Here is a 125,187-nt window from a genome sequence, read left to right as displayed (position 1 = left end):
GCAGCAACTATGCTTGATTTCTGAGCGGACGTTTACAGCACTGTTCTCATATTAGATATATATATAAAAGGGTTCATGCATTGGACAGCAGTGCACAGGGTACTTGCACTGTTGAACATGCCATTAATACAGGCATTTCCTTTAATAAAGCTCACACTTAAAACCTATTGATATAAAGTACTATGTGCTTTATTAATGTCTTCAGAGAGTCCAAGAACATCTAATATATGGTTTACTTTTCCGTAACATTCAAACATAACATTTCTTTTTTTTTAAATGCGGTAATTTTTTTAAGGGGTCAAAAAAATTTAACAAGATTATTGAGTGTGTATGGCTGGATTTGTCTACTGGGAACACTTTGTGACCAGACACTTTTGCTGGACTTCATCACGCTAAATAGTTGCTGTTCACCTCTGCAGCTACCCCCCCAGTTAGTTTCTCTCCTGCTATTGAGTAATGACTCTCACTGATGCTTTCACAACTCGCAGCTTTCACAACCACACTGCCTGGCTCATACAGTAATCAGATTTCAAATAACTGCCAACTTGGCATCCTGGCAGAGCTTCAGCTTGTTTGCCCTCTGTTATCTCTCCGCAGTCGTTCCAAATTTTCTTTTTAAAATGCTGATATTACCATCATGAAACACTCACCTACTGAACTTTTAAGAAGACCATGAAACCTTTTGAAAAACAGTTTTGCAAGGCTGTCGGGAGTCACAAGAGATAAGTGGACAGTTTTTCCATTATGGCCGATTCATAAAGACAAAAGCCTGACAATAATTTAACTTTGCCTCTCTGAATGCATATGATTGAACTGGGTAGTGAACAGTCTCAATCCTTGGTCCTCGAATGTCTCCATTCAGTCAGTCTTACAAGTTTCTAAAGACTTCCAACACTTGAAAGTTATTGATGAATTATGCAAGTAACATTTTTAGGATTACTCTGGGCCCGAGATCAAGAGGCTCAGAAAGGATCAAAAAGATCAAAATCAAATATCGAGTTTAGATTACAGTCACACATGATTTTAATCACCTACATGTGTCAATCACAAATAAATTCCATTTCTTCAGAAAGTGGTGACATACAAAGCCAAAGGTGAACTGGGGAACACCTGCTGTAGAATATGAATCCAGCCTGGCGCTGCTAAGATCGCCTGCCAAATACTAGAAACCCAAAATCAAATTAATACATTTCCTGTGTCAAATGAATAGGCGTGAGAACTTGTCAGATTTCTGTCACCATCCCCAGTCTTGAGCCCGATGGAAACTGATTATACCAGTGAGACACACAGTTCACACCCTCAGCCTCACCACAACCCTAGGAGAAGGCAGTCCTGCTACAAGAAAAATGGGATTGGGCTGCAAATATTTTTTTGTGCTACAGCTGCAGGCTGCAGCTGTCCTTCCTTCCCTCAGAAACCCAGACTTGTTTCTCAGTTGGCACTCCTAATATTTTGGCTGATGAATGTATAAGCAGGTGGCATGGTAGCGCAGGAGATATCATTGCTCCCTCACAGTGCTGGGGCTCTCGGTTCGGGGTGCTATATCGGTGTGCAGTTTGTACCGTATGTTCTCCCTGTGTCTGCGTGGGGTTCCTCTGGGTGCTCTGGTTTCCTGGTGTGAGTGTGCATGTTCGTGTGTTTGTGTCTGGCTTGCTGGGATAGGCTCTGGTACCCCATGACCCTGAATTGGAAGAAGTGATGAGAAAATGGATGGGTGAATGAAACATTCTGCAAGTTATTGTTAAGCACTGAATGAAATGATGTTGATATGCACATATAGGAACACTAACTATATAACTATGTAACTGCTGACTCAAATAGCTTTTGGGTGGCCTCCTGTGACAGGGGACCACAGTATAGTGCAGCAATGTGTAAGTACTGGCTGGCTTCCTAGACAACAAACAAACCCCTGCTCTGATTATAAGCCCAAAATATCAGACTTGGCTTTGATGCCACTGACCTGTCTCTCCCCAGTTATAGTCGGACCTTTCCCCCAGTTTCTCAAGCTTTTCTACGGCAATGAGATTTTGTTTATGTTACAGGGAAGGTTAGCTACTGTCAGGCACGTAGTCTTGCCTCACTCTGTTCAGTGCTGATGGAACAGCTGGGAACACATGTACTAGATCTGCCATGGTGAACCAGACACCCACAGCTCACAAACTAGAGGAAAAGTCACACTACCTTAGGAAGAACAGTCAGGAACAACTCAACCAGGCTGAAGATGATTCCTAGTGTGGGTTAAAAAAAGATGGAGTTTATAACAGTAGTTTGATTATCTATCATGTACCACCCCCCTTGCTTAAGTATATAATCTCACACCCAGGACTTCACTTTGTGTATTTCTCTCTCACCCTCAATCATCACAATGGTGAGAGAGGGAGTTTGGTCTCTCTGCTAGGCAAGACACACCAAATCCACTCTGCATACAGTATTTCTGTCCCCCCGCTACATTAAGATATAGCTGGACTACCAAAATAAGGTAGAAAATGGACAGAAGGAAAATGAAAGGCTCTCCATTCATTTTCCATTTTTGAGCAGTGTCATTGTTGCTCTCATCATTGACGGCAAAACTGCTTTCATTTGTAGATATGGTTGTTTCAATTCTTGGAAACATTTAAAAAAAGTGATATTTTAGATATTTACTTAAGTGCTATTTCACTTTTGCTTTTCTTTTTCTTAGGCTTTGCTGCAGCACACAGTCTCACCATATACTGGACCTCTTAAAAATATGCAGTATAGCCTGTAAGCGCTTTCACATTTTTGACTTTCAAATCCCACATTTTAGCCCATGTCACTCATCCCTTCCTCTCATGTGTTGACAGATGGCAAAACCTGTTTTTTGTTTAGTTTGCATACTTAAATGTTAAGGTACTTTAAAATAGTCACCTTTGGTGCCCTCCTGCACTTTTGAGCCCTGGACAATCATGCCCCCCACTTTCTCACATCCATCACAGGATTTCATGAAAAATTATGAATCTTAAGTCAAGACATCCTCAGCAGCAAAATATAATCATAACTAAACTAATTAGAACCCCACAACTCAACTCCTTGGTGACCTCCAGAATTATTAGGACATACTAGATGCAGGATGCTGAGGTAATAGCACTTTGGAATTTAAAGCCAAGGTTTTACAAATAATTTCAATAGATGTATGGTTCTGATAGCAATGACACAAAACACAGAAGTCACCAGCCACTCAACTAAGCATGTAGTGAACCCAGTGAACCAGCACTGGCCACATTGCAAACTGTCCTTTACTCTAATTCACACAGGCCACATGAGTCACACCACTGCTTGTTATCTAGCTTCTGGGGTACAGGAAAGCCTTGCACTGAGAATGTATTGTCTCACCACTGTCACCTCAAGGATAATCACTATTAATGCTTTATTTAACCACTGAGATCACTGTATCTGTTGTGAGAGAATTTGAAACGCATAAGCATGAAACACAAGTGGGATAAATCATTTGAAAAAAAACAATGAGAACATAAATTTCTATTTGGGCCAACACAAAGTGACACATCTTATCCAGATCTCTCGAAACACACATTTTAGACAATTCAATTCCATCTTTCAAGGTCTGAAAGACACGTTTGTGTGCCAGTTCCTCTATCCAGCCATTGCAAACCAGAAAGTGTTTTTTCATTTTTAGTTTGATCACATGAAGCAAAACAGATTTTATGACCTAAAAATTATAGTTAACGTAAAAACAGACTGCGTAACATGACAAACAATGGCTGCTAAAGCTACACAGAAGCACTTACTTGGCTTGAAGGGGTACATTTATGTGTTTTGTAAAGTGAAGTACTGGAAACTAATATGCTTAGGGCTGGATAAACCGTGACCAAAGAAAATAAAAGCTACAGTACTAGGAGGGATTACAATTACAGGGAAGTGATTTTCAGTTTTTATTTTATTTAAAACAAAACAAAAAAAAAATGCAAGTTGGCAAATCTGGCCAGTAACATAGAGGACCCTGGTATTTTTTATTTACATCAAGTTTAACACTGATAAAGAGAACTTCACAGTAATACAATATTCAAATGTGAGATTTAAATTAGAAACACAAAAAATATATATTTTACAATAAAAAAACAAAAAATACTGATAGTGTTAATTTTGTTAACATCTGCCATTCATTTAAATCCCTGTTAAAATTCACATATTTACAATTAAGAAGTGTTTAGTTTTCATTGCACTAGTAGAACTGAAGAAAAAAAGTGGCCTTTGGTATAAAATGCTTATGTAGTGTTTCTTCAGCACTGTTTAAAACAACATACAAGACAGGAAGAGTTGCACATGATGCAATTTCATTTTACATACAGAAAAAAATAAATAAATCCATAAAACGTGTAGATCTTAGGAAACCTGTTTGCATGGATAATATGCTCATGGTTGGTACATGCCTATAGCACTTCTATTTTCAAAATGGCACTATCTGTTTAAATTACCAGGGAGATTGATACTGAGGGAAAACTAAGCCATGCAAAATTCTGAAATATTGATAAAAATGATGGAATTCCGAAAACACAGAGACAATGAAACCTCCATTTTCAACTACACCCTAAGGAAACCTCAATTTGTGATCCAATTGATTTTGCTTGGAACAAGCATTCTGATCAAGGGGCTGAATAAGTTAAACCGACCAAACAAGGGAAAGTCTTCTGTTTTCTGTTTGTTTTCTGGCCTCCCTCAAAGGCAGATTTGATTTAGCTGATTGATTATTGAAAGAAAACCGGTAATTAATCAAACAAAAATTTACTTGTAAGATAATGACATGCTCATTGAAAACTGATCTCTGTGTGTGTTTCCCTTTTGAAATCGGAATGGAAGCCACATTTTTCTTTTTCTCAAAACAAAAAAGGAGTCGAAGGCCATGTGTGAAAGCTCTAACATTCTTTGCTAATCTCACTTTTAGACAACCATTCCTAAGAGCAATTTTCTACATCAGGGGTGCAGAAATGTTAAAAATATATACAGAAAGAAATATTTCATTGAGTGCAAAGTTGTTTTAAAAGTGTGTTGTCTGTACAAACAAACTGTTAAAAGTATAATAAAGTATTCTGTTTGCACATCAGTTATCCCACCAGACCAATGATCTGAATGATTTGATTTCAAGTCACTTGACTCTAATGGTTTTCAACAGCAAGGTTGGGCTACATATATACTCAGGTAGACGTCTGCAACACTTAAGACAAACAATCAAAGAACAAAATATCTGACAGGTGACTGAATATGTGCAGAACACAGTCACTGGACAATCTGTTTCATTATGAAACTAGGAACTGCTGGAAAACAAGAAGATCAAACTGGTTTGTACAAAACCTGGCTACAGTTTTATCCAACACAGTAGTGCACAATGCAATAAATGTCTTTTACAAAAGGCACCACAAATCACTGGGCAAAGGCAGTTTAGAGTCACTCAATGGCCTTTGTTTCTTGAGGTCTTACAGTGAAACCCATAATGGCTTGGAGGAACAACAGAGGTTTGCAGCTGAGGTTGATTTTGGTCACCGAAAAACTGTAATCGCCATGGGTGCCCCCCAAATATGGGACGGAAGCCCAACCCTTTGTCCTTTCCCCCTACTCCATCAATTATTGATGGAACCCCGAAAAGACCACAGTGCAAGTCACAATGAAGTCGAACAGTGTGATCGTATGGTGCTTTTGGAAATACATTTTCAACGTATTAATGGGAAGAATTCATATAAAAATAAAAAAATGGAGGGCTTAAGTAGAATGGATGATTTTGTTCCAGTACTTGCAGGGCTCATGTTTTTTTTTTCCTTTAACAGGCAGCTGTCTTCAAGTACAATAATGTGCGCGAGAATAAAATACTTCAGGATTGATTTGAGATTAAATTGAGGAAAGGAAATTTCCACTCTGTATCAGCTATCGGCAAAGGCATTTCAAGATACAAATGTAAAGCAAAACAACTCCCACAGAAAGATCATACCAAAGCATTAATCTCTGAGAAAAAAAAAAAGATTTTCACCTCTACTTTCCATCTTAATTTGACTTCAGGCAGTAAAGTCAAACACTTTGCTTTTGTTAAAGAAAGTAATCAAATTGGATTTGAGAAATGGGCTTTTACTGTCAACAAGCAAATTAAAATAAAAATTAAAATATTTTTCAATAAACTACAGATAAGATGATGTCTGTTTTGACTGTATTATGACAGGTCACACCAGTTACTGGCAATTAAAAATGGAAAGACAATACATTTGACTGAAAAGCATCTGTTGTCTTCAAAGCAAATAGAAAACAACAGAGATGGGAAAAGTCAGTCTTGCGATCACCCTGGATCAATGGTGACCGATTTCTAGACAAATTATGAGTTTCCCATACTGGGTTAAAATCAACCGAATCTGGTCTTTTATAGCCTAATAAATGCTTTGAACTATGAACTGGACAAAATCTTATTAACAGATATTAAATAAAAAAGTGTCCCTGAAAGACTGGGACAAATGTGCCACATATAAGTAATTCTAACACGGAAATAGGAAAAAGCAAGAAAATTTATCTAACCAGTTATTGAGATTTGATCTGAAACAATGAAAAAGGCCAGTTTCTGAAGCACACTTTTTCTGAAAGTCTGCAGTTGTGTTGGTCTGCCAACACTCTTATTCACTTGTATTTAATTGGATAAACTCGGTCTGGATTTTGTTCACTAAATAAGAAGTCCGCGTTAAATCATTAAACTGACTACATATTAGGAGTGAATCTGTAATATGTTTGAGATTAAGTCACTATCGACTTTTCTATACATCAAAACTAAAGTAGAACATTCTATCGACAGATATGTTTTTGTTAAGAAACAAAAGAATACAGTAATTAAATGTGAAAAGGAAAAAAAGGTCACCAGATGAAGTATGATCTTTTCTCCCCCTTATCAGTTCCTTTTCCAGTTCAAAACAAAAGATTCATTTCTTAAAGTAGGTGCAGACACCCCTGTCCCCCTTTGGTCAGGATCCACAGCAGCAGCACTGTTGTCTACTTAATACCACTGAAGCATTTGCCATTGAAATAAGTCCTTTCCTTATAACACTAGGGTGCAGTAGTCAGCATATGATGTTGCTCTGTATTAGACTTATAGAAGTCTAATGCAGTCCAACCACTCATACAAAGAGCTGTTAAAAACTAAGCTGAGCTGAACGACAGTCAAATTGGGAAGCTATGCCAAGCTCACAGAGGAGAGACAAAAGATGACATTTTTTGCCTGCTTCTTACTCACTTTGCTTTCTCTTTTTCAGCTCTTACAAATATGTCAGATCACATGGGGTTAGAGTAAGTTTACTGGGGAACATTCCTATGCAAAGCCCTGTTGTATTAAATTCAGCACCCCAAACTAACTATAAAGGGAATGGATTTTGCCTGAAAGTTTTTTACCAGCACTTTTCCTCCACGCTTGCCTGAAGTATTCCCCATAGTTCACCAGAACTAGGTGTGTTTGTGCACCCTCCATTTTGTGCTTGGTGTCATCATTAGTTCTACTTCAGGCTGCTCATGTTTCACACAGCAGGCCACTGCAATAGTTTAAAAATAAAACAAAAATAAAGGACTAGAATTACAGGGAAGAGCCTACAAACACTTGTTCATTGATGTTTCAGCATAACAAACCACTTCCAGTTCGCACCAGGTCGAATCATTGCGCTCAGACCTGCTCTATGACGTATCGTTTGCTGATTAAAGATAAGGGAGATCAGTCACCTTAGCAAAACTCCACGATGCAAATCAGATGGACCGAAACAGTTTTGTATGTGCTGAACATTTAACATTTCTGCGATAACAAGAATACCGTTATACCGCACAGAGACTGAACACTGCTGTGTTCTGCAGTTTAAGAAACAGCACCCTGTTTTTCCACCATGTGTTGCACTGGTGCTGAAAAAAAACCTGGAAATAAAATGTTCAATTTCATCTGTAAAAACAACTGTGCTTCTTTAAATGGGAAACTTGGCAAGATTAAAAGGATGGCAACAAAGGTAACGCTGCTTTTTTACAATATTGTTTAAATCCAAATGAAAATTGGGCTGTACTGCAGGGACATTTTGCTATACAAAGAGCTCTGACCTCATTCAGGAGGTTCTGAAATGATGTCTTCCAGCTGCATGTACCTAGTGTAGTAATGGTGAGACCACATGGTGCTGTGCCTTAAAACCTTACAACGTTCCGCTGTTGCACGGATGACTCTTCCGGACAGCCTCGTGCAATGTGTGCCTGGGAGAACCTAAGCCTGGATGCAAACGCGTGAAGAACTGCACCAATAGTGCCACACAAGAATCATGACATGAATCTAGAGCCTTCAGTCTTCACAAGTGCAAACACTAACAAATGATTACAATATTTTGTGGGAGTTGCAGGAAGTATAATTGGATTTTTTTAAATGAAGATTTCCTGTCCAGGAAATGAAGATGTCATTTCTGTCTTTTAAAAAAAAAGTTAAAAAAAAGAGAAGTCCCAACAATGACAAGTGCGTTCACAAATCTGACTTAGGTGGCTTGGCTATCCTATGCCAGAAACTCTGATTAATTTCTAAGGTCACGGGGAAGCACTTTTGTCCTGTAGCTCTTAACTATAAGACAGGGTGTGTCACATAAGATGATCCACTTTGCCAGCACCTCGGTCTCCTTTCTCTGATTACATGTTTGCGTTCATTTTTATCCACTTTGCCTGTAGTCTCTCACTCTGGCCCCAGTTAGACCCAATCGTGATGGGCTGAAACAAATCAGTGCTCTAGCAGAGCACTCCTGGCCAACAAGGAAAACGACAAGTCAATTTGCAGGGCAAAGAACTTTTCCAGTCCTACACATGGGATGATCAGCAACAGTGTTCCCACTGACTTTCAAAGACTGTAAACAATGTGATCAATGTAGTGAGGTACTCTGAGATATCTTTGTCCCCAAAGTACAAGGGGACAGCGGAGGGTTGTGGTGGCTACCTCTGCACCACATCGCTGATCTCCTTTATGCAGGTCTGTAGGTTGCCCAGGGCCGGGCTAGCTCCGGCACTGCTGCCCGAGGATGCCCGTAGCTCCTGCAGACTAAGTTCCAGTTTTCCCACTGCCTCCCTGAAGGCAAACTTGTTGCGCATTTGCGGTATACAGTCCACGTAGCCCGAGCAGTAGTCCAAGAGCTGGTGACCCGCATCGAGCACCTGGCTGCTGGAGGAGGGCTCTGGGCTCCCGTGCAAGGCGGTACTCAGAGACTCCGCGCACTCCAGCAGGGCCTCCTTGCTGATCTTCTCCAGAGGCACCTTCTCTGCCTGCTGCCGTGTTCTGCGGAGGGCCAATTTGGCGCCACCCCCAGCGCCTGTGGGGATGCTGGTAGCCCCGTTCACCAACTTTGTGGGAGTGGCACTGGAGGAGGAGGAGGAAGAACCCGACAGCGATGAGGATGGAGGCACTTGCGGTGGGGGCACAGACGGTCTCCCTCCTGTGATTTTCCCAGATTTCTTCAGCCCGTCGCCGTTCACCTCGGTCCCGCCGCCACTCACCACCGGCTCCTCAGCTCCATCCCCACTGTAGAGCGCAGTGGAGGGGTGCTGCAGGAGGCGCAGAGTGGGCGGGGGCGGAGGGGCGCACTTGGGTTTCACCAGCCTGGGCCGGTCCCTGTCTCCCTGGTGCTCCGAGAGGAGCTTAAACCTGTTCCCCTGAGAGTCGATGCCAATAAGGTGCACATCGGCCGGAGCGTGTTTCAGTGTGGGCGAGATCAGTACTGGAACCTTGTGATTGTGAGCTGCAGCTGGAGCTGTTCCTGCACCTTTGGAAGGGGAAGACCAGCCCTGCCTGTCCTGACTCGCCTCAAGGGGTCCCTCTTTGGACCTGCAGTGTGAATCGGAATCCGATTCGCCCCCAACGCCTGGCACCCTCTGGGCCCCGCTGCCAGCCCCACGGGGTAGTAGCTTGGCTTTGGGTCTATCGCGGATCTGGGCAGTGCCCTCGTCCATTTTGCGGAGCAGAGCTTCAGATGATCGCCCTGTGCCTTCCTCAGGCTGTGAGGTGGTGGACGATGTCCTTTCTAGTGGAGCTTTGGAACGATGCGCATTTCTGGGTAGCGTGAGGGCCATTCGCTCCAAGTCAGGCAGCCCTGAGGACATGGAAGAAGTAGAGTTGGACCGGGGAAAAGGCTTGGCTGTAGGACCAGCTACTTCGTCTGATCCTGTAGGCTTCCCAGCCCTCAGTCCCAAGGTCTTTTTGATCAGCCGGGGGGTGAAGAACCCAGCTATGCCCGCCCAACTGCTGCCCCCTGGGGGGGCGGCGGCGGCACCCCCCGCCCCAGCACTGGGGTTGGCAGAGGGCTTTTGGCCGAAGCTGGCCCCACAGCACCGGGACTGCACATGGTTGCTCTCCCCACCATGGGAGGGTGAGAAGTTGAGTCCGTCCACCTGCGGCAGAGGAGCGTTGAAGCTGCCAAAGCTGGAGGTGGGCTCGTACTTTTTGTGCGGCTGATTCTCCATCTCGCGGAATGAGCTGCTCCTCTTGGGCGGCGTGGGCAGGCTCTGCTGCGGAGAGGGCTTCTTCTTCATGAAGGAGCTGAAGAAGCCCGCCTTGCGGTCCCGAGTGAAGGTGGTCTCTCTGGAGTCTTCCAGGAGGCTGCTGGGAGACTTGTCCCTCTGCTTACGTGGCAGGGCGGGGGAACCTCCTGCACTGTCTCCTGTGAACAGGCTGGTAGACAGGCCTGTGGAGGAAAGGAAAAGCGAACATGAGAACACAAGGACCTTCTGAAGACTGCAGCATACACAGCCGACTGACTTTCTCAAAAAGCAATGATCCTACGAGCACTGGGGCCCAGTGAATGTACCGCACCAGCAGCTGATCATTTTCTGTTAGAGTAGGGATCTAAATTGACAGTGAACCTTACCCATTGTCCACTACAGATTAATATATTTTTTTTCAGAACAGTTTTGGGTAAAATGGTATGTTAATAGAAGAGGTATGGTAGAGATAAAAGAGCACTCCACTTTGTTAAATAACTGTAAAAGAGTATGACATTTAAATAATGCCACCTGTGTGAAAAATGTCTGTCTACTCACTCTCCTGCATAGTGTAATGCTATTTTATTTATTCACCAGGAATGTGTAAACTAAATGATTAGGGCATGCAGGCATAATTCAAATGACATTTGATCAAGGCATGCAGCTATACTTCTGGGTTACCCAATGTACATAAGACTTTATAAAACCATGCCTGAACTAAAAGGTCATTAGGTCGGAGATCATCCCAGTTTCTGTAAAGGGTTGCAGGCCCATCCGAGGATTAAGCCAAGGAGCACTGGTATCCCTTTATAAAGCTTAGTGGATGCAAGTCCGGCTGCAGACAACAGATCCACAGCCTTACAGTAAAGAAGCTGGAGTCCTTGCCACTGCTCTACCTGTTTACCACATACACCATAAACTATACAAGGTTACTTTAAGTAAACTGTCAGTGAAAAAAGAAAAGATCATTTTAAAATAGTGACACAAACCTAAACCATTTCAGATTGCATGACACAGCCGCTCTTGTGTAATCCATCCATTCGCTTTCTAAACACTTTATTTGCTAGAGTCACGGGGGAGCCAGAGCCTATCCTAGCAAGCAACGGGCGCAAGGCCAGATACACCTTCGGCAGGATGGCAGTCCATTGCCAGTCCAGTCCACAAAGACATACAGTCTCAGAAGCCAATTAATCCACCAGCACATTTTTGGACTGCAGCAGGAAAACTGGAACAGCCAGAGGAAACCCACATGATCATGGGAAGAAACTCCACACAGATAGCACAACAGAAATTGAACCCTTGGCCCAGCGCTGTGAAGCAGCAACGCTCACCACTGTGCCACCATGCTGCCCATGTGTAGCAGATATAATACATTCCAGTAATTCTACTTTTTTTTTGCTGGTCAAGGATTTGACAGTACAGTAAACGAATGCAAAGGGAACTAACCAGATAACTTCAAGATAATGCAGGTTAAAAATACTGCTATGGCTTCCAGCAGTGTTGTTCCTGTTTGTAGTTTCACCAACTGAAACCAACTCCAAAGACAAACATAAATGGTGGAGATAGCTGCCAAGGAGTTCTAACATATTCTACTTAAAACTGAAGCAAAAGTTAACTCAAGTTAGACTCTCTTATACTATAATTACGAGTACTTTAAAATATAGGTCTACATAAGAAATGGAAACACTAAATGCATATTAAAAGCCTAACACTAATGAATATGTAGCAACCAGCTTCTTGCGGGCCAATGCAGTCATCTAAATCCCATTAAATTATTACATTGTTTATATCAAATGCAGAAATACAAATATTACCACTGAAGAAAATCAATTTTTATAGATTGCTGTAATTTAAAAAAGATCCAGGGATCTCTGTCAATGTAACTGCTTCCCAAAATACAGTATTTTTAATTACCTTTAATAAGAGAAGACCACTTATTGGCCATATATAATTTCCTGTATTAGGAATTTGTCTTTTTGCATACCCCAACTTGCTCTCCATGAGACACACAGGGGGAGAAACTTGGAGTCAGAGCGCAGGGTCAGCCATTTATACGGCGCCCCTGGAGCAGTTGGGGTTAAGGGCCTTACTCAGGGGCCCAATGGAGTAGGGTTCCTCTGCCGGCTGGGGGATATGAACCGGCAACCTTCCAGCCACAGGCGCTAAGGATCAGAGCCACTGCACCAGTATCTTAGTACTTGCTTCTTTTAACCAGGCTTGTAGTAATTGTTTTTTATTTTATGCAACATCTTAAAGAATTTGAGGCAGCAAAATCATGAACCTCTTCTGTTATTAAAAGTACATTTTTTTAAACATAAATATTCTGGAAAAGCAAAGAGGGACACAGTCTGCTATTTTCTTGTAGCAGAAATTCTACCCAGTACAACCTAGTTCTCTCAGACATTGGTCATTCCAAGCTGTGCTATATGAATACCTGCTAGTCTAAGCACACTGATGACAAACATTGGAGGGAACTAATTATATTCCTGATTTCCCAAATCTTTTAGAAACTTGAAGACTGAAAACAACTTCCAGTGAGGTCATGGCGTCTAATGAAATGTAAAATGTTTTACAGTGGTATTCACCAATTCCAACATGGATAGGTTTTGAGTTATGAGATGAGTAATGATAAAACATGCTACATTACTGGGGGCCTCAACTCATCTGAACTCTCCGAAACATTTCCATTATCAGAAATGTCCCTTATTTTTGGAAAAGAATACAAAAATAAGAAGTACAGGACACAGGAGGGGACTACACCCTCAGATGATGCCAGTACATTGCACGACACACACATACAAGTGCAATTTAGAAACACCAGCTGACTTGACAAGAATATTTCCCCTCAAGAAAACCCATATGAACACCATGCAAACACCACACTGAATTGAACCCAGAACCCAAGAGGTTGCAGTGCTGACCAACAAACCGCCAAGTCTACAAGGTGCAAGATCAGATTAAATTATACATCACTGTATGAACACCTACTATGTACTATGGAGATGCAGATAAAGGTACTGGAAAACTACAGCTCCCAAAATGAAGACAAGAGTGAAGTGGAGCAAATTATCAACAGGGAAAAAGATATAGAAATCATCAGAAAGAAATATTTCCCATATTCATAAAAAGTACAAGTATAAAAAATAAAACATTCAAGGACCTGAAATTGATTTAAAGTTACTTTAGTAATTTTGCAGGGGTCTTCTGAATTTAGGGAACAAATCAGTAATACATCAGTAATACAATATATTCTATTTAGACACTAACACAGAATTACTATAGATTGGATTAAAACTGATGATTCTTTTGAAAAGACTAAGTTTTGAGAATCTACAATTATTTTCATTTTTCCAGCTATTGTGAGCAGGTATTTAATACCTTAAGACATTTCCAAATGACATCAAAAAGTTGTTTCTTGTTGCAAAGTTACAAAGAGGTTCAAAACACAAGCGAACAACAATATTTAAAATAAAATGTACCATTATAATACCAACATTCATTTAGTTGACAAGAAAACGAAATGGCCGAAACATTGTGTTTTCTTTCTTCTCTTTTCAGCATGGAATGAACCTATTACTTGTTCCTTTGCAGCCAATGCATGCTGATGCAGCTACACCCCTGAACTTATTTTTTTAAGGCTGTGTATGTTGCAAAGTCTCATAAGATTTACTGCAGCACTTAAAAGCATTTAAAAGAGAAGATGACATTTTAAAAACACACTTAAGGTAGATCTATCTACTGAATTTTTAAAGTTAGGTCTGGAATCTCAGCCCACATTTTTACAGCGAATCCATTTTCTTTAGCATGATTTTCCATGCTCCATTAGCAAATCCACAATCAAATGAGGCCAAAATTGGACCAGTTCTGAACTGAATACTTTACTTGTACGAAAATAATGTGTTCAATAATGAAATATGGGAAAATAATACCTTATACATTGATTTGCTGTATAATCTAGTAGCTGTTCCCTGAAATCTCTGTCCAATAAAGTTTCTCCACACAGAGAATATTGTAGACTATGGCTCAATCTGGGCCCAATAACTTTAATATAAAACTTTATTTATAAACAAGCAGACTTTTCATACAGATAAATACATAAATAATACATAAATATATACTTTTAAGGTTTAAACAAAAGTGAAGTGAGAGTTGCAGATTACTGTGCTATAAGCATTATTACAAAAAGCAAGCAAATGTGACAAAGGATTATATTACAAGAGTAAAAAAAGGTTTAAAGTGATTGATATGGATATAGCATGAGCAATACTTTTGGCCTCATCTTTAAAAAGACATCATGAAGAGAATACTGACCTCTGGGGCTACAGCAAACTAAAGCAGAGCAGACACCACATGCGTTTTATTGAGTACTTTGATAAGCCCACTCATCTGTCCCTGGTTGTTTATGTGGCTGGCTGACACACAGGATAAGTACCAACCTTAGAGCAGCTTTTCTACAACACTGGCCTCACAAAAACTTTTTTCCCCGTAATTAGCGTTTGGGAAATGTGACATCTTTCTACACCATTTCATACGCTGTGCATCATAACCCCGTAGACTTCAAAAAAGGGATCCCCCCAGGAAAAGAAATGGCACTGTCTGATGGCTAAAAGCAAGCACTAAGGTCAAGATGGCCGATGAGTGCCCTGGAGGAGACGATGGTTAGCTAGCGGACTCTTGCCCTGCTCCTGCTGTGGTGCCAGCTACACTCTGACCTCCGAGCTTCAGCAGCAGTAACTGATAAAGGGATGGCAGCGACTGCACTCTAGTGGCGGTAACCCAGGCGTTTTCTCAGCACGCGGGGTGGCGTTGCTGCAGTACCTGAGGGGGCGCCCTGCCCAGGGGGCTCCTGTCGCGATTCCACTCCCGCCTCTATGTTCTCCTTGTTCTCCGTGTGCTTCTTCAGCGTCCGAGACTTGGACGGCAGGAGGGGCAGCTGGGGGTTGAAGGCGAGTGCTGTGGTCGATGCTGTTTTACACAGCTCTTCCGCCACCTCTATCGACGGCAAAAAAAAAAGAGAAACGATAGTTATTTCGCTTCCTACCGCCAGGCATTAAGGCTGGTTACAAACAGAAGCAGCTTTTCTGCTCGCACATCACGCTTCCTCACCGTGACGTGAGAACCGACTTCTGTGACTCGACCACAGAGGTGAGTAGACCACCTCAGAAGGTTTTATTTTAACCTTCTTGTTCTATGAAGAAGCTGTTTCAAAAAGGAGTTTCAGGAGATGAGGCAAATGAAAGACAAGGGTAATGCTTGTACTAAACCAGCATGGAGCAGTGGTCTGGGCTCTGGACTCTGGACCAGAGGCTCACAGGCTCCATTCCTGCTTGGAAAGCTGCTGCAGTACCCTTGAGCAAGGTGCCTCACACGCCATTGCTACACTAAACGCCCTGCAAGTCTCCAGTTTGTCACTGAATTTGTTGAATTTGACGTGGAAAAACAAGGAATTAAAAAAATCAACTTCCACACATTGCTGGAAATATCATAAAGTTAACGGAGTGCCTATAATATGTGATCCTGAAATACTAAACAAAAACAAACTAGAGAACGCAAGATGAAACTGCGAGGTGTACTGCATTTAACAGCGAAAATAGAAGGCACATCTTTTTCAAAATTGGTGGTGGGGGTGTGGGACAAGCTACCCCCCCTCGTAGTGTGTTTGAAGCTTGATTAAAAAAACAGTTAATCGATTCAATCCTCGGATCAATTAGCTACTAACTAGCAAAGGCTAGATGTTCTAATCTTGCTGATTTTTTTCTCTTAATTAAGTCTCTTTTGCTTATGGTTGGGGATGGTACCTTCTGAGATGCTGGAATCGTGGAACATGGTCTCAAAAGCCTGATGTATTTCAGCAAACGAAGGCCTGTCCAAAGGGCTCCACTGCCAGCCTAAAGGTTGAAACAGGAAATAAGAAATAGGCCATAAAACAGTTAGAATTCTAGGAGGTGAAAAAGACAATCAAGAAAATAAACTGCCAAACAGGATAGGGTATATTCATCATTTCATTTTTATCAAACCCTTGTGGAGGATTTTATCCTTCACAAAAGGTGCAGGAAGACCAGATTGACCCCCTCCCCCAATTTCTTTTTATAAATTTAGAAGCACACGTATTATTTGGCTACCAAACCAAACTGGACTTCATTTCTGCTGCTGGTTTACCATCTAGAAGCTAAGGGCCTCTATAGCTTCTAACACAAGTACAATGGGCACACTGGGAGCACCTTTGGTCACAGCTAGCGAAGGACATAGCCCCAATTAGAAGCAACCTCATCAAATAGAGAAACTAAGCCACTTGAAGACCCCGAACTCTTTATTCCTATTAGGGGATTTAGAACAGATTCCTTTCCAATTCAGCCTAACAATTCAGCCAGCAGCCATATCACTCTGCAACTCACAACTGGCAACCAACGGAAGCTCAGCAGGTGTAAGTCCATGTGGGTCCTAATGCCCCAGTATAGTGATGGGGACACTATACTGTAAACAGGCGCCGTCCTTCGGATGAGACATAAAACCGAGGTCCAGACTCTCTGTGGTCATTAAAAATCCCAGGGTGTTTCTCGAAAAGAGTAGGGGTGTAACCCCGGCGTCCTGGCCAAATTTCCCATTGGCCCTTACAGATCATGGCCTCCTAATAATCCCCATCTATGAATTGGCTTCATTACTCTGCTCTCCTCCCCACTGAGAGCTGATGTGTGGTGAAAGTTCTGGCGCACTATGGCTGCCGTCGCATCATCCAGGTGGATGCTGCACATTGGTGGTGGTGAAGGAGAGTCCCCATTACCTGTAAAGCGCTTTGAGTGGAGTGTCCATAAATTAAAATATTTTAATAAATGTGTGCTTAGTGCAAGTTAAAAATGAGTTAATAAGTTAATACAAAGGTCTAGTCTTCTGTAGACATAGGTGCTGTGGATTTCAAGGCATACTCACAGGCTCTCATCAGCTCGTACACTTTCGGCGGACAACCCTCGGGCTGCTCCATGCGGTACCCCTTCTCCAGCAGGTCGTACACCTGGGACAGGTCAATGCCTGGGTAAGGAGACATCCCATAGGTGGCGATCTCCCAGAGCAGCACGCCAAAGGCTGAAAGTCACACAGAAAAAGATAATTTACTCTCTACAGACCTAGACCAAACCTTCACCTATTACAGCATGACAGTCGTAATCTCAGGACTGTATGACATACAGGGAATACAAAAAAGCGTTTTCAATTAAAGTTACTTGAACTTGACTAATGTATTTCACAGGCACGCATTAACAAAGTCCAGTGCCAACAGAAACAAGAAGAAGAGATTATACCAGGGAACCCCCCAGTAAACCAAAACAACCACAGCAGACAAGAGGAAACCTTTGTGGACATTTGCATACATACTGCGGAGACAATACTCTAATGACATAATGTATCAGAGACGCAACTTGAAAAGAAACCCGGACATTTCACTTCCTGTGTGGATGTTCACTGATGGAGGATAAAAAGCCACTCGTGTAAGTTGCTGGTGCTCAGTCTGTTTACTGACCCCACACATCAGATTTGATGGAGAAGGTGTTGTAAGCTAGGCTCTCGGGCGCAGTCCACTTGATGGGGAACTTGGCCCCAGCGTGAGCAGTGTAGGTATCCCCGGTCATCAGCCGACTCAGCCCGAAATCCGCCACCTTCACCACATGGTTCTCCCCCACCAGGCAGTTCCGCGCAGCCAGGTCTCTGAGGGAGAGAGAGACAGAAACATCAGTCCACCCTGAAGACTACATGTCCCACAGAGTCTTGTCACACCCCCTCGCAACTCACTCACTCCCATCTCCTGCTCGGGGTTTTTCATTGGCTATATATTCTAATAGTTTAATAGTTAGTGGGCAACTGTTAATTCTATTATAAAAATGTTTAATTTATACCAGATAAGATTAAAATACAGAATATACCAGGAAATGAAGCAATAAACTGCAGTCATGCCAAGTCCCCAAAACAAGCAATCAAAAAATACTTGATCAGAAATGTCCTTAACTTATAGCTGCATCATGCCCTTAGACAATGAGCTGACACATTTAAAAATATCTTTCAGGTCATCAAAAAAAGGAGACCCAAGGTTTTGATTTTGACTTTACACATAAAAAAGGCAGAGATTGGAATTAGCTGTGCCTAGTTATCTAAGCAACTCAGCTGGCTACTCAAATTGCAAACACAATGGATTCGAATCCTACTCGTCTACTACCACGGCACTGCACAACATTTGTACTGATTTTTGAACAAACCCCAGTTGTAGATCTGTAGTTGGTTTATACGCTCACTGCAAGAATAAAAACTTTAAGGCTGATGGAATGCACTCTGGACCTTTAAACAAAAGTCCTTTCATTCTGAAGATGCAGGTGCTGGGATCCAGGGGCTAGGTTACCTGTGGATGAAGTTCTTCTTCTCCAGGTACTCCATGGCAGAAGAGATCTGCGTGGCCATGTAGAGCAGCACCACAGCGTTCACCTCCTCGCGGTCACACTCCCGCAGGTAGTCCAGCAGGTTCCCATGAGGCATGTACTCCGTCACGATGTAGAACGGCGGCTCGAGAGTGCACACGCCTGCCAGGGACAAACACTTGCTTACCAAGCTGCAGGCAAGCAGTTATAGCTGCCTGACGAGATGCTGAAAGCTATGTTCAAAAACCTAGACCACTCACAGGACACAGGCAGGACTCTTGTACACGGAGATGATATAGAAGTCATAAGGTACCATGCAATAAGACTTTAAGAAGTAAAGATTTCAGTATTTCGTTTACAAAGGAAAATCTTGGGAACAAAAGACTCTCTTACAAAACTGTAAGACAGCAGATTTGTACAAGATTTTCCCAGGATTCCCTGGGGTCTGCTGTTGTTGTACAGTACCAAGGACACACAGGACCAGCTTTCTGGATCGCCCGGCAAGTAAGGGCCGTGCTCTCCAGACCCAAAGCGCAGCACCAAGTAACTCACCTAGCAGCTGCACGAGATTGGGGTGTTTGACTTCTTTCATGACTGAAGCCTCTTTCAAAAACTCCTCTACTTCCATTGTGTCTTCCTACATAATGCAGCAAAAGAACAAAAGAAGTCTTAGAGATGATCACATTCTATGATATCCAAAATATACACTTCTATGTCTAAGACAGGGTGTCCAATCCACTTTTTGGAGGGCTAGTAGGTCGACAGGTTTTCATTCCAACTCAGTTTTAACATAACTGGGCCAGTTTGTCAGTGTTTCAGAACTGCTCAGGTGCTGGCGCTTTAAAGAGAGCTAGAACACACCATCCCAGGCAGTGTAATGCACAGTCCAGTGACTAGATGGAAACGCATAAATACTTTATGAAAATACTAAAAAGCTTTCTGCAGATCAGCCAAGATATATTCTGTCTGAAACGGTTGTGGGAAATTTTCTGGACTACTCATCACTGATAAAACAAGACTCTTTTCCAACGGTGACTGTACATTCCATTGGATTACATCACTGGATTTCCCCCCCAGGACTGTTCGGGAACCTTCAGTCTGCCGAGGTTTTTAAAATTCCATTGGAAAACTAATTTACATACCCTGTCCTTCTGTGAATTTTGTATTTTTATTAGATGTTTTTAATTGCGCTGTTTAGGTATAAATAATAAGCAGTGTGAGGTAATGATATTTCATATAAAAGATAAAGGGTGACAAATACACGTTTCTGCTAGATTCCCCTACCCAAACCTCTGGAATGTCAAACCCAAGTTACACTACTGAACTGCCGGGCCACAATGAAAGCTCTTCATCTGCAGGTAGTCTACCTATCCTGACCTTGAGTGTCTTGACGGCCACAGTCAGGTTGTACTTCTTCCAGAGTCCGACGTACACCTCGCCGTACTGCCCGCCGCCCAGCTTGTGCTTCATGGTGATGTCGGTGCGCTCCATCTCCCACTTGTCGTGGATGGGCGACACCCCGTACACGGTGGGCTTGTTGCACTTGGGCGCGGGGTAGTGCAGCGTGGTGACCAGGCCGTCCGCCACCGTGGAGTGATGGTGCACCAGCTCTGCCAGCGTGCTGAAGCGGCTCTCCGCCGTCACGTACACCTGGGGAGGCGGGGGGCTGTTACAAAGCACCCTGACTGGATCATGAGACCAGAGCTTGATCCCGTCTCTCCAGGGCTGACCCCCGCAGGGGTTAGGGAAACCAGCTCATGTACATTCACCCCACCTGAACAGCTGGTGTCCATTTATACTGCTAGCAGTGAGAAACTGAACTGGCCTGCCAGGTGAGGAGTCATTACTACTCTCTGCGGCCCCTTAACCCAAGGGTACCTCAGCGACTCCTGCCTTTCCTTTTTTTTTTTGATTTTACAGGATTTAAGGCCACAAAGAAAATTCTATCAATTTCAGTTCACATCCCTGAGAACCTGATAATTGTCCTGCTTTCTGAAAGGTGCTTTTGGACAGCTAGCATATATTGTTAAAATTACAGGGCGGGGTAAAATTGATAACTTATGCCGTTCTCATTTGTTAAGTTCACATATGAGAAAACAAAAAAACGTTGGGTCTCTGAGAAAAACGTCAAGGGAAACAGAAGGAAGATGAAGAGACAGAGAGACGTGGAGAAGAACCCCCCCTAACTTTCTTAGCTCGTGCCGTGTGAGTGGACCTTGTTCTGATCAGTCTTGGACTACATTCAGGCCAAGAAATCTTAGCGTCGCAATTCAAAATTTGTTAGAGAGAGCTTGCTGTCCTAGTGCAATGTATAATGTTGTGTATCTGTGTAATTGTTTTGTTGATAAATATTGGTCTGTCTAGGTTTTACCTCTAATTTACTACCCTTTTGTCAGGGCTGTGCCTGAGAATATAAAGAACAGACATGCCTTTAAGTGTAACTAACTGTTCATGTATGTTTTTGACATTTTTATTTAACTGCACTATTTTCCTGACCCCCTTAAGTCTGTATTAACATGCAAAAATATCTGACTTGAGAAAAATATAATTTTGAGCAGTAACACTACTGACAAATACCGATCTGACCAGCAATGTGTAAGTGCCCCTTCCACTCCGGCTTAATAAGAAGTGGTTATGGAGACCAAGACAGCAATGATGCTCAGAAGACAAACTAATGTCTGAGAGGGAGACAATGATCAAAATATAGCTCAAGAGAGCAATAAATTATTTAAAACAGCACAATGCAACTCTCTGCAAAAGTAACGTGCTATGAAACATTTACTGATATTTCAGGACTTTTCAGTGACCATTACACCATATATCCACAAGGGGGCAGTGGGGTTAAATAAATTACTTAAGAGGCTACATACGCATCTTTGTAAAAAAAACGGCATGAAGTCTCTGCTTAAGTCATTCACCTCTACAAGCTTTTCTCCTGATTTTCAGCACCCTTTATATATTTCATCAGCTGTTAAAAATATGGGAAAGAAAGCAGGAATTGGCAATCTCATAGAAAGCCATTGTGTTGAGACGTATCGTGTAACACAGGGAGTTCCACCTCTGATTCAGAGGTAGATCGTAAACCAGCAGCTACTAGAAAACAGTGAACATAAAGAAAACCGCTGTGTTCATGCTTGTTAGTCTCCACGTGTGGACATCATATGCCAGCTGTGACTGCATATTGTAAGGAGTGTCCCTTCATCTGAGACACTAGCTAGCTAGAAGACCTTGCAGGATTGCTCGGAACACTACATAACCTCGCTTACAAGGGTGACCTTAGCTACAGGTACAGACGGACAAAGCATACAGGAAGACCATCCATTCTGAAATCTACCATTACTGCCTAGGGCTTTGGGAAAATCTTCCTATAATGGCATGCTCTTAGCTTACTCCTTGGGTTACGTGATGATCTCATACAAACCACAGAATGCCATTTTGCCGTCCTTGTAAAGTCATGGAAAAAAAGATCTATTCGGTTAAAAAGTAAGGTTATGAAGTGTCTGAAGCAACGGGGATTTTTTTTTTCTCAGCTGGCTTCAGGAATTCATACACTGCAGGGTTCGCAGGTCTCAGCACGGAAGCCGGGGGGGGGACTGGAATTCTTAATCCTAGGAATAATACTAAATGCAACCCTCCGGCCTCAGGATCAGGACCGACCTTGGCGTCCGAGGCGGTGTTGATGCGGTAGTGGTAGACGCGGCCCTCGTAGCGCAGCGAGATGGACAGCTGGCCGGGGCTGCTCTCGCTCTCCCGCACCAGGAAGCTGCCGTTGATGAGGCTGCTGAGCAGGTACTCGGCGGCGCTGCGGGACACGGGGCCGTGGTACCAAGAGTGCTTCTCCAGGCTGTTGACCGGCGTGATGTAGTTGCTGGGCACCCAGCCCTGCCCGTTCTTGGAGCGCACCTCGCTCCACTCGCCATTCTGGTTGTAGCCCAGCACCCGCAGCTTCTCCCCTGGGTGAGGCAGAGCACACACACACACTCCGTCACGGACCTGCAGCAGGGCTCACCAGAGCAGAAGAGACTATTTCTAAAGCCATCTACAATGGCTGGTTAGAATACACTTCAATATTTAAAACAACAAATTAATAAGTAATACAATTAAAAAAGTAATAAATATCAGAAAATCGACTTATTCCTATAAAGGGACTTGGGAAAACTCTGGGAGCCATATGGAATTATATACTTGGATGACCCAGGAACATTAAATATCCTAAGAAAATCATTTGACACAGGCAATGTCAATGAACTGAGGAAATAACAGGAAAAAACGCAGTTATACAGGCATGTTGGAACATTCTGTTGACACTTTACGTGTGTTACATGTGCTAGACCGTTGGATGAGAAAGCAGATTGTCCAGGTCTGTTTTGATTTATTTAATTGTCAAATAACATCTAGCTCACAAAACAACTGTGAAAGGACTTTGTTCAAACAGCTTCGAAACACACAATATCATGTTTCAGTTCTTGCAGCCTGTATTTTTCAAATCTAACGGGTAAGTTTGAAAAGGGCCTGCGTTTTCTCCACTCATCCTTTAAGTTATCATTTTTTACCCAATGTCATCTTCTCTTATTAAGAATTATGTATTAAATCCAGACAAACAAGGGTGTGGAGTAGGCCCTGCCTGAAATTCGGTGATTCAGTGTAGTTGAAAACTAATTCCACTGTGGGGAGGGCAGCCACACTCATCGTACAATAATCAGGTTTGTTTGAGTTTCGTTTGAGAAGATACTGAATCTGTGTGCGAATTCCGCAGAGGTCTGAGGCAACGCTGTACGCCCGACGCAAGAGAGGAATCTCTTTGATCAGTGCCCTCGGAAATGAGGATGCAGAAAGGAAAAGGTGAATAATGCATAACTGGAATTGTTTCTCGACGACACATTTCATGTTGCTGATGTGGCATACCTAACAGCCCTGTTAAACGATGGATTTGGAAGTGGATTCAAAGGACAAAAACCCACCATCTACCAAACTGGTATGAAACAAGCATCCCAGGAGTTCAGCATGTGAATCTGCACTATAAGCATCTATCACAGGCCATGCAAGGTTCGGGCTGTTCCTGTACGGCTGCAATTTGGGTTCCTGAGATCAGGAGTGTCTCTCACCTTTGGTGATGCTCAGGGTATTGTCCCCACTGGCCACAAAGTCATAAAGTGCAACAAAAAGGTTGGGGTCGCTCTCCGTGGCGCCCAGCAGGTTCTCCTTGGAGCTCCAGCGCACTGCCTCCGTCAGAGCCGAGGAGTCGGGTTCGAGGCCGTATGGGCGGTGCAGAGCCTCTGGAAGGTGACAAGACACAGGAAAGTCAACAAAGCAATTCGGGGATACAGGAGAGCCACGGGGACACTCGTCCAGGACGCTACTGTGAAACGCAACAGTGGGGGCTCAACAGGAGCCACGGCCAGCAGCGACCCTAGTTTAAGGGGACCCCACTTGCGCCCCCATTTTTTTTAAAGTTCACAAAAACATATTTTGTTCAAGATCTAAATCCAAGAGGATGTGAGCATTGTAAATGCAACAGTTGGTGCTACTTGGAAAAAATCAGTGCTATGGTTTTCAACCAGGGGTCACTACCAGAGACCCCCAGAGCTTTTCAAAGCACCCAAAATCAAAGGGAGGTTGTAGCCCAAGTATAGGTGTGTGCAAAACTCTCACAACTCACACAACGAGTCTACTCTGACTACGCTTATGTGGATCTGTACATCTGCTGTTCTGGCTTCCAGATTTTAGACTTAAAATTATGAACCTGTATATTTTAGAGTAGGAACAAGTAATAGGTTTATTCCATGCTGAAAAGAGAAGAAAGAAAACAACGTTTCAGCTGTGGAGCCTTCTTCAGGCATGAGAAAGACCCCTGAACTGTTTTAGAGTAGTAACAGCGTGATTTTATGCTTGAATCCATCATTAAAAGTGAGTTGTTCAAAAGTGATCATGCTGTTGGAACTTGTCCTAAATACCACTTAGTCAAAGCTAAGCTAATAGGGATTCAAATTTACTAAGGAAAAATTTGGACCATCTTTTTGCATTTATATTGCAGCCCACTACACAAACACCTAAATCTCTTGCACACAATTTCTAAGTAAGAGACAAAGAAGTGCTCATGAGAGGAGGCCATTCGATCCATCTAACTCATTTGGTTTCTAGCAGCTAATTATCAACCTGTGGTTTTTGAAAGATGCCAGCGCGTCGGTTTCAACAACATAGCTGGGTGTGCAGTCTGCAGATTTCAGTCACTACCATGGTAAAACAATGCCTCCTGCTCTCAGTTTTCACTGCTGTGACCCTTACTTGAGAGGAGACTGGAGTATCCCTTTCTCATTCTTTTACCTAAAACAATATAGTTCAAGCACACCTGGCCAGACCACCGAAGGAAAAGCACCGCAGTTGGCACCCTTCCATCCTGTATCAGAAAGCCATTATTCCTAGTGAGGCTCACTCCTCAAAAAGCAGGGGAAGAAAGCTGGGACCACACCCTGGGTGGGACACGAGCTCATCACCGGGCTTGTAAACGGAAACAATTTCGAGATGCCAGCTAACCTCGACACTGTGTGTTAAAAAAGAAGAAACTAGAGCACTTCGCAAAAACCCATTTAAACACCGAAAGAATGTGCAAACTCCACACAGAAAGCCCCTTGGTCTGGCATTAAATCCAGCTACAACCAACAGCGCTAACCACCATGCAGCACTGTGGGCATAAACCTGAGACACCCCGGACCCTTCATCTGAAAGGGCAAAGCTCTTGCAATCTAACTGAAACACAAAGTTTCATTTCTTTAAGTGCTCTCTTCATCTGCTTCTCAACCATGTTGTCTACACATATCCATGATAAGCCAGAGCGGCCATAGTGTAACTCAGATAACCAGTGAATATAATATACTGTGAGGAACAACCTTTGATAGAGGTGCAATCAATGTACTTCTAGTATAACAAAAACAGTTGTTTCTACATTTCTTTTTTTTTAGCAATACAAGAACCGACAGGCTGATTAGATTTTGCCACGAGCAGCAAAGTCAGAACTACAGAAAGCTGCTTAACAGCCTGAAAAATAAAACCTTAGAAGGTGTGTCTGGAGGAGCAGTGCGGCTCTGTAACAGTGATCCAGCCCTTGGTACCTGAGAGGCTAGTCTGATAGACATCTTCCGAGCTCTGGGAGAGGTGACCCGTCAGTCTGCTCCACTCTTCTTCGAAACTGCTGGAGGGAGGGAGAGTCCGCAGGAGCATGCTCTGTCCCTTTTTCTAAAGGAATCAATTTCCCCTAGTCAATCCTTCAGTGGCCTAAACAGACACCCATAGAGGACTCTGCTCAAATCAGGCAAGGCACCTCTCCCACACGGCTATATGCCTCAGAGCAGTGAGCAGTGGGAGTGGCGCTGTGGGCAGAGGAATGTCACGCCCCACCCCTCCACCCTTAGGTCTCCTGGTTTGTTGCGGAACAGCTGGCAGGGGATCGCGGAGCGAGTCAGGGCAGCTGTGCTGCAGCTCAAAGGCCCGGGCACCTCGCCAGTCCTGGTGTGGTTTAAGGGGGTCTGAATATTTCCTTCTGGCCCACGCCTAATAAGGCAGAGGCTCTTCTCCATAGAAACCGATCACTGTTGATCTCAGAATTCTCATTGCGAAAACATTTCTCATTATCTAAAAGAAACTGTACAGCACTGGGCACAGGTCCAGTATTAAAATGAGAGGTCCGCCACTGCTTAACGTCAAAGGGATAACAACAAGGTTTTTCCATGTTTCAGATATTTCTAGAACAGGTGAAACCTAAAAGAAAAAAAACCATTTCAGAATTGTATGTGGAAGAAAAGGGACACAACTGCTTTGAGACCTCCATATTATGTTCTTTGTACCTACAATTAATTCATGACACAACTAAGTCTCCAGCTGTAGAGCACTGAGAAAAAAATTGCCAGCTGAATCTTCGAATAGCCTAAAATGTACTATGTCTTCTGGATATTATTAGAGGGTACATTCTGCATTGACAGATTGCTTAACATATAAGAAAGTAAAATTAGGGAAAAAAACAGGGCTACAATCCCCAACTCCAAATCATTCTATACAACATTACTTGCTTACACAATACAGGTTTAAAATCAAATAACTGTTGGAATCAAGTAAAATCTGTATCCTGTCCCCGATAACAAGCTTATCCAGGCCAGACCAGGCCCTGTTCAGCATGAAAATTACACACTCAAAATGCCAGACAGCAGTGTAAGAGTTACAGTAGTTTGCAATTAGTGACAGGTGTGAGCAGCAGAACAGAGACAGTACTGCTGAACTTTGTTTTGTCGGCATTCCAAGTTGAATGGTTTCTGATTGCAGCCTGTGCTCCAACTTGACTCTATGGCAGATGGGTGATGTTTATGGTTCAGAAGCCAATTTCCACCCCCTTCCAAGCATTTTTTCTTTTTGTCTGTTGGCACAACTCAAAAGTCCTCTATCACAGGGCACTAACTTTGGAGAATCCACTATGTCTGAAACATATCATTTCCTTGATGTTGGCATGCTACAATTACACCTTAATGCAGAATTCCATCTCGGTTTCATTGTGTATTCTGTGTCTGACCAAGTCTAGGAATGTAAAACATTAGGGAACATCTTAAAACTAAAAAACATACTGTCCATTCCTTTGGAAGCTAAACACACATAAATGTCTGTCAGAGACTCAATCTGTATATAATGCTCTTTCTTAAGATCAATTAAATCTTATTTATGTGCACTCACTAAGTTAAACATAAACTGATTTAAATTAAAAGCACTGTATGAAGTGAAGCAGTACTATATGAAGTATACCGTAGTACTGGCAATGTTACAAGGAATGAATCATCTCTTATTTACATTTTTAGAAAGTGAATAAAAATTGTTGAAAAAGTGTTGGGACTTATTCCTGCCATGCAATTTTACCATTCATAAGATCATAAGAAAGAATACAGACGAGAGGAGACCATTTGGCCTACCTAGCCTGTTTGGAAGTTAGTAGGATCCAGGGACCTCATCAGTATTGGCTTCAACAAAATGGCTGGCTAGCCTGCTCCACTCTCCCACAACCCTTTGGATAAAGTAGTGCCACTTGATCTCGGTTTGAAATAATCTTCCATGTAGTTTCCGCTTGTGTCCTCTGCTTTGTGTTCCATTGTTCCTTTGTAAGAAATCCACTGGCTTGACATCGACAATACCACCATTTCAATGTTTATGTCACATCTTTACATTAATAAAAAAAGGCAGTCTGCTGAAATTTAGGCCGGCTTTTCAGTCAAGTATGAACATACTGAGCTGCTTTAAATCTCCAGTGCGAATGCGTGTTTGACCTAAATCTGTAGCTGCTGAGGGCCAGCTTCAGTGTGAAGGAGTCTTGGTTACAACTGCATGCAATCGCGCTGTGCAAGGCAGGGGCTTCGAACTCTGAACTGAAGGGTTTTCTCTGCAGTCAAGCTAGGTCTCAATATTGGGTAAATTAGTGACGATTCCTGTGGACTTTAGCTACCGAGAGAAGATGCTCATGAAACAGAACATGGATTGAGACCAATGACAGGAAGGAACTGGAAAGGATTTAAAAAGTCTCTACTGATACAGCACTGTAACACAAAAACATCTGATTGTATTGTATGATTTTACTACTAATGCAAATCCTGATGATTCACGTTATCCTGCGTTTTCTTGAGAAGACCTAAAATATTCCTGTGATCTCACACTGTGATCATTCAGAAAATCATCTTGTAAATCCATTTTTTTTTTTACAAATATTGAGTTTCAGTTGAGCAGGTATGACCTGTTCATCTAGAGTAGCACTACAAGTACATTTGCTAGAATTGCAAATGGCAATATTGAGAAAACTCAGTTTTGTCAAATTAAGTCCTTGTAAGCACTTCATAAATGTTTTTAATACATACATGATAAAGATTTCAGTTTCCTTGAAGCTTTCGTTTTTCTGTTATTGTAAAGCTCGCATTTCCTTCGAAGTTAAGGAAATGACTATTGAGCATTTGAAACTTTAGAAAGACGTAAGTCAAACGTCTGAAAGCTGACTGCCTGTAACAGAGAACAACATGGTGCTGTACTACTGGTGGACAGCAAAGCATTTGCTGAACAGCCTTGTAACCCACAAGCAAAACAAACAATTTGATTTGTTTAGCCGATATGAACTACTGTTGACCCACAATCACGCCACTGCTGCAGGCCTGAAGAGAGCGGGGGAATGACTCTCACCTCAGTGTTGCTGCCTGACAGCCCTCAGACCCAGCAGAAGAGCAGGAAGCTCCGCGTCTGTGGAAAAGCCTTTTCAGGGGGAACGTGTGTGGGGCACATGTTATCGCCTAAGCGAGGAGACCAGGTTTGTGTGTTTTGGGGGGGGGGGGGGGGACCAGTCAATGAGAACAAGTGGTGGTGAGTTTCTTGTTTGCGTCCAGCTGCACTAGAAATGTCACGAATTACTGATGTAGTGAGAACACCACATTCCCACTGCAAGACAATTAATATTGAACACCGCTTCAGCTTCACTGTAAAACACTTCCCTGTAAGAAGACCTCGGTTTTCATCCTAGCTTTAAGAGATTGATCCTCTGAAAAACTCACAATTAAGAATATAAGACAAAGGAGACATTATCAGACACTGTAATTGCTTCCCTATGTAAATTCACTCAAACATCTCAACCACCACTTAGTAGGACCAATGAGTAATTGGTTAACAGAATTAGGATTGAAAAGTAGTGGATATTCATTAATTTAATTAGCAAATAATCTTTTTCCAGATACAACAAGGCAATAAATATCCATATGTTTCCATAACAGCATAACAGCAGGGGGGCTAAAGCCTATCAGAACATCCATCCGGGACGTGAATCAAATGGGGAGCTTCAATTCTATGAATTGTTCAGAGATTAAATGAAGAAGCCAACATCAAAATAAAAAAGAAAAAAAAAACACATTTAAAGCGTGTCCCACCTTTGGTGCTGAACAGAACGCGCTGAAGAGCAGTTCCGCTGAAGTGGCTGAGCCACAGTTCCCAGTACATTGTGAAGACGCCCCTTCCTGCATTCAACGCGCCGGCTCAGTGTGAATCGATATTTAATAAGACTGCTAGTTTTAGGATGTAGTTTGTTCAGCTGTTAAACAATCCATCTTCATCTTGAACAATCACTTTCAAAGGACAGTTTTTCACTTCCAATTCTCTTTCGAGTTCTGAATTAGAAATGGCCAATCTGCCCAGTCTTTCAGGTGTCGCTTCAATCCACTTCAATTAAAAGCTTGCCCAGTGCTTTCAAAATTCTTGAGCTACAATTAAGCAAATAAATCCGTAATCTTGATTCACAAGGCGATTTATCAAGCCGCATCAAGAAAACAAGGAGCCCATTCTGCTGAAGATTCCTCCAACAAAGTTTCTGCCTGTTTGCTAGAGTACTGTGCTCTGCAAGGACGACTGCTTGCAGACAGACTTTATTTAGCTCTAAGCCTTCCTTTTGTCTTCACTCAGGGCCGTCCTGAGCAGCACAGATTACCAAGGGCCCCTCTCACTCTCTTTTGCTCAGCCTACACAGCAGATGTGGGGCTGTTTAGCCAGTGACACAGTGCCCTTTGTCAAGCCTCAGCCCGTCACCGACGAAACACTACTCCAGCACAGGATGGCAGACAGGCAACAGAACGCTGAGAAATGACAGACACTGCTGGAACTGGCACCAAGACATTTTGATCTCAAAACGGCTAGAAACAAAATCACTGACGCCACACATAGAAGAGGCTTGCGAATTTACTCTATGAGTTAAAAGTGGGGGACCATCCCATCCTCTCGCTAAAGCACCCATACAGGTTCCGAGTGGACTCCACACAGCCTCACTGACATATTGCACGCTTGGAGTCATGAACTTTTCAATTCCCTTCCCTGATGCAACAGGGGAAAGATTTTTATTCAGAGGCTGAGGCCAAGAAAAAGTCGTTCATCTGCATATCTATTCACATAATCAAAATCAGCAGCCTGCGGAACACCAAGCAAAGCTACCCCAAGCCTTTCTGGACATTATTCTTTTCGCCTTTTGTGGTGCTTTGTTCAGGGTTGCTCCAGCACTGAACGGAGTCACGGTCAGGGGGCTTATCTGACGTTGTGTCTGGGTGTGAAAAGCAGGCACAGGTCCAGACCCCGACAGCTGAGGCCCAGTCGATCTTTACCAGGCCCCGTCTCGCCTCAATAGAGTTATTGAGTAACCCCCACCCTCCCCCACACCCCAGCTCCCCCAAGCATTGGGGTTCTCTAGGACTACAGCAGCTGTCGGTGGGGTGTGCCTTGGGTATGTGGCAGCTGAGATACGGGCAGACAACACAAAGAGATGCTCATATCACAAAGCACACACTGTACAAAGACAGCAAACAGCAAAAGACTCCTGTTTGACCCATGTTAGGTTGTAGCCAATCCAGACTCTGGCACTGAACCTTCTAAGATTTTTATTTTGCGTGAAACAAGTCTGATTTGTGTCATCACAAAATGCTGCATGTTGGAGTCATTACAACAACTGCATCTCGTAAAACACTAAAATGGACCAAATGACTAAGCAATTGGAATTTTAAGGGTTGCCCTGCATAACTGGGAAACACAGACGAATGCTTTTTTCACTGCAGTTTCATCATTTGACTTCCAAATGTTTTGGATCGATTCATACAGCTGTAGCCTTCACCATTGCCCCCTGTGACCCTGTGGCAGGGTTTCCTCCAAAATCCAGATGAACTTGGTTGCACACAGGAGAAGCCTGGACAGTCACCCACCCCAGGAAGATGACTGCAGAGACAGTGTTGCAGACCGAGGGCGCCTTAATTAAAAGCTGAGCAGGGGCAGGATTTAGACAGACCGGAGAGCCTTTCCCAGGCCTGCTACAGCCTGCTACAGTTCACAGCACTGTGGAGGAAGGTTCTCCCTGCCCAGACACGCAGACATTACAGATTTCTCCCGCCCACTGAACAATTACTTCAGGTAGTGGCCTCATGATGCGGTCGGATGCTTGCCCACACAGAACTGTACTCCAGTCTGCGGCATGAGGAACGTATAAAACGAGCAGCGCTAAAATAGAGTTCCTGGAGCCTACACTGTTCACACCAATTAAAAGTGACCTCTGCCGCTCTAACATTTCTGAAGCTAGAGCCTGTTGATGAGTAACACCTCCCTGGACATCGTAAGCAGTGCTTCTAAGGCACAGTGTCCTAATTTGGAGACATTCCGCGTCTTAATTATAAGGAACGCATGCAGCATTTGTCTGCATTTTCTATGCTATTTACAATTGAATATATCGCTCCATTTCAGACAGCATACAAATGCACAGCTGTTGTAGGATGAAGAAATATTTATCACGTGCACTCTAGCAAAATGTGGTGAAACCTACTCAAAGCTCAAAGATAAACTCGAGGTTAAATTGGGTCATAAGAATAATGAAATCGGAGAGTTTTTGGAACAAGTGATCACCACCACCCATCAGCTAGGTTGCAATTAGAACTAAAGGTGAAACTCAGCAGTTCAATAAATGTCAGAAGGAATCGTGTCATCATGACAATTTTGATGTCACAAAATTCAATTTTGATGCTCCACACAGTCCACGCAGGTTGGATTATCTTTTTATTTATTTTTAGTAACAATGAAAAGACCACGCAATTACTGGTTCTGTATTAAGATCACAGGTCCTTTAAAAACAATGAAGATCTTTAAGGTTAATCCTTATTATTTCATGTAGCTTCTGCCATATTGTGTATATGGTCATTTCTTGTGTATAAATTATTTTGATTTTCCCTCAAAGACTTGGCACTGCTGAATGTTTTCTGTTTATACCTATATTTTAGATTCATACGTCAGTCAACTCAAATCACCAGTCCTACCATCCTAAAAGCACAAAGCAATGAAGTCCGTGCAGGTTTCCTCTGAAATGAGCTGTTTGCACCACTGGCCTTTTTCACATTGCAAGCGTTATGGCGTCCACAGCAGTCAGCATTGATCAGAGGCGCGACGCGATTCTCACTGCAAGATCGCAGCCGACGGTGGAGCCAAAGAGGTCAAGGTCATACGGTTAACTGAGGTTATCCTGGCCGACTCGATCCTGGCCAATCAGCGCTGGGGTTTGTGTGCGCCACTCGAGAAATCCTGGCCAGTCAGTCAACGAACGACCTTGCACAGAATCACAGAGGTCTAAATGAAGGCTTCCCAATGCGTATGATTACTGGGGAACTCATTTAATGTCCCATTTGCTGTATTGCTTAAGCCAGTGGTTCTCAAACTTTTTGGACCAAGTACCACCCCTAACCCAACCAAAGCATCCAAGTACCACCTACATGTCATCATCTCATAGGAACCCCAGAAATTCTCAATGACCAAGATGAGCGCGAGTGCACACACACTCACACATACATATAATAAATATTATAATAATAAATTTCGTAGCGCCTTTAAAGGCGGCTTCTCAAAGTGTTTTACAGAAAAAAAAACAGTAACAACAACAAATAAAAATAATAAAAAAGCACCATTTCAGTGAGAGGGGTGAGCCTGTTTAGTCGAGCAAAGCAGATGTGAATTAATTTTTCGAGCCTTGATACAATTCACAACAGAGTCTAACAGATTTTAAATCGTCAGGCATTTTCTTGTCGGCAAAGGTCTCGCGGTGGATGTTGCAATGCGTCCATTCATTTCTGGAGCAACCTCTCTAATTCGTGCAACTACACCGTTATGTCGGCTTGTCATTGCTCTAGCACAGTCTGTACAAACTCCGACACATTTTATCCAGTCGATGCCATTCTCTTCGATAAATTCATTCAGAAGCTGAAATATGTGCTCTTCTGTAGTTCCTGTTGGTAGCGGTTTACAGAACAGAAAGTCCTCATGGGACGTACAGTACCCTCAAACCCGTATTTAACGTAAACGAGCAAATTGGCCAAATGAACTACAGACATATCTAATTGCAGTGAAAAACATCTGCTCATCTTAACGCGCTCTATCAGCGTACTTTCGATATAATACTTCATTTCAATAATTCTATGAGTGACTGTGTCTTTCGGGGGGGCAGCAGGTCGAGCTGTTTAGCAGCTTTTTCTCCACACCTAATAGTGTGGCTTACCTGCTTTAGCAATCTGCAAGTTTGCATTTTTCCGCGTTTCCGTTTTTATTTCCGTATTTAAGTTTTTATTTCATGCGCATGGGAGCGAAACACAGAGATGCTTGGTGTATTTTTCCCAAATTAACTTAGAACAGTTCTTAAATATTTTTCTGTTAACTATCACGCTTTCCTGTGCTCACAAGATTACCTGCGTTCGTAGCACGTATTTCTATGCATTCCTGTGTTTACAACGTTGGCATTGTTCCAAAATCACGCACATTCTCTTACCTCCCTATTTTCTGGAGATACAGTAGCTTTTTTTTAAATACAATTGGTCACTTGCGTCCGTAGCACGCATTCCTATAGAGTGGTATAGAATTACAGAGTATCTCTTGTGTCCACTGAAGTATAAGCGCGCGCTGTATTGTAGTACGTAGGCTGCATATTCGACACGTATAAAAATACAAAATATGAAAACCCGTCCCGATTTTTCAGCGCACACAACACAGTTCCAGGGTCATTTGGTGTACCACCTGGCGGCACTCCGCGTACCACTCCAGGTACGCGTACCACAGTTTGAGAACCACTGGCTTAAGCTAATAGAAAAGTAAAATATTTAAAAGATAATCTGTACTAGGACAATTTCTGAAGTGTTCAAGGTGCATTTACCTGTTGCTCAAATTTCACGCACACTCTAGTCAAGGCTGCAATCTCTACACTCTAAGACAACCTACAGCATATACTATATACGATGTACATTCTATTTATTCAACATCCCATCCCAATATCGAGTCCTGGTGGCTCACTCACCACAAAAAAACACGACAATGAAGTGTCAAACTGGACACCTCTTGGATCGTGGTTTCAGTGAACAACTGGATCAATCTCTTTGGCGTGAAGATCCATTCAAGATTCATTTCAAAGACAGATGGTGTAACGTTGTTGAAGTGGAGAAGTACAGAGTGCTCTTCAACCTCAGAGGCCTTTCAGACAAGGACATGAAAAAGATAAGCTCTGGAATGACATTTCGTCAGCTGTTGGCACACAGAGCGAGTGCTGAATTTAATCATCGACATGGCCGTAATAAAATGAAATTTTATTTATTTATCGGCCATATTTATTTAAGTGGTAGGATTGATACTATATTAAACTTATGCCTAACAAAAGAAAAAGACTTTTGCTAGATACGATCTGATTACTTGGAAATACTGAAAGACTTCCAAGTATACTGATTAAGTCCTTCTGGTTATTTTGGATTTGCAATAACATCTTCCTGAAACAAAGAATACAGTGCTCAGTAATTGTTGACTATAGCTTGTACTATCCTGTTTTAAATGCAGCATTTTGACCAACGAAGTAAACACGACTGTTGACCCCTGTTGTTCACTAAATGAAGAACCCGACCAGCTAAGCAAGGACAGAAAATCAGGTCTCTCCCTTAAGAAGAGAGATGTGCTCCTCTCTCATTTTACCCCATAAACCCATGAAAATTCTCATGGGGTTTCCCCATAATGCTTTAACACCATTCTCTGTTTTGCAATGATTTCCTTATGCTTAAATACTCTGTACTCCACATTTCAGATGGTGGACCACAATAAACCTTTAGGGTTTACACAGGCAGTTTAGAAAAAGTGGCCAGTGATACTACTTCTAATACTGACCATAATCTGATTTTGCCAAACCCTGTTGAAATGTTGCTGTAAACATTTCAGGTTTTATGTCAATTTAAGTTTTATTGCAAGTCATGAGGTGTTCAACCTCAAGAACAGACATCTACAGAACCCAACTGTAATGGTGCATTTAACTGATTAATTAAAGGTAGAGGAATGCTGTGGCTGTAGTGGTAAGGATTGCTGTAAGGTTGAGGAAGATGACAGCATCCGTTGCACAATCTGATCTGTAAGAGTGCTGCAGTAGGGATTAGCACAACCCTTACTGCTCCTGAAGTGCAAGTGAAACAACCAGCTTTTTGTCGAGTACAAGTTTGTACAGCTGGAATTCAAATGATGAAGCATCTTGTACACTTCAGGAAACTGCTGTTGGTCTTATAGAACAGGGTAAAAATGAGGCTTAATCAATGAAAAATAGTAAGCTACAATAAATGAACTCTTACGATGACTTATAGTCACTTAATCACTTATAGTTATAGTGATTAATCAAACTTGCTTTCTGCTTTCTAACATGAAAACTGAACTGACATTTGCTTTTGTTTTTATGCCATTGCAATTGTGAGACCATCAAGTACTGATCAGTTCAGCATGAACCTGAGGGCTCATCAGGTGCTGCTTGTTACAAGGGCCATCTCTCGACGTGCCCAAGGAGCAGCACAACCGGCTGGATCACTTGCCAGTCTTCTGGTTAAGCAGATGTGTTCAGCTGCTGTGAGCTTTGCTGCTTCAGGGGTTGGGGGGTGTGCAAGAGACGACTGAGTCACACTGAAACTAGGGACGCAACTCTCAAGTCACACTGAAACCCCTGCACCCCTGCAAGAGACTACAAGGAAACACGCAGCACCACGGAGGCGTGGTTAAGTCCCTGGAACTCATAACTGGAAGGCTGCTGGTTCAAATCCTGGCTATGTCACTTTGAGATACTTCATTTAGATTGCTCCAGGAACGAAACCACAAACCAAAATGGGCTATTGGAAAGCACAGCCAAGATTTCAGCCACTAATCTGACAACACAGGGATGACCTTTTTCTGTCTCCTGAGCCCCTGATGCTTCTTTCTTTAACCACTCAAATCAAACTCTTAAAGAATCTAATGGGCTTAAATTATATTTATAATTTATACTGTTTATCTGGCTCATTACAATTCCCTGGGCAGTGTACTAAATATTTCACTAGACTCCAAATACAGGATGTCTATTATTTAACTTGAAAGAAATCATCAGCACTAATATTATAGTCATAATTCCAAGGTGTTCTCCTTTATGAATACCCTGCTCATACAAAAATCTAAAAACAATTCAGTACTGGGGTAGACGAGAAATACTTCAATCTGTTAATCCATTTTCCCTCATTGCATGATGTAGTAATTAGCAGTGCCGCAATCTAGATAGTGGATCACCAGATAATGCAGTTCTGTAATTGGTGCAGTCTTTCAGTCTCCTGTAATTGGCTACTGTCCAAGAAAAGTGTCTTAAAGGCATAAAACCACAGCTTTCTATAAATTACAGAACATTTTCTATGGGCTCTGTCGATGAGCTAAGCTTAAAAGGCCAGGGGTTTAATGCATGCGACATACTTTGTGTTACTTTCTCAAGCACACTTTGACCAGTTGTTTGAAAGTGCTTAGCAGAGATACGGGACGTTTCTGAGGACTATTCACGTGCTGTGTAGACAGAAGGTTGCTCCAGCAGACTGAAAACGTGCACAGCCCTGCGGGATGGCGCATGCAGACAGGACACTGCACACTGCAGTGCAATCCAAAGTAACGAAGGGCATGGCAGCTGCGGCAATGAGAAACATTCCAGGGGCACAAGTCATCCCTCAACAACATGACAGATTCCACAGAACCTGCAAGATTGTAACAGTCCTTACATGCTGAATATCTAAATTGTGTAGAAAACTATACACCCAACTTGTGAAGGGTTCAAGGGCTGCAATTCAGCAGGTCTTACAGGCCTACAGGACCTGATGATGTAGTATACTGGGAGACAGAAGTTAAACTGGTATAGTTAGGACAAAAATCAAAGCCTGGGTGGAAAAGAAGCCTTCAGAGTGCCCCCTTCCAGAACAGGAAATTTGCATTCCTGTCCTTCGCCGGCTTATATACACTCAGGAGAAGTTTTGTCATGTCTTAAAGGAACAATTTAAACTCTTAAAATGTAGACACCATTCAGATGAATGCATGGTTATGTATGTCACCTATACTGCAATATTCTAACATAAAACATTAGCCCACTCAGAGGACCTCCAAGTGCTAAAACAGACAAACGCCAGCATCCACGTTGGGCTAAAAGGAGACCAAATAACTTTCCTCTATTAGATTTTCTTACAAAGGAGGAGGTTAGTTACACTATGTCTGACATGACAGTCAAGTGCCCGTGACCAAAAGCTCTCAAATTACTATGAAAAGTGTCGCTTAAAATGCTTTTATACTTTTATATAAAAACTAGAAACTTTTATAAATTTCAAAACTAATGTACACTGAGCCACTTAGGAGTTCATCCCCTCAAGCTGGTTCTGTCATTTTTTGTTTCATTGAAGGAAATGAAAGGGGGTTCATCTGAAACACCTAACACTCAAAAGACTTCCGTAAACAAAGGGGAAGAGATGATCCTACCGCTATTAAATACAGCAAAACAATCTCCAGGATATCATCAAAGATTTAACACAGGCATCAATTGGTCAGGCAAAGCACAATGAAAGGGTGTTCTCTACAGAAGAAACAAGACACAACAGTCCCAGAGAAGTACTTCAAATTACATGCCATGAAAGACCAGCTCTTGCCTAAACAACTTGGCTGCTCCCTGCGCAATCACACACACAACCTTGTACAAACTCTCCACCCTGTCTGAGTAACCAACACATCACTTTTAAGAAGGATCAAAATGTTTCTCCCGGTGCGTTTACATCACCGCTGTTACCAAAACACATTGGGGGGGGGTTTGACTTTGTGGTCTCCGAAGTTAAGAGCCCATCTTCAAAGGTCTCACCATTACGGTGCTGTGCCACATTAAAAAAAAAACATCGCAAAGGAACATACTGAAGACGAAAACTGAAGCTGTAAGATTAAAAAGATTAATGCTAAAGAGAAGCTTTCCGATTTAATTAAATAACCGTAAGCCTCTGACGTGTGTGCTGATCTTGCAGTGTGCAAGCTATCAGGGTACGTCTGAATCCGCCCTTACAAGACTCGGCAGGAAGCTCAGCGCTCAGAATGGACACAGCGGACACTTCTAATTTACTGTTACCACAAGGTAATGTTATGGAAAAATGCCTGGAACTGCGAATAGTTCCTGGGCAGTTTTCCAGCAGCAGCCGAGCTGTCTCTTCAGACAGAACAAGCTGGCTGAAATAATACCAGCAATATATATTATGTTATATGGTAACACACAAAAATAGTGGGAGGCTGATGTACTCTAGGCACTGCATAAAAACTGAAGAAGTAAAACTACTAAATTTACTTTACTACTAGAATAGAACACATAGAACCTGGGACTTTGAACTGATCTCTAGATCTACTGGATTATGATATCTTTCTATATAGTCTAAAACGTTCATCCACTTAGCACAAAATAGAAATTTCTCACCCTTGCATGAGGGAATTTTAATACTAAAATAAAACCTGCAGATAATACAATTATTGCAGGTTCAAGAATCAGAAAAAAACGCAAGAAGTAAAAGAAGGACTTGCATATGGTTTTGTAAATGTAGCCTATATATTAGCAGTGCAAAAACAGTACTAAAAACTGTTTTTCCTAAGTGATGTCACTCTAGGTGATGTAGGCGATAACTACCCACCACACTCTCTCACTCGTATTAAAAATGGGGCTAAATATATGTGCAGCATCCTGAGAGTGACAAAAACAGCTTAACTAGATTTCTCTAGGCCTTGGACACGTATTTAAATTTTATTAAAAAAGGGCACAGTCACACTTTAAAAGGAGATACAGCCATTATATCTTAGGTACAACTATATTCCTCTAAAAGAAGGATATTCGCAACATGCATTTACAAAGAATTTAAACTATAAACTTGAGAATCAACCTCAGAGAGCATGGGCTTAAAATACCAGTTCTGTTTTAACAATGTAAATCAATGGAGAGCACTAAGTGGGTCTAGCCTACTAGTGGGACATTATGGCTGGGTAGCTTGTTTCAGTTTCCATTATCCTGTGTTTAAAAAAGTCCATTCCCCTAGTTTCTACTTGTGTCCTTTGGTTTATGTTTCCCTGTAAAAGCTGTGCTGAAATAGATGAATTGGGTTCAGTTGAAGTGTTTTCTATTCAGGAATAAAAAGATTCTGTTTGTCTAGCCTGTCAATGTGGAACATTCCTGGTTGCGCTTTGCAGGACTATTTCCAGAGCATTGTAATGTGGCAAAGGATTTCTTACTACTGCATTGTAAAATGTTAACATATTGTCCCTTCATTTAAATATAAAACATTGTTTGATCCTAACACTGCCTTTTTTTGCCTTAATTCATCTTACCATATTCCCATTTAAAACTTCTTAACAAGTGGGATGGGGCTTAAAATAACCACGATCCCAGTACTATGTACGGTTTCAGTGTTCTGAACATTCAGGCTTGTTGTTTCAAGAGCTAAGTGTCCAGAATTTAAGAAACTGGGTTATGGAAACACTGTGAATATAAATTATTCTAAGATCAAGACCTGAGTGGAACAGATCCGGTCCACTTAGGGAAACAGATCGAAATGCATAAATAATTAAGAGCCACAGCAGGAATGAAATGCAGAACTGACAGAGGGTCCCCAGGGCCCAAGACACAAAAAAGACAAATATGCAAAGCAAATACAATCTAATCCTACCAGTCCCAGCCGGTCAGTGGCAGAAAACATCAAGCGAGAAGCTTCTGCATTTAAAATACCTGGGTCACACTGCTAGGGATTTTGCTATTATACTCAGACGTAGTTAATAAGGATTTGCTGCAGTTTAATTTTGCAGAGTGTTCAACTAAAACACCCACTCTGCTAAGATTATTTCAGCCACATGGATATTGTGCTACCAAGACAATGTCTATGACAGCAGGCAAGCTGAACTGCTTACAGCCAAGGCTGCTGAGAGTTATCAAATCCACACAGTCACCACAATGGTCAAAAACATACAACAATCACGTGCCTTTTTTTCTCTGAAGATTCATTTTTGGTGGGATAAGAAAAATAGACTGCAGAAGCCCGAGAAAGAAAAGGGAGGACTGTGAATGGGAGATTAAGGTCAATGCACATCCGATTAAAAGTGGAAAGGGTGAAGCCAGAGGATTATCCCCAACACAAGGATTTCCTCTCTTGCCAAATCTCAGCAGGCACTTTTACTGAGGTCTCATCCCCCTGTACAATATACACTGGGAATCACTCACTCTGAAAAACGCAATGCAGAAACTCACTGGTGCACAGATGATTCTGAACGACGGGTTAAAAACTAAATGACCCGAAATGTGCACTTAACCTAACCCACTTCAAGAGGGTTATTCTCCCTACGAAGCAGCTCTCTAGCTCTCTCACGCTCATCGGGAATTTTCCCGAGCTAAAAGAATTATGTTTGGGCATGAAAAGACCGGGGTGTGCACAAAGAGCATTCAGGACGGCAAGCTGAGCTCCACGCCCAGACGGTACCGTCTCCAGCCAGCTGGGACTGGGATTCGCCCAGCGGTGGGGCACCAAGCCCGAGCACCACTGGGGGCAGCGCTGAGCTCGGGCGGTCAGGACGATCATGCCGACGCAGTCCACTGCACCTTGCCAGGGGCCTGACTGCGGCAGCTCCACCAGTCAGGCGCCGTGGACCCTGCGCTGCGTCAGAGGAAGACCAGCACTCTCGTTCTCTCCTGAGCGGGTGGTCCCAGCCACGTCTTAAAGCCAGTGATTTCCCCATTGGGTGGGTTTTTAAAAAAAAATGAACAATTAAAAAACAGCCAACAGGACATACTGTGCAGTGACATTTGGCTGCAAGCCAATTTAATTTCTTTAAATGCGTGGAGGTGAAGGAAAGTGAAATTTTAACCTCCTGGCTACGGTTCATGTGTGAAGGAACCCTTGAGGATTTTCTCGAGATTAAGCAACCATAATTAGCCCCCTTCCCATGCTGTTCACACCTAACAACTAAACAGGCAGCGGCTATTTATCCCAATCCTACACCCGCTGGTGAGAGACAAGCAGGCTCTTGCCCCTCCAGCACGTACACAGTGTCTTTCACCATCCGTCTGGAGACAGGCTAGTGGGCTGCCTTTATTTTAAGGCTTGTGTAGATAAGAAAGCAGAATAGAAAGAAGTCTCTATTATATATTCCCTATGTATTATCCCTTTCATGAAATGCTGGAATGGATAAAACGTGCGAAGAGGTTTGAGATTTCTGTGGCTGGGATTATGACTATGGCTTGGAAATCAGCTTTCTGTTTAAGCAGACGTTTGGTCTTCTTACCCAGACTTTCATATACACCAATAGCAGATTCCACTTATTAAGAACAAAGAGAAGACACCATTAACTGTGGTGGCTGCGAGTCATACAATAAACTGATGAGTTTGAGGAAAAAAAAAGAAAATGCCATGTTAGGGTCTTAAATATTCTTTGGCTTTTTTTTTTCCCAAAAGAACAAAAAACTGGAAACCATACCTTTCCCCATAGTTTTACTCATTTAGCTAAATGAGAAAAAAGTACTCTTTATATAATGCAGTGAAACTGTTTTACAATATTATATGGGCCAGTGTGTCCAAAACCTCAGAAATCACATTTGTTTTTAAGAAAAGCAGAATATTCTCTCCTAATAAAAGGTGCAAGTACCAGACCAAAAACAAAACTTCATTAAAATTGAAATACCTATACAAGAATACAGTCAACTACCTTACAATTGCAATGTTTCTAACCAAAAGCATCAGAAAAAACAGATCAATATTGTGGACCTTACAATATTTCCTTAGGTTATTCTTTGGATTAACTGGTAGCAGTGTTTCCACCGGACAGAGCTGGTCAATATTGGGGTGGGGGACCTCCAAGGACAACCAAGTTGCTGTTGCAAGGGGTGCTGGTAGACCAGTTGGTGGTGCTCTTCCCTACGAACTGGAATTTCAATCCAATGATTCAGTGTGGGCGACAGTGACGCAGTGGTTACTTTGCTGCCTTGCAGTACTGGGGCCCTGGGTTCATATTCTTCCCGTATTCCTGTGGGTGTCCTCCAGGTGCCCTTGTTTCCTACCAGAACCCAAAGATATGCTGGTAGGTTTATTGGCTTCTGGGGAAATTAGCCTTGGTGCGAGTGTGTGTGTCTTTGTGTCTGTGTGCCATGACATGGACTGGTGTCCCATCCAGGGTGTATCCTGCCTGGTGCCCGCTGCTTGCTGCAGCTCCCTGGAGTCCCTGAATTGGTTAGAAAATGGATGATTCGGTATGTGGCCAGATGAGACATTAGACCAAGGTCCCGATTTCTTGATCTTTAAAGATCCCGGGGGAAACTTTTCAAAAGAGAAGGCGTATTAGTCCCAGTGTGTTTAAATTTCAGTGTAGGCTCATACAAGCCTAAAGCTGCCCCTTAATAAAACTGAAATTTCTCCCTTTCAGCCAGGTCTGCTGTGTAGTAGGGCTGCTGACACAGAATAGCTCCCATTGTGTGTCATCACCCAGGTGGGTGTTGCACTTAAGTGGTGGATTGGGCAGGACCCTCCTGTCTGTAAAGCACTTTGGGATTTTTTGTGATGAAATATAAATGCGGGGAATTATTGCTCATTACTGCTGTTGTTCTTGTGTGCTGCTCCCTTGCCAAAGCTCTTTAACTGTAAACCACACCTAACATAAGGTCACTTATACAGAGAAGGGATATGGTCAGCTGAAACCTATCCCAGAAGCACTTGGAGCACACAGCATCTCTTCCACTGGACAGCATGCCCAGGACTGAAGAGGAAGGGACAGCTTAAGGTAGCCTATCAAACCTGTCGTTGGAAAGAGGAAAAAAATGGACTACTTGGAAATGCAGAAGGACAACGAGAACATGCAAACTCCACACAGACATACATCTGAAATTGGGATTGAACCCTGTCCCTGGAGCCGTGAGAGAGTGGTGCTGTCACATCACCATGCCAAGCCCTCATTGAAAGGATTTTGCTCGACTAAGCAACAAATACCAAGTGTTCCCCCCAAAAAAATATCTCCTAAAATGACAAGCACGGACATAAAAGTATCCTGAAGTAAGTGCAACAAGACTCAACAGCTGTGTTAAAAATCTTTACAGCTGAACAAGCAGACTGTGAAAAAGTACAGGGCATTCACGTTCTGCAGATGGAACAGGGAATTTCATCCAGCAGAGAAAAACAGTGAGCCATTCTGAAGAACTTTCTTTATCATGTGTTCAGTGCAGAGAACAGTAATGAGTTTCGGATCGTGTAACAAAATGCTAAGATTTAGAGGATGATGCAGAGGTAGCTAAGTGCTGGACGGCTCTGCTGCATTAACACAGCACACACATGGAGAGCAACTAAGGGGAATTTCCTGAATCAAACAGCAACAGTAGAAGTGTCCAAAGATTTCTGTGTGTGCCACAAATCCTTCACTTTGGCTGTCATATATCACACCAAAACAAAAGCTACTTCTGGGTCTGGTTAACTCAAAAGAAAGAGAACGGTGACACCTTGTGGATTATGCAAGTAACTGTATAGGGCTTCACCACTGGAGCTTTGTCAAGTCTTCATTACAATAAGAGAGCTATTTTGCATTGAGCAAGCTTTAAGTCATTTGTTTCAGCTTCTTAGCAGGATGAGCTCTGTTCAAATATCATGCCTAGCTTAAGGTTCTTTCTGCGAAGTTTAACAACTCATCTCTCATTTGCAGATCGTCTTTCAGCTCCCATTTAAATGGTTCCAATTTGTGCTCCAAGGAGACACAGAAAGACTCCTCTGGTAAGGCAGAATCTTTCATATGCAACATCACTTAATTATAGAATAGGTAAAGGGACATGGCACACCACCTATCCGTTTCATATTCTACTGATGAAGCATGAAAGGAATACTTTTCATACAAACCTGGTATCTGGTAGTCATTTATATAAAAAAGAACATAGCTTCTAAAAGCAAAAATGGATTTTAAAACAACATTGTATAGAAAGTTTTACAGCAATGGACAAAGCAATAGAGAACCAATGAATTAATGAGCAAAGGCAAAGGAAACCTTCCACTCAGATGTTCTGGTTTTTCAGGAAAGAAGAAAAGGTATAGAACTACATATGCCAACTGAGAAAAAAATCTTATTTAACTTGGAAACCTATTCCCATTACACATATTATAAGGCTTTTTCCTTGAAGCACCTTGCTCTAGAGTATACATCATATCTCCAGGACTGCAACCTGCGACCCTCCAGTCAGAGGTGCCGAGCACCAACTACCACACCGCACTGCTGCCTGGAGCAAATGTTTATACCTCATCAACACCTCACTTTTTAATGTGCACACAGTCTCATAGGTGGCAGATTCCTTAGTCCAAACCACTTCAAGCTGTAGTTTCAAGGACTTCAGACAGAATACAGTTACCAACAAACACTGCAGACTTTTTACTATCTCTGGAGCTGAGGTTCCATCCTCAGGGAAAACTATCAACAATGTGGGGCAGTATGCAGATGTTTATATACGTACAGATGTTTCTGTAAATGTAAAGTAAATACAGGTGTTTTCACACAAAAATACATCTGTTCCCCTTACTTTGCGTGTGAAAGTAAGAAACCTGTTGTACCATGCCAGCACTCTAATAGAATGATCTAATTCTGATATTTTGCTAATTTAGCCTAACAATTGAAGTTTTATCTGTTAGATTCTGTTTGACAATAACCACGGTACTCTTGCTGAGTAAAGAGAGTGACGCAAGGAATCAAAAACCAACAAAGTATCCCATCAAGTTCTTCTGATAAGGGAGAAAATGTCATGGTATTTTGAGCACCTTGTTTTCTTTGTAGACAAATGAGTTTTACATTTCTGGACTTTTCTCTCTCCTCTTGTACCAGTACACATTTAGTAAACTGCTGCTGGCTCCTGCCACTTGCAGGGTGCCTACAGACAGTGAAAATGGTTCAGAAAGGTCTAATTATTAAACTGCGAGCTAAATTAGGGGTTTGAATTAGCAGGAACAAGGGTCAGCAGAGCCTGGGACCTGGTGAATTACAAAGGTCTGGAGCAAGGAACTATACTGGAGGAAAGTAAAGGACTAGGGCCACTTCAGTTGTTTCGGCAAGATTTAGATTCTTCATCACTTTTTGTACTCTAGCTAACTTGCTTTTTCTGTGAAAATTGAAGAACATGCTGTTGCAATACAAATTAACAACCACCTCACTGCAAATATCCTCTTTGAAACTTTCCAATCTGGTTTCAGACAATTACACAGCACAGAAACTGCCCTTGTTAAGAGTTACTAACAATCTTCTTACGACAGCTGATTCCAGTTCTCCATCCATCAGAACTCCCCTAGACCTAAGTGCTGCTTATGATACTGTTAATCTTGGGGATTTCACTCTCCCATCCTGAGACTGTTTGGAGTTTCTGACATCGCTCTTAAATGGTTCAACTCTTAACTTACTGATCACCAATACTTTATTACTCTCTGGGTTTTGAAGTTGGGTTTGGTGAGCTTGGTGTTCCCCAAGGCGTCATACTGGGCCCACTGCTATTCAGCATTTATAAGCTCCCACTTGATCAGATATTAAAATCTTTTGATTTGAATGATCTCTATGCTGACAATAGTAAAAAAAACTGTGCATACTAAACCCAACACTGAAGTAGCTGTTTCGACACTAATTTGACCTCTGACATAAAAACCTGGATGACTCAACATTTCCTTCACTTAGACTGTGACAAGACTGAGGTCATGCTACGTGGCACCTCCCATCAACTACATAAAGCCAATGCAGTCGCCCTCATATGCAGGATATTGTAAAAAAAATAATTCTTCCAAAAATATTACCAGACTACGCTCCTGTATTGTCTTTGACTTTAGCAGAAAAACTGGTTAACACAATGCCCCACTCACTGGGGTATGCAAATCCACACGGAACAAACTCCAATCCTGAGAATCCTGACCAGGTGGTGTGCAAGAGATCATATTATGTCTATACTGGAGTCCTTGAACTGGCTATCTATTAGATTTCAAATTGACTTCAAAACCTCATGTTCACCTATAAAGCTGTACCTCATTACCTATATGACTATCTGTTTATTCACCAACTGACAATCTTCATGCGAGTCTGGTCTCCTGTTTGTCCCCAAAGCTCATTTACATTCTAAGTTTGACAGGCCTTCTCCTGCTCGGGGGGTGCAAAGCTCTGGATATCTATCCCCAAGGAGATCAAGGAGTCACATACTATGAGTGCATTTAAATCTAGAATTAAACCCCTTCTTTTCATGAAGACTTTTATTTAGCCTGCTCCATTTTCTAATGATCATGTATCTTCTGCTGAACCGCTAACCGCTTGTGTTTCTTATGTCTATTTTGTAACTTGCTAACCGTATAACTTTTAAAGGCACTATAAAAAATAATCATTCTACTTCTTATTATTAGGAAGATGATGCAAACCCTCCTGTAACACAGCTGAGCTTGCAGCATATTAAAATACAAATATCTTTGATCTTAGTGGGCAATGCAGGGAACATGTAAAACGTATGGAACAATGAGTAATGATTACCAAGTGGAGGAGGACAGGGTTTGTTAAGAAGGGTGTGGAACCAAGTATAAACAGGGCTGAGTTAAACTAGTAATGAATCCAAAATGTTATACTTTATGGTATTTAATCATAAGATATTTTTAAAAGGGAGTTTTGATGCGCTTTGTTTATAAAACACAGGGTGACAACTACTTTGCTGCTGACAATTAGAGTAATTCTCATGCCGCTTACAGAGATACAATTGTATCTGGATGTCGTTTTCCAAATATATTTGAAATGATTTCCGAGTTCACGCACCAGAAGAGGAGTTCATAACTGGAACAAGCTTTTTTTTATTATTATTATGACAACTCCAAAGGGTAAAGACTCATTTCAGTGTGGTTGCAGGCCTGGGTGGTCTGAGAGGGAAGTGTGGGTTTTTTTCCTGCTTGTGTGTGTGACAGTTCACAGGCACGCTCTGCCTGGGAACGGGAGCGAAAAGCTCTGGCAGAAAGGCGGCAGGCGTGATGGGCCAACGAGACTAGGTGAGTCACCTCAGCTCTTGATGCCTGCCTGTTGGAACATGCACTCTGCCAGAAGCCGACTCCCCCTGACTTGGCGTCCTCGCTCTCTTTCTTGGTGGGGTGGGGAAACAGTGACCCTCTGAGTGAGGGGGAACCGGAGCAAGCAGCACCTCCACCAAGATGTAAACTCTGTGTCTACAAGGTGCAAGTAGATCAGTGGGATAAGCATGCAGGTGCTCAAAATATCAAAACACAGTTGACGTGGTAAGCACAGATAAGCATTTTCTAAACCACAGGCTCATTTCAACTTCAGGGAAGAGCTACTGCTGAGGATGCCTGTAGTGGAACCTAACGGTGACTGAGCAAAGTTTTAGCATTGAGAACTTTCAAAACTGTAAGGCCACATGAGTGCCCGTCTTATTAACAGCCCCCCAAGCCCTTATGGGTAATGGGGACACACAGACATATCATCCAGTTCTACATCATGCTTGATTTTCACTCTGGGGCCAAACCGCTGCCATTCTTCATAACTGTCCCCCCAAGTTTCCAAAACTACATATCCAAGTGTGTGTAGGATGTGTGAGATTTGCATCTTTGAACTAAACAGTAGCTTCTAGCATTACAGAGAGCAAAGCTTTACAAATCAAAGTCAGTGCGTCATGTTCAAAACAGGTGTTTCTTACACTAAAGAATAAAAAAGAAAAAAATATATATTTTGGCACATTTATTAAGCTTTTGATGTCAAAATGCAGATGCCAACTGGAAGCAAATCAGACTGATCACAGTATCTGATCGGCCAGCAGTGCAACCCCTTGCAGTGCTATTGGCAGGGGACAATTCGGGTATGTTGCTCAGCAGGAAAGCCCATGCCGTGTCTGGACGTGTTGTGCGTCTTGAACACAGCCCCACAAACAGGACGGCTTCAAGCTAACGAGCATTACCAGGGCAGCACCTACAAGGCAAGAGTCCTTAGTGCATTGTTTTCCAAGAATGTTTTCTCTGGCATGAAATTTCACCAGAGAGCCTGAAAGAAACATTATGCTTAATGCGCATATTATTCCCAGACGAGGTCATTAAGTCATGAAGATTTACAGTAAAAAGGAAGAGCAATAAACCTGAAGCACCAATGCATCAGAGAATGGTAGCAGTCTGCTTTCACTGCATTTTTTTTATTTTGCAGCAACATGATAGTCAATTTGCAGAGAGAAATAAAACTATGTCGGCAAGATTCTGACTGCACTTGGCAGCATTCAGTTAAACTGATGAAACATTAGCATTTCATCTTTCTAAGTAAGAAAAGGTGACCTGTTCCTCTCATAAATAAAAAATGATCAGAATAACAAGCGCATATGGGTCCATGAATCAGCAATTAGAGTTTTCTTGCCATTGGTCTAATTTAACATCTTTCAAAAGGAGCCCATGAAGAGATGTGGATTAAATCATTTCCATTAAGTCAGTTTTACAAGAAGCCCACCAAGATCAGGATCTGTCTAAACTGCTTCCCGTTGTACTGAGAACTGACAGGCAGTGAGCCGAGGTTACAGATGTGTGGATAATGAAGACACTGCTCCAAAGCCCAAATCGCAACAAGGTGTTAAGCAACACTGCTCTGTTTACACAGGCCTTCTCAAGAGGTTCACAGTGCCAAGGTTGCAACATGTGAGACTCTTCGGAGGTCTGGTTCCTTGTGGTTTCTGCTCGCTGAAGCTGTTCTGCCAGTCCAGAAAGTGGCCCAGAATTTTCCACAAGGTGATCAGACAGCTGTGTGCAAAGCATGTAATTTCATCATCTGTTTTTTTTTTTATTGCTAACACTTTGGAATTCGAATATTGCTAAATCTGTACCTTGTATGTGATTATTCATCTCCAAGATCGATAAACGCCTTCAATGTAACAGCAGTATTGAGCTGTTCTGGGTTTTCCTATGAGCTCAATCCATCACTGAAACTGAAAGAGAGAGGCCAAAGGTCGCCAATGTCAAGGTCATTTTATTTGCATCCGTCCGCAATAGAGATCTTGCAGGAGTTTTTCTGTTTGATCAGCATTTCCTTGTCCGATTGTTGCCAGCGCTGCTTTTCAATGGTGATCCAGCACAGGCAGATTCCAGAAGGGCTTCTCAACATGCTAGCAGGAAAAGCCATGGTGGAGCTAATACAGTGTCACACCACACCTTTTAAACCTTCATGGTGCACCACTGATCTACCTCCATCCCCCAATCACTTATGTTTAAAGCCGTGATCATCACACATTAGGCTGCATTTCCTTTCTTGGTAGTCATACTGTGTTAATAGCTAGAGGGGTTGAGTGTTATTGCAAAACAAGAATGATCATGATAATAACAACAGACATAGTATTTCACAAACACTGTTGCTCAAAGCAACTTGCAGACACTACAGGACTGGTGCTACAGGAGAAACTCAAACATGAGTTATTTTTGATTCATTTGATGAGCTTGAATTTTGTGTCACATCCAAAGGGCAGATACCGGGGTAGAGCTAAGTGCCCTCCTGGGAACATGCCCTTTATCTCACACAGCATCCACTAGTACCCAAGGTTACACTTACTTTTTTGTGGAGCATCTACTTCACATAATGCTAATGTGTTGATATCCATGATTAAACCAATAACACACAGAACAATAAACTGAAAATGCTTGCGTATTAGAGGCTGTATGTACAGTACTAATTTTCTATAACACAAAAAATGGATGCTTCTTAAATGAGTTCCTTAGCAAAATGATTTAAGATTCAAATTGGTTAAAAGATATGGGCATTCATAACAAATGAAATTCACACTTTTTAAAGTCAAACAATAATTACAGCAAATAATACAATCAGGCGATAGAATAATGAAGATAACAGGAGTAACCTGCTGGAATGTCTCCTACAAATGTTGAATCTGAAAGCATGAACATTCCTGCAAAATATACTTGTCACGAGGTCAATAAATACACAACTTCAACCAAATAATAATCCATATGATATTTAATTTATAGTGGATCGGATTGTATCCATATCTAAAGCCTCCTGTACAAATAACACTGTTCCAATGAAAAAGGAATAAGGAACACTGCATACTAGCGCTTCGTTTATGGTATATTCAAACAAGGACCAGCTCAAAACTTGTGAAGCCAACTGCAAATTACAAAAGTAGCTACATTTCATACCAATTTAAATTCCTGCAGCGGAAAGTGTAACTTCACAATATCCAAGATACAAAATGAATTATATATTTCAGGAGGATTCTTTTAACCTGGATGCATGAACTGGTGTTAAAATAATAAATACATTGTATACAGGGTAAGAAATCCACTGCCACGCATCAAATCATACTGCCTTGATCCGTGAAACCAATTGTTTTAAATTCTACTGGTCTAATTCCTTACATTTACTTAAATGCAGAGTTCATGCACAACCAATTAATCCTTCCACACAGCATACTGAGCATAAAACAAAACTCTTCAAACTGCAATAAAATCATGAATTATCACTAAATGAATCCTTTTTTGTTGTAGGTGCACTGAAATTTAATTGAACACGAGTAACACAAGATATATGTAAATTCATCCTGCTGATTCATATTTGTCATTGAGATGGCTGATCAACAGGTAAACTGCTGTGTAAGTCACAGGTCACAGGTCACAGGCATGTGTAACCAGCCCTGATAAACTATATCAGGTTGCACATGCTGTCTTGCAGGATTCTGTCCCATTCTTCTCATAGAGCCTGGAGCAGCACCTGGTCTCTGAGCCCTAGATGCATCACATCATCCCAGCTCAACCCACAAACGTTCAATGGAGCTCAAGTCTGGCAAGCAGAGCATCCATGGCATAACTGTCACATTTGCACGTTGCAAGAAAGTGGACGTCACACAAATGGCTAGAGGGTGTGTGATGGCCAGCAGGATGGTCTGTGATGGTCAGTTTAATGTCACAGCAGGATGAGCCCACAGGAAGACCAGCATTTGATATCCCCACACTTGATCAAGGCAACCCAGTGCAGTCAAGACTGCCAGCAGTCACTACAAAAGCACTAGATACGACCTGCCCAGACCATCACACTTGGATCACTGAATGGTCTGTTGTCCACAACAATGAGCATATCGCTCTGCATGGCTGAGTCACACTCGCCAATGTCCATCCAGGTGGTTGACACAACACCTTGACTCATTGCTGAAGAACGTGCTCTAATAGTGGGGATTCCATCTCAAGTAGCATTTCAGCATGAACTCAAATGCATCAGCTTCAGCATTACAGCCATGCATGACAAAATGGTAGCAGTGTCAGATTTTTTAAGCAATATCCAAACAAACTTTTTCGAAGAACATTACGTGCACAGACAGATACAAGATTGGAGAACCATTTCTGTGCTGCTGTACAAACGCATCCTGCTAAAATAGGTGATAATTCCTTAAGTAAACATCTGCACTTTGCTTTCTTTTTCCACTGTCACCTGATAGTACTTTTTAAATCTATGTTTGACCACTGGGAACTGGAGCAGCAAATCCTGGTAAACAAGCTCCAGCTCCAAAATGCTGCACAAGGATTTAGTGTAATGCCCCTCCATCCAGTGCTTTCCAATCAAGGGCAGTGATTAGAATCTGTCAGAGGGCAGAAAAAGGAGATAAATGGGATGAGATGGTAAACTTGCTCAGGTGTTATAACAGCCATCAAGGTAGAGGCTACAGAGGTAATGCTACAGTAATTCCAGTTCAAAGTTTACATGTGTAACAAGTACATTGGAATTCTTCGCTGTGCCTAAATTAAAGCACTACGTAGTGCAAAGACAGTATCTTCTTGGACACAATATAACCTACAATATATATATTTTAGAAAAGACAACAGTAACTAAAAAATGTGCAGTATGCAGTGCAAAAATGCAATATTCAACAGTCTGTGGTCATGGCTTGTAGTCAGTCAGTTTGCAGTTAGCTTTTAGCTATTAGCTATTCAGGACACGCACTGCTTGGGGATAAGAACTGTTCCTGAACCTGGAGGTCTGCATTTTGATGCTTAGAAACCGCCTGCCAGTCTTCACCACTGGGGGGGGGGATAATTCAGTTTAAAATTGAGAACACTGAAACAGGCAACAGAAAACAAATGAAACATAACATATATTTAATGCAGCTGCCCTATTTATCTGATTGCGTGTGCATTTGAACAAATTCTATGGAATTAGGCCACAGATCAAGTCTTTGACACGTTGCAGTATTTTTTACCCTAAATAAAATCCAATTTTTGCTTATTAGACATGATCATACAGAATAATCTAGATTGACTTTGGGAAAAGCTTCAAAGGATGAGAGCACATGGCAACACAAGGCTACCAGGACTTCATTTGGGCCTCTGCACTGTCACAGTGCACATTGTTTCCATATGCACAGTCTGCACAATCATCCAGTGTAATAAATCCTCACAACCCTGCTTTAAGTCTATAAGGAACAGCTATTCATCTCTAAACTTTTTAAAATCAGCATAATTAGCATGCAGGGACTGACACCTTTATAGAGGCATCTAGCTCTCATTCATGCGTTTTTCTGTGTGATGTTCATGAACGGGACAATGCGCTCATCAGTCAGAAGCACGATGCCTCAAATGTTGGGAATGTGTTATTAGTTTCACCAGCCGGTAGCTTTCACAGGAGGCACTGGCGTGACTCACACAGGATCTGACACTGAACCACAACACAGAATAACAAAAGGGCTGTTGCAAAAAACGATACTGTCAATGGAAAACATGAAAATGAGAGTTTTCTCATTTCCAGGCTCCACTCTCTGGTGGCAACCTTTTGTGCAGCTTTGCACAGTGCAGAAAAAGACTAAACATGTTTCTTAGAAACACAACTTATTCGATGCACTGGCAAGACTCATCACATTCTTACTCTTAAGCAATACTTCCATTGATGCAGAAACTCCCTTCTGAGCAAACGGGCAGCGTGAAAGGAACAGCACCCTCCTCCTCCTCAGATATAATGAAATCACTTCAAGTATCTTGAAATCTAAGATGTCTATGTGCCAATTATTTGGAGTGAAGTTTCGTGAACCATATTTAACACTATAAACAGTATGACCATGTATGTCTCTTTCCAGAATGATATTCAAAATGATGAACAAGCACGATTTGCCATCAGCGTCGGGGACTCCTGTTAATCGTATTGCAGGCCAGGCCATCAAGCTGTATGAAATTGTGCCATGCTTGTAAATATATTTTTAAATTCCCTAGCCACCACAGGTTAGGATACAAAAAGCTGAGCCTAGAAGGTTTGACAATTACCCAGCTAAAGCCTTCGAGTCCTGATTAAGAAAGCATTATGATGCATAGGAGCATTTGTACACCACAGAAGACCAGTGCCAAAACAACAAGAGGCTATTTGTCCTATCTTGCTCACATGAGTTCCAGGAACCTGCTGATCAAAAAACTACCACGAAACGTTAAGAACATCAATGGAAAAACATTCCCGATAGGATTTGGATACATATTTTCTGAAACCACAACTGTTCCTGTAAAGTGCCCTTTACGTTTAGTGTTCAGCGTAGATGCACTTCGATTTCCAGTTTCTTGCCTTCATGCTCAGTGGGAAGCAGATGCATGGCCTTCATCATCTGCTCATCCAGATTTTCCAGAAGCTTGATGAAGCCAAACGTATCAGATATTTTTACTTTATTCATCTTTGCTGTAAGGAGTACAGCTTTTTGGTCTTAAAATCTTTCTTTTTCAAGCAGGTAAGCAAAGCATGGCATGTCAGTAGCGACCAACAATTAATATCACTATATGTCTCTACTATTACTTTTACCAATCTGAATTCAACACTTTTTACTACAAATGTAAGCATTACAGTGGCCCCGTTTTCATTGCCTCTTCCTATTGTTTAAAAAAGGATAATGAATAATCAAAAATGTCAATATCCACAATCCGACTCCAGACATTTCCTGCGCCATCTCTTGTGAAAGTCCTCTTACAGTCAGCTAATGGCACTGCCCAGATCTGAACCAGCAATCTGTGGACCACAGCTCCCCACTTGTGCTTTACCAATTGAGCCACTTGGCAGAGCCAGTTACTTTATTCTGAGGGTATAAAAAAATAAGTGAATGCTGGCACTGGCTATACACATGCATTGTGCTGGCAGGCATTGTGAATAAGGCTCTCCAAAGATAAGATGACCGTGTGCAGAAATCTCACGTTCAGAGCTTAAAGTCATATGAGTCATTATTGGAAGAAAAGGGAATGTTTGCAATTGAAAGCAAATGAGATGAAGGGTGAATATATCCTAAATGTTGTCACCATTAGTACTGTATATGCAGTATTTACCCAGAAATGTTATGCTTGTGTTTGGTGAAAAATCGTTCTTTTCTGCGACAGTCAATGCCTTGCACAGCGACCACTGCCATATGAAAGAGAACATTCGAATCTTCTCCTGAGTATGTCCACATTCTGCACGTTGAGCTCGAGTGTTTTTCAGATGTTTTAACAGTCCTATTAACTTACGTTCACAACTACATTGTAGCACGTCTCAGAGATGGCTGGGACAAGAAAGGCCAGCAAGCAATGAAAGTTCTTGCGAGTGTTAAAGAAAAAGGATGAACTAAGCGTTGTCACATTCAGGAATTAATGACAATGACAGTTACCAAAAGGATAGCACTCAAGCACTTGGAACAGATTGGGATGTTTGTTCTGGTTCTGCTCAGTAAGATCAACCATCAACGGAGCCGTCTCCTTCGCTGCTCTGAAAGTGGATGTCTCTAAAATCATTGAGCAAAATCGGAGAACTCCCCAAACTCATGGAGTGCGCTCAGCTGTCTTGAACGTGGAGCAAATTTTAATTGTCAGCCAAACATTCAGAAGGGAAAAACCACTTGTAAAGGACAGGTCTTTACTTCGGCAGTGCAGAAAGAAGTTTTGCATTAACCTATGGTTTATTGTTCAGAGAGCTTTTCTAAGTACAATGATCACGTTTTAGTACTCAGCGACGACAAAACACGCCCTCGTCTCAAATGTTTTCAACGCCGGGAACATGTCCTTGGTGTAGATTTTCTTTACAAGCCCGCGAAATTATACTTTGGTACAGCATAAACAGGAGTAACGAAGAAGGCTTTTGAGCAGGCTTCCAATACGAGTCAGCCACTGCATCCCAGCCCTAAAGATCATTATTAAACAAGCGGCAGTGTATTGACAAAGGGAATGAACTGACACTTCGAGGCGCAGCTGTTGGGCAATGAAGGAGGCTCTTCATCGAGTAGAGAATATACAGTTTTCAGCCCAATTTCCGTCAGACGCTAAATGCACTTAGGATGATTCACACAGGCTCGATGGCACTCATTGCACCTAATCTCTAACGACAGAGTGACTCGCTTTTCTCTCCACTACTGTACGCGCTGGGAAATCCTAAACACTGATTGCTCTATATTAAAACAAGTGACGCTTCTTGCATTGAGAGAATGGCTGCAGTTCGGAGTTACTGCTTTTAGTGTGACCCCGCCTGAATGCAAAGTCAAATAGCTAAAGCCAAACAGCTGACAGACCCTTAACAGAAAGTTCCAATTTATTCAATCCGTCTATTGTTCATAAATATTTTCGGACGTATTATATAATTAGGAAGCTCCGTATGATGATTGCTTTAGTGAAGCATGCATCCTCAGTCACGACATTTCCAGTTTCCAGTTGAGAAGTCTACACCATTAGGGGAGCTGATATGTAATAGAGAACGGGCTCAGTTTTAATGCAATCTATATGCATTTGCAAAAGGAATGACAGTTAAATTCGACCAGTTGAGAGGTTTGCTAGTTTAAAGATAAGCAAAGTGAATGCCTTACAATATACTTAAAACCTCATGAAGACATCTTGCCTAAAAAACTCTACTTTGGCGTCTAGAATTAGACCGGGCTGTCACGTCGGTGTAGGAAAACTGGTTTCAAAGACGTTTTCCCTCACTACCTGCTGTAGTGGCTCTTTCTAAACACTTAACTCGCCTGTATAGTCTTTTTTTTTTAATGCATCGCGACTGAACAGTGTTCACAAAGAAACACTAGCGACTTGAGGCGTTTGGGTAGTAATAGCTTACCACATCTGAAACCCGCCTTGACAAAACATCTGAATAACAGCTACGCGTATAACGAGCAAAGGTATTCTTTCGCATGCATTTCTAAGGCGTTTTCTACCACCCTCTAATAACCTTACCTGAATGCTGTGTGAAAATATTGATTCCCGGATCCGGTGTGCTGACAGCGGTAGTCCTACCAGGCGGGGTCCCTGTGGTAGCGGTATCCCGTGGTCTCCTCCCGACGCCGCTTCCTCTACTCGCCCTTACCAGATGGTGCTGTTGAGACTGCGGCTGCTGGGGTCCGGTCGAGGATCCCTCCCCGACGCGGCCTACCTGTTGTCCCATATCCCCAGACCTCGGTAGCGCTCTTCCACGGGACGTAACCCACCCCCTTCCCGGTTCACATCCCACAGGAACGGAGCGGCCTGTTCCTTATTCTCTTCTTCCAGCCTCCCCGAAAGTATATAAGAAATCCTTTCACCCAGCAACCCAGGTACAGTCAGCAGATTTCCCGGAGCTGTTCGTTTACTTCGCCCCAGTTTTCTTGCTCCTTCAGGGACGCTCCGTCTTCCTCCGGCCACTACGCGCCCCCTCTGCAGCCGCCATCTTTACCGCAGAACAGCGTTCACTTTTGCAGGGGGACTTCAGTCACCAGCTCCCGTCTGGAAAATCCAAGACCTCCAAGCCGCTAGGTGGAAAAGGAAAAAGAACAGACACTCCTAAGTGGGCGTTGTTTGATAGTAACCGGATGCTAAGAAATCTTAAATTGTTTTTGTATTGATTCGATGAGTTCTGTGAATCGTACTCCAAAGTGGGCAAAATAGTTTATTTAGTATCATGATGAAATATGAATGCTCACCGTTTTACATATGAACTATTTCAGAGTGCTTATGGTTTCATGACACTAAAGGCAATGCTTTACTTAACCATAGTTGTATAAGAATTTATTGACGAGCTGTGAACTGAGGAATATTAATATCCCCTTTTAATACCCCGTATAAAATAATACCACTGATTCATTATAACAAAGTTACATGGCAAAGACTGAAAAGGGTATTTGAGCAGAACACTATTGAGTTAACTATAGAAATCCAAACAGCACTTTTCCCACAAAAACTATTTTATATAGCACTTTTAAAGGTGGCTTCTCAAAGCGCTTTACAGAATGACAATAAATAAAAAGAATACAATTACAATATACAGAGGAGACTGTGGATGGTGGTACTAAGCAGAGGGGTGGAAAATGAGGAAAGTGAATTTTCTATTGGAAGCCATAAAATCAATTTCCAACATGCTTTTGCAGAACTACTCAAACATTTCTACAGCTGGAGATCAAAATTTTGCTTGCTAGACTCCTGTGCAGGAAGAAGGGAGGAGGATAGCTGTGGATGCCAACATAAGGTTTAAGGGCTCTTTATACAGAATAATTTACACAGGGTCTAAGTAAGCTAAGGAACATTAAGTGCTTTATAGGGAAAATGTGCACTTGCATTAAGCTATAAATATGCCTCCCCTTTATAAGTCTAGGAGTTTCTAATTACATGTTCTACCTCACTACACGTTTCTCATCTTGGCACCTAGACAGGTGAGTAGAGGGACACATAGCCTGACTTCTCACTTTTTTTTTGGTGAAACTTCTCTAAGCATTAGCACAGGCAATACAGCCCTACCTGATTAATTGCACATTGCCCCATAGTGCACTCTTGTTAAGTAGCATAACCCAGCCTCAGTCAGCATTTAGACAGGTCCCAGCCCCCCTTCTTTTCTATAGAATGTACTTGGCATGGAATATTTCCTGGTAAGTGCCTCACACTGCACGAGGGGGGGGGGGAGGAACTCTTCCCCACTCATTAACTCCCACCATCAAGCCTAACAGGTACATCTAAGCAAGGCAGTTGAGTTACACCACATCACCATGCTGTCTTAACTCTCAAAGAAGTTCCTGCATCCATAGTGTTCTCAAAAAAAAAAAAAAGAGACAATTGACTTGTGTGAAAGACTTTATTTTGACTAGCATGACTGCCATTATCTCCACAAGATCTCCAAGGAGGCAAGGTCATTCCTGCAAGAAAAAAAAAGCATTACTAACAATTAGGACAAAAGGAGAGAATGAGGAAGAACTGATACTTACAATTCTATGAAAAGTCAGAAAAGAGATATGCTAGAGGATCATCTAGTTCTCCTATGGAGAAAAAAAAGAAAATTGTTAATTTGTATACAGAAGAGGGCTTTTCAGCCACTAAGCTAATTAGAATACCTTCAGGTCTGAAGCTCTGATCCAAGTGCAGGTCATCCAACCCCAGATCAGATGCTATAAAGTCCCGCAAAGGCACTTGTGTAGGTGGAAAGGCCACAGCATTGAAGTCTGCCAAATCCAGGGCAAGCTCTTGGTCCTCAGAAGGAAGAGCCTGTGTCGGAGACAGGAAATCTAAACTACCAAGCCCAAGCCTCGGATCAACATCAGGGTCACCAAATCCCAGCTCAAAGTCTCCCACTCCAGAATCAAAGGAAAGATCTTCTGCAGCATCATCACCGGGGTCTACTTTAGGCAAGTAAGATGCAGGGAAGGCTGCATACGCATACTGGCCAGCAACGTCATCCTCAGAAGGCCCGTGATCTTGTACGGGCAAGATCAGATCCAGCTCCAGGTGGTCAGATTCTGGATCTTCTTTTTCCCAGGTATCACTGTGGGGGTCAGCTACTTCAGTTGTAGCTTTAGGGACAGTTCCATCATACTCAACATCTGACTCTGGCAAATGAAGAGCGGTAGTAGTTGGCTTTTTAGTGAAATGTGGCATAGGTGCCGTTGTTACATTGGAGGGAGAGTCTTCTCCCAAGTCCACAGCAGGCAGATGAGTAGTTGTCACTGGAAGTTTAGTTGGCTTCTCAGGGTCTTGTTCCAAGGAAGAACTTTGATTTTCTTTAAACTGGAAGAGCTGATCAAAATCAGGAACACCATCAGAAAGTGGCACATCTAATTGCTTCACAAGAGCCTTTTCAACAGGAGGTTCTCCTTCAGCAACATTGGAAAACAGCCCAAGACCAGCATCTTCAGCCACAGGATCCGTTCCAGCTCCTACCATGCCAGGAGCAGAGTCTATCAGGATGCCATGCAGGGGACTGTCCTCTGTTCCAAAGCCACTCTCAAAGGGGGCATCATGGTGGCGATTATCTTGTTCATGCAAACTCACCACAGTCTCATCTTTTTCCTCAGCAGATTCCTGCACCAAATCAGTATTTGCCACAAAAGGGTCCTCCAATCCTAAACCAACATAGGATCTGAACCTATGGATTAAGCCTTGCTGTTCAGAAGTGGTAACTGCATTCTCATTCACTAGAGGAAGTGAATCTGCAAATCCAAAAAGGACACAGCAAAACAATACACACCACATTCTACCTTCCCTAAAGAAAGGGGGGTGAAAATACAAATACCACGCAAAAAGCTGCAGACAACGAAAACCTTGACAGACGACGTATTTAAAACAAAGATCGCTGATTGCCTTGAAGCGGTACGACGCGTCGAACCAATTAATGTGTGGGATGGTATTCACATTCTCACGCTTTGGAGAAAACAATTAGACAGGATATCACGTAGTGGCGTGGAAATGCCAAATGATCTAATTCAAAGCGTCACTAAAAACAAGCAAATAAACTGGCAGCTGGTATAGGGATAAGCGAATTACTATTGTTTACGATGCGTGTTGTTTCGTATGCTTTAGCGATTTTTAAAAATACACTAAAATGCTATTAATATGTAAAAAAAAAGCTTTGTGAAATGGACAAATAATAGACTAAGGTATATATAAATACTACATATTTTTAAAATTCAAGAATATCAAACGTACCTAAGGGTAAAATAAACTGCATACAATGGGTGTTTTGTTTCGTATGATACGACACATGAAAAGAGCATGTATATTAATAACTATGTTCGTTGCATTTTTTAAAAAAGTCAAAATATACCGAAAGCGTATAAAGTATATATATATAGAAGTTCAAAGTACAGTAGGTAGCTGCGTCAGCATATGTAGGCTGCAAAGGAACTAGTAAAGGTTTATTCCATGCTGAAGAGACACACCTGAAAAAGGCTCCACAGCGAAACGTTGTGTCTCCTTTCTTTTCAGCATGGAATAAACCTTTACTTATTCTTTTGAGGCATATATATTTTTCTCATATTATACTGTAGTGTGTTTTGGTTCTGAAAAAACGTCAATTGTGATTTAATGACATTTAGCAATAACAGACACCTCTTATCCCCTATTAAACCAGATTTACTGTATCTTTTACAATATTATATACGATTTTCAATTAACCTTCTACCCCTGAATCCTGAGCCCTGAGATTTTAAAGTGACCGGGACAGGAAAATACTGTACTGGAGCATTTTAAAGACTGATGACGGTGGGAAAACGTTACAAGAAGATAACTTCTGATCAAAATTAAAAGAAGCTGAATACCTCAAAGTATCTTTCTATATTAAGTGCAGTAAATAATGTCCACTTTGTAGTTTGTCTGATAACAGACATTCAGCCGTGTAAAATGTAATAGGCAGTGGACTTTTGCTTTGCCAATTGAATTAATTGAACTTTATGTAGGCCACACTTTGAAAGCCTAAAGTACCACTAAATCACGACACCAGAATTAACACCTCTACTCTTTTGAGCAGTGCCATTGGATCTTTAATGAAAGTGTAATTAGGACCTCAGTTTAACATCCGTTCTTAAGGGTGATGTATTGTTTACTCCCTCAATCACAATGTACTGTGGAAAGCCAGCCAATCTAGAACAGTGGTTCTCAAAGTTCTATGGTCCATGGACCACTTACACCACGTCACAGATGCAGTGGACCACCTATGCCTACATCCACTTCTTACCGGTTAAAATCATCACCTGTTAATGTACTAAAAATAACGAATATTGAATTAAATTTGATGAAAAGTACTAATATTTTTACAAACAAAGCTGCATGTTTTGCAAATGATTTTATTACTTAAAAGGTTAATGTGAAGAATGGAGCTGCTTTTGTTGAGCAATCAGAGAAGTGAGGTCTAAATCCAAGCGTGACAACTTCAGTCTCACGTTCAGCCGATTTCTCTTTATTTTCAGTCCAACAAGTGACGAAAATCCGAGCTCACAAGTGTACAGTAGGTTGTTGGGAACGGTAATAGATGCTTCAGAGCTATGTCATGAAGTCAATAGTATTAAGGCATACTCGGATCGTACATGGTGCAGAAAACCGATAATTTGTATCTTAAATTAAAGTGATTTTAAGGTTTAAAACTCACGTTTTATCATATTTAAGTCGCAATCGGTTTTTTCACAAGGCAAAGCATGAGAAAACGTAAGCAAAGAGACGACAGTGTATTACAATAATGGCCACCTCTTTAGAACATGATGGCAACCTCTTTAGAGCATATCAGGACACGACTCAAGAACAGTGAGATAGAAATACAGAAGAGGGACAAAAGAGCCAGGTGGGAGAAGTTTGGCGAGCTAGTCAGCACAACAGAAGAAAAAAGCGCAGGTTACGTTATCTACATCGATTGTGAAGCACTTTACAAAAATGACAGTCACAAGACTGTCGTTAGTCTGTTTAAAACATGGAATATGGATATGCTGTTTCAATAACCGTTGATTAAATGAATGTTCGAATATTGTTCGGTGTAATTTTTAATGGAGCGGGTTCGGACCGGCTTCGGGTCAGTACTTTTATCATTTTAAATCGGGTCGGGCGGTTGCGGGTAAAAAACGACCCGTACGTCACTAACGAATAGACTGCTGAACTGACTGTCTCGTTTTCAATGTGTGACATCATTTCAGTCATAGTGCATAAAACTAAAACACTGAAGCAATAGGCGCTGATGGGGAGAATGAAGAGGCGAGGTGGTCCCCCATAACTCAATCTTCATTACAACACAAAGGCAACAGAAGGGTACAGCCAAGGAGAATGAATGGAAACGTTGCAATTTCGGCAGATCCTCAAGCCAGCCAAGCCTACGACTAGGCTGGTGCTTGCCCCATTACTGACACACACAGGCCCCTTAAAAACTGGTGAAACCTCGATACCTAGAGCCAACACACAAGTCCCTCCTCGCACTATTTACAGCTTGCAGTTCTTAACAGTGCTCCTAGGGGGAGCCCCTTCGTAGCGGACGCTACAGTATTCTCTGCTCTGCCTTAAACAGCGTAGACTTGCTTTAAGAAAGATGATAAGGTCAGCCCGCGGACCACACTTTGAGAACCTCTGATCTAGAACACGCTCCAGGTAAGTAGCTATCAAAGAACTAGGCTAGGCAGTCAGCAAACTGAAAAAAAAACCCAACAATGACAAATCAGAGGGAAGTAACTTCCAAAATCAGAAGAAACTGGAATTCCAACTGCACTCCGCATGGAATGGAAGTATGCTGGCAAGGATTTGCAAGACAATTTCTAAGGCCTGTTTGGCATTCCAGGAGTCATCGGTAACGTAGGTGACTAAGAAGATTTCCAAACAGGAAGAAACAGTGTGTCAATTACTGTGGCATGAAATATTTAAGCAGTGAGCAACACTCTGAGCTGATACAGATTTAAAAAAGTGCATTGTTAATTGGCAAAGAACCACCCTTTGAAAGGGAAGATGAAAACAGTGACATTTCCCAGGGAGGTACTTTGAATCACATAACTTACTCCAATTCATAAAGGTACTGTACCATGCATGCTGAAGTGCACGGGTAGGATTCTGTTATCCAAACGTTTTCAACAGGCACAAATAAAGGAAACATGTGAAAACAGTGCAATTATTTTATTTTTTTTACAGACTGAAAATCACATCTTCATTATGGAATGTAAGTTTGAAAAGAACATATCTTGCAATTAAAAAATATGGTAACAGTCACAATTACAATCTTTACATTGTACAGCAGTAGAATCAAAAGCTCACTTTACCATAGACAATGAGACACATTGTTCAGTAGTTTATACAAATGATCTGTTAGTCCATTTGTATTCTTTTACTTCCAAGCACTTCATAATATTACAGTAGAAATTGGATTTCAGTTTCATTTTCCTCTACATATTAAAATATAAAGATCTGTAAACCCCATTACTGCCTTCATAATTGTAAGATACAACTTTAGAGTCACAAAGTGATTTCAGACAACCCTGCTCTAAATAGTTAGCTGCATAAAATATTTTGAGAAAAAAAACATTTAAAATATAGTTGTATGCACAAAAACGTTTACATTGCAAACTTTCCTTAAGCCCTGTTTTCTAACTATTTAACATGTAATAGGTATTAAGTTAAGAGCTCACTGGATATTTTTAGTATTTGAACAAAACCTGCAGTGCATGTAGTTTTGTGAGTACAACATTTTCAGTTTTGAAATTTAATTGGGAAAATACATTTTTCCTTAAAAATGAATTCCTTCTTCCTTAGATTTGAAGTGTTTTAATAAAATCACAACAATATAAATGGGGAAAAAAAGTTTATTGCCAGGCTACATACGTAATTACATCTGCAGAGATCTGTTGTTTAGCTGACACTCCATTAAAATTGAAGACTTTTTGTTTCTTTTCAGCACAGCAGTTAAATAATAACAGAACTATAATATTCAAATACTCACTTTGATGCTGGTTCTGCAGTAAAAAGTCTGTTACATTAATTAAGACAAACTCCTTTGTACTTTATAAACATGGGATAATCATGCCAAGGGAGTATTCTCTATTAGGATTCATCATCATTTACTATAATAGATTGCTCCACAGTGTCCCCTGGTGGTAACCTTTCTTTCTAAACTTCACAACATTCTAGCTAATGCTATGGATTTTGTGAAGCCTGTCAATACTCCTGCATCTCAAAAGGTTTGATCCTAAAAGTGTCAACTAGGAGGAAGGGAAGATTTTGCTTTTTATTTTGAAATTTGCTTCAGTTGCCTTCCCAAATGGCCAGACTATGCCATATTATTTCTGACTTTTTCTACCTTTCACTTTAATAAATAACGCTGGTTTAAATATTTAACAGTAAACGTTTCCCTCATACTTCGTAAATGTGTAGTGAGTCTACAATCCTTAGCAGAAGGTGCTTGATTGTATTTGTATTTTTTCCAGAGCAGGAATAATCCACAGAGCACACTTAGAAGCACTGCAGAACTTCTCTGACATAAAACAGAAACTTCAGCATCACCTTGCGCAGTGGACTCTCTGCTGTAGGAACGTAGGAATTCATACCCGGTGCTAACACAGAATCGGCGTGCCTTTCAAGAAGCCTTTGATACTTCACAAGTTTCAAACCCTCCACCCTACCTTTGCTTTCCACCTGCACTGCAGATTTGGTCCACTCGACTGTACCATTCAAGTGTATTATATTCACAATCTCTTCCCTCCATCATCAGATGGAACAGGGGGCAAACTAAATCACATAGTTAACAGTAGCCATCCCCTAAATGAGCAGGAACATCTAAACAAAAACAAAACAAGCCCTATCATTTTGGCACAGTAGTCACACATGAGTTAATATACACATTTTCTGTCAGTAATAGGTTTTGTTTTGTAGTCTGCAGCCAGCTGCAGTTGCATTTTCTCTGCCGGTGAACTAGGACAAATACATAGAATTGCACATTTCTACAGGACTAAAGATCACTTTGGAACAAAGTATAATACTCTTTACCCAGCCTTGCATCTTCCTGACCCTCTTCTGCTCCAGATATCTGTTTTTTCCACCTGCTATGCGAAAACTTCCTGGAACATGACTACAGACCCTCGGTCGACATGAATCATTGCTCAACCTGAGATCTGAACTCTGGTCTATTAGGAAGTGTATACAGTATGAGCCCCCATTTGACTCAATGGCAGCTCTGTCATTGTTAATTTGAGGTATACATTTTCCATTTGTACAGTATATTGGGATCATTAAATTCTATGTATGCTCCACAGCAGCAAATGTACAAATGACCAAAGCATTAAATATCTTGAGTGTTCTTCATAAGATTTGCAGTCCGGGAACATTCAACACACTGAAGGGTAAAGAGCCTGAAAGCTGGATTAACACACAAAGAGAAAGTGAATGTAAAACAAACACCTGAACAAGTCTGATCTGATGTATCCACAGTGTGCCCAGCACTCCAAAATAAACTAACTCTTAGCAATAGGCAGACTAAAATAAAGACGTTTAGCGTGGGAAATGCATGCACTTTAATGCCAGATAGTGTGTATAAAATTTTAAACACTCTTGACAGGGACCTAGCTATCATTCATACACAGAACAAGATGTTTGACATCTCTGGATGTGTGTTGCAGAAATTCTCCTCAGGGATTACTTGGTGCATATTTAAGAAGATTTCTGTGCATCTCACTTGAACTTCAAAGCTAGGAGGCACAGTCGCTCAAGAACATGACAGGGCTGTGGAGCTCAAATTTCAGTAGCAGGTGGAAAAAGCACAAAGGAACAACAACAACGTCTAATCCCATTATTGCCTGCATCTGTGGGAAAGACCCACCTAGACAAGTAGTATTTAGAGACACAGAAATTTGAAAAGAGATCAGAAGGTTAAAATGGGAGCATGCAAAACAAGTATGCCCTGTGAAGTGAAATTCAAAGGTCAAAATGCTGATCATCAAAAGTCAAACTCAGTATCTATGTGTACAGGTGATCATAGAAAAACTGATTAGCAAGTTAGACGACTGATATTGCCAAAACACCTGGCCTAATCGATAGGCATTAAAGTTAACAATGTTTAATTTGTGCACTTATCTTTTGAAATAGCAAAACCACGAATAAGCCTTTTGTTAGAGAGGTCCCTGAATATAGTCTTACACAAAGAAAGCCAAACAGACAGTGGGGTTTGGCATCATTGTGTCACCCAGACCAGGTATCATCACATTCGTGAAAGAGGTTAGATGTAGAGGATTTGAGAGCTAGCAGAAATGTAGTTAAAAGTCTGTGTCCCTGGTATGGTTTACAGTAACTCTTCACGTCCATATGCTATTTTTCTGCATTTCACAAGTAGTACTGTGTGCTATCAATATAGTACTGTGTGTTATAGTGTGTGCTGTGTGCTATCACTTCCCAGTATAGAAGACTTCTTTGCAAAAATATATCTATTTCGATTAAAAAAAGTAAACCCAGCTTAACTTCTGAAACTCACAAAATACTGTAGTTCATTGCAGTCCGGGAACAATGAACGATTTTCAGATTGAGTTTTGAACTTCAAAATGCCACATGAGGAAAAATCCAAATAGTATGATAATGCTCAACTCCACTACAAAGAAGTAATGTTCTTGTTCATGTTTTAAAAAAATAAATAAAATGGTAATTTTTTAAACTCAGTGTAAATGAAATATAGAAAATGTATTCCTGAATGTCACACGTGTAATATTATGACTAAGAAATCAGTAGACCTACACTGATGTTTAGAAAATACTGAAATGCAAATGTTTCTTTTAACAAAGTGAAAGTCATTACTGGTCTGGAAAAGCCACAGCCCTGCAGTTTTTTTTTAAATAGGGAACGTGAAGTTTTGTTGACCTGACAAATTTAGGTTAATGAAAGAAATTAATTAAACTGAAAAACGCTGATGAAATTTTCAGCTCTGGTGAACTGAAAGCAGTTGAACCTATGGCTCTCCAGGACCAAGTTTCAGTGCGAAGGCTGTCACACCTCAAATAAGGGCTCCCAAAGGCTTCTGAAGATAAAGGGAGACAGTTGCTCGGAGAGGGCTAGGAGCCTGTTGTTGGAACCCAGCTTGGTGAAGACCAGGCACAATGTGGTGAACTGGGAAAAAGAACTAAAGAAAAGCCAGAGGGGATGGACAGGAGAAACATCACATTCATTTGGTTGATAAAGGCAGGGCCGGATTTCCCAGCATGCTTCAGTCAGTGCGGCCAGCTGACGACACTTGCTGGTGGCAGGTCCAGGAACGTGGCTTCAGGAGCTCCAAGAAGGTGGGCTGAAACCAGCACAGCAAAAGCAAGTTAGAGGTCAGGAATCTGTAATGATGGGCTTCACTGTGAGAAGTGACTGCCCCAACTGCACAGGGAATCAAGTCTCAGATTGCTAAACTGTTTAATCTGTTTCAGGGTTAACAAGTTGAGGACTGGTGAAACGCAAATGTAATATACCGAGTTGCATCTTCAGACTGTGTTCCAGGCACAAATCGTCAGAATGAGAAGATATCCTGACATGTCCTTAAAACTCAAGTTCAAATCCTTCCCGAGTCACGAAATCATCTCAAATTCAAAGTCTCATTTAATTTATTCACAAGAATAAAGTATGTAATCAAGGCATAGGAAAACTGTTTAAATGGCAATCATTAAAGCTTCTAGGAAGCTGCTCTCTATTTTATCTTTAAACACTTAGCAGGACATTATTTTATATAATAGTTGCAAGTTGCGGGTTTGAGCCTGGGCTAAGTCACTAGTCAACTGTGACCGGAATTACTCAACTGGAGACAGGTGACTGAATGCAAAGGGCTTCAGAGACGCGTCACGTTTTCTGGTGTGATCACACATTTTATAGCTTTTATGCTCCGGTTCATCTTATTATCCATAACATTGGGTTAATTATGCTGGAAGTAGACTTTGCTAGGAGGTTTTTGTTGTTATTCAAATAATGAACAATAATCCCACTGTTTATTGCTTAGTATTTACATACTGCTTTACACGCTTTAGCTGTAAAATAATAAACTATTTCTAGAGCACTGTTCATCTCATGGTTCTTTATTATTAATCGAGAGCTGGCTGTTGTTTTGTGCCTCTCCCTTACACTTTTACATTGCTTTTTCCTCACCCATAGTAAACTTTTTAAATGATGTTCAATTTGCCAGGAACAGCTTTCGTGTTGCCTATCAACAGTGATGTTATGGGCTGGAAAAAGTTCAGAATGCTTTATCATATAATAACTTTCCGATATATTGTCCCTGTTTTTTTAGTTGTTTTTAACAACTTGATAGCTTCTAAAGGAGGAATTTGTTCTGTAAAAAAAAAGCAATTCTGGTGATGTTTTAAGTTACAAGGCCCAAGCTGCCATGATGCATAAGGTCAAATCCGAGTCTTCTATGGCAGTGACCTGGGTCTAAGTCGCAAGTCATGCCACTTGCAAGTCCTACAAGTCTTTGGCACTGACACAATCACAATCATGGATGACTGCACCTCTGATAATGACAACTGTATGTTCAGGATTTGTACAGTATGTTTTGATTTTTATTTGTATCTTTTCTAACGTTTTCTATGTTTATTCTCTCCAGATTGATTATAGTTGTGTTGTGCGCTTTGATGAAACAGGGTGCCGCTTATGGAACCTGATATTGATTAAAGAGTCAAGCAGTCAGAGTGCTATACAGTTCTCTCAACTATGGCTATATACATACTGTATAATTGAAATTTACGAATATCAGCAGGAATTTCAGCTTGAAAAGTAATACTCAAATTCCAGACAGGACAAAACGTACAGATCTCCAGTGTCTGAATTTGTTTTGTCAGGGTTGGAGTTGGTTGAAGTCTTGAGTGCCTCTTTGAACTGAATGCAATATACCGCATACAAAAATTACAGAAGCACTTTTAAAGTTACTTCCAACAGTGCAAAAGAAATGGAAATTTATTAGCATTAGCAGGCATTATTAGCAGGCAATTTTCTTTCCCATTTTCTTTATTTTTAGGGAAGTTGTCACTCACTTTATAAATAATTTTGTTTTGTGCATCATTAAATATAGCCCAATCAATTGACCTCCCATTATTAAGTACAGAAGGATTCTATACTAAATATTGAAATTTAAGGAAGGACACAATGATTCGGGGCACAAGAAATTCTATGTTCTGTCAAAGTAAAAGTGATAAATATTTTGCGATCCACAATGCTGGATTTTGAGGAAGGCACACTCAATTACTTCTCTGCTTCAATCGCACTTCATCTTCATGGATGAAAAGATGTTTGTTGGTGAGCTCAGCCATAACATATGGCTTTAAAGAAATTGAAAACTTTCCAAAAGTTAGACATTTTAAAAATTTCCCAACAATTTTCCTCTATCACTGTTGAAGGAGCTGTTTTTTGATTGGCTGCAAAACACACAATCACATTTTTTCTTTGGAAGCACTGTGGATCGCTGTGCTGGAAGCTCTACACTGGCTCTTCTTAGCTTCCATAACCTCCTTCTAAACTCTCGGTACTGACCAAGCCTTCACTGGTTCCCCTTATATTCTTGTCTTACACAATCCATAACTCAAAAGCAATGGCACTTGGCCGTGCTGCACTGCCACCTGAGACGAGATGTGATTCTGCTTTTGTCGATATGCGGGATGGACACAGGGGAAGGCTCTTACATTCTGCACCGGGCAGTAGCGCTGGGCATACCACTCCTGGGAGTACAGACACAGCAGGACCCCCTGGCCTAGGAACAGAGAAGTCCACATGATGACATTCCAGATGGGGCCCTTCCTCCGGTCATGCAGGATGAAGTTGAACAACACTGAAAATACACAAGCGACATGTTTAGAAACCAGGGCAGGTGTGGCCATAATACAGTTCAAACGATGACACCGCTCATGGATGAGAAACTTTAGTATTTTCTTTCCTTTGCATTAATTTGCATGTCTTTCCGACACATCCACTCCTGTTTGACTCCTTGTCAGCACCCGGGTGAAATAAGTCATTAAAGGTGAGTCAAGTAAATGCAGTATCACTACCAAAGGCCAGGAATGGAATGGAGTGCAATATTCGAAACTAGAAGATGTTGTACCTCGGAAAGAAAAAGATCACTAGCTAAAGAAGCATGCTGTGGAAAAGATAAGCTGCTAAGTGCAGAATACTTGTAAAGAACACCTCATGGGGTTGGCTAACAAAGTCGCTATAAATGGCTTTGCTCGCTCTGTGGGATGTTAGTAGCAATGTGGCTGCATATAGATGAAGACACTAGTCAACAGCAGACACCTGGAATGATATATATTTATATAATAAGTTAAATATATAATAAGCAAATATTCAGGCTAGCAAAAAGAAATCTGTAGACTTCTTTAACTTGGTATTGCTTGTGTTTGATACTATCAACTCCTCTTCCTACAGCAGCCTATGAAAAGGAAGCTAAACAAGAGGGTGGAGAGAACCTTCTGGATACATAAAAAAGGGCACAGCTTACTCCCAAAGCACATGAAGAGACAGAAGAGGACGGGGTAGAAGAACCCAAAGCAGATGGCCAGAGCGTACTCGTGCACCACCGCGGACACCGTGAAGACTGACAGCATGGCTGCCGCCCGGAACCTCTTCCCCAGCATCTGAAGAGAGAGAGAGGCAGTCCACGTCAGGCCCCATCCTTCCTGTTCCAAAAATCCCAGTCTTCTCCAACTCAAACCCCACTGACAGCACCTTGTCGGCCATTAGCTTTCTAACATCAATCCTTCTCAAGACGTAGGAATTCCTAATTCATAAACAGGCCCAATTTTGAAGTTTCTCGTTACCCAAGACGTGCTTCATTTTACTACGTCTATACAGAATTTACACTTTCCAACCATGATGTGTGGTGACGCTGCAACATCTGATCCAGATGTCAGCATTACTGGAGCCAGTCATAACCCTCATTCAAATATTCAGAATAGGGAGAAAATCACACTGTGACGTCACTGACATAAATCAACATTTACCAAAAATAAATAAGCAGACTTTTTCAGTCTCCCAGATGACCACTGTCACTTCTGTATTACACAAACACAATGTGACCACGGTAACATTTCTCAGTCCGTTATCAGTATTCTTCTATATACTGTTCAATTAACTTAAAAGAATGTTTTAAAAAATCTGTTTAAGAGACTATATTTAATGTAGAGGAACAAGTAATAGCTTAATTCCATGCTGAAAAGAGAAGAAAGGAAACACAACGTTTCGGCTGTGGAGCCTTCTTCAGGTGTGAGAAAGACAGGGCAGACAGCAAAGATTAAATAGCACAGGAGAACGAAAGCTGGGAGAGTGGAGGAGGCGGGAGCAGGGGAGAGGCAGAGAGGCCACTCAGGTGGTGCGAAGTGGGGAGAGGTGTGAAGTCGAAACCTGCATGTGAATAGAGAAGATTACAGGAAAACATTACATTAAATGTATCACATTAATTACATTCATGTGATACATTAAATATAATGTATCACAGGCAAAAAGAATAAGAATCAGAAAATATAAAAGAAAGAGAAACCAGATAAAAGGAATACAGTTCTCTGAATGCCCTTAACACTCCCCTTATACAGTCCTACTCTATAATAATAGCTACATGAGTGTTCAGCGTTTTTGATGTTTGATTTTTGTTTTTCATTTAAAGCTACCATTTGTGGTTCAGACGCAATGTTAAACACAGGAAGACATCGCTAACTCCGAATCAAGGCAGCTGGTTTTCACTTAACATCTCAGCAGCTCAGTGTCTGAACTAATGAATCCCTAAAGCCAAGTATACAGGTGATGCTAATCACTCTTGCCAGAGCTTGTTTGACTTGCATTAAAGTCATTTAATTTACTAACTGACAAGTGAAAGGTCTTCTTTTATTTTTTCCCCACCTGTGGAACAAGACAACCTTACAAAACGATTTTCAACGCCATGGTGATATACAGTATGTAGTGTGTAACAGTCACAACTACAAAGGCTGGCTGCTATTTATTTACTGAGGGAAATATGGTATTGTAAAACAAACATCAACAACAGAACACTATACATAAGTTATAGCAATAGTAGTACGATCTCTGAGGTGAAAACGCACAACGGGCAGCCAAATAAAATATGTAACTTCCTGAAAAAAGTATGTCAGTGTAACACACACAAATTCCCTTAACCCCGAAATCCCCTATGCTCTTACCCAGAGGAAGTCACGATAGGCATAGTAATACAGCCAGTCATGCACCACAACATTCCAGGTGCGATAGTAGTTAGCAAAGGATGTTGAATTCCACCAGTCCTAAGAGGGGGAAAAATGCATAAAATAGAAAACTGAAAAAGAGCTAATATTGATATCAGTGTTTTTCCACATTGCCAGCTATTTCACATTTTGTATCACATTTGATTCTAAAGAAAGCTTCAGCTGTGAAAACACTCTTATTTCAAAGCACAGGAGGGCTCATTTCATTGCCCTACACTGTACTGTTCAGTAATAAAACACAAATGACATACAGTAAATAATAAAAATTATACTATTTTAATTGCTTCCCTGACATGGTTGAAATACAGGTTATGCACGATTGTCAATGAAAAGCTGTGATAATATGCAGAACCTGCCACATGCAGGAAAGTACAGCGAGACTGAAGTATAAAACAGAGTCCTGGTGGATGCTGGTGACAAATGCATTATGATTACTTTGCACTATTCATCTGCATTAAGAACCTCTCAGTATTTGCTGTTTAAGCATCTAAAGTAAACTTTTATTGTACGTAAACTGTAATTTTATTACAGGACATACAGGAAGTTTTTACATAAAGTCAAATTAAAGAATCTCGAGTCTTACATAACCTGGTGTGTTCTAGAAAGGTCTGTTTAGCAGGTACACACCTCAGACACATATGCACAAGTTCTCAAAATTTCACAACCATCCATTTGAAGACACACAAATTTGCAACTTAAAAGAAGTACAGAAAATGTTAATGTGCTGCAACAAATACTACATAAAAAAAGTATTTTGTTTTCATGTCAGTTACTAAGACTGAAGAATGAATAATTACAGCCCTGCACTCTATAATGACAATAGGGTGTGATGAGGTTAAGCAATGAGTAAGGACACTACACCCTGACTCTCCACCCAGCTTCATAAGGTCCTATGGAAGACACAGACGGAGATAACCAGTTTCAAACATCACAGAACCATCTTTGTTAGATAGGGTGAGGGAGGGAGGTGCTTTTGGAAAAGCTCTTGAGGTTAATCATCAGCATGAAAGAAATCCTAAATCCTGGCCATAGAAACTAAGTGACACAGGTAGACCTGGCTACCGAGAAAAGACAGGTAGTGCTCCCACTACCAGCGGGGAAAAACAGAGATAGAGAAGCACTTTCTGTTGCAGTGCAGGAGGTACTCTGGGATTAGACCAACATCATCCATCCGTCCATTTTCTAACCATGTTTTCCATTTTGGGGTCATTTTGGGAGCCAGAGCCTAACCCGGCAAACAACGGGCGCAGGGCAGGATACACCCTGAATGGCTCTAGTCCATCGCAGGACAGACAGACACAAACACTGACACAGACACGCACACACCCACCCAGGGCCAAATTTCTTAGAAGCCAATTAACCTACCAGAGTCTTTGGACTGTGGGAGGAAACCCACATGAACACAATAAGAAATGTACAGCCATGCAGACAGCACCCCAGGTCCTGAACTGAACGCAGAGCTCCAGCACTGTGAGGCAGCAAGACAAATATTCTTCCCTACAATAACACATCTAATTTCAGAATTCCCCCACTTGCCAGCATCAGAACAGCTTCCAATGCTACTGGATTAGGAGAGAAAACACTCAGCGAAGCCGCAGTCCAGTATGTGATCTCCTGTCACAGCCGGAGGATCAGACATTGAGCCCGTCTCAGAATAAGGTCTGATGTGATGTATGTAAACGCCCAATAATACATTTGTACTGTAAACGCCTGTAAAAGTTTAGTTAATTGTATCTGCTTTGGCAACACTGTAGTTCACCAGTCATGCCAATAAAGCTCTTTGAACTTATCAATCTGACACACTGCTCCAATCCTCTACTGAGGGACAGGGTATCAATGATTCAACTCACACTCTTCTTGGACTGGGTGGGGGATCAATAATTTGATTTGCCTCAAGAGTATGACTGTCTCCAGGACACGTGCAATGCAAACCTATTTGAGTGCACACTGTGCACATACAGAAGATCCAAGGTTTCTTCAGGCCTGGGCGCAGTCAATAATGTAGGCATGCTGCTATGGATATTTGAATTGCAAAATGCATGTCCTGAGGCACAGACATCTTGTGCCACAGTAGCAAATTCTATTTGGGATATATATGTTGACATGAGGACACACTAGATGGGAGAAAAAGTTCAAGTTTTTTTCTGACCTTGTAAAACATCCTGTCAGCAAAGCGCAGCATCTCAGCAAAGGCATTCAGCCAGCAATGCAGGAAGGCGAAGAATGCCAAGAAGAGGACCAGCACTCCTGCAGAAACATGAAATAGGGTTGAAGTCTCAGTGACATACAGTGTGCTCCACAGTTGTGTTTTCCGGAGGACAGCCCTGAGGGACACTGGACATGCTTAGGTATTATTAAAGGCTGCCCAGCAACATTTTAAATGCCATTATTTACCTCTCAGCCTTCCTACTCCTTCCTCGTTTTTGCACGTATTAGGTTAGCAGTCATGGTCAGCTCTTTTGCCCATAGTAAGAACCAGCGTGAAACGGTAAACTTTACATTTTGGCATAGCTACCTGCTGTATTTATATACTTGTGAGGGCCACATGCGGACTCTCATGCTAGATCTACAAACAACTAAATTTGGGACTTTTAGATTTGTACAACAAGATGGCGCTTGGTTTACAGCAAACGTTATTTGCATTGTGGGGCTGTCCTCACACTGTCTGTCAGGACACATTCTCAGATTTTGTCAGTACATTGTTATAAAATAATAGGTTTATACTGTCTTGTCCTATAATAATTTCTTGCACTTTAATGGCTCTTAGTAGACATACTATATATATACCCAGAACAGTTACAGTGCTGTAACTTCACCAATGACTCTACACTTGCGGTGTGAAACCTTACCTGGGAGAATAGAATTGAAGACGCACAGGACCATCACTCGCAGTTTGAAAGGCTGCAGACTGATGTTCCTGAACTGAGGGATGCAGAGGCGCACAAACACATAGTAGGCATAGAACAGACAGCCCAGCACCTGAAAAACAGGGAGGCCAGATTATTAGTGAACAACTGGGAGCCACTTTTTCGGTAGGAAACTCCTCATTCAACTTAAGAAAGAGGACAGAAGAGGGTTAGTAGTGACTTTTGAACCACTGCCTCGGGAAACTGTGCTCTCTGTATTCTGAAAGAAAATGTAAATACTTAAGGGACAATTTTTTGCCTGGTCAGAACTATCCCCAGACCTCAATCCTAATGCAAACTGGTGGAACTAGCATATAGTTCAATCCAACACACCATTTCCCTCATCACAACTTTCAAGTGAAAGTTGTCCTGTTAGAATAATGGGAATGGATTTGCTTGATAAAGCAGACTGGATTTAATAGACTTCAGTGGAATACAGGCAATGCCCCACTTTGACTGTTCATGCTCATGTGGGTTCCAAATAGTTTGGCCATTCATGTAGCCTGATCTTGGCAAAAGGGAATTTGTGAACATCGTGTAATGAGTTATTGGACCAGGCACAATCTCAACCCGCATTTAGACTGAGAAATCCGGAAATAAGTTTACAGGTACCTGCAAAAATTTGGTTGCCACGTACCCCCATCTAATCGATGGATTTCTGCAAGGAAATGGAAAACAAAAGGAAGTTTATACATTATATTACTTGGTTCAAACAAAGCAGAAAAATGTAGCGAACATTCAGGAGGCAAAATATCAATCTAATTATTATTTAAATATCACTCTATTTCTTACACGGCATAAAAAACGGACATAGAAACCAGGCAGCACAATAAATGCAATTCTCACTCAAAAAAGTCTAAAGTTGCATTCCTTCAGGTAAACTATTTTTTGCTTAACCCTGGAGGCAGAAGTGATTAACCTTGACAAACACAAATGATGCTGTCAAAGGAGAAAATGAGACAATACTCTTGCAGGCACGGTTTTAGCACAAGCACTGTTCTCCTTAGATAAAAGGGCAGTGTGCAAAAATACCTCATATTTAGCGGTAAGTCAGTTAATGTACTGTAAATAAACGTTGCACTGGGCTGTCTAGGAAACCCTGTGATTGTATTTCTTACAGCACTGTTTGCTGTGACATTGGGGTCACACACTGCACGTCTTTTTCCTGCCGGGGTGCAGTACATCTCTGCAGTCTCGCCCCCTGGACTTCTCACCTGGGGTAGCTGTCTCTGTAAATGAGTGTTGGAGCAAACAGGAAGTAGAGATACTGCGACACCTGGGGCGTGGACATGGAGTCTGAAGAAAAAATAGCAGTCAGTTTCTAACATCACTTTGTGGAGAGACACTGGGGCGCCGTAATGTCTGGATTAAGAATTTCGCAAGATGTGTGAAAAGGGAGAGCACATGACTACAGAATATAATGAAGATGATCATCTAGCATTGAGACACCTTTATTGTCTTCTATACTGTTGATATGCAGACTTTGAGGATTAGCAGTGAGAGCAACATTAATGCATAAGACCAGCTACAACTATATATATTCCGCAGATACCATAACTAAATGAACACATAACATCTTTCACTGAAGAACTATATTCTATATTAACTCTATAAGCCAACAGCAATAAATTCAAGCCTGTATCCATCTCAGCCTTTCTATGAGAAAAACATTACAGGTTTTCTAGACAAATTGGGGATGAAATACAAAAATATAGAACTGCACTTCTCCTACTGCCTGAAAAATGTTCTTTTAACCTCACACACAATCACCATGTACTAATGTGTGCTTTCAGACGTCACAATTCCCTGTTTTAAACGTTGGAAATATGAATGTACAAAGACTTTTTTTTAAGGAAACAACTTATGTTACTTGACACAAACCCTGAAGGAGAGGCACAGGGTGAAATTCATCAAGGACATTTAAGCCAAGAATGGAAAATGTGCTTCCTCTTCTTCACCAAAGGCAATGGCAAATTTTTGTAACACAATGTAAGAAAGAGAAGGTAATGGAAAAACTGAAGCTCAGATTTAGCGAGAGATTTGAATGAAGATAAAAAAAGCTGAGAAAGTTGTGCACTTGTGAAAAAAGCTTGGATCCCCTGCTTTGCCATGCCTGTCTGTCTGAGCTAAGGCACAAATACCCCCCAGATACCCCCGCAATGTCTTACTGTTCTTCTCTCGGGTGGAGGACAGCACTCTGGGCACATTCTCCCTGATGAAGGAATGGGCTTTCATGATAAGGCGAACCTGAAGGGGGCAGCAGACATGAACAGAGAGGTCACAATCTCAAACACCATGCAGTTTGCCTCAGGTGTTTTACTACTCTTGTCTAATTGGCTAGAAAAAAATGATCAAGCCAGACCAAGGATGTCAAGCTCAGTTTCCACAATGCTGCAGGTTCTTGCAGCTTTTTCCTCCAAAGTTGCTTGCATTTACCTTAAATCACTAATAAACCCTTTATGCACAATCTATTACATTAATAGGACATGACTGACGATAGGACATGATGATGTTGGGATCAACTGAGTTCAGCTGCATGTAGTCAAGACTCATAGATCAAGGAGTGCAACATGACTGCGTTCCGACCATTCCAAAAAATATTCTGTTTGATAGTGACAGCATGTCAGACGATGTAAGCAAAAACACCAGAAGAGAATATTTTAGATTTAAAACCTGCGCTTTAAAAGACTTTATCTGAACATTGGAATGAATACAAAAACAAAGCAGGCCATTCAGTTTCTCAAGCTCCCTGTTTACTGTTGTAGTCAAATAGCCAGTACTGGTCAAATAGACAATTCTCTCTTCCCCCGTCACCAGCCAATGATTTAGACTAGCCAGTCAAAGCTAAACTGTATTTTTTTTTAGAGGTGTTTGAACACCAGAACACCTGACTCACATGAACATGGGGAAAACATGAGAACTCCACATAGACACGTCACGAAAGCCAGACTGAAACCCAGGAGCCTAGAGCAGTGGGGTAGCAGTAACTACCATGCCACCACTGTGTGGTGGTTTGTGATACACCAGGATCATAGAAGACTCGGAAACTTTATCATTCATGGAAACCTATGTAAAAATGGGTGAAAAGTTTGAAACCGCCTTAGGTGGTGGCATTCAAATGTAGCAATATGACTGGATCATAGAAACATTTAGCTGTCTGTTTGCACAGATGTCAGCAGATTTGTTTAAGAAGAGCAATATAATATCACTCATCTATCACACGCAAAACCTGACCAGCATGTTTCCATGGCGCTTACGGTTCGTGACCTTGTAGTGCAGCCGGTTTGAACTGCTTTTACTGTGCTGAGGCTCCTGGATTGGTGGCTTGGGGCTGCTGATGTCACAATACCTGTCTAGATGGTTTGACTTCTTGGCTTCCTTTGGCCAAAACCACATGTGGGCTATCAATGATTAGATAGACTGGAACTAGGTCTAACTAGTAATGTAATATTCTTTCAGAACAACAGCAATACAACTGCATATGATACAATTGCGTTTCTTGTTCCTGTTTCAATTACTGACAAAACTGGACACAGATGTTGAAAGCTGTCCTAAAAGACAGAAGTGAATCGGTACTAGATTTAAACCATTTTTAAAGGCCTGGACAGAAGTGTTCACTTTGTTTCCAGGAAGCCATACAACTATCAATTACTGTAAGTATCATTTAAGAGACAAAAAGGAAACTGACAATATGGATCCAGTCAATTGATGCGACAGTTTGCAGCCAGCAAGGTCCCATAATAATAATAAAATAAGATTAATCCACTATAGATGAAGATTAATAAAATATTTTCCCCCCACATTTACATTTTTCAGATGAAAAGCACAACTTCAATAATAATAACTCTGTTGTTGACAGTGAAGGATTTTCATGGTCACTTTAAAAACAGACCCGTGGCTTAGAATCTTATGAAACCCTTCCATCAGACTATTACACCCGTAACTCATAACGATGAGCTCAGCAGCGGCCCAACCTGATCTCAAACCTCTAGTGTCTAGGAGACTGCACGTAATCCTAGAACCATCAATTCTGATGAGTCGGAACAAAATAAAACAGCAATTATTCTGACCGAAGAAGTGAGGAGGAGTACCCGGAATGCAGAATGAAAGTCTGAAAAGCCATAATGTTTTGCCCTATAAATAATGTGTAAAGTACATGTCACAACCCTGAGCATTAGAAAGAACAAGCAAAAACACAGCAGTATCTGCAAGCTAGGCCTTTGATCGAGGCCATTTCTACTACAGATGCCTGGGTGCAAACCCGCACGGTGTTGCTCCTTTTAAATCCAAAAGATTTCCGTTTAACAAATCCAACATGGCATAAAATGAACACTTCTCAAGTTGGACCCTTGGCCTTTGACGAGTTATCTGGGGACAGGGACAGGGAGGCTGACTGCACAGGCCCGTCGGCGAGGCCCCACCTGCTCCAGGATGATGATGAAGCGTGAGGCGGGAGGCAGGTTGTTCCTCAGCACCACGTAGGTGGGCAGAAAGCCCATGCCCAGGACTTGAAAGAGAAGGAAGAGGGTGCCGGCGAGCAAGGAGCTCAGGGCCCGGTGGCTGGAGGTGCGGTAGTGCCGGGCCCACTGGTGAAAGAGCACGTAGGGGACGACAAACACAGAGAGGAACATGCAGAGCCACGTAGACACCACCAGGGGGAGCTGGCCGAAGGCGTACACCAGGAGGTCAAAGTCCAGCACCAGTCTGGCCACAAGCGAGGGAGACAAGGGAGAAGAGGAAGGCAAAAAGATTTTTAAAGATTCACAGAGGCAGCCTAAATCCTAACTCAAATGCCTTATTTTATCATATTTTTTTTTAAAAAGGCACATTTAGAATCTTTTAAAATCTGATGTTTTATACCAGAAGGAGATGGACTTGTTTCCTGTGGGTTCCCATTTAACCTGCCAAATGTAAGGTGAAGCATGAAACCCAGGACCAATATCAGGGCTGGTGCTGGTCCAGTTTACCCCCTTCTCTCTGTAAATTAAGGGGTTCTAGGAAGCTCCTTAAAACGACATCTGTTCAGTGGTGGTACTAGGTGCCCCCAGGTTGCTTGTTCCACTACAATCATTTCTTCTTGAAAATAAGAGTAAAGTCTGAAGAAACACAAGGCAGGTCTCTTACCTGCCCTCATCGATGAAGTCCACAGCCAGAGTGCTGATGATGAAGAGGATGAGCAGAGCGATGAACATGTGGTAGATGGTACGGATGTGGTTCACTTCAAATAGTTCGCTGAAGGAAGGAAGGAAGGAGGTTGGTTTCATTTATAATAATAATAATAATAATAATAGAAAACTTAAGTATATATAGCGCCTTTAAAGGTGGCTTCTCAAAGCGCTTTACAGAATGACAACAATAAATAAAAAAAATACACAAGATAAAACACAATTACAACACAGGAGACTATGGATGGTGGTACTAAGTATAGTAGGAGCAGAGGGGTAAAGAACGGAACCAGTTAAGTAAAGGCTCTTCGAAAGAAGAAGGTTTTGAGTCTGGATTTGAAGGAGTTTAGAGAAGGTGACTCTCTGATATCCTTGGGGAGAGAGTCCCAGAGCTTGGGGGCATAACAGGAGAAGGCTCTGTCACCCATACAATGTAGACGGGCTTGGGGGACAGTTAGGAGACCAGAATTAGAAGAGCGAAGGTTGCGAGGTGGGGAGTAGGGCGATAATAGTTCAGACAGGTACTGAGGTGCCAAGCCATGCAGAGCCTTATAGGTGAGCATGGAGATTTTAAAGTCCACACGGACTTTGACAGGAAGCCAGTGAATGGGACACAGAACACAGCGATGCACGATTCACAGTGTTCAGTTATGCCCACCACCAAGGTCATTACCCAGAAAATGAGATTTCCATTATTTTAGGATGTCTTAACAATAGGAAACCTCTTAACAGGACAACCAGGAATGCTGTGGCGAGTGTTCAATTCCCCAATATTATTTTCAGAATCATGTCCTGCAGAGGTGGCATTGTTCATCAGTAATAAGCTTTTTATTTCTGTCTCCTGTAATTTTTGACAAACATCTACACTATATTTTATGTTCTGAGACATAAGAAACTAGTCAGTTGCATTTTTGACTATCCAATGGCACATGGGATATTCATTGTATTGTTCATTAAAAACACTGAAGTGTTGCTGTCTAGAATGACAACAGGTCAGTATCACTTCCTGCTCTGACCAGCACTGCCAGGCGAGTGAATTCCAGAGTGAAACAGTCTGAAACTCTAGAACCCTATATAGGCCTTAGTAACATTCACCTAAGCTAAAAACCGACACTGCTATTTTCTTGAGATTGGGATGACAACTATTTTCTTCGCATTTTTCCATGGGGTTTTTTGTACCTGGACACGTTTAATCATTGCCAGGGGAAGTGAGCACCAGGCAGCTTTAAGACAACCTAATTAACAGGTCAAACGCCAAACACGTTGTGTACACATCCCCTGCTATCAGAAGCAGAGAAGGGGGAGACTGATCAAGAATCCACACTGCTGTCCTCTGGAACCCCTCCTAGCCTTGCTCTGCAGATGGAGTCACCAACAGCCTATTCACTTCTTAAAGAAGCTGCATCACAGGTGGTCTACTCACTCTAACAAGGAGCGCCTGGACACGAACAGCTTGCCTTGATCTGGGGGAGGTCTCGTATGCCTAAAAACAAGAAAAAAAAGAAAGAAAAGCCTTTCAATCGGGCAGCTATAACACTAGAACCATAAGAATTACTACAAAAGAATAACCAAAACCAGGTCCTTTGGAGCTATAATCTCTGCGGTAGTTGTGATTCTGGCCAATCTGATCTTTGCAAAGATCTCGACTTAGACAGATTGTGAAGAGGGCCACATAGTCAAAAGTAATAGAGTAAAGTGCAATTTCAGATGTTGTTTGCAATATTCACTCTTTATCATTAAGAAATGTTTCTCCAAACCCCTAAGGAGAGTGGTTTGTGGAGAAACAAGTGACTTTTACCTTTTCTTTTAGAAAGGCCATATTGCAGGGAATGTTAAGAATGGAACAGACACTGACACTACAAACAGAATAAAATTGGGCTTTAAAGTTCTTTTCTCATGATCTGCTAGGATCTGTTTAGACCAAATTGTCAGACTCTCTTCCATTTTGCATACTCTCCAACACCACCATTATGAAAGCTGACCTTTGTAAATTCACTACTTCACCTAAACATTTTGTAGGCTTTCACCACAGTTTTCTACACTGGACCATAATATACCATAACAAAATGATGAAAATGTTTCTACAGCATGTTTAATAAAATGCACAAAATTATTCTTGTGGTTAAGAGCCGTAAAGCACAGTGCAGGCATGGTTAAACAACAACAGAGCTTTGTACAAGCCGCTGTTAAGTGGTAAATGTCTACAAGACTATGTGGTAGATCTGAAATTAGTTAGGGGTCTAAGCATACAGTGTTATGAGTGAGAAATGCATTAATACTGTGTTTGATGTCCTAGCTCTGCTATTAGCACTGAGGCGTCACAATGTGAAAAATGGCTGCTGTGGTACCACATAAGGATAGATAGCTGCGGGACAGGCCAATAAAGAATTCAAATTGGGCCAATTCGAAATGGAAGAAATTACTCTCCAACAATAATGAAAACCTTTGCTATGGTGCAACAACTGGCTGGCTAAAGGCAAAAGACCAGAGTGTACCAGAGAGTTGCTGTAATTCAGTGTATGAAAAATGTTACGAAACCATGACATTTCTCCCTTTAGCCATGCATGGTCCTTGTGGTTCAAAAGCTTGTGTTCATATAGGAAGGAGGAGATCCTACTGTGTAGCAGAGAACAAGCCAAGGCTTCAAACACTGGCGAACACTGTTCTGTTCCTGCCCAGGTTACAGCCCTTGGGTTTTAGTTTAATCTAGCAAGCAGGATTGGAGTGGAATGGAATGCGCTGAGCGTGTTGCTTTTATAGTAATCAGGTATAGTGTAGTGGAAATGAATGCTTTATCTGATTTTAATTATTTTTATTACAACAAAATGAACAGTGAATTCTACAGCATCCCCACGAAAGCGGCAGAATGTGCATTGGGATATGCAAAGCAGTACGGCTGGAAACCACTGACCCTACATGCACAGGAGAAACAGCCTTGGAGAATTTCTTACGCAGTGTGTTTACAGATCCGTCACGCTCACTGTTTGACAAATATGAAAGCATCCTGACATTATGCTTGAACGAGGGAGTGTGGGACTGAGAAGAAGCTGCTAACAGCAGCTCTCTGGAGGCGGTGTGGTACACATGTCCATACCTGGGTTTGTTCCTCTCCTTCTCGCAAAGCACAGAGGGAAAGAGAGAATGGACTGTTGGGGACTCCAGGCTGGCCGACTCTTCTATCAGGTTGTCCACAAACTCGTTCACCTGGCTGTCGAACTGCTTCATCAAATCTGTTTTTAGGTGCTGTGGCACAGGAGCAAACACGGTCAAAAAGGTCAGCAGCCATTATCCTGTTTTTCTGAGGTCAATGAGCTGGGACTAGGGAAACACATGAACTTGAAAAATATGGTACACTATAAAGATTTATAGTGATGAACAAGAAGGCAAACTAGGATACTGCGATTCTCCACAATCAAGGTATCAGAAGTCAATCATAAACATTCAATCTTACAAAAAACAGAGAATATCCCAATGACAGGGTTACAGCTACAAAATGTCAAGGCAGTGAATCTACTAGATGTTGCAGATATGGAACCACTGAGGCTACAGCAGTTGGCAAAGGTCTGCATGAGATCCTGAACCTCTTTACCGGTATGCAACAATCTCTGGCCTTCTAATATTAATTCTCTCTGAACTGATATGCTAGACAGTATTGATATTTCTGATGAACTGTTGAAGGGAACATGCACACCAGTTATCATTATTAATTGTACAAGGTCACTTGTAGGTCTTCTTTCTCAGAGGACAGAGTCTCTGATCTCAGGCAAGATCTGATAAGAGTTGTGGGACATTTTGCAAGCACTATGCCAACACTGTCACCGGACTGCATAAAGTGCTGGATAGGATACAGCACTAGAGAAAATAAAAAGTGACTGAAATTAAAGATCTTACTTTATAAACGTCTGTGTTGTCACAATATTTCACAACAGGACGAAGAAGATGGGCAAAACACCTGAAATCGTTTTGCCTTTTCTGGATGCTCATTTCTTGCCTCAGAATTTCAAGACCAAATTGCTAACCTAACAGCCTACACAGAAGTCAGTGAAGACCTGTTTTCGGTTAATCATTTTGATGCCATTCAGGACTGTATTCTAGTCCTGTCCATAGATAGATTTTATTTACTTTAAGCTCAAGAGCTGTTCTTAGGTACAAGACCACACACAGGCTTAACTAGTAGCACTGTTGGAAATAAAGTCACATTGAAAACCCTTACGAAAGCTGGAAGTCACTAAAACTAGATTTTTGTAGGCCTGAGCCTAAGATTCTTTAGACGACACTGCAGTAGCACGTGAAATGTGAGCTCTAACAAGACAAAAAGGATCTGACTCATGGATGGGATTCAGCGTGTGACACACAAGACAAACCCAGCACTGCAGTTAGAGCTACTGGACACTAAATGAAGAAGCACAGAAACAAAACCTCATAAAAAATCAAGCAGCCAACATTGTGGCTTTCCTTTCGAACTACAGAGAACAAAAACTCCCCCAGCCTTTTAATGCCGCTTGGCAAAAGTACACCAAGTCCTAATTTAGAGAAAACAACCAAAAAAGCTCGAAATGCGTCTGCAAACTAATAGCAAGAAAGTAAGATAAACAGGCTGTACAGTCTCACTGCCTTGTGATGTGAATGCTGTTTCCTCTTTTGGCTTTACTGTCTGGCTGTGCCAAGCACAAAAAAAGGGTGAAAAAGAAGGAGGGCTTTCAACTCAAAAAACCTGACCTTCATGTGACCTTCAGGGGGACAGCAAAAAAAACAAGAAAAGCTTTCTTCTGACTGGTTGTCGTTTCTCACTTCTCTTTTGTCTACAACACCCGAGCAAGAAGGCTATTGCTACTCTTGGAATGCTGGTCAGGCTGATAAGGGGATCACACTTTTGACTTGAAAGACAATTTTCATTTAGCCTCTTTTGGCAATATGATATTTTTGAGAACAGATATAACACAAGCCCACGAAAACACAATGAAGTCCAATGAGTGTACTACAACTGACGGAAAATAATGAAAGCCACACTTTTACCTGTTTCCTTGAGTTGTTACGAGAGTTTTTCCATGTGCACTGGATGGCAAGTGCTACAGTACGTATACCATAGTCACTGCATGGCAGCTGCTACAGTATTCTCTTCCTAACACAATAAATCACTGTATGCACTAAAGGCCAACAACCGCTGAGAAATCTATATCACTCACATCAAATTACTCAATGCAAATTCAATACAAATTACTATTCTGTGCATTTATTAATTTGGACTTTCATAGCAGGGATTAATAAGTTTGTCAGGTTTACCAAAATATCATTTTCGCTTGCCCTTAATGCCTAATGAAGGATCCAAAAAAGGCCTTGTTAAGAAATACAGTTCTAATCTAGGAGGTGAGTGTGCTTTACTTTTTCAGGCTCAGAATTGAGGACTTCATGCCTGATATTCTACTCAGAATGTCCCAGACAAATGCAATCCAGGAAAAGGCAAAGGGTTTGCAGAAGTGTATCTGTGGCAGCAGGTAAGTGTCCCATAGGCAGTTTACACTAGAAATGCGACACCAGGCAGCTTCTGCCTAGAAGCCACTCTGAATGCTGAAATGTGAAACTCAGTGGTCTTCCTCAGCAAATGGAGACTTGCAGCCTCAGAATCACAGCACCATGTCCACTTCATCCTCAAGTCTCAACTTTCCATCAGACATCACAAGAATGATGTCAAGCTGGGCTGACCACAACCCTACAGCCAAGCAGCGCAGCAAAAAATGTTGATCTTAAATACCAGTGTAAGTGATATATACTTAACCTAGCCCAACATGTACAACATAATGAAAGATGACTATCTGTATGTTATTAACGCTAAACACAGCACATTAGCAAGAGTGAATACCACTTAGTGCATTCAGAAACTATAATTAGGACAAACACACCTATTCTACAAAACTATCTTGGGAAAATCCATCCTCATCACTGCTTATACCCCCTTTCCATCAGAGGGAACCCATTAAACCAAGCAGCAAAAATAAAAACCTCTCTTTTGGATTGACACCTTTTTAATTATTTATAATAATCAATAAACATTAACTGTACTTTTCAGAGTGGGGAAAAACAGGAGCTGGAAATAAACTAGAAAGGTACTTTAGATAATGGCTCGTCTCTTCTATGCATTATTCCTTATTCCTAAGTAGCTATGGACTTAAGAGCACAAAGAATGAGTGATTTCTAAACAAACAGGCCATACAAAAGCATCCTGTAATCACAAGTGCCATATCACTGGTAAGATTGCATTCACAGAGGATTAGAGGATATTTATCTCTGGAGAGGCTCAAAGATGTGCCTCAATAATGAGGTAACCTGGTTTTAGAAGCATTCAAATTTCTGTGACAATTCACAGGGCAGGGAGCTATTTGGTTATCGACTACAAGGTCTGGGATGCATGTAACAGATTAAATGTATCAGCTGCATCACTCAGTTTAAGAAGAGGAAGTGGTGTGCAGTCAATTAGTAGGCTCCAGCAGCACACTTTGGGCCTAGCTCCATGGTAGGATGTTGTCACATATGTGGTAAAAGAAGAGAGCAAGAGTCTGTTTTTCCCAGCATCTTGGAGATTATACAGTATCCTAAAACAAAGGAACAAGGAATCCCACAGAGAGAAGCTCTCCAAATTCTGGTGGTCCAGTATTTCTTTAAGACAAGTGTGCTATGAAGATAGTGTTTACACTGTCCATTTCACACAAACAAAACAAACCCATTTCAGCTACTTACACTTCTCTCCCAGGTCAAATTTAAACATCAGAGGGCTAAACCTCTTCCTGATACTGAATGACAAACTATATTCTTCTTTTCTTCTAAGAAAACAGGTGTTTTCTTTTTGTGTTCAGTTCTTTTTTCTCTTGAGTTCTTTACGTAAGTTTGTCTTTCCTTTGCTTGCTCTGTGGCAAACACAAGGCACAGGGCTTACAAAAGACAAAGACCCAACCACCCACAATATTTTGTTTTACACACAAAACCCTCATGCTCTCAGGTTTACCTTGCTAACTCTCCCTAATGAGTCGTTCGCTAGCTTCAAAGCTCCTTGTGAAATGCAGTCTTTTCTTGTGCTAAACACAAAATATAGTTCTCAACACTCTGAACCAATATACATTCCATCTATCACTTTACCACACTTTTGCTTACACTTAATAATTGCTGGAAAACAAGCACACATACTGTATGTAAGTGCACTAAAACACACTGCATCAGAGAACTCCCTGCACTTTAACCTGGATTGACCCACCTGCTGTCTGTAAAACCCCGATCTCAGGTGCAGGTTTCTGTTTTGTAGGAGGAAGAAGACTCTTAATCAAACACCTTCACTGGGTTTCTAAAATGCAGCTGATTGGCAGAAATCTGGTCCAAACTCCAGCCTGCCTGTCTGGTCATATTGAAGGGTACGTTCTTTTCTGAGAGGGTTTTCATGTTTGTGTGCATTTTGTAAACCAAATCTATATCTTCTACATGCAATTTTCTGTATATTCTTTGTGTAAAGGCAAGAACCTCATCATGAACCATCTGACAGGAAGAAGTGGGAGATGAAGATCAAACAACAGGCAGCAGATAATGGTTATTTAGGGATATCAATATATTTAATATATAAACAGTTTAAATTAAATGTTCGATAATGCACATTTCTCCTTGGTCATCCTCAGGCAATGATGTCTGACATTTCTGAGAGTGTTAATGTACATCTGAGAAACTGTTGGCTAAATAAGTGCTTCTGCACACAGGGAATTAGAATAATTAAAGGATTGGTTTGGTTGGAAAGATTTTACCAATGAAAGCCTACAATTTTTATAGCGTATACAGAAGCAGTATTTTACAGTGCCAGGTGTAACCCAGAAATAAATATATGTGTGGCTAAAAATGTATGCTTACTTCTTTACCCAGAATAAACTGTTTTCTTAACAGACATGCCTAGTGAAGACAACAGAAGCATATATATATATAAGGTGAACGGGCCTGGTCTTTGCACTACTCATAATGACAACTTTGTGTCAGATTTAGTAGTAAATGGAATAGCCATTCAATAATTTGAACTCTTATGCTAGAATATTGATCATGCAGACCTGAGTTGTTATTTCCTATTATCACATATAGTCTTTGCAAATCTCCTTCATTACCCTGAACAGCAGGCTGTGACACTGTTTGAGCTGTTAGTGTTGTTTAAAGGTATGAAAGCAATTCTGCTTTTGAAGCAACCGTATTAGCATCTCAGCAACTGGTTTCTCAACATCGCCTGTGTACAAAACCAACTGTGCCGAGTCCAGGCATTCTGATTACATTGACAACTGGAGAAGGTGTTCAAGGGAATTTAGCAGCTATTTAATAATAATTATAATAACTCATTACAGTTATATATCACTTTTCTGGACACTCCAGAAAATCGGGGCTCCCCTCCAAAACCAAAGTGCTTTCAGTGGGGAGGAGAACAGACTAAGCCAATACATAGATGGAGATTATTAGGAGGCCATGACTGGTAAGGGCCAGGGGGAAATTTTGGCCAGGACACTGGGGTAACACCCCTACTCTTTTCGGGAATCGCCCTGGGGAGTTTAATGCACTCCCACACAGACTACAGGATGAGCACTCTGTGATTTCTATGATATGAGGGAAGATCGGATTATGGAATGTGTGATGGGATGGCATTTCTAAAACACAAATTTGTTTGCACATTTTTTTAAAAAGCATATTGCAAATTTAAACCATACAGCAATATGTCTTGACTTCAATGTCTCCATTCTATAATGTCCTGAGAAACAAGGGGTGGGTTTACTCATTGCTTATGCTTAGTTAATAGTTCAATGTTATTTTCTGTTAGGAAATTATTTACCCTTTTCTATCTAGGATGTCAACAAGTCATGAACTGCAGAAGAAATGCTGATGCCAGGTTGTTTGTGACTTGGTGGGCATAGTACAGTCATCAAGAGCCTCACTACCCCAACAGCAGGTCTCCTATAAGCAGTGCACAAAACAGTGAAGGTCTGCTCATACTAACTTCAAGAAACACAGGCTGCTGGTCTGTTTGTCACATGTAAAACCACTCTGTAAAATCAGAAATGGACCCATCTTCTATGGGAGACCTACCCATATTTTGATTCACCCAAAGACCAAGATAGATTTGATCTCTGTGTAAAAACTAAAAATGTTGTAGCAAAGATCAGCTACAGACAGTAAAAAAGGGAACCACATGCACTGTGTGGCAGACTCTTGGGAAGATGTGAAAGAAGACACCAACTCTGTTTCCTAGAGAAGTGCTGATGAGGAAGCAACTCCCATTTTCTAATTAGGTTGATCGTTTTACCAACCACTTGTATCCTGGGACATACAAGTCCACAGGGGAGAGCTGTTTCTGAACTCTGCTTACCATCTGTCATCCCTGTACTTATCTGAGTGCGGTACAAAAACCCAGATAGCACTGCACAGCCATTAACAGCATTCAAAGGTTTGCTACAGTACAAACATGTGTCCTGTTTACTATACATGTCCAGGATACTTCTACAGCTTCTTCTTTTAAAGCGACTCATAGACAGAGAGATCAAAGAGTGGTGGAGAGGAGCAGTTCTCTGCAAGGGTATTAACACTGGACTGGGCTGACCACAGGGCCTTCACGATTGAACATATCCCAGCTGACCAGCTAGCTGATTTACCCACGCACTCATTTTCTCAAACAACCCTTTGTGCGATTAGTTTTTAGCCGAGGGCAATTAACAAAAGTGTGCTTCAGCCCTTTCATTCAGGTACACTGTCAGTTGACTAACTGAAAGCTCACTTAAAAAGACAACAGGGCCATTTCCTAGGGCTAGGGTTGAAAACTCTGGCTGTGACTGAAACTCCCGGGCTTTACCTTGGGATAGGTGCCAGGGCCTCTGGAGTTCTAAAGGTTTCAGGTTTGTGCTAGAGAATGAGGAGACTACCTGCGTATGGAAATTGTGGCTCCATTTTACTTATAATTCTGGTTGATTTTTATAAGGGAAGGCAACAAAAAAGAAAAGGGTAGGATAAAAACAAGAAAAATTTAGGTCAGGTAAAGAGCTGCGTCTGTGTACATTGGCTCCAAAGGAACAAGAAAAGGTTAATTCCACAATGTAAAATAAAGCAGAAATAAGAGACAAAATTAAGTCTGTAAAGAAGTGCCATTTCTTCTTCCTGCTATTTTTTTTAGAATGAAGTTAACCGTTACTTGTTCCCTTTCAGCAAACGCACGCTGACACTGCTCTCCACTTGAAATTTAGATCAACTAAAGCTTTAACAATGAGGCTAGGTCATTAAAGGTGTGAAAGAGCCTGGGTGGTCTGTAGGCTTACGTTTGTACATGCATAAAAAACTATTGCTGCAGAAAAAGAAAAGGTGCTTTCAGGTCTTTACCTCTGCTTTCATCTTGAGTTGTAGCTTCTTGGTTATGATATGCTCCACGTCCATTTTTCCTAGAAGAAAAACGTTCCGAATTTAAGTGTGGGACAGAGAAATGAGAGGCCCTGGTAAGTTGTGTTGACTGCATTCTTGCTGTAGTGGTATAAATTCACAACTGTTACTTGCAATTATTATATCATGAACCAAGCTAAGACATGAAAATGACTTGTCATGTTGAGGAGGAAGGGGGCAGCACAGCTGAAATTAGATTGTACTGAACTGAGCTGATTAAAGATATCTTTATATCTTTGTGGAAGAGTAAACAGCACTCTATTGCAGGTCAGCACTCTATTGCATTCAGAATAAAAACAACTTCCTTTAAATTCATTTATGCAGTTCACAATCCTAAGCGGGTCCATGGCTGCACTCCTCTTGGTGATCTTATATTTTCACGTCTGGCGACACAGAAACATTGACAAATTTCCAAGTGGGGACAGAGCAGCTGTAGGATCACAGAATAAGAAAGAGAAAGGCACAACGTGACCAGAGTCATTCCTGAATGATTTCTGACATTCGCTGAGGAAAGCACCAATACACAAGCTAGCCTGAAAGAGTGATCTTTGCTGTTCTTTAGGCAGACTTCGCTGTTGTACTGATCTGTGACCAGTGGAAACTGTGTGAAAAAGGGGTGTAAATGGAAGCTCAGATTTCTCATGGCAAAATTGTTATTCATTTGAAAAAAAACCTCACGCTTTCTTTTGGCGGTAGGGTTTTAATTTTTTACTACCTCCATTTGAATCACTAGTTGTGAAAGCTTTGAAACAGCCCAGACCGAGACCAAAGGGTAATATTCCAGTACTGCCGATATAGCACGGAGTTGTAATATAAATGAGTTTCAGTTTAACTATCTTGTAGGTTATGTGTAAGCACAGCACATTTGCAATACATGTGGGTTTCCTGTGTGTATGACTTCAAGAAAGAAATATCTGGGGCACCAGTATACAGCTTTTAAGTTCGATTTTAAAACTAAACAAAATCTTTTCACATGTAGCTGAATTACATCTCTGTAAGTTGTAATTCAGAATGTAAAAGTGAATAAACAGATACATTGTTTAGTAGTGATGATAAACAACATTTCAAAACTCAACCTGTCCTCAACCTGAATGAATAATAATTTCACAAACAAGATGAAGAATGTCATTAAACTCATAAAAAAACTAAAACACAAACTGTTCGAGGAACAATTTGCTTTATAAAGGAAATGTTAACTACCTTCCGTTGGCATGTGTAATGTTAACCTTATTTGTCCATGGTGAATGAAGAAAATGTAGATTGCCATAAATACCACAATATTCCCAAACTTACCTGGTTATAGAAACACTTTGCTAAGAATGAATTGAGGTATTCTTGTTTTTTTTTCAAATCAAGACCTCACAATGCCAACCAAAATCTTTAAATAAATACCACTGGGGAATGAAAAAAGACATGCCTTGATGCAGAAAATATAAAAAACTAAGTGGGAAGTACAGTGCTAGAGGGAAACGAATATACCAAGACTGGGTACTATAAAACTGCGAATAATAATATACTTTTACGAAACTAGTAATGTCCTTTACAAGGAAGAGTTGTAAAGGCAGTGATATTTAGCTTCTGTTTTCCAATGAAAAGAGCCTGCCAAGAACTGAGATCTGGGAAACACCCTTCAGGTAATCTGAAGGCCCTGCACATGAAGTACTAGATTCTGATTACTTTTTTCTCAACTTGATGCTGTTGCTATGTAACAAACAGGAGGCCTAATGTTTGTCCAGAAAGTAGGCAAACAATCACCTTCCATTTACGGCACCAATCTGGAACAAAGACAAAATCTGGGTGGCCAAGGTGTTGCATTTACCGGTATAAATAACTATTTCTGTCTTGCAGAGTACCACAATAAGTCAGTTCTATTTCTGCCTCAAGCTTCGCAACTTGTGCCAGTCCTTACATTCTGTAGATAATTCACTTTAACAAAAGGCAAATGATTGTATTACCCCCAGTTTTGTTTAATACAACTAGTTTAACAAAACTGTGTTAACTGACACGTACGCTGTCAATGAGAAACACTCCCTTTCTTCTCAGTCATTCACACAAAAATGCCGCACAACTAACAGCAGCACAGCATCATGGTTTAGCATGTTTTTGCAATGTAAAAATCCACAGCTTATGAAACGTGTTCACAGAATCAATTTGTCCCATTAACATTAACTTCATTGTCTTAACCCTTTCCTCACCAAACCTTTACAAAGAAACACAATATCTCCATAAACTGTGGCTGAGACAGGACTTCTGGTTCACAACTGTTGTGATTATTAAGCCAGTTAGCTTTTATCCCAATCAGCTTACATGTTTTTATCTTTTAATACAGCGTACAACAGCACTGTCCAGCCTAGTCCAACCAGTGTCCATTGGTAGGATGTGGGTACAGTTACAGGTCCAGCACCCTGACCATGGCTCCCCACTGCTGCTTAAACTGCAGCCAAAATCGTCTCTGATTCTGCTGCCATTTTCTGACATAACAACTTAACAACAAACCTCTCTACCATTTAGCCCACATTTCCAAAACAGAAGCACAGCATTCTTTTTGCAACGGAATCTATATCTGTATTCATCATAAAATAGTCCTACCTGGGTTAACAATTTTAACCCGGCTGCACAAAGCAGCATTACTTTGCTTGTGTCCACTCATCCTTTAAAACCTTGGCAATACATGAAGAGACTATACTGGGTTATTCACAAATGTACTGGGTCATAGCTAATAGTCTTGCTAGATTTATGAGAAAAATGTTAAATCTGACTGACTGCCTCTAGTGCGTCTTAGTGGGAAAGCCTGCCTGGGGGCTTTTCCCATGTCTTCGTATATCTCCTCCACAGGCAGGAGAATGATAGGAGTGGGCCAAGGCAATTAACATCAACAATTAATTTACAAATTGAGTGGCGGGGGTCAAAACGTGTCAATCATTTTTTTTGGCACTTATTTTGCTTTTCACCCACTCGATTTGTAATCTCCAGCTGTTGCGTTTACATCTCTGCCCCCATAGTACAGGAGTAAAATGAGGGTGGGCTGATATTATTCTGACACACCCACACAGATATTCATCTTCTGGCACACTGTAAGAACCAAAGTGTCTGAGTACAGCATGGAGGGGCTACCTGCCTCTCTGACGTCAAACCTGCACATGTCTAGGAAAAGACAGCCATGATCCAGCCTATCCTGGGCAGTACTCACAGACATGGTGTGCACACTGAATTGAGCACCTATACTGCTCAATCCATGGAAGAGCCCATCCGACAGAAAATTAAAAGGGGAGAAATTCTGGGTAGGTGAGTACAAACAGGTCATAGAGTGAGCCAAAACTTAAATCTGCTTTTTTGGCAACCCTGACACTAACAGATGCAAGTACAGATGAGGTCTCAGTGTGGCTCACTCGGACAGCACCTTTATTGCATTGTGGGAATGTGCTGAATGAAAAAATAACCCACAGAGGTGCCAAAGCTTATAACAGCCTACGAATGGAGTGTTGCCAGTCAGGAGGAAGTGGAAATTTCCTCAGCCTTGAGGCCTCCTCTCACCCCATCGTCAAGGTCAGCTCGTTAGAGTATGACTGTGAAAATTACAGAGCAGACAGAGGCTCCAGTCATAAAAACCCTGGAGGATATTTTTCAGGAATTATCCGGAAACCAATAAGCCAATTTACATTTTCGGGTGGTCACAGTCCAATCTGGCGAAAGCATATCGTAAAGGTTTTACAAACAATATTTCATTTTTCATTAAACAGGTCCTGTACAAAATTTACTTTGCATTAAACAAGCTGAAGAGATGTGTAGGAACAGGTAAAGGGGTTATTCAATGCTGAAAGGAAATGACAAGAGACAACGTTTCAGCTTGTCAACAAGAAAAACGCCCCTGTGTTTCTAGTGGAGGCAAATTTCCCACAAACAAAATGGTATAGAAAATAAATACTACCTTATCAAAAAGAGACACGTGCAGAATTAACCTTTAGATCATAAAGACAAAAGCAATAACCTGAGGAACCAGATTCAAAAATTGCCACAATAAAAAAGACAAAATAAACACTGGTTTAACCTTTTCTAATGAAACTAGACAGGCCAATGACAAAAACTCCTGGGTTTAACTTTTAAGTCTTTTCTTAGGGAAATTTTAGGTGAAGTTCACATTAACAAGATTAAAACAAATGTCCAAAAATAAACTACCATAAAAAACTCTGATGTTGTAACTTGGCATTTAAAAAACTTTGATGACTCCTATCCCCCAGGGCTCCAGGTAAATAATGAGCTACCACAATTCCATTTGTGTGCTTTCTGATGGTAATGTAGGGATTTAATTTCTATTTGCTAGCCTTTCCTAAGGTCTGCCATTTGTAAGTATTTTACTGTCATATAAAAAAACAAACTTTAAAATGTTTTCATCCGTGGCTTATCAGAACACTTATGGCCATTAAGGATCATGGCATCTCTGAGTACATCCCCAAAAACCACACTATACCCTGCACATCAGTCCATCACACACACGGAACAATGTTTTCAATTGTCCTACTTTATATTAAAACCTTTATTTCAAAATGCGTTCAGAACACTGATATACATTATATTATAATCCATCTATCCCTTTTCTTTTAAAAATTTTTTTTTTATTTTTAGAGAACAAAACAAAACCATTTTACATATGAACATCCATGAACATCCACCCCATTTTACACATGAACATCCACCCCTAGTTTTTTACAATTATATAACTCCCACCTATCCCTTTTCTAACCACTTTATCCAGTAAAATAATCGCAGGTGAGCCAGAGACAACAGGCAGAAGGCAGGATACACATTTAATGGGATGCCAGTCTATTACAGGGCACAGACAGACACAAAAACACACACACCAGGGTCAGTTTTCCTAGAAGCCAATTAAGCTACCTGTATGTCTTTGGATTGTGGGAGGAAAACGGAGCACCTTGAGGAGACCCACACCAACACAGCGAGAACATACAAACTTCATGCAGGTAGCATTCCAAGTCTTGAACTGAAACCAGGGCTCCATTTCTGTGAGGCAACAATGCTAACCACTGCTCCACCATGCCACCCACTATATTATTCCAGAGCAAATTATTTTTGTTTCAAGAGTACTACATAAAGACCTTTCATATGACAAACAGAAAACCCAGGAAGAGGCTGCAAATGAAAAACAAACAAAAAAAAGCCACAATTTAAAGAGACCCCAGCCTTTACTATTTGTACCGAAACACTTTAATGAAGCTATTACTCAGCCCCTACAGGTAAAACGAGAGAGTTTGAGTGCTTCATTATAAATTCTTACAACAGCCTGGAGTAGAGTTTGTCTGTTACTTGACACATAGGGCCAAGAAAAAAAGAGGGAGCAGAAGTCATGAACATTAAAAACGCTGCAGAGTGTGGGACAGACTGTGACTTATGCAACCTTCTGACAAGTTCCTTTCTTCATCGGGAAGATGTCAGTGGCCTGGAGTTGCACAATAGTTTTGAAAAAATAAAACCTCTCTTCAGCTTACTGGTATTGTGACTCAGAAGGAATCAGCCGCCTCCTTTGTCATGGCTACACTGTTTTCTATGTGCCATCAGCACTTACAAAGGAAGCCAGAAGAAGCCAGAGTCACAGGGTCAGAGATCACAATGCTGCATTTGGCCTTGTGAACTTCACTCCTCTGCTCCCACTCCCAGACTCTCTACTTGCAGGAAGAAACTGCCTCCCCTCCGAGCTCAACAACCTCTCCTGACGGGCTTTTTACAAGTGGAATAATCCACCAAAACAGAAACGTCCAACATTCTTCACTGCTCTTGCACAAGGTGCCAATTGTCACTCGCTTTCTAATAAACTAACAGGTGTGAAGCAGTGATACGAGGCAATAATCGTGTGATCAGTAACAACCAAAAAACATGCTTCTGATTTGGTCTGTTATGCAATGTGAAAGCCAGACAGCAAGCAACAGCTTTAGTGCACAGGTTAACAGACTGCAAGTCCTCAAAGCCACAGATTACGTCTGAAAAGCCAGCACACCCACTACAATTGTGGGGAGAGTTGCTTGGAGAGACAAGCCAGCATTGCAACCCGATTCTAACACTCATTCACATAAATCTCTGACTAAGCCCAACCCAAATACAGGGAGAGGTTACCTGATTGTGAAATCCATCATGCCAAACTCTTAAGTCAACAAATATTGGGAAGAGTATTGACAGACTGGACAGGTTTCTCTGTGCATCCTACAGGGCCAGCTTCCTTAAGCACAACATTACAGGACCTCAATATTTGTTTCTTGTGAAATATTCAACTCCGTGTACACTGACCTTGGGGACAAAGCATAAGCCAGAGGGTTTTGGGAAACGGCCAGGGTAACATTTACTTTCAAGTGGTGATACACAGGATAACATTTCTGTTACAAATACAAACACCATGAAATTGCAACTCTGGGTTGCACCATACCTACAGGCAGGTTTCACTACATGTTTGACTAGTTTCTTTTGTGACAAAAGCTATACAAGCAGATTTTGAAAAGTCTTATAAAGCTTCAAGCCATTCCACTGGGAACGCAGTGTTAAAGACAAACCCAGAGAGACTGAGAAGGACGTCACTATTTGAACTACACTACCAAACTGCAGTTTATGACTTTAAAACAATTTGGAATGAATGGAATCAGTCTAATCCTGGAAGGAAGAGGCCCTGTTCCATAATAGACCTGATAGGAAACCGTTATCATCAGCAGTTTTGAGGGGAGTTCTATCCACACATTCAAACACCATATTTAACCAAACAGTGTCAGGATGAACCAAAGGGAATGAAATCAGTGTTGCACATGACAGAGTAGCCGTCCAAGGCTTTAACAGAAATTCATTTTCTTCCCCTGAGAAATGAATGAGGTAAATACAGTAAGAGAAGAAGAAATCTGAAGCCATATGATAAGAAATAACAGGAAAGCAATGAGAGAATTGGGTGTGACTGATCCCCTGGTAGTACACATGCAGTTCCATCTTCGCACCTTTAACAGGCTTTTATTAAGACCTAGCTGCCTTCTGTCAACCTCGGTTATTCTGTAAATAAGAAATTTGTCACTTTCTTCCCTCCATTTTCTATAGGGTTCATAAGGTTTAGAAATTCAGTGAGCAGTCTTATAGATTTTAATACTGGAATTCTAGTCTAGCCAGACTGAATCCAACCTGGGCCAAGGCACACCAAAAAAGCATCCTTACCTAGTTAAAATTCTCAGATGTGATAAGAAGTTACCTGAATTTTGGGGGGACAAAAACTAAATGAAAGCCTTGGCGTTTATGGAGTCCCCAGGACTGGGCCTGTGGAGTGTCACTCTACGGAAGGTGAGGGAGGGGGAATTCTCACCGTTGCTGGTTATTCGGTGCTCTCCTTCTGGTCCTCTCACTATGCCATCCATCTCCACACTGCCGGGCACCTTGGTCGGGACCCTGCGGCTCCTCAGGGAGTTGCCAGCCTCACTCGTCATCCTGCCAGGAAACAGTCAGAGACAACATTATTCAGGACACTGCCAACCAAAAGGCTTGGCAAGATGAGCTTGGACAGGCTCACACCCAACCAGTCAGCCCTGGCAGATTCCCTGAACGAAAGATAGAGTTAGCACTGGTTCACCAGGCCATGTCCCCCATGGTCAGCTGTCACAACGCCACTAGCGTGTTAAGTCTGCTCAGTGCTTACTGCAGACCAAGAAATAAAACACAGATCGCAGGTGAGCCAGGACAGGTTCCCTATTTTCCATTCAAGAGTCAACAATGTTGTTGAGTCATCACTTCACAAGAAGGGGCTCCACCTTCCCCTGACGTCTGGGCCACTGCAGTCCAGGACATTCCTGACACACGCAATCATTAACATCAAGTCAATTAACCCTTGAACTGACGAGGTCACAAAAACCAGTTCTCATTCGCTGAACGCACCTTTTTTAGTGAGTCAGTTATCAAACCAAAATTGCAACAAGTAACGCCTATATGCCTTTAAGGCAGCGAGGCATTTTAAAACCGTGTGACGCAAAAGCAATAATAAATCCTTAATGTTTCTATTTGGATCAATTCATTAGGGCACACATTGAAACCATTATTTGTCTGCAATTCTACAATGTGTGATCTCAAAATGCAAGGAAAATATCTCATGTCCTTAATCTGGATGACTGGCTCACAACAGGCATTGATTAGGTGGGGAAGTACTCCTGAAATGAAGACAAAACCTCCCAGGTATTCCTCAAAGGTAAAATACAATAAAAAAATTAAGTTACTGAATCCAGTATAACATTTGCATCTCACAACTGAATGGATGCGTTACAAACATCTCTAAAAAAAACCTTGTATTCCATTTACAGGCCTATCAAGTGCTCTTGAAGAAACATTGCAGGTGAACACAGTAACCCAGTTAAATTTGCCATTCAAGATGATGCGTGTGGACAGCATCTTGGTGTGGCCCTGCTTGGGACAAGGAAATCAGGTTTCCTCTCCCTACCACTAGAAGCAACCGTGAAAGCTCGTGCAGGGCCAGTGATGAGCTTGGCAGAGAGAAAGCAAGACGTACTGGGAAAGAAGGAGCAGTGATCCAGTGACTTACATAGGGATAGGACGATAGGTACGCAGCATAACTTGGGGCTGAAGAACATTACGATTCTTAATTCCGCTAAGGAGAAATATTGAATGGAAAAAAAACGAGCAAACCCATTTCTAAAAACCTTGCTAGCATTGTATGTGTTTAGGCATTGTTGCTACATCCTTAAAGCTTTCCCTAAAAGCTGCCTCTAAACGGTGATCTTTTTAAATTTACTGCAACTATAGTAACCCTAGCCCTATTCTCCTAGTGGGTAAAGCAGGAGTAAAACCTGGCCTGGTTTTCCCCAGCTATAGAATAATCACCCCTCTTTCATACTGTTCCTAAGCAACATTTCGACCTTAATTAAAGGGATCATCTGAACTGCAATCAGTCTCAACCCACACTATTCCACCCTGAAAATTACAAGCATCTCACTATTGTTGGACTCCTCAAAGTCTATTATATAATGCCCTTAACTGCTTTAATTAGAAAGAGTTTGAAATTATTTATCTCACAGACACAAAAGAGAGCTTTTGTAGTTGGTGGTGTGGATCCCAGTTTTGTAGAAAAAAACAGCGTGGATTAAGATGTTGTTTTTTTTACGTACACTACTGCAGAAGATATTCAGCAAAGATTACACAGCAGTCTTCACAAAAAGAAATAAAATTCAATCAACGTATGAAACGAAAACTACAAAGGCTGATGAAAGGACACAAATTAAATCATACAGATTTGCATTCACACTTAAGAACAGCAACTCTACTCTGTCAAACTTAGGTAGACTAAACTTTCCTTCTGGGCATTTTCCCATTTCAGAGGAAATGTGTGTTCTTATTGTCATTCGGTTCTGGCAATGGAAGGAAACAGGAGATTGTCGCTGATTCAGAGAGAAAGGGAGCTACAGATTATTATGTAAAGAGAGATTCCTCATCACATGATAAACACTCTTTTATTGAGGCAAAGGTCCCTGTTTAAAACAAACTCAACACAAAAGTCTAGCAAGCACTTTAAAAAGAAGAAAAATAAAGATAAATGGCAAACTAATGGGACAAATTGTTTCATTAAAAGAATTAGCTGCATCGTATGGGTAAAATGCGCAGGATTCCCCTCCCATGCCAGATAACTGAAAAGAATCTCTGTTCCTGAAGGACAGGATGACTGGAAAATAATTGTTGTCCATTCTTTAAAACAAATGTGTCAGCTGAAGAACTTTTATATACTCAGTTACTAAATTACTCTAAAGCCTTTAGTTTGAGCTATAACCAAAGACGTTTGGCTCTAATTACTGTGTACACTTCATCACAAGAACTGTGGATGACAGTGTAATGCAATGAAAATTTAAGTTTAGCAAATGCAGTTCCACATACAACAAGCCATCAATGTTATTTTTTGTCAGTCTATTCACTCAGACAATGCAATACATTTATTATTATGTAACCTAGCAGTTTGTAATGCCAGTTACTTCAGTGACATATATCACTTTACTGATTTCAGACATTATGTTCCTGATGTTTTACCGCAATAATCATCCCGAAGTAAAGCTCCGCTTTGCAACGGTAGGCAGCAGTAGGTCCTGTTCCCTGTTTTAATTGTAGTTTTCCTTCACATTGTTTCATTTCCTAATTTTTTCCGCAGTACTTCCTTGTTGCTCAAGCTTAAAAGTGTCAAACACCAATCCTAACAGTCCCTTCTGCAGGGCCTTGTGAGAGCTACGTGCAGGGTGGCAAGGTGGGAGAAATATGTCAGAGTGCAGCATTGCAGTAAGACAGGCATTAGAGCATAGGGTCCTATTAACCTGGTTCCCCCTCTGCCGACTGCTCTCATCTTTGCTACATTTACTCTGCAAAAATGCTGGTATTCAGGCAACATCAGATCATTTCCAGCAGAGACTGGACCTTGAATCGGTACAGAACTCCATGTGGAGTGGTGTTTGACACTTTTAAGCTTAAGCAACGAGGAAGCACTGAGAATAAATTAGGAAATAAAACATCCTGGCTTCTCACTGTGCTTTGCATGAGACCACCCGGAGGAAAACGATCTCTGCTTGGTCTGAAAAGTATGGTTGAAGACTGCTCAGTTAATTTCTCCTTTTATTGTTCACAAACTGCATAACTAGAAAATGAAAGGCAGACTGTACAAGACACTTTTGCTTTATTTTCCTCACTGGCTCTAAAACTATGCACTATAGCTTGCACTTGGTCTTTTATGAAAATGTGAGCAAAACTACAATTGAAACAAATAACTGTAACAAACCTGCTGTATTCCAATTTCTTAGGCTCTAACAGTGCTAGTGTTAATAACATAACAGGTGTACATGGCTTAATTAGTATAATTTGGATTTAATCAGACAAAATCAGTCTAATCGCAGAGGCTGGCTATGGATGGGCTCCAGACCTGACAACCTGTGCTGTAAAAGAGCCAGTCAGAGGAGCTCTGGCCTTGTGCTGTCCATGGCAGGGTGCTATCCGTCTGTCTGGAATAACACACACCAAGGTCACCTGCTGCCAGTCTGCCCATTCCTTTACTCCTCTGTGGAGCGACAGTCCATCAAGTCAAGGAAACCAAAGGGCCTGAACTGAAAAATGTATTCGAGAACCTCACTGCCAGCCTACTCCAGACCCGTTTCCCTCACATCACTCTGGTGGCAGATTGTGCGATTTTGGTGGCAGTGTTCATTTCCTCGCTGGCTTACTAATATACAGGCTTGGGTACCAGACCTGTCTGATCCATTTCAGGTATTATGGACGTAAGCGGTGTTCGATCCTGGCCCTGGAGGGCCAGTGTGCCTGCTGGTTTTCATTCCAACTCAGCTTTTAATGAGCTGCTTACTGTTTTAACTGGACTAATTTAACAGCTTCTCCCAGCCCTAAGGCTACAGCTTCTTTCAGGAGCCTAGAAAAACTATAGAAACACACTCCCTCCAGGGCCAGGATGGTACACCCCTGAACTACAGTCTCTTGAATAAACGGCACTTAATTTCAAGTCTTATGCAAATTCGTTCACAATTCAGATAACAATCTACACATAAAAAGCATCTGGTTTAAGTTTATACAGAAACGTCTGCAGCTACAGCCTGATTTTTATAACTTACATTTATACACACTAGGAGCTTTATTTCTGACCCTGAATTCATTACATCTATTTTATAGTGAAATAAGACATAACTGAATTGTAAACACTTGTACGAGGTTCTTAATATGCCCTGTTTCGAAACCTTTTCAAGAAATCAGTCTCTATAAGAATACCTAATTTTAGTAGTGGTGTTTGGAAACTCTTTGTATGAAAACAGAATGTAGTTGATGAGTAACCTTTATCTTTCTACAGAGACTAAGACAACAGTTTGAACCCTCTTAATTTCTTATGTAATAGTACATATTTATGAACATAATACATTAATTTAGGGCTAAATGCTTTTGGAAGGCACTTTTGTCATCATTGTGCATTGAAAACGTGTAAAATGTGATTTAATTCAAATTACCAGAGGTTCTTGGTGGTGAGTGGAAAAAAAAATCATGATTTAATCTGGCATTTAACACATTTTAACAGGTCTGGGTCCTTTTAAATAGCCACTTGTTGGCATCAGATATTTTAAAGGAGGTTATACAGAAAGTTATTTTACTTTCTCTTATTACTGTAGAATGCGCTACATGAAACAAAACGAAGTGAAGAGCACCTTCAGCATATACTACCTGGAAAACAAAATTCAAACAAAGACTTATCTAAGAGCTGCCTGGAAGATTATTCCCATATTGAAGCCAAGATACGTATAACAACAAATTAACAGGTTAAAAACCATTCTTACTAACAGGAACCAAAAATAAAAACAAGTCCATCCTGCGCAACAACTTAGTTTTAATCGCCACTACCAATCGACACCCCCATCTCCGGAACTCAAAAACCTCGCGAGGGGACCCCCGGAAACCGTTTTTGTGTCTTCCAGGTGCAACGACCCGAAGGACAGGGCTTAGAAACAGAATATTTGTAGATACGTTATGTCGAAAAACGTCTTAAGATAAAACAGGCATGTTTTTTTTTTTGGGGGGGGGGGCGATATCTTTTTCCAAAAACTTTCTTAGCAAATTTAACTTAAAGTCACACCCTGAATGTTATCATTTCTATAAATAAAAAAAACTCAATGAAACCAAATCCATTTGTATCAAATCGTATTCTAATACGGAAGGACGGAGACCTTACAAGAAATGATCTGACCCCATGAGCTAACTGAAATAGTATCTATCTCGGCAAGTCAGTTCTACACTTTGCTTCCAGGAATACTTTTCAGGATGACTCAAGTGGTGCGTCGCTATGTGTAATCTTACAGCCTTTAGATTTTAAAACCTTACAACCGATGCAAGGAAAGCGATACACTGGAAACAAAAAACAGAACAACTTTCAAAAGTGTAAAAATGGTTTTCATGATTCATTTTTTAAATGAAGGCAATCAATCCTGTGTGCTTCAGAGGAGGTTCGTAAATATATGCGCGGATTGCATCTAATTTATTGGTGTGTGAAGGACCTAGTGAACCACGCAATGTATTGTATATACTACTGCTCACAAAACAGTGACAGCTGGGAAGCAATTTTATGTTCATTTTAAGTCCCATTTTATGTAAAGCATGCCAAAAAGTCCAAACCACTAAACCCGATCGAAAGGGTTACTACCTGTAAGCAGTGCTGAAATGAGTTCAAGGGTTAACGGGATGTAGGAAAATCTTCAATTCTTCTCAGGCCTGCCATCTACATTAGCTCAAAACCAAAGCGATCGGATTAATTACTTTCCTTTACTAATCCCTTCCCTAGTATACAGTAGCCAGGATCATTCCGTCGTGATGCGATCTAATTACATCTTAACAAGATGCTCCGGAGTCCTGGCTCTCGCCTGTATTTCACAAAGGCAGAGCCGGGAAAGGGAAGCCATCCCATTGTGCCTGTCCATCGTGAGCCTGTTCTCGGCGTTCTCCGTGTTCTCCGTTTTCGTCATTGCACTTCATTCTAATTTAACAAAGTAGTTATCAGCTATTTAAGATACATCTTGTACGGACCACTTGCTACAAACCTGGATTGGACAAGCTGATTTAAGAAAACGATGGCTCTCTCTACGCTTTGAGCGCGCAGATCCACGCGTGTATTAAACAGAATCGGATATGCAATCGCTTTCACCATTTTTGAATCAATATTAATATTCCCGCTACTGCAAGAAAAACAACGTCACGCTTCTCACCAGCTACCGTTTCCATGCTCCTAACACAAGGTAAACTTAAGACTAGTAGCACTTCACAGCGTCGGTACAAATACCTACCACAGCATCAGAGTAAAAAGCTACAATCGTAGTGATTAATTGCTTCCGTAGAACTACAAACGCTGAAATGATTTTTAAATTTTAACGTGTTTATTTACCTGTTACTGATTCACTCCCAGTAAGCACCAATTCACTGCTATTATTAACCCCAGTGCCAAAATACCCTTGTGTTTTATTGCTCTTTTAGTTCACCGGCTCATTTTTTCTTTCCCTGCTGGCTACAGGGTGGAGGGGGAAAGTACTGCCTTTCCTGTGGGAGTCTCCGCCTCCCACATTTCCCCTGTCCATCCGCTAGGTGGCGCGCTGCACCGCAGTACAGCTGTGTTCTCTAAAACAGATCAATAAAAATGGCTCACTTAAAAAGGAAACGCAGGGCATACCAACAACTCAAACATTGTTTTCGATTTCCAACCGTTTAGGTAGTGTGATATAGTATTAAACTTATTTTTTATTTAACATTTATTTTTTTTTACTTAGCAGACGGCCGTTAAATTTCTCCACTAACAAATACAAGCAAAGTAATAATTTCAATGATTACAACCCTTTTTTAAAATGAATAGTTTCATGTTAGTGGTTTAATTTCTCTGACTTCTTTTTGTTTTCTTTGAATGTCATAGAAAGTTTAGTTTTTATAATGTATTCTCATTGTTACCCTTTATACCAGAATTTACACCATATTTGTATTGTAACCCACCATTTTAATATTTTAGTGTTTAACAGTGTATAATAGTGTTTCCTTTAGTTTGCTTCATTTTCATGTAACAGATATATTCTTGCTGAAATTCTATTGTTTATCTACTGTGAATTGCTGATTTCTCAGCTAAGGGATATTAGGGTCACCGAGACAGCCTCTTATGTAAACTTCCTGGTCCTGTACAATTAGGTGACTGATTTCATTTCTTTTTGTACCATGGCTCAGTTTTTGAGACAATTTTGTGTGTTGGTATGTCTACCCCACAAAAGTTGAAGAAACTTTATGATTGATGTATTAAAATCAAAACTCTGTTCAAAGTTGTGAAATTAGTTTCAGTACTTATATAGTTATATCGTAACACGTAGACCGATTGACCTAATTGGCATTTGAATAGATTAATATGTTTTGATGTGGTACACACACATTTAAATAGCATAACTCCAAGTGAGTCTGTCGAACAAAACTCCCTTTCATTTGCAATTTTACATCCCAAACTGTCTGTTTCCAAATACAATTTAACCCTGTGCAACAATGAGTGCAGTTAACATATTTCTAGATGACTCAAAAGAACACGTGAAAACATTCCCATGTAAAGACTCTTTGAAAACCGTGGCATGCTCAGTTTGAGAACTGAAGGATATGAACTGTATTTGTGGTCAAATAAGTGAGATACATAGCTAAAACGAAATTGTGACCTGGGTTTTGTGTCTGAAACAGTGCCATATACAGATGTTGCAATATTTTATTTTAGATATAATATTGCAAAGTAGCTTGAATGGAGAATGGTTTTGTAGAGAATATCCTTTCTTATGCTTGAATGCAAATTTAGAATAGTCATAGTTCCACCACATTCTTTTCCTGAGATGAAAACAGGTTGGTTTTAAAGGAAAGTTTCCCAAGGGGGCAAATGTATTTATACAGAGAAATTAATTAACACATGTTTTAAATCCAAAGTAGTTTACAGAAACTGGGAGGGAACACTGAGATGCGGGCACCTGCTGCTTCAGTGTCCCGTCTGGGGGATAGAGCAAATGGAGATTCTGTGATTTGCACAAACTTACACAAAGTGTGTATGTGGCACAGGCAGGATCTGAACCAGGAACTCCCAGGCAATAATAGTATTGATGATTTCTTGCCTTTTGCCTGAACATCCAAACCTCTCACACGACCACTTTCAAAGCATCTGAATCTGAGCTCAAAGCTTGCTGAATTTTATTCTATAATAGAAATAGAGAGGCAAAAATATTTTAATTTTTGTCCACCCCCCATACATATTTAGACCCAGCTTGATTTCCATCTTGAAATTTTTATGAAGACTTTCAGAAAATTAAAAAGCAAATTATGCTCTGGTGCAAAACAATTTAGAAAATCCCTGCTCTTCTCATATTTATCCTTTTTCTAATTAGAAAAAAAATAAGTATCTTGTAATTGTTATGTCTGGGCAAGCCAGAGCTCGCAGCCTTCGGTCTCCACGGTAACCAACCACATTTGCACAGGGAGTCGAACATCTCCTGTGGCTGTGAGGACTTGTTTGATCTGGTTGTCACAGCCGCCTGCCCCTACTTAAACCATGATCAGCCTGTGGTCCGGTGCTCTGTCATTGAGCTTCTTCAAGAGAGAGGTGTTTGCAGCACAACCAGCCCGTATAAGAGAAGGATTTCATGCCAGATTCAGTCCTTTTGTCTGTCCAGATTCCAAAGCATGTTGCCAGCTTGTTTCCCATCTGTCTGCTTTCACCCCTTCAGCCCTGCATTATACCTGACCAGTGCCATTGAGCTGAAGCCCCTGAAATCTCCCAGCCTTGCTTCGCAGTGGAGCTTTCCTGTTTCCTCACACCTTTTCAGTATTTATCCTGTTCAGATATTTCCCCCAACTCTTGTATTTTCTTGTTTTTCTTGTATCCTCCTCACCCTGCCAAGCAGATGCAGCCTTTTCCATCTTAATGTCACATTGTAACAGTAATAGCAGGCATTATTATTGTGTGTTATCACTTGATTACTGTACAGTACATCAAATGCCTTAGACTGGATGGTACACTGTATATATGTGCTCTTTTTTGAATGTATAGGACCCAAAATCCTAACAGGGACCTGTGGAAGGCCAGCTTAAGAAGAGGCTGCAGTTATAGTCAGCCTGCCACTAGAGGCCACTCTATGGCCGCCAATTACCTGTAAATAGCCACACTAGGGGTGATCGAATTCACTGTCAGATAATTAGTAAAAGGTTTAGAATTTCACATTCTTACCATACATGCATTCTAATCAAGCTTTTGTGTAAAGGGTGTGCACAGCTGTATTGGTAATTGGGGATGTTGAGTGTTGTACTGGATAGGAACTATAATAAAGAATCCTGGACTTGAGGTCTTTAAGACATTGTGGTTTTCGTGTGGGTAGACTTTTAGGACTGCCCTAGTCCAGGGTGGAGTCACAGGGCTACTTTAAGATGAAGCACATGAGGTTATAAGTAAAAATTAAAAGGAGATGTTCTTAGGTCTGAAAACCATCTTAGGGTTTTTAAACTGAGATTTGCAGGACTTTGTAATACTAAAGCCCAGTTAGATTATTAAATCTAAAACTAAGTTAGTCTTCAAGAAGCAGTTGAATAATAAGTCAGTATTGGTCTTTTTTCAAGCTCTAATCACCTTACTTAACGAGAAAAAGTTAAATTGCTCTGGGTACACGATAAAGTAATCATAGACATTAAGTTGTTCTTTTTATCCTTTCTGTAACCAAGTGACTTATGTAAAGTAACTTTATAGAGTTACAAAATCTGTTCAGTTTTAGCAAATGCTTAGTAAGTCAAAGAGGGTGGTGACACCCAGGTGTCAGACTCTGTGAATTGAACCCATGACATATAAAGACACATTACAAAACTATTTTTTAAATTGTTTCATAACTGACTATAAATCTCATGGTGTACATGAGCTACAGTAAGTGGTTCTGGGTGCCTTACATCAGCAGTTACCAGACAACTGAAAGCATACTGCAAAAGCATCTCTAAATTGGAATGCAAGGGGTCAGTTAGAAATTTCATGGTGTGGATGACAGGAAATAATTTTAAATACCAGTGCTAAGAAGAGCTAATGCGCTAAAGAGTAATTTGTTGTGGTCGTTTGGGAAGTTTCCTGTTGGTATAGCTAAACACACTCTTCAGAAATTTCCCTTGCTTTCTGCTATTCAATTTTAACAGCAGCATAAACTTTCACATCGCCTGTCGTCACAAAGAACAAGCTGGAATCACTTTCCAGTCTTCGTGAACCAAAATCTATCTTGATTTTTTTCTTAAATGAAAGACCCCCGGGCAGTGATCTTGTTGTTAACGATGAACTTTGCAACACAATAAGATCCTGAGACATTAGTTTGGAACTTGGGAGACAAATTCCAGAGGAAAGAGTTATACCTACCCTACAGGTTCATCAACATTATTTTCCGCAGCAAGATGAATTTTCTTTGAAGTACCAAACAGGCCCACCCCTGCTGCTCTGCTGAAATAATCAGATGCTACTATCTGTGTTAGCAGGATTAGGCACAGAGGACCTGATGAATGAATGATAAACACATTACAGTCACAAAGTCTAAATGTAATGAAGGTAGAAGGTCTATAGGTTTGTCAGTTCTGTTTGCTCATTAGTAACTTGAAGGCTATTTGAGTAAGTGAGAATCCTTAAGTAAAGAACATCAAAAATATAACCACATTATACATAAATTGTCATTCAACTCAGTTATAAGAGCATTTAAATGAAACAAGTGAAAAGTTTCATAAAAGGGAAATTTTGCAATGTTTTACTTGTTTTTTTAAAATATAATTTAAGAGTATGTCTTAACTGATTTAAGACACATAATCATCAGCACCTCCAGTATACAGACATCTTAGAAGAAGAAAGTGAAGATGGAAAATAAGAGACCAAGCAACAGTAAAGGAAATTAAGCATTTAGGAATGATTCATTTTTACATAATACCTCTGCTGTCTGATGTATGTGTGGGAAGATGTGTGGAGAAATCTTCTTTTCTCAAGTGGTATCTCTAAATGATCTTTTACCACTTCCATAAAAATCAGATTTAGGTCCAGTTAAAAGCAAAACCTGCATGCTGACCTTTTAGTTGTCAGAAGCTTATCTATCCAGTGAGAGTTTCCGACCAAGTACTGGGTTTGTAATCTGTGATTAGCGGGTTTGTAGACATTTTGATTTAACTTGTGACCTAATACATTTATAGAAGTAAAACTCATTTGCAAAGACACATTGAAATTGAATAGTACTGCAATACCTAAATCCTAACTGACATTCAAAAGAAGATTCTTTAGGTCAGTAGGTACCCTGTCCTGGTCATGGAGGAGTGCTGATTCTTCTGTTTTTTCTCCAGGGAATTCCTTACTCACAGGCAAATTTTCATATTTTCTTTTTTGGGCATATTAAATATGTCCATATTAAATATTTTGGACATATTAAACATATTTGGACATAAATTTGTTTTCCGCTATTGAAAGGTCAATTGGGATTTGTAATGTAACCAGCTGAAACTCTGCAGAAGGAATAACTCATTCTGCCATGGCTGGTTACAGCCACAAGGTTGGTGATGTGTCAGAACCCAAGCGCAAGAGACCGGAGAGTGGTGGAACATCCGAGGGGACCTGATCGACTGACGGCTTGGATGTTCCGGGAGAGAGGGAAAGTGAAAGAGAATTGGAAACAGAACAGTGAGAATGGAATAATTGATTACTGGCTGGGGGGGCTTAATCAGAGACGGCGAAAGCAGCCTCCTGGAATTGGGTAGGGAGGCCAGCAGACAAGAGGTATCCGGGGGGAGGTCTAGAACCGCCGTGCTGACAGGAACTGGGTGCTGCAGTGCTGAAAAAATCCTGGAGTGGAATGGGATCCAATTGGAATGGAGTTAGAGCAGACTACTTCAGCAGCAAAAAGTTGAGGGTGGTCAGTGTCCAGCCCGGGGACCTCAACCCTGGCGAATCAGCCCGTCGACAGGTTTTGGACAGTCTCGGCTTCAGAGCGGGGGAAAAAAGGGAAAACTCTCTGGTGTCTTGGTCTTGGAATGGAATCCTGTTGCAGAGCCGTGAGGGAGAATGGGAATTCGACTTCGGAGCGGAATCCTGGTGTGGAGGGTGCAGAATCCAGGGTGAGACGAACACCTGGAGAGGGTGCTGTGGCATCTGGCGAACAGGCGAGTGCAGACAGAGCAGGGTGAAGTAAAGAAAAACAAAGCAGAGAGCAGCAAAAGCAGCAAAAGGGCAGGCTCACAGTAGAAAGGGAGTGAAAAGAACAGTGATAAAGTGCCGTTAAAGCAGCTTTAAAAACAGAGAACCAGGAATTGAATAATTAATTGCTAATTAAGTGAAGGAAGGTACGGCTTGTGCAGCTATCCCTGGAAAACTGTGAGCCCTTGTGAGAATGTGATGGTTTCCCAGGGCAACCACTAGCTGAGGGATGCTGCAGGAATGCAGTCATAGTGATAATAAACTAGTTAGATCTTTTCAGTCAGAAATAACAGCAAAGCAAGTTGAAGAGAGCCAATGGAAAGTTCTGTGTGCTGAAGATGTTTTTGACACCCAGGGTTGACCAAAGAATCAAAACTTTAAACAAGGAATAAGATAAATTGCGTCAGTAGATTTAGTGCTCAGTTGAAATAAACAGTAATTCTCAGACTCAGTGTTCATCTAGGACCTTGGCTGGGAGCAATGGGTCTAGGGAATAATTAAAAAGTTTGTATCTAATATGGTAATAAATCAAGAGATTAATTGTTCATCAAGTGCTTTCCATTAAATAATAGTGGGAAATGATAATGCCGACAATGTTCAAAAGGGTAACTTTGCACTATAGAATCAGGTTAGACACAAAGGTATAGAGACTAGAAAGCATTCTGTAGAACCAATGAGAGAATCAGCTAAACACAGATTTGTAGAAACTATAGTATATTAAAAAAGTGATATTACATTTGTTACAGGATTAACTAAATTTGTTACAAGACCACTGTGGCTTCAGAATAAGAAGGTGCATATCCCTAAGTGGTCCAGCCAAAGCCTAGAGAATCTCTGAAAGGACTTGAACATTACAATTCACTGGTGCTCCCCGTCCAACTTGAAAGAACTTGAGCAAATCTGCAAGGAAAGAAGGGTGATAATTCCCAAATCCAGATGTGCAAAGCTGATACAGAATACCCCAAAATCTTTAATGACTGTAAAAGTTGCTTCTACAAAGTATTGACTCGGATGGGAGGAGGTGAATAATTCAGTAAACAAGATTCTTCTTTTTAATTTTTCAAATATTTGTGTTAAAAAATTGTTGCTTTTGTTGTGTGAATGAAGAGGAAATAATTTCAATGTATTAATCATACATTCTGATGGTAACACAACAATACTGGTAGTCGTTTCGGTGGGGGTGAATACTATCTGAAGGAATAGAGAAGTGAGTTTAACAGGCTTTGATCTCAGTTGGCTAGAGATTTAGACTCTTCAAATGCAAAGGTCACTGTTATCAAGTTTCAGAAAGCACATCTCTCAGACAGAGAGCATGAACAAAAGATAATTAGTGGGACAATGACATTTCTTTACATAAAAGTTTATAAAACCTAAAAGTAAAATCGTTTAAAAGGTTTTAGTACAATTTTCATTTTAAAATTTTCAATGGCCATTTAAGCTTATTAGCATACAATAAGCTAAATAAGCATACATTTTATACATCGACCTTTGCCCTAAAAATGGTTTCAAATTGAACAAAGAATCTGCTGTAGTCTCCCTAATACTCAAAAAATTGTCACATCATGTCACTGCTTCTCTCCCTCTCTCATCCTCAGTTTTAATTAGTCATGTCTCGCCTGATTAATCAAAACAACAGAACTTATGGTGGAAACAATCCAACAGAAATCACACACCAACAGAGTGGCAGGTTCTAGCCAGTGGAAGCTCAGGGGGAGAAACATTCAGTCATCTGTCACCATTGTCTGGTGTCTTAAACACAAGGAACACAAAAATAAAAAAAACTACTATCCGGAATTCTCGAAAATACAGATTGTAACAAATTATAGGATTTTTTCATATATATATATAAAGCCACCATACCTAGAAAAAGAAAACAAAAGAATAACTTAGGAATATGTACGTATGTCTTTGAGATAGTTATAGCTTCAGCTGGCCTTAACTGCATAACTGTTATGCACTTTATTAATGACGCAGACATGAGATGGAGTTTGCGAATACATTTATCAAGACTGTCTGTTTTAGGTGTCCTTATCATGGTTCTTCCAACGACATCTGTTCTAGGCCTTCAGCAGAAACAGAATGTTCTGTTTGTTTGTCGGCCATCAGTTTTAAGGTATTTTCAGATGGATGTGTACTCATGTCCTTGCACTGCACAGACCTGCTGGCTGGACAGGAGGCTATAAAAAGCAGATCGGACCCAATATGGCCCCAAAATGTCTTTCCTCCTCTCCACGTGTCTCCATGCTGAGGTCTCTCAAGGGCAGCAGCTCTGTATCAGATCCCTGGGTTTCTACACTGATCTGGACTGACTCTTCCCCCTCCACCTGCAAGAAAACACTCAGCATTCATATGTCTGGTTTTGACAGTATCCTATTTCTGCCACTTCATTTACAGCTTCATTTCCAGGTTTACTTAATGAAGGGTTCCTAGTCTTGGTACTGCAGTCTCACACACCTGCTGGGTTTTGTCTCAGCCAAGCTCTCAGTTTCACAATTCAACCCTTAATTGACTTGATAACAGGAAGAATTTGAACTGATTGCTTTCAGCTCTTACACGTTAGAGGTGTTACGTTCCACATTCCTCCTCTAGAGGGCGCTGCAACCCGTTTCTGTTATTGATTCAGTTCCATTATTTCCCTGTTTGTCTTGTTAGTGTTTTGGCTTTATAAGCCTAGCGTCTCCGCTGTTCCGGGCTCAACATTGGAAGACGGACGTCCGAAGGCCCGCCTATCACCAGCCCTGGAATAGCCTGAGGGCATAGGCCTTTAACCCGGTGTCCTGACCTACTGTCTCTGGGGCTCAGAGCGCCTGGTCCCGCTAAGGTTTTAGTTCTCTGGGTTCCTGGTCTTGGTTCCCCTTCCCGGGGATTTTAACTGTCTTTGTCCTGGATGGATCTCCTGGTTTATGGAATATGGACTGTGCCCTGACAACCTTTTGGACCTCCCTGAACTTGGTTGCTTCTGCCTTTCCCCCATGCACCGGATCACTACAGTCACTGCCCCCTGTCTGTCAACTCATCCTGACCCTGCTGTATCTTCCCCTCATGTCCTTCTCCAGACTCTTCCGGATTATACTGTCACACATAGGGTCTTAAACGAATCACGCCAAATCCGACTCCCATGACAAGAGGTCATTGTTTAACTATTTTGTTTCAAATGTAATGTAAAATGCCAAACTTTTAAGGAGAAAAAAATGTTTTACTGAAGCAACTTGTTAGTTCAATTCAGGCCTCAATAAAGTCATTAAGCTCAAAGGAAACCAGCAGGACTGTAGACATCCAGGACCAGGATTCGGAATCCTTGTCTTAATGCAGGGGTTGCGTCACATTTCTGAGACTTGAGTTTAATCCTAATTAGTTATCCTGGGTAACAGATTCTGTATGCATGTCCAAGACAAACTTGATTGATGTCATGCAGTTCAGTTACTGCTGGATTTCAAACAACTAAACTGAAATAATTATTATACTTGTACCAGACAAAGAAAAAAAATGCAAGAAAATAAAATGGAATATAGTTATATAGAAACTCCTGGCAGCATTTCAGAAGCACATTGCTTGAGTGTCTCTTTTCGAACTTAATTATCAGACTTGTTGTCCTGCAACGTTTTTCATTACTTTATAGGAGAATAGGGGAAACTGAACTGCAATTGGAAGAGATATGTGCATTCAGAGCTAGTCTTTTCACATAAGGAGTCTGAGGCTGACACCAAGTGGTCAAAACCCTGTATTGCAATGCCAATGGCAGCCACAGCTTTTGCTTTATGCACAAATACTTTTTTCATTTGTCTTAAACACTGGAAACAAATCTGAATGAAACTGATTTTTTGTTGAAGCCCTTGAAACCTTCTAGTCATGAAACGAAATGAAATTGACATCTCTCCAAAACAAAATTGTTTCAGCTGAGAGCATAATGAAATTTGTCCAACCCTTTTGGATTTCCCCTGTTCTTCAGACGCTGACAAAGGCTAAAAAGTAAAATGTTTACTATAAAAATTTGATTCATTTATCCTTCTTACTGAAAACAGGATCCACAAAGTACTAAATAAAAATAAAATACAAATTTCACCAAATTTAAACTATGCTGGTAATTTCATATGTATGAGCATCACTGTGAAGTTACCTGTACCAAACCCCATAATGCATACTGTATAATTTGGGCAAAACTACTATGGAAGTGTAATACAGCCTTTTTTTCCAAAATGTCTAATACATGGTCGAGCTCTTACCTTACATGTATGTGATAAGACTTTGTAGGCTGGGTCTGTGTGTGTGATTTCTGCGCTGCTGTCTCCCAGGAACAGTGGGGCAGAGTCTCTGCTGAATGGCTTTTCGTCATTGGCTGTGGAGACTGCACAAGGCAGTGTAAGCCGCTGGGAGGCGAAGTTACTGTGTAACCGTAGAAACCGAAGCTGGACTGTAGTGAGGCCTGAATACCCGAACTGGGACATAATCATACAAACAGTTAAAGCAGCACGATGCAAGTACCTTGCTGTCAAACATAGTACAGAATGCTTACAAAACTGGAATTGTAACTATTTATAGTTAAAGTACATAGTTATATTATAACTATATGCAATTGTATTATAACTATTTTAATACTGTTTAGGTCACACTTACTAAAAAAGTAACAACCCGTAAGTTTGTCATAGTCATTGTGGAGATAATACTCACTCTAAAACCAGTGCTGAGTTGACTGAACCACTGGATCTTCTCTTTGGAGCTCCATGTTCCTGAGATCTACAGAAAAGTTCAAATCTTAGTAAAAAAGGGTTCCTGTTTTCCTTTTCCTTTTTCTCAGATGTTCTGCCTTATAATTATCCCTGGCTACAGCTCAATTCTTATTCAAGTAAAGTAAAAGACAGGTGTTAATTTTTATTATTAGTGATATATCCGTTCTCACTAGAGTAGCTCAAAGCAAACTGGAATAATCACAGCAACTGGCAGAGCTGTGCATCAACTGGTTGTTGTGACAACTTGACTAGGTAGAAGATTGGTTCCACCTGTGCAAACATAACCACCTGGCTATTTAAGACCTGCCTCTGTGATACTCCTTTACTCAGTCTCTGTGATTTTATCCTAGTTTTGGCATTTCCTGTGAGTTTATCTTGTTACCTGACTGTGCTTTGTTCAACTTTGTTTCTTGGACTTCCCTCTGGATGTTTCTGGAGTTTTCTGTGGTTTTGGACTCAATTTGCTCTCTACAACTTTGTTTACTCCCCTTGGTACCTACATGTTGTGTTTCCCTGGCTGTGACCCTTGCTTGTTTTTTTTGGCTTTGGATGGAGTTTTCTACTGTTTTGTTCACTCGCCTCTACAGCTTGCTACTTACCTGCTCTTGGATCCAGCCAAATGATTGCAGCCTATTAACATTTATTTCATATATACTGTATGTGGTCTGGTTTGTCGTGACTGTAGGATGAAGCCATTACACCAGACATTGTACACATCTCATTGTAGTGTACATTACCTGTGACTTAGTTGGAGAGACACACGTGAGTCCACCTGCGGTGAAGTTACAGAAGACGTAGAGGGCATCAAAAGGACAGCCTTGATTGGGGTCCATGTAGTAATATCCTGCAATGACAACATTGGCTGATGAGGAAAAATTAAGAAGACTGACTTGTATCATATGCTCTGAACAAATGACTCCTGTAACTTTTAAAATGCCACAATCCAAGAGAATACTAAGAGCTTGACAAACTGTAATCCATTACTGTGTTTGGAACTTTCTAATGAATGCTCTCAAACAAAACATTTTAGAGACACTTTTGGAGGATGCAGAGGAGTAGACACTCTCTTGAATTATTTTAAATGATTTATATATTAAAAAACAATATAATCATTGACGTTAAACATGCTGTTCTATCCTGGAGCAACAGACTATTTACCATCTTCCAAATGTGGATAACTGAGCTTCAGTTCCAAGCAGGTTGTAGCAGGATTGTCCTTGGTGCCTTGTGCCCAGCTCATCAAATCAATGCCCTCCGGCATACTCTGGTCCAGCTGAAAATATTCTCTCCATCTGGTTGGAACACTAAATGTCTGAAACACACACATTTCAAAGTTTGTATTGTTCCATAATGTTCTTCACTAGTGAAGTCGTGCCTCACAAGCTTTTGTTTGTAGTTTATCCATCCCTTCTAATATGTTGTATGAGGTAAATTAGCAACAGATACAATTCTGCTCAGAAACACCAAAGCTTTCATTATTGTTGCCAACCCATAATTAAAATTTTGAACTCCAGTTTTGAAATGATTCCATTTATTGACTTACTGGAGCAGCTTTGAGTCAGAAAAACTGATCATTTTACTTGGGAGGAATAACTGATAATTCTCTTCAAATGTATAAAACTAAACAGAACAAAAATTAGATGGAGCTAATAAACACACATCATAGCAAAGGAACATCTGAAAGGATATTTTTATACTTTGTGAAAGACACTAAAATTCCTGATGTGTACGTTTGGCAACTCATTGTCATTATAAAAGTGTATATAAAAGTGTAAAGTTGTATACCTACATTTTGAAGTCTCCTTCTTGGCCCAGGGCGTCCGGGTGGTCCTGGCTGCCCCTGTTAATGTAAGTTTTCTTTATTAGCACTCAATGTACTCAATGTATAATATCCACTCCAAAATGGATGGCACTTTACTGGACATCTGAACATTGTAACATTTGGAAAATGTTCCAGTTTTCCACAGCTCTATGTAAAAGAGTTATCTTCTGTTCTCCAACTTAAGCACACTTACCCTTAGACTCCTCCTGAGACTTCCGGTTCATATTTTACTCTTAATCTTTAAAAAACACTTAGGTCTGACTTTACAAAAAATAGTAGTGAGAAAGTAGTGAGTAGCGATTGAGTCTGCTAATGAATAAGGTAGGTCTTCTTTAAAGTTGTAAAGTATCAAGAATATGTGTAAACCTTCCAAACTTTTTCCAATCTAAATCTCACTCTGAGATTTAAGGTCTCACCATCATAGAGACTAAGGAGTGTCCGAGTAGACAACCCCTGTCTACTCTGAGAGTCTTCATACCATGTGCAGCCAATTCCTTGATTTCCTTGTGAGAATGTGCGGAAAACACAGTTTTCCCTGTGTTGGGAGTGTCGCCTTCTGGCTGCTCAGCCCCATTTTTACACTCTCCATTTGGCTGTCATATTATTTCTTGCACAGGTGTTCCTTGAAGAGTCCAGTATGACTGAAAGGCCAACCATACACATTACTTTATTCAAAAAACAATTCTGGCCAGTCTCCTGTGTAAAAACAAAGCTGGTGCTTTTTATTTTATTTATGAATGATTGATTACCTTGAAAGCTGCTCGACCAACTGCAGCCCTTCCTATGCTGACAGCAGCTACAACTCACTTCGCACTGACCTTGAGAAGTACTTGGTTGGCTTCTCCACTGAGTGAATTGTCTGGGAATATTTTGCTAAAACTCTTCTCAAATTGTCTGCTGCTGAACAGTCCCACTTCTGTGTGCGTGTTCTAGTGTCTCTTCAAGTGGGTTCACTTTCTAGAAGTCTGTCTACACTGACTGCATTTACATGGTTTCACTCCTATGTGTACCGTATATCTTTGTGTTTTTTTTTCAAATTTTGTTTAAATGAACAAATTAAATGCCTTCCACTTAGACAGCATCCTATCTCCAGGGTGAAATTGCTTGTATAATTCAAGCTTAGATGACAACTAAAACTCTTCCATCACTGACTGCTGTTGAATGGTGTTTTCCCTGTGTGAATAAGCTGGTACATCTTCAAGTTGCTTGACTGATTAAAATTCTTCCCACACTGACTGAAGCTGAATGAAAGCCGGTCTGTGTGATTGCACTGGAGAGTTTTAAAACTGCTGGACCAACTTCAATTCTTCCCACACTGACTGTGGCTGAATGGTCTCTCTCCTCTGTGGATTTTCTTTTGTTTCTTGAGTGGTTTGATTCAATAAAACTATTCCTGCACAGCGACCACATCTTAATGGCTTGACTTTCACAAAAGAGTTGATCTTGATTTCAAAAGTCACCGACACTCTTTCACTGGTCTTCTGAGATGAATCAAGCAATGATCATATGAAGGTTTCAAATGACACAAGGCCATTCACTATATTGCTTGCTTGGCTGCAACGTGAAAAATGCCTTTTGCAGGCAAATTATTCCCTATTCCACAGCCCTTGCCTACTGTTCTCAGTTCTAAGTACAATTCCTCTTAACCATTTGTGGTTTCACATTCTTGTTTCTGGAGATAAAGTAGTGTTTCACTTTGTCAATACCCTTGGAGCACCTTGTACTGTACCAAGAGTGTTCAAACATTTCCAAACATGAGGTACTGACCTACTTGCATAAAAGTGCACTGACTGAAATTGGAGGACTGGGTAAAACCAAGGGATGGATAAAAAGAGAAGATTGAAGTGTTTACCGGTGGGCCACGCTGTCCTTTCACTCCTGGTGTTCCTCGAACGCCTTTCACTCCCTGTGAATGTGAATGGAAGAGATCTAAGTACATTCCTCAAAAGAATAATGCGAGTTTCTTTGCCTCTCTTCTCCAGAAAACAATGTGACATCATACCGCACATCGTGTAGAAGGGATATTCTTACAACTAAAACTTACACGATGTGTGGTATGATGTCACATTGTTCTCTGGAGAAGAGAGGCAATGATCTCTTCTTCATTTTTCAATTAAAGAAAAATTGAATTAAAATTGAATTTAATAAATAAAAATCACAGTATTACAGCCAAAATAACATGAATAAAAAGAGAGATAACACTCTCATCTTGCAGGTAACTGGCCAAATTTCAAAACCCATCATCATATAACATTAGTCCCCTAAGAACAGCAAGAACAACTAGAAGAGCAGGGTGTACGGACAGGACATTTCCTTCAGGCAGGATTGCCTTTAGTTAAAGTGGATCAATGGCATTGTCTACAGGCTCCTCCAGTTTTCACCAGGACAGAGATCAAAGGATTGTTCTGACCAGGGAAAGGTAGCAGAAATCTGCCTCATGCCTTTTAGTCGACTATGCATTTCACGAATCTGCTGTCATCTCTTGAGGTTCCTTTAACATTAAGAGTTAATTCATCCCCCTCCCAGTTGGCAAGCAACTACTATACTGTACATGTGGCTTGCTTAATAGATAAAATGGTCTATTCAAATTCCTAAGAGATTCTTTGCTATGTGATGGCCAATTGCACAGAAAACAGTTTGGCTTTATAGAAACAGTTTTATAAAAAATAAATTTAGGATTGACTGTAAATAACTGTAAAACAGTCACTCCTTATAAGCCCAATTTCAAACATTTTTTTCTATGGATGTATCTGTTAATATACATCACACTGTATATATATCTTTACCTTTATAGAGTATCTCTAGCCAGAGTGGACAGTTTAGTCAAGTTGGTATTGACAGAGACTGAGTAAAACCCTCCTTTCACAGCAGAAATAGTTGACCTATCTTCATCAGTTTTGCCTTTGCTTCTCAGATCTGAGATGATAAAATGAATACAAAATGCATACCTTTTTTCCGAAGAGACCCTGGAAATAAAAATAAATGTAATTTAAGGAAAAGTACATATAAAACAAAGTCACACGGACTATTCTATCAAATAGACCCTTAAAAACAGAATCTGCATTATAAAAAGACAGAAAACAGAATATTTTTCAAAAGTCTGAAAATCTGAACACAACAGCAAGACGCTAACAGTCCTCTGGGAATGTATGAGATAATCAATTGGAGTTGTTCTGTATCCTCTTTTAAAGAGGCTGCTCTGGATATTGCCCATTGAAGGCCATGCCATTCCAGTGGCATACTTACAGGAAGGCCTGGCAGACCTCTGTGACCAGATGGACCTTGCAGACCAGTGCCTCCCTGAAACAACACCGTTGCATTACAAGTCATGAATGGGGTTCACTGCAAGCTGACGTGACAAGAGCAAGGACTGCCTTCAATCCTTTAACAGACGTTTTACTGTTGAAACTAAAAGAAAGGTTTAAACAATTTGTTATTACAAAATAAACTAAATTAAATTAAATTTATTACAAAATAAATTAAATTTATTTTAATTTACATTAAATTAAAATAAATTAATAAATAAAAATTAAGAAGAATAATGATAACAAGTTAGAGAAGGTCATTCAGTCCATGTAGCTTGTTAGGTTTCTAGTAGGCGATTGATTTGAGGATCCCACCCAGCTGTTTCTTGTAGGAAGCTGGGTAGCTTGTTCCAGACTCCCAAAAAACAAAAACAAAAATGAAAACATTACTGAATGTTTTACTTAGAATACGTTTAAAGATTTCTTTCATAATATGAATTGAGATCTTCAATTTTTTTTCTTGACATTGAAATAAATTTGAAATATTTTGCCTTTGTACATACTATACTTCCAGAAACACTTCTGGGTAATGCCCATAGATTTTTTTTCTGTTAACACTCCAAGAAATTTCGTATCCCACACTTTTTTCAAATTAAAATCTGAATAATCTTTATTAAATCTTTATTAATAATCTTTATTAGTTAGAAAATCTTTATGAACTTATTTTTATTAAATTTCCCTAAAATATAAAGTACAATATATTAGCTCCAGAAAATGCAAAATAGTAAAACTGTTATTAAGCAAAGAAAACTGTATTACTAACTTTAAAACTAACAAGATTTTCTTCCATCCCATTCTTGTTTTTGGAAAAGAGAACTTTTTGACAGTTATCTGGTATAAATTATATTGTGAAGTTAATAGGTTGTGTTTTCATTTCTCCTTGAACAAGTAGTCAAGCATTATTTTTTTGCCTTTTTTGTGAGGAGTTCATGATCTGGTGAGACTCTCTAAACATTAGTTTTTTTTCCATAACATCCATCCTTCCATTTTTTAACTGCTCACCCAGTTCAGGGCTGTGGGGAAGCTGGAGCCTATGCCAGCAAGCATTGGGTACAAGGTAGCGTATACTGTGGACGAGGTGCCAGTCAATGACAGGGGACATAGAAACACTAAAACAGTCAGGCACACACTCACACCAGGGCCAGTTTTCCCAGAAGCCAATTAACCTGCCAATGTCTTTTTGGACTAAGGGAGGAAATTGGAGTACCTAGCAGAAACCCACAAGAACACAAGCTCCACGCCGATAGCAACCCAGGTCCGGAACTGAACCCAGGGCCGCACATGTGAGAGGCAGCAATGCTAAATACTACGTCACCATGTAGCCCTTTTTTCCATAACAGTAACTCTTAACTTGAACGGGGTCTTAATTTATATACACTACATATTCCACTGTAACTACAGTACATTCAAATAATACTATTGTTCCATAAAACATAATAGGTATATACAGTTAATAAACTAATAGAGTTTTACAACATTTGAGGTTAAAGTATGTCTTAAGGTTTGGCTTGTGGGTAGGCTGAGTGGTTTGAGTTATGGGTGGGTTTAAAGTGATTCTGAATGCTTATACCCATTTTGTCTTATTGAAAAATATTTAGAAAGAATTGTTTCTCTCTCTTTATTTATAAAGTATTACATTCATTTTGTCCTATGTTACCTGTATAAGGGAGTTATACTGGTCAAATAAGGCTGCATACAAAGAAAGTGGTCAATTAAGTGTGCTTCCGTTATTTCTGGGCTTTCCAGTGTGTGCTTTAACTTACAGGAAGTGATGGAAATAAGATCTAAAAAATATTTTTTCCCCAATTAGCTTTTAATGCTAAAAACCTTCTTGCCTCCAAATCATTAGATTAACATTGATTTTATTAATAAATTCAACTGGAAAATAGCTCACCGCTAAACATACATTACTGTACCACGAGTCTATCACACTGATGCGATTATTTTAATAAATGATTATGGTTTCTGACTTTAGAAGCAGATATGTCATAGGGGCTTAAAACCTAATTCTTAACGTTTTGATAAGACTTTTAGACCAGAAACAAACATGACGAGGTAATTCAGCCCATCTGGGTTTTGAGAACTTTCAGTAGAAAGAAGCAGCAATAAAAGAACTGTAAGATGTAACTGGATAAATACCTGTTTTCCTTTTGGACCCGGAAGACCCCTGAGGCCAATTGACCCTTGGTTTCCCTTTGACAGAAGAACAGGAAGAGGTAAGTAAGGTTACAAATGATAGGAGGCTTTTCACCCCTTCTAGATCATTGATCTCATCTAGTTGTCTCTTGAAAGGTATTAACTCCAACAACATGGCCTGATAGCTTGTTCCATACACCCACACCCATTTACGTTAAGAAGTGATTCCTGTGGTCTTTGGAAGGGCAATGAAAGCCTCTGGAACAGTACAGAGGCCTCTAAAGGTTTCCTGTTTCTCTGGAGGTATAAAAGGAGGAGGTTATACACAGCAACATCATGTTTAAGGTCAGAAGAATCTCTAGGCAACAGGTAGAGATCTCCACACTGGCATCTTCGGAATATGAAAACTATCACTCAAAATTGTCGGAATGAATGTGGCATTCATAGCTCGGCTGAAAGAAAGAAGCCTTTTCTGTTGGTTAATCTCAAAAAGAGGCGACTCAAACACCTTTTGAATGACAATCGAAACAATGCCTTATGGTCAGATGAAATTAAAATGTAGCTTTGAGGCCATGTTGATCAGATATGATTGGCAGAACAAAAGATAAAGCTTATGTTCAGAAAACATTTATGTCCACTGTGAAATATTGTGAGGAGGTCTATCTATGAATGTCTTGTCAAGAAAGGGGAATCATGAATTCCAACATGTACCAGGACGTATTGGCCAGACACCTGGTTAAGCTCAAGCTTGGCCGAAAACGGACATTTCAGCATGACAAAGATCCAAAGCAATCATCCAAACAGGCAAAGAGATGGTTAACTGCATACAAAATAAATGTTCTCGACTTGCCATCTCATTCTCCGAACCTCAGTCCTATTGATCAATTGTAATCTTACTCAAGATGGCAATTTGTTTTCTGAAGTGCAATTAATAGCATATCATAAGACGCTATGTTTTAAATCTTCAATGCTTTTAGTACCAGAAACGCTTCTGCATCTTCTGTGTAAACACTATTTAAAGAACTTTGGTCTTCTGCTGTCTGAGGCATGACAATTTTCTGTGGATTAATAGACATTTCCCTGGATACATTGTACTTCCTCCCTTATGGATCAGTTTGCTATTGTAGTACTGAAAAAAATTATGATTTGTTTTATTCTCCATGGGAATATTCTTTTCTGTCTCTCCAGGCCTTTTTAATATCATGTTTTGTTTGTGCTTGCAATTAATTGCACTCTAATTAACTGGATCCTATTTTTTAAAATTGTTTTCTTACGTGTTTTTTTTTTCTCTCGTATTCCTCCTTAATGATTCATTTTGGGATACTGGTTTTTAGATTTTAATTTGCTCACATTTATATCTGGACCTGTTTAAGCTGTTGCCATACATTCGCCACCAGATCTGTATTTATGCCATCCCATTTTACTGCTCTAAGGCTCCAATCCATTCCTTCAAATTAGGATTCTACCTGTACAGCTTCAAATTACAGTATACCTCAAGGCATATCATATGATTGGAGTTCATTAATGATTCTAATTTTTCCTCACTTTATCTCGACTGTCATAACTATATACAGTATATGAATAAATTATTATGTCTGATCTGAGTTTCTACAATAAAAACTAAGCCAGCATTTACAGTGTGGTTCGGTGGGAACTCATCATGTTATGATCAAGCCTTTTCTGGCTCTTTTAAAGCAGGTACTCACTTTAACCCCTGGAGGCCCTCTTGGCCCTGGAAGCCCCCAGGCTGCATCCAGACCCTGAAATGCAAGACAGAACTGTTGAGGAACCACAGAAGGAAGCAGGAATGGATTCGACCAATACCCACACCAATCCCTCAACACCAATTGAAGTGATTGATTCCTGATTAACTCTCCTGATTAACTGATTGAGAGGGAAATTTGAAACAGGGTTGGGGCTTTAATTGGAAGTCATAAATAACTTTGTTCCTGCTCTCTGTTATGTGTTCCCTGCATATAAAGTGACCCCTTTTTTGAATCACTGCTTTAGGAAGGATGGTCAAAGCTGAAGCATGATATAATGCTGAAAACCAGAAACTAAATCACCAAGTGGACTAAACCGTCACAAACAAAAAAGAAAAATCTAAGAAGCTTTATTCTGATAGCCTGTTGCTAGGCAAAGAAAGGAATCAAAGCCAGAAGAACTTAAGACCACAGTGTTTATTCAAAGTGATGGTGCTGGTCTGATACCTTTGGTCCTTTGGGTCCTGGTCCTCCCTTTTCACCTCTGAGTCCCGGGATTCCCTGTGTGCACACACAAATGCATCATTCCTCAAGAGGCAGAGACAATGCGAGTTACAAATAAAGTAAGATACT

At 40.9% G+C, this 125,187-nt stretch overlaps 2 protein-coding genes across 4 annotated transcripts; both read right to left on the bottom strand.

Moving 5' to 3' along the window:
* Positions 1 to 7,350: 7,350 nt before the first annotated feature.
* Positions 7,351 to 57,306, bottom strand: abl2 (ABL proto-oncogene 2, non-receptor tyrosine kinase). Of its 2 annotated transcripts, none has more exons than XM_088928329.1 (11): positions 56,903 to 57,306; positions 23,981 to 24,151; positions 22,533 to 22,828; positions 20,253 to 20,525; positions 19,428 to 19,512; positions 18,860 to 19,037; positions 17,990 to 18,174; positions 17,404 to 17,556; positions 16,275 to 16,364; positions 15,295 to 15,468; positions 7,351 to 10,679 (listed from the first exon to the last, which is right to left on the bottom strand). In XM_088928329.1, exons 1-11 carry the CDS (start codon positions 57,108 to 57,110, stop codon positions 8,938 to 8,940), a joined length of 3,555 nt encoding a protein of 1,184 aa, XP_088784455.1. In that variant the 5' UTR covers positions 57,111 to 57,306; the 3' UTR covers positions 7,351 to 8,937. The 2 variants fall into 2 exon arrangements, with proteins under 2 accessions (XP_088784455.1, XP_088784456.1); XM_088928330.1 differs by lacking the exon at positions 56,903 to 57,306 and adding an exon at positions 25,985 to 26,093.
* Positions 57,307 to 63,529: 6,223 nt separating this feature from the next.
* soat1 (sterol O-acyltransferase 1) lies at positions 63,530 to 105,192 on the bottom strand. 2 transcript variants are annotated; one of them, XM_088928290.1, is made up of 16 exons: positions 105,057 to 105,192; positions 98,460 to 98,581; positions 91,061 to 91,119; positions 83,781 to 83,929; positions 82,110 to 82,169; positions 80,646 to 80,753; positions 79,943 to 80,225; positions 77,690 to 77,768; positions 76,736 to 76,817; positions 76,134 to 76,179; positions 75,465 to 75,594; positions 74,765 to 74,862; positions 72,556 to 72,654; positions 70,866 to 71,001; positions 70,054 to 70,199; positions 63,530 to 67,685 (listed from the first exon to the last, which is right to left on the bottom strand). In XM_088928290.1, the coding sequence occupies exons 2-16, from the start codon at positions 98,578 to 98,580 to the stop codon at positions 67,608 to 67,610; spliced, it is 1,674 nt and encodes a 557-aa protein (XP_088784416.1). In that variant the 5' UTR covers position 98,581; positions 105,057 to 105,192; the 3' UTR covers positions 63,530 to 67,607. The 2 variants fall into 2 exon arrangements, 1 of the variants encoding a protein (XP_088784416.1); XR_016093784.1 differs by lacking the exon at positions 70,866 to 71,001 and having other exon boundaries at positions 67,602 to 67,685.
* Positions 105,193 to 125,187: the final 19,995 nt, after the last annotated feature.

Source organism: Atractosteus spatula, chromosome 11, assembly GCF_055471065.1.
Source record: "Atractosteus spatula isolate fAtrSpa1 chromosome 11, fAtrSpa1.hap1, whole genome shotgun sequence".
NCBI classification, from domain to species: domain Eukaryota; kingdom Metazoa; phylum Chordata; class Actinopteri; order Semionotiformes; family Lepisosteidae; genus Atractosteus; species Atractosteus spatula.
This window is presented reverse-complemented; position numbering and strand designations above follow the sequence as displayed.

What these genes read in the sequence shown, in the direction of transcription:
- abl2 (XM_088928329.1), bottom strand. Translation starts at nt 57,110, where the DNA reads ATGGGACAACAGGTAGGCCGCGTCGGGGAGGGATCCTCGACCGGACCC. An exon ending in AAGAAGAACTTCATCCACAG is followed by an intron (nt 18,175 to 18,859) that starts GTAACCTAGCCC and finishes TCTCTCCCTCAG; the next exon opens with AGACCTGGCTGCGCGGAACT. An exon ending in TGGGCAGGGCGCCCCCTCAG is followed by an intron (nt 10,680 to 15,294) that starts GTACTGCAGCAA and finishes TTTCCTCCACAG; the next exon opens with GCCTGTCTACCAGCCTGTTC.
- soat1 (XM_088928290.1), bottom strand. Translation starts at nt 98,580, where the DNA reads ATGACGAGTGAGGCTGGCAACTCCCTGAGGAGCCGCAGGGTCCCGACC. An exon ending in AACTCAAGATGAAAGCAGAG is followed by an intron (nt 83,930 to 91,060) that starts GTAAAGACCTGA and finishes CCTGTGCCACAG; the next exon opens with CACCTAAAAACAGATTTGAT. An exon ending in CTCCACCCGAGAGAAGAACA is followed by an intron (nt 76,818 to 77,689) that starts GTAAGACATTGC and finishes TTTTTTCTTCAG; the next exon opens with ACTCCATGTCCACGCCCCAG.